A 112,737-nucleotide genomic window follows, 5' to 3' on the forward strand; every position below is an offset into this window, starting at 1 on the left:
CAGGACTTGTGGTTCCCTGTCAAGTGAGGAGACTTGGTCCCTCTGTTCACTGATCACTCCCCCAGGACAGGAGGATTTGGGGATTGGTAGAGGGGGAAGGGAGGGAGGCTTAATTAGCAGGCAGAGCTAGGCAGCTGGCAGTGGGGCACACAGATCAAGCTGACTTTTCCCACTATAGATTTGCTCTCAGGGAGAGGCTGGGAGAGGCACTAGCCGGCTGGCTTAGGCTCTCACTTGGCTATTTTAGGAATATTCTTAACCCTTCTCATGCCACTGCCTTCATTAGACTTCTGTTCCAGAGCACAGAGTGCCAGACTGTCCCCTTTCCCTCTTGCCCCTCCTCAGTCCCTATTCCTCCCTGGCAGCTGAGAAGGTCAGAGTTTTCTCAGTGGTGGGGCGAGTTGATTTTTGCCAAGGAAATTTCCCAGGCCCCTGAGCCCCCTTCTTTGTCCTGCTCTGTGCCTTCTCCCTGCACCTCATCACAGCTCTGGACTAAGAGAAATAGCAGATAGAACACCACCTCAGCCCTTCTTATCTTATAAAATTGGAAGGGTTAGACTTCCCCATCTCAGTGAAAACATCTGACCTGGACCCAGGAGAGTCAGAGGGGGGAAGCTGCAGGCCTGATGCCCTGGGCCTAGTTTCCAGTGGGGTGTCCCACACAGAGCCCCTTAATGTCACGGGGTTCCCTCTGCCTTTGTTCTTTCCTACTCTAGATCCTTCCCAGTGTCCAGCTTCTTGGAAGAAACCAGGCCAGGATAGAGATACTACCTGGGCAAGGCCAAGGGGAGTTCCACTGAGCATAGGAGGGCTTGGCATTAGTAAGTCTGAAATTCTGGCCAAAACAAGGGAATAGATCTTGTCTCACTCAGTGTCAGGGGTTCTTGTGTCTGTGCTAGACTTGACTGAGCTGAAAGCTCCGTGTTATCCAGGCCTTGTGGTGTCATCCTCAGGCACAAGCCTTTTGAGACTAGGAGTTGGAGTGTGCTACCAGATGCTTCTGGGAGAGCTTGACTTAGAGATCTAGGCACATGGCTGATGATGCCACACAAAGTCCAGCAGCCTGTAGTGTGTCTGACCCTGTGCTGGGCACTGGGTATAGAGGCTCCACAATAAAAAATCAGTCTCTGAAAAGGGAAGCTCTCTTGGGCTGGTTCACCAGGTGACAAACCATAGTGTTGAGGGACTGGGAAAAGTGAGTCCTCCCCACAGGACCTAACACCCTCCTCCAGGTTCTCACAACCAGCACAGCTTCAGCAGTGACAGCAATGGCTGGGGTGGGGTAAGGTCAGGTGAAAATGCTTTAGCTCCCCTCAGGGGCTGCAGAGAGGGCTCTTGTGATGGGGGTCACTGAGCTGCGTGTCCTCCAGCTTCCAATCCAGAAAGAGCCTGATGGATTGATCGAGGTGTCCTGGGAAAGATTTTGAGTTCAAAGAGATATACCCTCCAGGGACCCTGGAAGAATTTTCTGTGTTACTTAAAAAGTAAGAAGTCCTCTCCCTTTACCCCTAATTGAAACTATGAATAGGGCAGCGCCTGTGGCTCAGTTGGTGGGGCGCCGGCCCCATATACCGAGGGTGGCGGGTTCAAACCCGGCCCCGGCCAAACTGCAACCAAAAAATAGCCGGGCGTTGTGGCGGGCGCCTATAGTCCCAGCTACTCGGGAGGCTGAGCAAGAGAATCGCTTAAGCCCAGGAGTTAGAGGTTGCTGTGAGCTGTGTGATGCCATGGCACTCTACCAAGGGCCATGAGGTGAAACTCTGTCTCTACAAAAAAAAAAAAAAAAGAAAAGAAACTATGAATAGAAGGCAGGAGGTGGCAGGAAAGTGGGGAGCCCCTGTCTTTATCAGGTAGGGGTAGGGCCGGTTGGCTCTGCAGTTCCAGAGGAGGACATCCTGGGTCAGGCTAGCTTTGGCAGGGCTAGGAGCTGAACTCAGGAGTCCTGGATGCCTCCCCTCCCCCATGTTCCTCGTTTGCTAGCTCCCTCGTCCCTGCTGGCTCCCAGGCTGGGAGCCCCAGCTGGTAGAGGATGTCTTGCTCCTCAGCAGCTGGGATTTGTAAATATTTATAGGAACATGGAACAGATCAGTGGCTGACAGGCCCAGGGAGCGGGCAGAGGCCCTGCCCAGAGCTCAGCACTTCACTCCTCCTTCCTCACACTCTGGCCTGGTTTGAGAGCCCAGAATGGCAAAAAGGGGCGATGAAGCAGGGTGTGGGCTGGCAGCCTCCACATCTAGGACATGAGCATGAAGGATGCGCTTGTCCATCTGCTCCTGGGCTCAGCTTCCACCCTTAGAGCCACTTACATCCCTCCATGCTGGCTTGGGCTCACATGGGCAAGGCCATACTGCCCCCACCCGCACCTACTGTTTCAACACTTGTCCCACACCTCCTTGTCCCACTTGTGTACACACATGCTTTCTAACTCCAATATCCATATTGATGTTCACTATCATGCTCATGGGCTCACACCTTTGCACACACACTGGCTTACACTCACAGACCCACTGGGGGCACAGACTTCAGCTCTTCCCCACAGACTTCAGCTCTTCCCCAGCTCTTCCTGTTTCCTATCTGAGGAGGGCTGTGAGTGTAAGTGTAGGAGCAGGAGGGAATAGGTCCTGAAGTCAAGGGGTGGAGATCAGGGAGGGGGAGATGGAGAGAGGCCTGGACCAAGGGCCATTCAGAGCTGACATCAGTAAGGCAGAGACAAAGGCAAGCCAGAGAAACAGGCTGACAAGGGTCAAGGCTGAGGGGGCAGAAACTGGGGACAGAGGGCCCCCCGGATGAGAAGCTGTCACATTGCTGCTTCAGTGGGCTTGTGAGACAAGCACCACCCCTAGCTGGAGCCTCTCCCCTCTGGATCTTGTCATTGTGGCTTTGCTTTACTGCTTGGGCAGGCAGGAGTGGTGATAAGCAGGGAAGACAGTGCCCAAGGCAGCTGGCCGTGCCACTCCAGCCCAGCTGCCAACTCACCCGTCAGTGCCCGTCTCATCCCCCACAGGGACCCAGAGAGACCAGTGATCAGCTGGCTGCCCTTACTGCCCACTGTCACAGTTGTGGGGAGGGGAGCAACTGGTTTCCCTCCCCATAAGGTGGGCAGTGCCAACCAGACCTTGCCCAGGCCCCAGGACTCTGAAGCATGAGCCAAGCTCTGATTTCAGACACCCAGGACCTACCAGACATAAACGGGAACCAGTGCACGAGACAGGGGCTTGAGGAGGGGGCTGGGGAAGAAAGCCCTTGTGAGGAACTTGATGTGTTGTTGACATAAACTTTTTATTTCATTTGCTTTACCATGCATAAGAACGATGTTCCCACACCATGTGCCCCTGGGTGCTGTGTTAAATAATCGTCCTTCTCGCCTTGGGTTTGTCTCAGGGCATTAGTTCTGGGGCATCAATCAGTCAGTTTGTGCTCTGCAATCTGAGAACGACCATTTCTATAAAATCAGAAAGGCAAAAAGGAATAATAATAAAAAGCAGGGAAAGTTGCATTGACTGCTGTTTTCCTGTTTTTCTAATCACTGGTGCTGCTTTCCACCCAGGTTTTGACGTCCTGATTGATTCATGCTTTCACAGGTCCATTCAAGTGTTTATTCAACAACCATTACTCATCTAAGTGCCAGGCCCTGTGTCCTGAGAGCCAGTGAAAAAGTCACACATGGTTCTTGCTTGCACAGTGTTTAGAGTTGATCAAACCCAAACAAAGATGCAATAAAGTGTGTTTCCTCTAGGGGGCCAAGGGACCAGTGTCCAAGTGCCCAGCCTGGGGCCTCAGACATTATGCTTTTCCAGTTGAATGCTTGGAAATGACCCAGAATCCTTCCCACGTTCCAGGATCAACATCTCCTTCCTACCCATCTCCTGCCTCTGCAGGTCTACTTTCCCACAAAATCAGGCCATCTGGTAATGGGGGAAAGGGTATGAATGCAAAACCAAATCTCAACTTGGACACTTGCTGGCCAGGTGACTTTAGGCAAATCACTCCATCTTTCCAAGTCAGTTTCTTTCTCTGTGAAACACAGTGACAAATACCCATCATTAGAGTACCGCTGGCATCAAAGGAGAGTAAGTATATAAAGCACCAAAGATGGTGCCTAGTACATGGTAGAGCCTCAACTAATGCTAGCCCTTTCCCCTGCCCCTTAGCCAGTGGTATACGCTTATTGCCTCAAGGGCAGAAAGGGGACACTTAAGAGGTATTGGGAGTTGCAGGAAGACCCAATATTCCATGCACTATGGATCTATGCTTCATGCTGTCCTCACAGGCGGACTGATTCTTTTTTTTTACTTTTCAGATTTATATAAGGGTACAGGCAATTAGGTTATATTGTTTTCATTTGTTAGGTAGAGTCCATATTTTAGTTGTGCCCTTCACCCAGGAGGTATCGGGTGGTCAGCTTTTGTTTTAAGGAGAACCTCTTCTTTGAGGGTGGAGAAGCCTGGTTTTGCCTCCTGAACCACCAGAACACTCCAGAGAAAAAGCCCTTTTCTTCAATTAGTTTCTTCCTTCTCTGGCTCTGAAGTTTACAAAAGCATATCATGGGCATGGTGGGTGTGGAGTGGTGGTGGTGGTTGGTGATGATAGTTGTGATGGCAGCAAATGGTGGTAATGATGCAGGTGATGGGGATGTTGGTGGTAGTGGTGATGGTGATGGTGGTGATAACAGTGGTATTGGAGGTCATGATGGTGGTGGAGATGGTCATAGAGGTGGTGGTGATGATGGAGATGGTGGTGATATTATTAGAAGTGGTGATGGTGATGGTGGTGGTAGTGATGGTGGTAATGTTGGTAGTGGTGGAAGCTCAGCCTTGTCAATATAGCAAGACTCCATCTCTAAAAAAAAAAAAAAGAATCCTGGGTGGCGCCCGTAGCTCAGTGGGTAGGACGCTGGCCACATACACTGAGGCTGGCGGTTCAAACCTAGCCTGGGCCAGCTAAAACAACAATGACACTGCAACAAAAAAATAACCGGGCGTTGTGGTGGGCTCCTGTAGTCCCAGCTACTTGGGAGGCGGAGGCAAGAGAATTGCTTAAGCCCAAGAGTTTGAGGTTGCTGTGAGCTGTGATGCCACGACACTCCTACCTAGGGCAACAAAATGAGACTCTGTCTCAAAAAAAAAAAAAAAGAAAGAAAACGAATCCTATGCTCAGATTTTGAAAGTTAGAAGAGAGTTCAGTTTCAGTTAATCTCCGAGGGCCTACAATGTGCTGGGCCCTGTGGTCCTCACTTCATTTTCACAGCTATGCCCTGAGATTATGGCCTCCTTTTGAAGATAAAGACACTGAGACCAGAGATAGCAAGAGACCTGGCTAGAGGCATGAAGATATATTTAAACACTGGCCCCTTTGACTTCTAGTCCAAGTTCCTTCTCTATGCCATTGTCATTTCACGGTAGGGGAAATGAAGATCCAGGGAGGTCAAGTGGTTTGCCCAAGGTCATGCAGCAGTTAGAGGCAGCCTGGCCATTTACTCTGCACTCCTAGGTCACAGCAGCCTTTGCTGCTCACCAGGAGTAGGGTCAGAGAAGGACAGAAGGCCTCCAGCCTATTACCCCTCACAGTCCTGACAGAGGCCTAAAGCCCAGACCTCCTTGGTCCCCTGTGGCAGGCTCTATGCTGTCCTCCTGACCCTGTATACTGTCAACTCCAATCTCCCCTCCAGCCTCCGAGTGAGTGTGACAGACATCCCAGTGCTGCCTGACCCATTCAACCTGTCACCTCCTCTCCGAGATCTGACTGTGGGCCTCCCTTGGCCTGAGCCCTGTGCTGCAGCATCTCTGACTGGCATTGAGGTAGAGGGACAGGGGCTGCCACCGCTCTGTACTCTCATCCTTGCCTGAGCTCTGAGGTGGTAAGCTTGAAATCCAATCATCTTGTTCTCCTTGCCTTAAAGCAGGACTTTAGTTTCCTGTTTTAAAAATGGGTAGCTCTAGGGCGGCACCTGTGGCTCAAAGGAATAGGGCGCTGGCCCCATATACCAGAGGTGGCGGGTTCAAACCCAGTCCTAGCCAAAAAAAATGGGTAGCTCTACCTTGACCCACTTGCAGTTAGTGAAAAAAGGTTTAGAGAGAGAAAGAATTGTGCCCCAGCTGTACATTGTCCACAGGCTTCCTCCTCCAGGGAGCCTTCTGCAACTCATCCCTAGCCCCGACTCTCTCTGACCTCTCTGCACTATTCCTCTAAACTTAAAGCTGCGTGCCTGGCTCCAGGTCTGAATCATGATGGTGATGTTGATGATGATGGTGGCGGTGGTGGTGGTGAGGGTGATGGTGGCAGTGCTGATGTTTGTGATGGCAGAGGAGGTAGTGGGATGGTCAGAGTAAGGTAGGGACTCCTGGAGGGAGGGAGGTTGACTGGTCGCCACTTTCTTCTGCTTCTCCCCTACCAACTCTTTAATAATAGCTGCTATTATTGAGTGTCACCTATAAAATAGGTAAATGCTAATAATACGTAATAATTCATTTACTTCTCCCAACAACCCTATGTGGTAGGTGCTAATATTTTAGAGATGAGATGGCTGAGGTGCAGAGAAGTTAATTAATTTGCCCAAGGTCACAGTTTGCAAAATAGCAGAGCCTAGACTCAACTACAGTCCCACACCAAAGTCTCACTCCTGCTTCCTGGATAGAGCTCTATCCATGGGAGAAGAGCTGGGGGAGATTTCCAGGGGTTCCACTATTTTGGGGTTCTAGGGCCCAGCAATGCCATTCTATCTTCCTGCTTCCACACAGGCCTGCACCCTTAGGAGCTCTGACACGGGAAGTGTGGTTGGGGAGGAGGCTAGGTTCTTCCTGGTGGCATTAGCAGCAGGAGGTGAGGCTCTGCCAGGGCAGCTCACTCCAGCTCCTAGCTGGGGCTCCCGCCCTTGGGAGCTCCATCATGCTGGCTCCCTCCCTCCCAGGATCTCATTATATCCCTAAGAGAAACTGACAGCCTCAATATCTTACTTTGCAAATATAGTTTATTCCTTCAATAAAGCCGCCTGCGCAGGGGAATGTTTAAGCCTTGCTCTCCCCCGAGAGCCTCATTTGAATTTCTAAAGTCTTTAGTTGCCTCCTCCAATGGGGCAGCGAGTAATGAAAACGCAGCAGCCAGCTTTGAAGGGATTCATTTCCTGTCCAGTCTCCGCGGATGGCCAGCCGGACCTACTAAAGAGAGGACTGCTGGTTAGCTGGGTGCTGGGGGCAGAAGGCAGAGAGGCCTTGGCCTGCATCTGGGCGCCCAGGAGCACATCAGGATCCAGCTCATGCCCACATGGGTCTCCAGCCTCCAACCCTTGTTGCTGAGGTCCTTGCTTGTGGGCTCAGCGCAGGGGCCCCTCTATGGGGCCTTTCAGCCGAAGAGTCCCTCTACAAGGCCTCCCTGCCTGAGGACCCATTCACAGAGACTGTGCCCGGGGACACCTCCACTGTGCTCAGGGGCCCCTGGACCTCGTCTCTGCCCCTCACTCCAGGGCAGCCCCTATCACAAGCCCCCATGGGAGTCTCTAATTAAAGGGCCGGCATACCCCTTGGGGACTCATTAGGCCCGCTGTGCAGAGAACATTTAATCATTGCTCAGAGCATCGATTGGAAAATCAATTTCTTTGTCTCTCTGCACGCGGCGCTGGAGAAGTGGGGGGAGCGCTGACCTCCTTCTGCTGCCATGTAAAGTGCTGCACATTTAATCAGGGAACAGAAATCAATTAGCCACTTACGAGGTTGGCTTTAGTTACCGAGTTGCAGGGCTGCGCTGCAGCTCAGCGCTGACAGAAGTGAATCTCCTCAACCTGCCTGGCTGGCCAGCACCATGCCCCCAGATCTCCGGGGCCCATGCCCTCTCTTCCCCACACACTGGGTACCTGCCACCTACACAGACTCCCACAGAAGCCCTCCCCAGACCCCAAGCCTCCCTCATCAATCTCCCTTCCTGTGTTCTGCTCTCCCAACCCTGAGAAGTCACCTGGAGATGCAAACTCCAACCTCAGCTTCCGACTCAGGGAAGTTTGCAACTTGAGTCTCAGGTACCTCATGTACCTCATGCTCACTTTCCTCATAAAATGGGAATAATGATAGTACCTACCTCACCAGAGTATTCTGGAAATTCAGTGAGATCATCCTTGTGAAGCTCTTACCAAATAGAGCTCAATTGAAGAGAAGTTTGAACTTACATCAGTAGGGTAGTCCTTCTCGCCCCGTAATCAGCCAGGGCAGTCAAGGGGACAGTGTTGGGGGGGGCTGGGAGTGGGGTCAAGGCCAGGTGGGCCCAGTGCCCCCTTCACCCGCTCCTGAGGACACTCTGGATCCCTTCTGAGCCCCCTCTGAATCTTCCACAGCCACACACTCTGCTGCTCTCTCACCTGTGATCATGTCCCCAGCTCCAGGGAGACAAACTTTCCAGCAATGTTTGACGCACCCCCAGTTACACACACCCAATTACACAGAGTTGTCCACAGTCTGCATGCCCCATTACACACAGTTCCGCGGTTTCTCCCACAGTTGCAGTCTCAGCCTCCCGGTGCTCACACACAGTGACACACACAAGTACCTTCACCCAGTGTCCCCCACACAGGCTCCTCTGGGGGTCCCCCAGCCCACAGAGCTGCACACCAGCAGCACACTCTCTAATACACACACATATACACATGCTCGCACACTGAGTCTGTAATAATATTAGACATGCCATTTCTTTTGCATGACAGTTCCAGTGGAGATACTCAGAGCTGTCACTTGGATGAAAAATAATGCATAATCCTCGTCTTCCTTCCTTCCCTTCCTTTTCTTTCTTCCCTGTTTAATGAGCTCCTAAAAATATTCCTTGCTGTCTCGCCAAGGCTGTGGGCTAAGTGTGAGTCAGGCCTCCCCTCCCCCTCCTCGGCCCCCTGACTGGGATGGGGGATGAGGCACGATGAGTCCCGGTGCCTGAGCCAGGCCTGGTCAGGCCACTCTGTCACCCAGGCCTTCTGAAGATCTCAGACTCCTGCTCTTCCCCTCCCCTGGCTAGCTCACCTGAGCTGAGGATGGGAGAAGCCAACTAGACACTGGCAGGAGTGAGAGGAAAGGCAGAAACCCCCTCTGGTGCCTGACTGCCATTGGCAACGCCCTCCACAGCTCTGGACCAACTTCCCAGGACCACCCTATCCATCACCTATCCCAGCTCAAAAGGGAAGGGCCCCCCACATCGCCAAGGTCCTTTTGCCACCTCCTTGTACACCTCCTTCATCCTCTCTCCCGGAACTCAAGAGGAGAAAGGACGAGGGGGAGAGTCAATGGCTCTCGGAAACCCCAGCTTCTGCCAGTACCTTAGCCTGGCTCTGCTGGGAAAATTGCAATTGTTAGTTTTTTCCAATTCATCCTTTAAGTTCCAGGCCAAAATTACCTCCTCCCTGAAGCCTTCCTGATTCACACAAAGGTGTTTGTTTACTGTAGGTACACTTTATTTTATTTTTTTTGAGACAGAGTCTCACTCTGTCACCCTGGGTAGCATGCTGTGGCATCATAGCTCACAGCAACTTCAAACTCCTGGGTTCAAGTGATCCTCTTGCCTCAGCCTCCTGAGTAGCTGGAACCACAGGTGACCATCCCAGTGCCCAGCTAATTTTACTTCTTTTTTTTTTTTTTTTGAGACAGAGTCTCACTATGTCACCCTAGGTAGAGTGCTGTGGTGTCACAGCTCACAGCAACCTCAAACTCTTGGGCTTAAGTGATTCTCTTGCCTCCCAAGTAGCCTCCCAAGTAGCTAGAACTACAGGCTCCCACCACAAGGCCTGGCTATTTTTGTTGTTGTTGTAGTTGTCAATGTTGTTTGGCGGCCCGGGGCTGGGTTTGAACCCGCCAGCCCCGGTGTATGTGTCTGGTGCCCTCGCCACTGAGCTACAGGCACCAAGCCTAATTTTACTATTTTTAGTAGAGACAGAGTCTCACTCTTGCTCAGGCTGGTCACCAACTCCTGAGTTTAAGCAATCCACCCACCTCCGCCTCCCAGAGTGCTAGGATTACTGCATGAGCCACCTCGCCTAGCCACTGCTGTTAGGTACATTTTAATAATAATAAATTTACTGAGGAGAAGCAATTGTGCGTGGTACTTCATGAGAACTCTGTCTCTCTGTGAGACTCTGTCCACCCTGTACTTTGTTACCCTGTTTCCATGGACCACTGTCACCACCTTCCTTGGCCATCAACTCTGACCGAATGAGAACTTGTATAGCCAGAGTGATTGAAAGGATGGATGGATGGATTTATGGATGAATGATTGGGAGGTTATGTGGAAGGAAGAGCTTAGAGTCAGGAGTCAAGGGCCTGAATGTTCATTCAGTTTCTACCAGTGTTCACTGCAGCTTTGGGAAAGGTAAAAGCCTCCCTCAGTCTCTCCATCTGTAAAATGGGAGGGCTGGGCCAGATAGCGTCTGAGGTATCGTGCAGCTCTGACAATCCTCGTTCTATGCTTCCTCACAGTGTCAGATAGAGTGAGCCTGTGTACAGCCTTTAATGTTCCATCCTACCAGGTGCTAGGGGCTGGTGGTGGTGTAGGGAAAAGGACAAGCTCTTTGGGCCTTTATCTCCCCAAACTTCTCTCAGCCTCCCCCTTCCTTCAAACCTGTTTCTTTGTCCCAGTTTCTTTCATCCTCACTTCTGTGACTTCCTTTCATTCTCTGTCCCTTTTCTTGCTTTTTTTTATGGACCTGCATTACACCCATTAGTGGCTTAGAGCAGGTGGCCCCCTCCACTTCCTTCCTCAGCCTCCCCCCAGCCCCCTCTCCCAGGCCCACCTGCTTCAGAAGCCCCCTCCTCACAGACCTCCTCATCTTGTCCCAGCAGCTCCAGTCCCGAAAGGTTAAGCTAATAGCAACTCCTTCCCCATCAGCTGCTCTTGTTTGCTCTACATAATTGCAGGAGAGGGGGCTGAGAGGGGAGGGACTTTGAGCTGGCTGTGCAGACTGGTCCCTGGGAAGTGGGAGCTGGGGGGAGGTGGCACTTGTAGAAACAGGGAGCTGGGCTATGTGTGGGCTGATCATATGGGATGAGAATGGGGCAGAAGGCCAGCTGTGGCATAGTAGCCTAGAGAAGGGGAGCTGTAGTCTAGAGAAGGAAAACAATAATAGCGATGGATGTAAGCATGTCTATCAAGCCTGTACCATGTGTTGGGCACTATATCAAGCCCTACTGGCTTCATCTCATTAAATTTTTACAACAATCCCACAAGGCAGGTTTGGCTCTTGTGACCATTACTTTTTTTTTCCTTGCGCCCCTTTTATAGGAAACTGAGGCTCTAGGAGATTAAATAGGTTACATATTGCTAAATGGTAGAGTCTCAAGCAGAGACTGCTCTTAATCCCTCCTGCTGAGGGGCATCAGTGTTGGCAGGGGCCTGGGAGGCTATTAGGTCCAACACACTCATTGTCCAGAGGGACAGATGGAAAGGGACTTATCCAAAGTCACACAGCATTGTGACTGTGGATCCAGTCTTGATGCAGAGGGGTTTGCTTGTCTTCCTAAGTGCCCTTGGAGACACCCTATGTGTGGGTGTTCAGGTGAGGGGTGGTGAGGTGGACAAGGCCACACTCCCTGAGAGGAGGGTGTGGAGCCCACCTGGAGAGCAATGCCTCTCTGCCAGGGAGCAGCAGCCCTAGCCTCCTGCTGGGTTGAGTGCTCCAATAATTCATCAAGGAGGTAGGGGGGGGAATGTCATAGCCATAGGAGTGAATTTAGGCCAGCACTAGAATGTTAGAGTCGGAAGTCGGCATGGTTGAAGTTCATTTCCATGGGGTGGGGTGGGTGTGGGGCCCTGTTGGCCTCCTCATTCCTGCCTCCCATCTCAGGTCCTGTTTCCCTGGCTTATCTGCTCCAATCAGAACAACCTGCCTTTTGTTTTCCTCCCAAGCAATGGAATGCTTTCCAGGCAAGTACCATCTCCCCCTTTAAAATTCACACTAGGGGCTCAGCAAGCTGTGGCTCATGTGGCTAGGGCACCAGCCACATACACCTGAGCTGGCGGGTTCGAATCCAGCCTGGGCCCACCAAACAACAATGATGGCTGCAACCAAAAAATAGCTGGGCATTGTGGCGAGCACCTGTAGTCCCAGCTACTTGGGAGGCAGAGGCAGGAGAATCGCTTGAGCCCAGGAGTTGGAGGTTGCTGTGAGCTATGATGCCACAGCACTCTACTCAGGGTGACAGCTTGAGGCTCTGTCTCAAAAAAAAAATAAAAAGATTCACACTGGGGCTCCCAGGGCAGGGATCAAGCCTCCTCCATTAGATTGGACATTTGCCAAAGGCAGAGATCATGTCTCTCCCATCAGACTGCAGACTGTCCTCCTCTAGCCTCTACCCCTGTGATCAGATGGTCACAGCAGCTCTGTCATTGGCTCCAACCTGAACCAGCACCCCCCCAACTCCATCCCCACTTCACAGTAGTAAGTTACTCTGTCCCTTTTGGGGATCCATAAGACTTTCCTTGCAGTGACCAGCTATCAGATGAGTGGACCTCCTTTTGTCTGTCTGGCCCATTGGCGACTGTCATCATAGCAGGTAATCCCCTTGCCCTTCATGGTGAGCATCCATAAGCTCCTGGGTAGGCATTGACATTTCCCACCACTCACACCACCAGTGGGTCCCCTCGTAACAATACAGGTAGGGCTAGTTGGAGGGGGTGCCTCAGAAGCCACCTTCTTGACAGAGGGGTTTTCAAGGCTCCGCTCATATGCTTCCAGCATGGGGCACTCACTGCCACTTGGAATAGGAGACTGACCTGCTTTATGGAAAAACTGTTCTCATAGGAAGCCAAAATCTAGCTCCCTGTGCTATCTGTGCAAACCTGATGTTCCCTGTACATCTGCCTGCCTCTTGCTCAGTGCTGGAGTGTTCCATTCAAGAGCTGCAGATCACTGCCTAACACTGGACCACTGATCCCACATCTGCAGCCCATGGTATGTTGGGGTGCAGGCTCCCCACTCCCACTGGCACTGCAGGGACAGCTGTGAAGGGCCAAGCAAGTGGACAGTCTCATTTGTATTCTGAGTGGTCAAGCTGTGCCATGGCTTTCTCCAAGAGAATCCTGTCCTCTCTCTCAGCTCTGTCTCTCAAAACTTCTCCAAGCAGCATCAATAATGGGAATCGATTCATCAATGAGCATCCTGGCCTCGCAGCCCCCACCCGCTGTGGAGCTTTGCTGCATCCCTAAACACTTCAGCTCTCCAGGTCCATCCTCCATGCCCCATGCATTGCTTCTAGAGCCCTAGCCCTGACTTCCCACCTGCCAGCATCCCAGGAGACTAGGTTCCTACTCCTGGCTCTGGACAGCTATGATTTGGCTGAGCAAGGAGTGTAGCTGAGGTTGGAGGAGGACATAGGCCAGTTGAGCCTTTCAGATATCATTCAGAGTAGGAGAGGGGTGCCATCCCTTAGGGATGTGGGAACTGACCACCTTGTCCCAACCTCCAAATACTCACTGCCCAGAATGTACCTCTTAACACTGACTAGCCCCCAAAGTGATGACCACTCATTGACCCATCCCAACTTCCCGACACTGGTGGCCCATGCCTAAGCAGCTGTCTAGTGTCCGTCCAACCACCTGTTGCTGACCTTCTACCCCAGATGGCCCAACCGTAATATGCTAGTACAACTTCCTAACACTGGCCTCCCAACACCAACTGCTCAACATGATCCCTCATCATTGCCATTTCTACAATCAACATCCAATAATGAGCTCTCCAAACTGCTACAGGGATCCTCAAACTGACCACCCCAAATTAACTACCTCTAATCACTCTCCACTGTCTACTCAGAAAAGATCCTTCATCACCTGTAACTTTGTGCTTCACCTACAACTTTTTGAATGGTGGCTAGTCACAGCTGGACCAGACTGGGACTGATATGAACTTCCTGGCTTCCAGGACTTTCTAATTGGTCCATGGTGGATCCATGGAGTTGTGGCTCCATCCATCTGACCAGGCCCTGCCAGCTCCTGCCAGCCAACGCATACCAACAGCATCAGAGCTGGGTGGGAGGGTTTTTCTATCCCTGGGCTCCTTGGAGAATCCTGGCTGCTGCTCACTAATCACTTTCATAATGTCTCTGTGCCCAAGCCAGGGTATTAGTTGGTGAGTGACAATCCCGGGAGGGTTCCAGATTGGACTGGTCTCATAAGGAAAGCCTCAAGATCTCTGCCTTTGATGTGAGTTGCAGGTAGAAAGATCCCCTCCCTGCCCACTCCCCTTCCAGAACCAGGCTGGAGAGGAGTAGAATAAGTTAGGGGAAGGCTCTGAGAGGGGGATAGGGGATGGCTGGGCTGGAGGAAAATTAGGTGGCAGAGGATTCCTTATAAGGCCCAGAAGGGGCGGTGGCTGGGACAAGGGGAGAAAGGAACAAGGAACTAAGTAATGGCCAGGGCAGAAAAGAGGAAGAAGGGTGGGAAAGGGGTGTCGTTGTTAGCACATTGGGCCTGTGGGCTGCCCCGGCCTCTCCTGGCCACTCCTGGCTTCCCCTGCTTAATGGAAAGCTCCATGGACAATCGGAGGCTGGAGCAGAGCGATGGCTCATGATTTCCTTTCACCAAAGACTGAGAAGTAGGGCCATTAATTAGACAAGGGAATGGCTGATCTGGGCCGAGGGGCCAAGTGACAGAAAATCACTGTGTCCCTGGAAGTTCTGACTGGCTCTGGCCTCAGGGTCGGAGGCTGTCTGTCCACCCTCATCCTCTGTAGGGCCTGTCCAGGTATCTGTATGTGCTAACCACTAGCCCCTGCCTGCTGCCTACCTTGGAGCAAGGCCCAGGAGATCTACATGCCCAGTGGGAAACCTGTTCCTGGATTTGATTCTGACATTCCGTGGTCAAGTCTTGTCCCTTCCCCAGGCCTCAATGTCCCCATCATCCTTAGAGGAACAGTGTTGCCCTTCACTGAGAGTGATCTCTGGGCTCCCCCTTCATCGTATGGGCTCTGGCGATGGATTGGAGGACACTCATACCACAGCATGACCCAGGGTGGGCTCCAGAGCTGGAAGGTTGCCAATGGCCACTGGCTCAGGACAAAGGATGGATGAGGGAAGAGCAAGGAGCTTGGAGAGCTGAAGGAATTGGAGGTAGAGGAGGTGGAAGGCAGAGCAGAAGTCAGGATGCTTGCCATCCCCTTCCACCAGCCACCCCCAGATGATAGGGCAGAAACTCTCAGGGTGATGCAAGGACTTTCTCCATCATAAGAACTTCTGAGTTGGTAGGCAGGAGACAAGATGCCCTTGTGGTTCCTTCTGGCCTCAGGAGTCTCTGAGGCCATAAGCCTAAGGCTGAGCAGGCAGCAGCTGCATGCTGTGCTGTCTACTGTGGGGGTGCAGACAAGGGGGATGTTTAAGATGTGGCCCCCGATGGTCAGCCCCTTACTGTCCATTGGAGGAAAAGGGCCTGGTGCCCTAGAAACCACAGGAGTGCTATGTCCACTGAGCCTCCACATGTAGATATGTAAACATGCACACACACAAAGGAGATGGCAGGAGTGAGATAGCGTGGTGCAGGACACGGATTTTATTTTTTTGAGACAGTCTCACTCACTCTGAGTAGAGTACTGTGGCATCATAGCTCACAGCAACCACAACCTGCTGGGCTCAAGCAGTCCTCTTGTCTTAGCCTCCCGAGTAGCTGGGACTACAGGAATGTGCCACAATGCCTGGGTAGTTTTTCTATTTTTAGTAGAGATGGGGGGGTCTCACTCCTGCTCAGGCTGGTCTTGAACTTCTGAGCTCAAGCAATCTACTCATTCAGCCTCCCAGAATGCTAGGATTATAGACCTGAGCTACTGCGCCTGCCCAGAACACAGGATTTCAATGAAGGAAGAACCCAGGAGATTTCAGAGAGCTAGGAAACTTTCAGCAGGAAGCTGGAGTTACCGTGGGTCTTCAGGATTCCCCAGGACGTGGATTCATGGAGAAGAGAGAGGAGGCACTGCAGGCAGAGGGACCAGCCTGTGCAAGGTGTGCATGTGGGAATGTGGAACCACCTTCAAGGACCCAAGAGTGCAGGCAGGATGTGGAAGAAGCTGAAGAGGGGTGGTGGTTAGGAAATCTCTCAAATGTCCTTTCTTCATTATTTTCTGGTCCCTCTATCTGTGCATGTGGTATGATGGGTTGTGTGTGCTCACGGGCTAGACGAGGTAGGATGTTTGAAACATGGGCCATCTTGGAAAAGCAGGTGTTCTGGGTGGTGGAATCTTTTCCCTTGCATTTTCCCGCCCCTTCTCCGCTTGCAGGTCATACAAGTTAGGTTTTGGGGCCACGTTCTGGGAACCTGCATCCCCAGGAGTAGACAGAGGAGGGGAACCATTTCCACAGGATGCAGCCAAGGCATCCGGTGTGTCCTACCTCCTTACCTTGTCCCCTTGCTCTAAACTGAGCCCTTCCCACTTCTCTAGTTCAAACCCAGTCCTGTTCCTGCTGGTCCCAGGGCTCCCTGGAACAGGATGGAAATCAATGAGAAATTTGCTGCTATTTGTAGATCTCATGTCCCTGCTGGTCCCCAACCCTGGCTGGTCCTGACCAAGTTCAACCCTGCCCACCTTCCTCTCTCGGTCAGATCACTGGCACTGTGCCTAGCCACGTGGAGCCCAATGTGCAGTGGTGGGCCAGCTGAAGTGGGGATGTCACAGCCCAGAGGCCCCTGCAGGAGGCAAGTCTTATCCTTTACCTGGATAAACTCCCGAGAGTCCAGAGGAGATAAAAACAATGCAAAGACTCAGGAATCTGTATTTTAAAAAATCCTCCAAGAGATTCCAACAGAGCTGGTGCAATAATTGCTGGGAAATTAACAGCATTGGCTCAGCCAGCCTGCCTTCTACCTGCTGGCTGCGTGACCTTCCCTGTGCCTCAGCATCCTCATCTGTGGAATGAGGGCAACAGCTACAGCCTCACTGAGCCTCTGTTTGGAGGATTAATGGAGGAAACCTAGGCATAGGTCTTAACTCAAAGCCCAGCACTTAATAGTCAATCAATAAATGACTGATAATAACAGTAAGTGAGACGAAGGGCCAGGAGCACCAGCACACTGGCCTTCTGCCTGGCCAGGCAGCCCCTCCTGGTCCCAGATGGGTAAGCCTGACACCTGCCTCAGAGCAGTGTGCATTGTGTCCCCTCCCGCTGCACTGAAGGCTCACAGCTAGTCCCCTGGGTGCTGGGTGAGAGAGATTTTCCAGGGAAGTGCTGGGGTAGGTTTGGCCCTAGAGAGCCCCTGGGGGATTCCTGACCTGCCAATCAGGATGCTGCTTGAGGAAGCTGTAAAATGCTTCCTCTTAGAGAGGTCTGGGAGGAGGCCCACCAGAAGGCTAGACACCCCTAGTGGTCAGTACCTCAGATTACAGAAAAAGCCATAGCGAGCCTGAGGGCATGAACAGTAAGATAGGAGAAAACTAGAGGCTTCCTTCCCACGTGGGCAGGTAATCAATTCTAAAGAAAGAAAGCCCTAGGCTCATGCGTGTAATCCTAGCACTCTGGGAGGCACAGAAGGAGGATCACTTGAGGCCGGGAGTTTGAGACCGTCCTGAGTAAGAGTGAGACCTCATCTCTACAAAGAATATTAAAATTACTGGGCATCATGGTGGTTCATACCTGTAGTCTCAGCTATGCTAGAGGGTGAGGCAGGAGGATCCCTTGAGCCCAGGAGTCTGAGGTAGGATGATGCCACTGCACTCTAGCCTAGGTGACAGAGCAGACCGTGCCAGCAAAAACAAAACAAAAATTGCCCTTCTTCAAAGGAGCCCCAGGTACCCACAGGTCACCTTCTGCTACCTTGAGAGACACAAGGCATGATAGTTATAGGTGTGGGGTTCAGCTCAGCTTGCTTGGTTTCTTTTTTCAACTTTATTGAAGTATAATTTACATACAATAAAATGCACACATTTTAAGTGTTCAGTTTGATGAGTTTTGACAAATTTATATACACGCATAACTACCACTACAATCAAGATATGGGACAGTTTCATCATTTTGAAAGGCTCCCATGTGCCCCTCCCCACCCTTCCCCCAGCCCTAGGCAACCACTCATCTGCTTTCCTGTCACTATACATTAGATTTGCTTTTCCAGAGTTTCATATAAATGGAATTATGTAATGTGTACTCTTGGTGCCTAGCTGCTTTTACTGAGCATAATGTTTATGAGATGCATCCTTGTTTTCATGTCAGTAGTTTACACTTTTTTATTGCTCAGTAGTATCCCAATGCATGATGGTGTGATAATTCGGCCACCTATTGATGGACCTTTGTGTTGTTTCTAGGTTTTGGTGCTTGTGAAAAAACTACAATGAACATGTGTACACATACAAGTCTGAGTGAACACATATTTTCATTTTTCTTGGGTAAACCCAAATAGTGGGATTAACTAGGCCCTAGAGGTAATGCAGACTTAACTTTATAAGAAACTGACAAACTGTAGTAGTTGCACCATTGTTATTATCAGCAAAGGAGCATGGTGGTTGCTCTACAACCTCACCAACACATAGCATGGTCAGTCTTCCAATGGCGGTGGTGTAGTCTCATTGGTTTTAATTTACACTTCCTTGATAACAAATGATATTAAATATTTTTTTCATGCACACATTAACCATTCTGTATCTTCTTTTGCTGCTTTTAAAATGGGATTATTTGTCTTATTATTGAGTTTAAGAGTTCACTGGATACAAGTTCTTTGTCCAATTTATGTATTATAAATATTTTCTCCCATGCTTGTCTTATTATTTTCTTAGCTGTTTAAATCTTGATTCTACTCGTTCCATGTTGTACAATCTTGAGCAAGTTACTTAGTCTTTCTGACTTTTGCTTTCCTCATCAGTAAAATGGGCATAATAGTCCCTGCCATATAGAGGTGTTGTGACATTTAACTCAATGTATGTAAAGAGCTTGGACTCAGAAGAGGCCTTCAACTCATGGTGGCCATTACTACTATTATTTTCAGGCATTTAATGGCCTTTCTTTCACCTCTCCTGGATCTGCCTCTGATAGGGTGATGTCTCTTTTCTATCCGTTTGACTTCTGAGAATCCCATTGGCAGCTAAGGCAGGGGTAGGATGGGGGCACAATGATTTGTGTCACTACCCCTGGTGAAGCTGCAGCCCCAGGGTCCACCATCCTGGAGCCCCATCGCACTCTGCTTGCCACCTGCACAAACTCAGATCCTTACACTAAAAGTGAAATGTGGCCATCACTCTTCTCCCCGCACCCATTGCCACTGGTCATGGCAGGCTCACTGCATAATTCAGAGGTTTGGCCCAAAATAGTTCTATTCAGGCCCAGCCTCTTCGGTAGAGGTGGGGGAAGAGCAAAAGCAGCAAAGAGAATAGGGACAGAGCTCAAGGAGTAGGGCGCTGGTCCCATATGCCAGAGGTGGCGGGTTCAAACTTAGCCCCGGCCAAAAACCAAAAAAAAAAAAAAAAAGAGAGAGAATAGGGACAGATACCTCAACCCAAGAGAAGACTCTGGAATCAACCTCCCACCCCAAGTGCCAGGGGGCCAGGGAAGCTTCTAGAACAACCTAAAGTGCTCCCTTCTCTAATTCTGTCTTGCCCATTTGCATCCCCAAATCCTCCCACCCTGGGGAGACAGAGTTACCTGAGGGGAGCTGGGAGTGTGGCACTGCCCACATCATTCACACCTGCTGGCCCTGGAGTCCCCACCTGCGTAGGTCCAGCTTCCTGACACTTCTCCAGGCCCAGTTCTCAGGCAACTTTGTCCCAGGACTGCTGTCTTCACCTCGCCAATCAATCAGTTGGTAAGTCCACAAATATTTGCTGAGCACACGTCTTGGGCAAAGCTGGGTCGTAGGACATTGGAGGGCACTTGGTTGTGCATAGAGAGGCTTGCAACTTACAGGATGGAAGAAACAGGACATTCACAGAAAGGACAAGGACCATGCCAGGGCGGATGAGCACTAGGGGTCAGGGATGGGGTAGGGGAAGGCTCCCAGCTTCAAAGGCCTGACTTGAACTAGGCCTGCCTGGATGAGGGGTCAGATTCAGGGAGAAGAAAAGGCAGGAAGAAGGGATAGTGTGAGCTGCATGAGGGGGCGGAAGGGCCGAGGCCATCTGAACATTCATGAGAACACTGGCTAGCACAACTGACATGTGAAGAAGTCAGCGGGTGGGTCTGCGTGTCTTTCAACCTTTAGTATTTCTATAAAGACAGGGGCTGTACCATTTACAACTACCTGGGGTTTCCCCCCAATATTCTCTGACATGGTGGTAAGCCCTCTGCTTGAGTTCAAAACCTAACATCACTATGTCATTACTCCATGACCTTGGCAAGTGACTTAATTCTATAGCTGTTTCCTCACCTGTTCAATAGAGGAGTAACAGTCTCTACCTTGTGGTCTCATTGAAGAGATTGAATAAGAAAAGCTCATAGTGCTCAGCCTAGCACTGTCCCTGTAGCCTTGGCTCCCATGTTCCCTGCCACGTGGACAGAGAGGAAGCTACAAGAGAGAGGGGAAGCTATCGTTTTCAGGACCCAGACGATTAACAAGGAGAGTATTACAACATGAGGGTACGGAGATGGTGCTGCTGGATAGAAAGCAAGAGGGCTTCCTGGCAGAGGAGGCCTTTAAGCTATAATTTGAGACAAGGTACCTGACTGCAGAATGTCTACAGGCACAGTGGGTGCGGGGGGCATGCTGTCCATGGAACGCCACATTCTCTGAGATGCCATGTGAGTCACAAGGGGTTTTGGCTTTGTTTCTCTGTGTTTTCTCCCTGCACAAGGTCAGCATGTGGGTCACTCTGACTGTAGGTTCTAGAAGGCTCCTTCCCTTTACTCCATCTCTTTGGACCTCCGACTCAGTCTCTGTCACTCTTTGCCTCCACCTCTCTTGGTCTCACTAATTCTTTCCCTTGGCCACTCTTGTTCCCAGCCTCTCTCAGGCCCTGGTGCCACCTTCCCCACCTCCCCGTTGCTCATTCTCTGTCTCCTGCTATTCAGTTCTCCAGGGACTTCCATAAAACTCTGTGGTCCCTCCCTGTGATTGGGGGCAGCTAGGGAGTGAGAAGGGGGCCCTGCCTCTGAGGGGCCCATGCCCCATTGATTAGACCTTCTTTCAGAGAGCAGGAGACATCGATGACTCTGCTACAAGCCTCACCAGCGCTGCTAATATTAGCCCAGGAAGGCAGCTCACTGATGGATTAGGAGAAATTAAGAATTCAAAATCTGTAATTTGAATTGGAGGGCTGCTGCTTGCTGACAGCTAATACGTCCTCAGAAATTAATGAGTGAAGGAGGCATGGCAGCACTGGTTTTCTTCTTTGACAATGTAATTTTCCCCTGTGATCCACGCTTTTGAAGCCCCCATCTCCAGGCAGGCATTCCCCTGGAGGGCTGGGGTCCTGTTTGTCTCAGATCTTATTTGTGGATCCCAGAAATTCTTGGGAACTGGTGTCCTTATTCTCAGCAGAAGCCCTGGGCTCTGTCTGCTGGTGCCCTTAGCATGAAGCCAGCTGGTTCGGAGAGAGGCAAGGCAAAACCGGAGAAAGGACAGAGTCAGGGCACAGGCAGACTTTGTTTTCAGTGCCTGCTGGCCCTGTGTGACACTGACAAGTGTCTGAACCTATCTTTGCCTAAGAACTCTAGTCTATAAAATGGAAATTATAATCCCCCCTTTAAGGGAATGTTGTGAGACCCAAAAATGCAAACATATGGCTTCCTCTCTCTCCCTCCATCCCTCATCTCTCTGTGCATCTCTGTGCTGTTTGGTCCTTCAGAATGTCCCCTTGACTAAACCAGGCTCATTCCTCCTTGAAGCCAACTCTTCTGAGATGTCTCCTGGGCCGTGTTCTATAGTTCCTGAGCGACTGGAGTTTCATTTCTGAACCATCTCTTCTGCTAGGTCTCAGAGTCCTAGGTTATTCCTGGGAAGAGGATGTCCTGTCTCTCAGGCCAGATTGTTCTCTTTGAGGCAGCACTGGCCCTGTGCCTGGCACCCAGCAGGTGCTCAGTAAACTGGCAAATGAATTTAACCAACACCTTCTCTTCCCTTTGCACTGGCCTAACTGTTCCTCCACTCACACCTACTGTGTGCCTGAGAAATGCTTGAAGATACTGGGATCTGCTGAGGCCTGGCCAGTCCTCCCTGGGGACCCAGAGCCCACATCTTGGAGGAGGCAGGGTTGAGGGAGACACGTTCATTCCTGCTGTGAGTAGCTCCCCAGAGCACATTCTCCAAAATAGCACCTTCTAAGCAACTTTTAAAAAAGTGTTGTTGTGGTATTTGTTAAGGCCATGAGAAAGGAGTTAGAGAGAGCCCAGGGAAGCCAGACCTTGAGATGATGGAGATGGAGTCATAGGTTGGGCTTTTCTCCTGGCCTCTCAGCCTTTGGGGCACAGCCTGCTCCTTTCCTCCTCCCCAGACCCAGTCCCACACTCTCTACCTGGCATGTGGCTGAGCTCTGACAGAGGCAGGGAGGGATATCCTTAGCTGTGGGCAGATGGGCTCAGAGCCTACAGGTCCCACAGAATTGGCCACCAAGGAGTAGGTACTGACTTCTCCCACCTTGTGGAGAGCCAGGGCACAGGGAGAATCAGCTCAGTGGCTTCCTTCATTGCCAAGAGGGTCCTGAGGGTCACCTAGGACCAACCCTCTCTTTGACAGATGGGGAAACAGAGGTTCGGAAAGGTGGGCATGTGGTCAAACTAAAGTTATCTGTTTAGTAAGTGAGAAAGCTGGCAGGGTGATCCCTGGAGCAGATAATCCCAAATCCCTCTCCAAGGTTCTGTAGGATTCAGGGAAATCAATGTTCTTCCCAACTCTGCTTCCTCAGGCTAGTGTTTGAGAGCAAAAGTTTACTCTGGATGGTTGGGGTTGAGGGCAGAGAAGGGAAATTGAGAGACAAGTAGTTTTCTGAGTGGCCGAGGGCTGCTTGGGTAGGAGAAAGGCTGCTAGACTCCTTCTTAACCCCCTCCATCCCACTCCTCAAACCACTTGCCTGCGAAGTCCCCCCACACATACACACCAGTTTTCTCCTTTCTGCTGAGGCTCACCCTGGATCCAGGATGAACACGGTGGGGTGCTGAAGGAGGGGGTCTCAGAAGCAGCCCCGTCTGTGGGCCCTGCCTGATAACCCCATGCTACTCTCAAGTCCCCTTCCGATGCCCAAATCGCCTTTTCCCAGATCCAATTAAAACAGTGTTTGGAGCAAGGTTGAAATAATCACATAATCATTTTCTCCAGTAAAGTTACTGGCTAGAGCTTGATTTGAAAGCTGAGCCAGTAATTGAATCTGAGGGGGAGCAATAGCCCAGGAGCTGGGGGGAATGTCGCAGGCTCTCCAAGGGGCTCAGAGCTCCTGGCTGTAACCACCTCTCCTACTGCTGCCAGCAGAGGGTGTTGCAACCCTTCCCCTACTGTCCATCACCACCTCATGCCCTTCCTCTGGTTACAGAAGTCTCTTGGGGCTGCAGGACTCCCAGACCATGAGAGGATGACAGGCTTATGCCATCAGACTTACTCAATTCTCAAGCCAGACGGAGGAGGCCACACGCCCACAGGGTCAAGAGAGCTAGGACTCCAACCCAGGTTTCTGACTGTCCATCCCAGGTTTCCTGTGTCCCATGAAGGAAGTCCTAAAGCCCCAGAACTCTACCCACCCCTTCCTTCCTTGCCCAGCTTTCCCACCCCCATCTCCCATGATTCCCTGGCTGGTCCCACCACAGCCTCTCTGTAGAGGGGAGGGGAAAGGATTTCCTGGACCAAAGGGCCACATGTGTAGTGGTTTTCAGCACATCAATAGCTGACATGCCCAGACTCGGTGGCCCTGCCCAGTCCGCCACCATGTCCTTCCTCCTAGCACCCTCCTTTCCTTCCTTCACTCAGTAAATATTCATTGTGTCCTAACGGCATGTGAGGCCCCAAGCAGGAGACTGACATAGTAGGGTAACAAGCATAACACTACTTGTTATGTTTGTTAACATAACAGCAGGGTTGACAGAGGTTTTCCTGGCTGAAATGACCTCTAAGCTGAGGCCCCAAAGCTAAAGAAGGGTGTATTTTCCCAAGATGAATGCAAAGGCTGGGAGCAGGAAAGAACCATATGTGATCTTGGGCAAGTTGGGGCACAATTTCCTCGTCTCTAGATTGGACTCCCTGCTCTGCTCTCATGCCCCTCAAGACTCTATGGAAGTACAGACATGGAGCTACTTTGTGAGATGGAGAATTTCACTCACCTGAGGATTGTTAATGGAGGGCATTTATCCCCCCTACCAGACAAGGGACAGGGTTGCTAAGGGAGGCTGGAGCAAGAAAGACCTGGAATTTAGGACTTGCTGTGCAGAGCCCTTTTGGGTATTTGGAATTGGAAACTAACAGCCTGGTGGGGGAATTGCCTGACCACACGGCTTGGAGTTGTGGGGGTTGAAGAAATCATGGAGCTGGCAGTGGCTGGCTGGGCTTAGTCCCTTTGATCAGTGTCCAGCTTCCATACCTCCACTACCATCTGGGACTTGGGCACTGCAGGCCCTGAGATTAAGGTGAGACTGTGAGGAAATCTAGTCCTCTCCCTGCACTTTGCAGCCGATCAATATTAGCTCTACCCTCACTGCCTTCAGCAGGGTCAGTGCCAGATGTGCTATTCTGGTATTTTTCTGAGACTGAGTCTTGTCCTGGGTAGATGCCATGGTGTCATTGTAGCTCACAGCAACCTCAAACTCCTGGGTTCAAGCAATCCTCTTGCCTCAGTTCCTAAGTAGCTGGGACTAAGGCGTGCAACATCACACCTGGCTGGGTTTTCTATTTTTAGTAGATACAGAATCTCACTCTTGCTCAGGCTGGTCTCGATCTCCTGAACTTGAGCAATCAACCCACCTCAGCCTCCCAGAGTGCTAGGATTACAAAGGTGAGCCACTGTGCCCAGCCCAAATGTGCCATTCTGGAAGTGACAATGTGGCTGAGGAGCAACCCCCTCCAAACCCGACAGAGACACCCCTATGGAGACTTCACCAAGGGCAAGCTTTGTGTCACCCTTACAAACCACAGGCTTCCTGCCCTTGGGCACTCCAAAGACCATGCCTGTGACCTCTGGTGCCCTTTCAGGCATAGCTGGCCTCCTGGTCAGCAGCTGCAGGGGTTAGCCATGGCAGTCATTAGAGCTTAATTAATCAATTGAGTTAATCAGACAGCTGGGATGTGCTGTGGCTGCAGATGGGGCTGGGAGAAGGAGAGGGCCAGAGCACAAGGGGCTGGCGGAGAGCTGGGGCTGACGGGGCCAGGGCTGGCAGCGCAGCGTGGCAGGTTGGCAAGGGAGCAGGGCACTGGCCGAGTCTGCACCTGAGGTCACTGGAAAGGAGGATGAATGGGCCTGGCAAAGGCCCGTGACGGGCTGCTCAGAAAGGTGCCCTTTGCAGGGTGCCAGAGACAGAGTCTGGGGAGGAGGAAGCAGGACCTCTCCCATCTCCAGCTTCCTTTCTCATTTTTTATCATGTCACGTGTGTCTCTGAAAGCTGTTTGAAATCTTTAATTGACTGGAGTGGGAAAAGGGAAAAAAGACAAAAAAGGTCAGTCCTCATATTCCCAGAGATCCCAGTCTGTTAGGGGGAGACTCTGCTGGCAACACAGAGATCCAGATTCAGAGATGGAGAGACACAGTGTCTCTCCAGGAGAGCTGCTCAGCTCCGGGTGGATGGGAATGGACCAGAGGGATCAGAACCAAGGGCAGGGGGGAGTCCAGTAAGGACATTGGCAGGAGGGGAGCATCTGAGTGGAGTTTCCATTGTGATTTGGAAAATGTTGTTTTGTCTATTTTTTTTCCTCACATTTGACCTTGGTGTTACCTTGGGATGGGGGGTGAGCAGGACAGGAAGTGTGATGGTGGAAGATGGATTCAGGAAATGGACACCTCCAACAGCTCTGCCCTCCAGGAGTTTACAGTTTCTATAGGCGACCCCAAGTCTGAGACTGGAAGCTGTAAGGATGGAGGGCCTGGGACATGCAAGGGGCTATGGAGGTGGATCAGAGGAGGGCAAGCATTTCTGATTAGGTGGGCAGAAAAGGGTTCATAGAAGAAGTGGCACTGGAGCCAGGCCTTGCAGAATGGATGAGGTTTCAATAGGTAAAAGAGGATGTAGAAGGGGGGAATATTAAGGGTTTTATGGTGGGTCTGGAGCTCTTGGAATGCCAAACCAGGGAGTTAGACAATGAATTTGGCAGGCATTAGGCATCACTGAAAGTCTCTAACCAGGAAGAATAGGCTTTAGCATTTGTGCAGAGAGGATGTGTGTGGAGCCAGCTCTGTAGAGGATGGAACCAAAACAGAAGAGACCTGAAACAAAAAAAGAGTGTTTGTGTATGTGTGTGTACAAGGGTATGTGCAGTGTATTCATGTGTACAGAGAGTGTGTGTGTGTCTGTCTAGAGCAGTGGTTCTCACCCTTACGGGGGGTCACAGACCCCTCAAAGCCTTGACAAGAACTTAGACACCTAGCTTAAAAAAAAAAAAAAAAAAAAAAAGCATATCCTTACAAAGTTTTGCCTTTGGGCTCAGCGCCTGTGGCTCAAGCGGCTAAGGCGCCAGCCACATACACCTAAGCTGGCAGGTTCGAATCCAGCCTGGGCCTGCCAAACAACAGTGATGGCTGCAACCAAAAAAAAAATAATACTAATAGCCAGGCGTTGTGGCGGGCGCCTGTAGTCCCAGTTACTTGGGAGGTAGAGGCAGGAGAGTCACTTGAGCCCAGGAGTTGGAGGTTGCTGTGAGCTATAATGCCACGGCCCTCTACCCAGAGTGACAGCTTGAGGCTCTGACTCAAAAAAAATTTTTTTTTGCCTTTGATGATGGGAGACAGGTGGCGTGTTCCCAGACTTCCTGTAGCCTACTTGCTGAAGCCCTGAGGGTTTGGATTGCCTGAAATCCCAGATCTACCTCTTAACTGCAGAGTCTGCAAAAGATAGAGCTAAGGGCTCATAGTGGATGTTGTGACCCAGCGGGTAGGCTGGGGGTACTTGGCCCTGGGTAGCCTGGTGCCTCTCTTCACTCTTGTCTCCTATGAGGGCAAATCTGTAGCCAGGATAGGGAAGACCCCTGGAGAATTAGGAGCTGGGGACACTAGACCCAAGATCAACCGGTCCAGGTGTGAGAGCTCCAGGCTTCTAGGCCCCTTCCTCTGGTACCCAGAATCAGCAGATGTCAGGCTGGGCACTCTTTGTATTGTCCTGAAATAGCCCTGGCTCCAAACCAGGGTGCTCCAATTTGCCCACTTCTGGGTTTGCTATATGGCTCTTGGAGAATCACACCCTTCCAGACCTCCCCTCCTTCTCTCTTTCTCCAGCTGGAGCCTACTTCCCTCAGAAGTTGGATGCTCCCTGCACACCCTGGGAATAATCCACCAATAGCCACTCAAGGAAGGGGCAACCTTAGAAGAGTCCCCCATCCTCTTTCCTCACTGTCTCTTCTCCTCACATATGTTCATGGCTTACAAACATGCACTTTGTGTAAGAAACCTTTCTACCCCATTGAAGCAGGGTTCATCATAAACATCTACCATTCAGAGATGGTGTAGGCTCAGAGACCACCTAGCCTTAGATGAGGCACCAGGAATGAAATGTTTCCAAGTCCAGCTGCCAGGCTCTTCTCTACATCTCAGCTGCTCTAGGTGCTAGCGGATACCCAAAAGGGGAGCTCAGCCTCTACCCCAGCCCCAGGTCCTACCTGGGCCAACTGGGGACTTTAGGGGGGCCTACTGAAAGGAGACCATTGTGATGAAAATGTGTCAAACGATCTATAAAACCAGTGTATGGTGCCCCATGATCGCATTAATATACACAGCTATGATTTAATAAAACAAAAAAAAAAAATCAAAAAAAAAAAAGAAAGAAGACCATTGCTATTAGTCTCCCCCCACCAGAGAGCCCCTGCCAGGCCATAATATTGCCTCCCCCCAAAAGGGTGCTCTGCCTCGAATTTCTCAGAAACTCACTTTGCCCTCTGCCTCCAGAGGCCCCTCCCATTGTCACAGGAGCAGAAGGCCCTACCCTGGGGGCTTCTCAGTCCTGATTTATTTTTTTGATTTTGGGGGGTGTCTGTTGCTCAGGCTAGAGTGCAGTAGCATGATCATAGCTCACTGCAATCTCCCACTCCTGGGCTCAAATCATCGTCCTGCCTCAGCCTCCCAAGTAGCTGGCACTACAGGAGTGTGCCACACACCCAGCTAATTTTCCTATTTTTTTGTAGAAACTCACTCACTCTTGCTCACGTTGGTCTAGAACTCCTGACCTCAAACCATCCTCCTACTTTGGCCTCACAGAATGCTAGTATTACAGCTCTGAGCCATTTCACCCAGCCCAGTCCAAATTTGTGTTTGCCTAAAATGAAAGCCACTTGTCCCATGTTGCTACTGAGCACTTAGAATGTGGTCATACTACATACTGAAATGATAACCAACTGAAAATGTTGGGCTAAGTTAAACCATATTATTTGAATCAATTTTATGGTTTCCTTTTACTTTTTAAATGTGGCTACTAGAACATTTAAAAGTGAATATGTGGCTTGCATTCTATGTCCCCCGGGCAGTACTTCTCCACATAGTAATAGCCCCCTGTCCTGCCTTTTGTGTGACTTCATTATAAAACCTCTGTGAGACTTGTGGGCTGGGGTTGCTTGCCCCAATTTTTTTTTTTTTGAGAACTTTTTTATTGTTTTTGCTGTTTTTGGCTGGGGCAGGGTTTGAACCCACCACCTCTGGCATATGGGCCAACACCCTACTCCTTTGAGCCACAGGCACTGCCCAGGAATTTTTTTTTTTTTTTTAGAGACAGAGTCTCACTTTATGGCTTTGGTGGAGTGCTGTAGCATCATAGCACACAGCAACCTCCAGCTCTTGGGCTTAGTCGATTTTCTTGCCTCAGCCTCCCGACTAGCTGGGACTACAGGCGCCTGCTGCAACACCCAGCTATTTTTTTTTTTTTTTTTTTTGCAGTTTTGGCCGGGGCCGGGCTTGAACCCACCACCCCAGGTATATGGGGCCAGTGCCCTACTCCTTGAGCCACAGGCACCACCCCCCAGCTATTTTTTGTTGCAGTTTGGGCGGGGCCAGGTTTGAACCCTCCACCCTCAGTATATGGAGCCAGCACCCTACCCACTGAGCCACAGGCACTGTCCACTTACTCCCATTTTATAGATAAGGAAGATGAGACTCTGTAAGGTCAAATGACTTGGTCAAAGTCACATAGCCAAGCAGAGGAAGAAGCCCAGGCTTTTCTGACTAGCTCTGAGATGACCCAGATGGATGCCTCTGCCTCCACACTGGTGTTGACCTAGCCTGGACCACTCACTTCCCCCAGCTCCTGCTGAAGCCACTCTTCCCTCCTTACACTCCAGGAACCTTCTACTAGCAACAGCCCCCTGACAGCCCCATTAAGACTAATGTCTCTTGGGCCTCCATTGAAGCCAAAGTCTGGGCTTGCGTGATCCCCCATCAAAGCTGGTGCCTTTGCCCTGCCTTTATTTTTTGTTGTTGTTGTTTTGTTTTTTTGAGACAGAGTCTCACTTTGTCACCCTCTGTAGAGTGCTCTAGCTTCGCAACTCACAGCAACCTCAAACTCTTGGGCTCAAGTGATTCTCTTGCCTCAGCCTCCCTAGTAGCTGGGACTACAGGCACCCACCACAAAGCCCAGCTATTTTTTTGTTGTTTGTTTGCTTAGCAGGCCCAGGCCGGGTTCAAACTCACCAGCCCTGGTGTACGTGGCCAGCGACCTAACCACTGAGCAGGGGACACTGAGCTGGCATGGCTCCTTTGTACCTGCTCCCATTCACACTAGTGGGTAAAATAAACAATGACCACTCCTCCCCAGGACATGCCCCTTTCCTCTCCCACCCTTGTTCCTCTTCCCCCCCCCCACCTGGGTTCCACCTCATCTGCCTCCACCTTGGAAATGAGCATAGTCAATGACGCTAGGGAACTGTTTCTTTAATTTCCCCCCCTGTCCGTCCCTGGAACGTGATAAAAATACCCAGCATTGATCTTTTTTTCTTCCCTTTCTGCCAGGATAATGTTTACCCAGGTGTCAATCAGGAGAAGAATTTGGCTTCCTAATTTCTCTTCTCCTCCCTGGGGGCCGCACATCTCCCCGCCTCACATGGACACTGAGCTGGAATCAAGGTTACTAATAATCCCCCAGCACACACAGACACCGAGAGCACATATATTAAAGTCACATATTGATTTATATTTTCGGGTCCCTCTGCCTTTCTGGCCAGCCTCAGCCTTTCTTTCTGCCAAGGAGAAAAAAGAATTACACAGCTATATTTATCGCCAAGATGGTTAGTGTAAAGAGCATTGTGTCTGAAGGTAATTCCCACCCCCTGCACTCTTTGTGGGTATTTTTAAAAAATAGTCTGGTATGGCCTATCCTTAAGCATTTATCTTTTTGCTATTTGTTCTTTCAATTTTCCCTGAAGGAAGTAGTGAGAAATTTAAGGTAGACTGTCAGAAGGACTTCCTGACATGACAAATGGTGGTTTCCCATCCCCCAAAGAGGCTGGCAGAGTTGTTTTCTCAGCAGAGATAACCTTTTGGCGTGTGGGGATAGGGGTGGATAGGAGCAAGTATGGAAGTCACGGCAATGGATTCAGCCTCTAGAAGTCACTCACCAGTCCAAAGAGAACCTCATAATCAGTGGTCATGACCTATGGTCCCATTTCACAGTGGGGAAAGTTGAGGCTAAGGAGTAAATTCCCATTGGCTGGGATTTGAGGCTCTGGATTTTGTCAGGCTTGTCTTTCCACACCTGGACTCAGGGTTTGATGAGAAAAGAACTTTCATCCAGATGTGGCTGACTCTTGCCCGAGAGGTGGGGATGGCTGGAGTGTAATGGTGGTTCTGGGAGTAGTTGGAAGAAAGAGGACAGACTAGAGAGCCTCATTCTTTTTTTTTTGGAGTGGAGGGCTCAACCTAAAATCAGTCTTTTTTTTGAGAGCCTCATTCTTTAAGGAAGGGTTCTCAGAGCATTAAGCCTGGGGCTTACAGTGTTCCTCCCACCTCCAGTACCGTCAGGGGAAGCAACACTGAGCATGAGAAGGAAGAGAACTCACACACCAACTTGGCACCATCTGCCTCATTCCTGTTGTGTGTTTCTTCCCTTCTCCCACATATAATCTCCTTTGTTTCTCACAAATGCTGTGGGAGCAAGAGTGTCAGCCCCATTTTACACATGAGAAAACTGAGGTTAAATAACTTGCCTAATGTCATGCAGCTGGGAAAAGGCTAAGCCTCAACTACAGCCCACCTGTCCTGATTGCTCTTTGGCCCCTACTTGGCTTCCTGATATTCAATTTGGTGTTGGTCAGGAGCCTTTAGTAAATTTCTGCGTGTTCTTCTGGCTCCTTCCCTGCCTTCAGCCTTGGGTTTATTGCTCTCTCCCAGATCACCTCCAGGCCAAGTCTCCATCCACGGTACTATAGAAGCAGGGCCTCTTGAGGTTGTGCCGAAATGCACCTGGGATGGGGCCATGTTCGAACCTGCCATCCTTGGTATGTGGGGCCAGCGCCCTACTCACTGAGCCACAGGCGCCACCACAGACAGTGGCTTTCTGTAGGTGCTAGTTCTCAGACCTGCTAGAGGTCTGGGAGAACTTTCCGTGATAGAACTTGGCCAGGGTCCTGCTGCCTGTTAGGCCTCTGCTGGGCTGGCTGCCTCCTACTTCTTGTTTGTATTTTTCAGTGGTTTGATTGAGTTGCCGCTCACTCACTGTCCCTCACTTCATTTCTCTCTCTCTCTCTTTTTTGAGCTGGACATTTTCTCTCTCTCTCTCTCTTTTTTTTTTTTTTTTTTTGAGATGGAGTCTTGCTATGTTGCCTAGGCTAGAATGCCCTGGTGTCAGCCTAGCTCACAGCAACCTCAAACTCCTGGGTTCAAGAGATCCTCTTGCCTCAGGATTACAGGTGCCTGCCACCATAGCCTGCTAATTTTTCTAGTTTTAGTATAGACGGGGTGGGGGTGTCTCACCTGGCTCAAGCTAGTCTCAAACTCCTAAACTCAAGGGATCCTCCCACCTTCGCCTCCCAGAGTGCTATGATTACAGGGATGAGCCATTGCCCTGGCCCCCTCACTTCATTCTAGAACCTATTCTACCCTCTAGCAGGTCTGAGAACTAGCACCTATAGAAAGCCACTATCTGTGGCGGCGCCTGTGGCTCAGTTAGTACGGCGCCGGCCCCACATACCGAGGGTGGCAGGTTCGAACGTGGCCCCAGCCAAATTGCAACAAAAAATAGCCAGGCATTGTGGCAGGCGGCTGTAGTTCCAGCTACCCGGGGCGCTGAGACAGGAGAATCCCCTAAGCCCAGGAGTTGGAGGTGGCTGTGAGCTGTGACGTCACAGCACTCTGCTGAGGGCGATAAAGTGAGACTATGTCTAAAAAAAAAAAAAAAAAAGCCGCTGTCCGCCAGCCCGCTGCAAGGACCTCTTACAGGACGTTGTCCCTCCATGTTGTTAACTCCACAAGGCGAAGGTTAAGCCCCCACACTACAGAGCAGAAAACGGAGCGGCAGGTAGCATAAGTATATTCCTCAAGGTCAGAGGAGTTCCTGGGATTGGGGCGAGGTCTGTGTGAACCAAAGTCCTTGCTTTGGAGCTCATTTCTACTCCCAGGCTGTCCCCATCAGACAGGCCTAGTGGGGGCGGGGGCCAGACAGTGCAGGGCACGGTGGGAATCAGCAACAAGGACCCTCCCGGGGAACTTTTCCCACTGAAAGTCTGTTCCCTCGCGGCCACGAGTGATGTATGACTGGAGCTGATGAGAAACGTGCCGCAGAATGGAGGCGGGCGGCCGGAGCGTGGGTAGCTCCGCATTGAGATTCCGCCGGGCGCGGGGGGAGGCGCAGGCCTTGACACCGGCTGGGTAATTGATCTGGAGGTGCCAATTTGCTGCAACTAAATATTTGGTTTCTGCCTCTGCCCGCTCCGCGCTCTGCTCAAACAAACTTCAATTAAAAGCGAAAAGCGAGGGGTGGGGAGCCGGCGCGCCCTGGTCCCCGCGGCCCAATCGATGGCTCGCAGCCTACAGGCTGCCGAGTGCGGCGCGCTGGGCGGGAGCATCACCGACGTGGGCCGGCCGGGCGCCTTCTTCCGGATCGCCGAGCACCGGGAGCCGGGGGCGCGTGAGGCAGCGCCCGGGGGGAGGACCGGGAGGCGGTGCTAGGAGCCCAAGAACCGAGGCTTAATCTCAGCTCCGCCAAGCCGACCCGAACCCACCATGCTCCAAGGGAGTGAGGCGGTGGTGGTGAACCCAAGCAGGGCCAGCCCCGTAAGTCTCAGCCTGTATATTTGAGCAGAGACCCCGGGGAAGGAGTCGTCCCATGGCGCTGCCTTTGCCTTCTCGATGCACCTCACCAAAGCATCTTTGAAAGTGGCCTTACTGGGGGCGGTGCCTGTGGCTCAGTCGGTAGGGCACCGGCCCCATATACCCAGGGTGGCGGGTTCAAACCCAGCCCCGGCTGAACTGCAACCAAAAAATAGCTGGGCGTTGTGGTGGGCACCTGTAGTCCCAGCTACTCGGGAGGCTGAGGCAGGAGAATCGCTTGAGCCCAGGAGTTGGAGGTTTCTGTGAGCTGTGTGATGCCATGGCACTCTACCGAAGGCTATAAAGTGAGACTCTGTCTCTACAAAAAAAAGAAAAGAAAAGAAAGAAAGTGGCCTTACTATTCAACCACATTAACTCAGCAAATTTCCCGAGCGCCGCTGGGTGACAAGAGCACTGGGTGACAAGGTCTATATCTTCTCCCATGTCTGCCCACCTGTCAACCCTTGGGTTGGCCAAAGAGCTGACGGTCAATCTAACCCAGGCCAAACCCCTGGAATCTCAAAGAGAGGGTTTGGAATTGGGGAAGGGAGCAGTGAGACCCTGAGTAATTGGGGAGGAGCCCTGGGGAGGTGGCTACAGCCTGGAGCAGAGAGATCATTGGGTCCCAGTTGCCTCCTTTTGGGGTTCAAGACAAACATGACAACAAGCACTCACGAGGTGGAGTTAGTCCATAGCAAAAGTTTCTGGGCCTCAAGGATCTTCTAGTACTTTGAGGGAAGATTCTACTAGAGGGGTTGGGAAGGTGAACTCATCACTGGTGCTGGGAGCGGGATGTTTCAGGGTCTGTGGGTAGGACAGTCTGGGGCAGAGATGCCAGGAGGCAGTTCTGGGATAGAAATGGTGAGGGATGGGGTGCAGGTGGCAAAGAGGTTTCCAGGTAAGCATGAAGGTCAGGGTGGATCCAGACCCCTGGAAAGTGGAGGGGAGCTGGGATGTTTTCGAGTGGAAGTTTCTTGAGGGCCAGAGGTAGGAAGTAGGCCAGTGCTGGGAAGGTAAATGAGGGACCGTTGGCCTCTCCCATTTTCTGTGCTCCACCAGCTGAGTGGAAAGATGGCTAGGATGGAAGACTTACTGTCATGAAGTGAGGTGCTACTAGTCCCATTGGCTGCAACCTGTAGCCCCCTTTCTCCCTTCTTCCTTGCCACACTCCTAGGACCCCCTGGGTCCATGGTTGGCTATAGAGCACAGGACTTGCCTGTGTGGACTCTAACTTCCAGACACACAGATACTCACTCCTCAGTGCACTAAGCTCTGGAGGAGGTTGGTCTCAACATCCCCACTGTCCTCCGCATTCCATTCCTGGGTCCTCCGCATTCACCCTCAGCCTCCAGAATTCGTTTTCTCTCTCTCTCTCTTTCTCTCTGGCTTGGAGCACCAATCTCCCCATTACAAGGAAGCTGGATCCAGAGCTCTGTACTAGGCTGAGGAAGAGCCCTGGGCTGGACTGCCCCCAGTAGCCTCCCCAGCCACCACCCTCCTCCTCCTCTGGGGGCTGCAGCACTCCTTCTTCCTGAAGCCCCTTCCCAGCCTGCAAGCTAGGCTTCTGCTCTCTCTAATTCCCTCTTTCCCTCCCTCTCCCTGAGCGCTGAGCTGTGGAGCAGAATGATTTCCTGTAATTGGCCAGCAATCCGGCCGCCCGACTTGTTCTATCGACATGCTGGTTAGCTGGAAATTGTATTGGAATCTGAGTGACGGGGAGGGAAGGCGAAGGTGGGGAGAAAAGAGAGGCGGCTTTGGGTCCCAGCTGGGTGCAGCCTCAGCTCTGTGGGTGGGATGGAAGCGCCACCAGCCACTTCTCTCCTTTCCTGGAAGGAGCCGGAAAGCAACCTTTGGCACCCCACACCTTCATCTTGTTCCTTCTCTCCCACCATCTCCAGGGGGGGTCTCCTTTGCCCACACCATATGCCTCCCCCATATGCCCCCCATGGCCTGAATCATCTCAGCCACCCCATTCCCTCTCCTGCCCCCTGGGACTGTTCCTTCTGACATAAAATGCCTTTATGAGAAGTAGGAGCTCTCAGCAGATGGGCTATCCTTCTCCCATTCAATTTCTAGCCATAGAGGCTCCATCGTGGGGTGTCCCAAATGTTACCTGCCCCTCCCCACCAAAGAGACTGAACATCTTAAGAGGAGTTGTCAATTACCAGCTAAAGCACCCAGATGTGGTTAATGGGGGCAGTGCTGGCAGCTGGGGGAGCACTGTGTTGGGAGTCCAGAAGCTCCTGCCTGTGGCTCAACCTCCGAGCCTCTGTAGAATTCTGGCCCCATCTCCCTCACAGAGCTGAGAGATTTCCAGGAGGTAAACGCGTGAATGTGATTTGTAAACTAAAACTGAGTATTACCCTTCGGGCCAGCCTGGGGAGGAGGTAGTTTTAGGGGCCTTTCTGTGCTCTTTATCCCGCCCAAAGGCAGGCGCGCGTGCAGCCTTCGCCCGGGGCTCCAGCGCTCCTCGCCGGTAGGAAGACCCAAGTGGGGATCAGAGCCGCAGCGCCGAGCGCGCGGCTGGAGGCCTGTAGCCCCTACAGGGGTGGGGATGGGGTCACGTCCCTCCGCCCTTTCAGAGCCCGGGCGAGAGGAAGTGGAAGAGCAACGCAGCCTTCTAATTAGCACCCGGGGCCAGGCGGAGCGCTCGCGGCAGCCGCTCAGCCGGGATCTAAGGTAGTGGCGGGCCCCGAGGGAGAAAGCGCCCGGCAAGAGCCCTCTGCCAAGGCCGGCCCCAAGCCGGGCGGGTGCTGCCACCTGCCGGCCGGAGAGGAGGCCGCCGCTGGGGCGCAGGGCTGGGCTCCAGGGGGAAGGAGGGCTGCAATTTCCCCCAAGTTTCCCTATGTCCCCCAGGGAAAGCAGGCCTTCTTTCAAGGCGGCCTTGGACCACCACACCTGGGAAGGGAGCTGGGGAGGAGGGAGGCCTGAGGAGCGGGAGTGGGAGCTTGGCCACATCAGGCATGGGCAGGACTGGATTCCTGGTTTTTCCATGCCTCCCAGCCCAGCCATCCTCTGACATTCTCACATTAACTCAGCAGACTGGGTCAGGGAAGCTAATTCTTGGGAACTTTAGAGTTGACAAGAGATTTTCACTGTACTCCATTGATCATGCCCGTTTATTGGCACCAAGAAGCCTACTTGAGAGCAGACACTGAAGGCAGGAGGGTCAGATTGTAGCAGCAGGAGACTGGTGACAGAGCCAGGCCCCCATAACAGGCCTCCTTCTCCCCATAAGAAGCAGCTCTAGGTACAGTGGGCAGAGTTCAGAAGTCTGGCTTGACCAGATCAAATTTCTCCCTCTCTAGGATCAGGAAGGGAATTAACTCTCCAGGGCATTCCACATCAGCACAGTGTCTAGCATACCACAGATGCTCAGGAGGGGCCATTTCTTCAATTACTGGGATGACAGAGCACTGCAGGGGCCCATACCTTCCCTCTCCTCTCTCCACTCCTGCCAGGTCCCATCTGATGGGGAAGCAACTGGCTTCTGCGATTCTCATCTTGCCTGGCTACATACCCACCAGCTCACCTCCACCTTACCCAACCCTTCTTTTGCCTCTTGGGGTTTTGCGATAAGTTAATAAGCTGATCTCTCAGGTATGAACAGCTCTGGGAAAGGGGGCACTAAATATGGCCACCACAGCATTCCCATCTGTCACACTCATTTCTGGCCTTAATAGGCTGTAAGCCACAGGATCAACACATCAGCAGGTCTGCAGGCTCTGGCAGGGGAAGGCTGATGTCTGCACTGGTCTAATTGGGTAAGGGAAGGCAGATGTAACAGTGGGGTAGGAGGGAGTGATGCTGCCTGGCACCTCCATCAACCTACTACAAAGGTATCTAGGACCTGGGTGGAGTCCTCCTGGGGTGCAGGGAGAAGCCAGACAGCTACTGTTCCTTCTGGGGCCCAGGAAATGAGGGATCCAGGCCCCAGTGTGGGAAGAAGCCAAGTGTAGCCCCAAATGGCATCAGCCAAGTCTGGGAACTTTGGTTGTTCCAGACTAACACACTTTATTAAGCACCAACAGTGAACCAGGCTCTGCATGAAGAACATAGAGATGAATAAGACACCGTTCCTGTCCTCAAAGGGCTTACAGTCTAATAGAAGAAACCAACCAGCTTTTAGCAGATTAGTGTACTGTGGATTAAGGTAAAATATGTGTAGGGGGGTGGTATCCCAGAGCACCTAACTCAGCCTGGGACTTCAAACGGTGCCTGAGCTGGGAGTTAGCCAGTTGTAGGAAAAAAGAAAAGGAAAGGTATTTCAGGCAGGGGAGCAGCTGGACAAAGGCACAGAGTTGAGGAACAGTGTGGTGCGTGAGGAAGACCAAGAGTTCAGGATTAGGAATGCAGAGTGATGAGAGGCAGTAGGCAGGGTGTAGGGAGCACTGGAGAAATCCCATGGTGGGATGGTGGGCCTCTGCCTGGCTACAGCATTACCCACACTGCATCCTGGCCAAGGGCTTCAACCTAGGGCAGAACCCTGTTGAACTACATTCGAAAGTAAAAACTCTTTGTCCAGAATGATTTCCTATGGTCCAGGAAGGAGGTCTGGGCCATCACTGGGCATGTCTTCAGAGGGGGTTCAAGCCCAGAGAACACTTGGCCTCCCAGCTCTAAACACTAGTGAGGGCCACAGAGACAGTGTTCTCCAGCCTGCCAGTCTCTGACTATTGCTGCCATGTACCATCATGGACGCTGTTCTGTAGGTCGTGCCAGAGGAGGAAGGCACCCTGGGGAAGTGCCCCAGTGACAGTGGGCTGTTTCTCTGCCTCTGCAGGGCCCCAGCCTGATTCAGAGTGTCCATATGTGTGTTATGTATGTTTTCAGGAGGTTGTGAGGAAACAGGATGTGTTACCTGGCTTCAGCCTCCAAGGAAATGGAGGCCTGGGGCTTCCTGCCATGGAGTGCCCAGCTAGGGGTAAGGCAGAAGGTAGCGGGTGAGCAGGTAGAGGAGGCTGACAATGCTAGCCAGACCTGTGAGGACTCCAAGCCTCAGTGGCAGGTACTCCAGGGAGCGTTCCAGCTTGGCATGCAAGAGGATGACCTGGCGTTTGGTGATGCTCCACTCGCCCGAGTTGTCCAGAACATGGCGGGCCATGCGGGCCTTCTCTGTCAGGGGCAGCTGTGCATTGATGCGGGCCTCTGCATCCTCGCAATTCAGGTTGTTCCGCCGCATCAGCCGCACCAGCTGTGTGTCCCGGTCACTAAAGACATGGCAAAAGAGCATTATAGATCTTCCTACCTCTCACCAGCAAGTTACAGAGGGTGGACAGCCCTGTTAGGGGACTAAACTTCTTTTGAATCCTATCCTACTCTGGTATAGAGCCCTCCAGCCAGGGGGAAAGGCCTGAAAGCTCACTGGTCCTCTCCCATGTCACCCCACACTTTAGGAGGACCCTAATGCTCTGTGGGCTAAGCCCTTTATTATATACAAAGAGGAAAAATTTCTGTAGCAGCTGTTTGGAATGGCCAGGCCTGGATGGCTTCAGTCAGTCCTCTGCATTGGGGTCACCTCTAATACCTGTCTACTTCTATGAGCTACCTCAGCCCCTCTGTGGGAACAAGAGCAGGAGGGGCTCCAGCTTCTCTTTTCTATCATCTGAGGTCTCTCTGCTTTGTCACTAGGCTTGAGTTTTTTCAGTTATAAAATGGGGAGATTTGATCACTAGCATTTGGTCCCTTCTTAGGAATCCTGGAGAGCAAACCAAGCAAGGCCAAACACAAGGGAGGCCATCTTCTATGAAAATGAACTACAGAAGCCACAGATCTCCTTTGGTATAGGGGACAGTGTACTGCTAAGGTCATAGTGCCAATTCCTACCTGGCTGAGAACAAGGACTACATCCCATCCTTGCCAGGAGTACCACAAATCTGTGGCTAAGAAAGCCTGGTGAGAGAATGGAAATGGCTCAGGGCTCCCTGTGAGTGCACAAACTCTCAAGGTGAACTCCAGACCACAGGGCCTCTTGGGATGTGAAGACAGCACCTTCCAACAGCCCTTCCTGGGGCTGAGAAATGGTTCCATTACAGTTAGTTTAAAGCATGGCGCTATCGTAGTAATGGGATTTTTTTAAATCCAAATGCTTACCTACAATTGGCAAATTCCTCAAAAACAAGAATAATCATGTTCTAGTATAATCACACTTTGGGAAATGCCCTATGTCATTTCAAATGCACCAGGGGTAGTTTATTTTTGTAAAGTGCAGATCCCTTTGGTGATAAGCAAACAATGACTCTTCTTTCTAGCATCTCTTGGGATTTGTACCTACATGTGCTGAAAGCAAGACATGAGCAGCACCAAGGATTCTGGCAAAGGCTCCTTTGGCTAGTGAGTGGGGCTAAAGATCTCCTAGGAAGCAGGCAGGATCACTCATCCACCAGAAGCCCAGCTATCTCTGCTCAGCAAACAGACCAACCTCAAAGTAAAGTGCAGGAAGAGGAGGGTGGCAGGGGTAGCACAGTAATCTGGGGATTGCGGATGCGCTTAGCCCCTGTTCTACCTTCTTACCTACAGTCTAAGACTTAAGATGCTTTTGTAAAAAAATTTTATCTCTAGGTACAAAATTCCAATTGTGTTACTAAGGCAAAGAGAATTTCTGGTCTTTAGAGGGTCTAGTTGGCCTTAGCTGATGGTTTTACAAACAGGGAACAAAGAACCCAGAGAGGTTGCAGTTTTACATGAGGAGACATGACCCAGTAGGGGGTGCTAAGAGGACCCCTGGAGTCCCAATACAAGGCTCAAGGGATTCAGACTGGGTTTGAAATGACAGCCCACAGGGGACTCCAGGGGGAGGGCCTCCAACAAAGTAGTCTTTTGAGAGCTACCCTGTGCCCAAAATACCTGCAGAGTCAAGTGCCCACCTTATGTGTCTGCTGTACTTGTGGCATCCGGAAGTTTCTGGGTGGCAAAGGTACTCTGTAGCTTTATCTATTCTTTTACCCTGCTGGGGCTGTGACGCATTTTCTCCCACGGTTTGATCCTCCTGTTTGCTAAACCTGGATTCTGGTTTGCTGCATGTCCTGGGGGACTCTGAGAATAAAGTTCCTTCCTTAGCTGGGCTCTGACAGTCCCCTCCATGCAACTTCCTGTTCATAGGTGTTGCCAATGGGTGACTCTGGACAAATTTGTACCTCCCCCTTTCAATTTTATCTTCAGTAACTCAGAAATATCAACCCTTGCCCTGAACACTTCAAGCTGAAAGGTAAACTGTGTGAAGTAACAAATTGTGGGAGTTGTTTGGAAGGTTGTGAAGTGCCAGAGGAAGGCGAAGGGAGCTGCTGAACCACAGCAGGGAAGTGGGCAAGGCCTGGCAGCTGGGATGAAGTGCTTCCAGTGGCCAGCAGGGGGAGCCCTCCCCAAACACTAGAGAAGCCTGGGGGCCCACTTCTTCCCATACCTGCCCCCAGGAGCAACTGGCCCCCCCCCCCCCCAGGAGCAACTGGGTCCCGCCCAGAAGTTGGTTCTATAGACTCTGGGCACTGCTCCACAAACCTCTCCTAGCCGCCTTGCGGGGAAGGGCAAAGAAGAAGTAGTGTGGGCGGTTTCCCAGGGGTCCTCCTTTTCAGTCTCAGCATGCCATACACTCACCAGTATACCACCACTGTATGCTTCATGTACTTGAGCAACTTCTTGGTCTCAAATAGCAGGGGGATATCCAGAATTACATAGCGGTATCCTGGGGGGAGGTTGGAAAACCCACAAATTCAAGTCTGCAAGAATACACTGGAAATTAACTACATGCTAGGTGAGGGAAGTGAGATGAAACTGTTGGCCCCACCATTTAGAGTGCTCAGCAGAGGGGCAGACCTTCCAAGAACAGACATACTCTGAACACTAGCCAGTTCCAATGCCATTCGGCACAGGATGCTGCAGAAAATCATTTCTGGCTGGTTGATCAGGGAAGACTTTGTAGGGCTGGCACTTGTGCCGGCCTTGAAAAGTAGGCAGGACTTTTGGTACTTGAAAACAAGAAAGTGGAAGTGAGGATTCAAGGAAGGAGGACCTGCAAAGCCCAAGGAGTAGGGAGGCTCTACTGTGTAGGCTTAAGCAGAGGCCTCAGGCAATGTGAGGCAGGGATGAAGAGACAGTCAGGGTAGGCACAAAGCATCTAGTTCACCTTGATCTTGAACCCAAAGAGTTGTTATTTCTCAGGGAAATGACACAGCCAGAGCTGCAGGGGATTGGAGAGAGCTTCCAGGGATATCTGGGCCCTCTCAGCCCTACTTCATCCCAACTTTGCTCAAAACCCCCCCCAAAGGATAGGTTCCCTCTCTAGGGCCATGTCCAGGCCTGGCTCCTGCTAAGAGTCATCTTTGACACTCCATGAGAGGCTCATATGGGTGGTGGCAGCAGCCCTAAAAGGAAAGAGGCTGCTTCTCCCATCAGAGGCAGACCTATAGCCAGGAGTTGCAGGCCTGGGTTGGCGGCAGTGGGAGTGCTTATGACTGCTACCACGACTACTACACAACTCACCATAGGGGGCAGGGAGACCGCTGGCCTCTAGAAGCCAGTGCTGGTCAAAGGCGGCACCCCACCCACAGTGAGTGAACTCAACCACAGGCTGCTGCCCAGAAAAACCGCAGGCCACCGCTCCTGGTTCTCTTTACACCAGTGACCCCTATGTATGTATGTGCAAAGCTGAGAGAGGTCCAGGTGAGCAGTGAGGGTAAGAGACAGGAATATGCATTTGGCTGGAGACCCCTGGCCTGGATGGGGCAGTAGACTGCACCTCTGGAGTGTCCCACTCCAAACATTTCCAACCACATAACCAAACACACATCACACCAATTCCAGCTCTCAAGGTAATATTGGGGATGGGGTGACAACCTCAGCTACTTGGTTTCCTGTTCCCCAGGGCCTGCTCCTCAGAAAGCCCAAGAGAAGCTTGTAGTTCAACAAGGAGGTTAGAGCATGGGCTCTGATGGCTATTTTGGTTGGTAATCCCCTGCCTCCCCACCATGTGACTTTGGGCCACCTTAACAAACCTCTGTGTAAATAAGTGAAAAGAATACCTATTTCACAGCATGAAGGCAAATATCATGAGTTTTGAATGCATGTAAACTACACAGCAGCAACCCCTCCCAGCCCCTCCAAAGTGTACCATAAATGATGGTTACTATTGCAGGAGGGAGGCCAGCTCTCCAGTACCCCCATCTTGGAGCAGGAGCCAAGACCAGTTCCTTTCTGGGCCTTTTATCTCCCTTTCTTGCTCTGCTCACACTGCCTCCTCTCCCCTCACTGTCCTTTCCCCGGGCCCCCTGGGGAGCTCCTGGCCAGCTCTCAGGTTCACTGGCAAAGGGCTATTCAGCTGTCACATCCCTCCTGCTTGATAAGCTCTGCAAACCATCCTGACTCTATTAAGACATCCGCCTGCCTACACAGAGAAGTCCCCAACAGCTGGTGATCTTATCTGACGTTTGATTATACCAATTTTGACAGTTGTATTTGTTATACTCATCAGGGAAAAACTGCGACTGTGGAAGCCACAGCTGTCGTCCCCATTTTTCACCTTATCGAGCTGAAAAGCGCTTTCTGGCTTTTATTTAAGTGGTGGTGGCTGGGGAGGCGGGAGGCTTGGTGGATGACACAGAGGGAGAGCTTTGGAGCGGGTGACATTATCCAATGCTTATTTCAGAAAAGGAGAACTGCTGCCGTCTTGAAGCCCTGCAGATGCACTTGCAATTGGCCTGGGAGCGAATGCAAAAGGGCAGGAATGAAAGGCAGAAGATTATGCTCTTGGGTGGGGGATGGGAGGGGGCTGGCACAGACACATGAAGCAGGACAAAGGCAGAAAAAGACCAGAGAATTCTTGAGGGTGGAGGAAGGGAAGAAGGCCTTATGGCAAGGTGCTGAGATGAAGAAGAGCAAAGTGGGTCTAGCAGGGAGGATGCAGAGCCAGAGAAGATGGGGAAGGGTCACCATCAAGGATGTTTGTCAAGTCATCCCTCTTCTGGAGGGAGGTATTGGCCAAAGGGGAATGGGAGCAAGGAGAGGTTCCCACTTGAGGCGTGACAGAATAAGGGAGGGGTTTGGCCATCACCACAGTGTAAAAGACCAAAGAAAATCTAAAAGTCCCCCCCCATGCCCTCCAAGAAAGAACACCTCAGCATTAGGCCTGAAAATAGGGAGATAGGCATCCAGGCCTGGAATTTGGAGGCCCAGGCTGGGGGGACACATAAGCCAACAGCTGGCAGGCAGATCTCCAGGGCCCTAGGCCAGCCTCTCACCTGATCCCAAGACACTGCTCTCTGCCATCCCACTCTTCCTGGTCACTGACCCCATCTAGGACAGACAGGTCACCCTACCCAGCACTGTCTTGAAGAACAGGGCTTGAACCATAGTGTATTGCTTGGGAGAAGGTTCTTGCTAACTGACCCCAGACTCCTGCCAACACGCTCCCTCCTTTCAGTCTTGGCACTTCACCTGGCTGTCCCTGAGCTTGCTGGAATAACCCCTCCATGGGGCTCTAGCCCCAGAGAATTATCCTCCACTTGGAACCCCTCCCCTGGCTATTCTGGCCATCTTGCCTCCCCACCCCCCCGCTCTGACTTTCAGACTATAACCTTGCTTTCCCAGGTAGCTCAACCAGCACCAAAACTGACAGACTGCAGTTTATATTTGTGAGATAACTATCACTGACATAGACTCTGAATCCTCCCAATAGATTTTCATGTTGGCATTATTATCCCCATGGCACAGAATTGGGGTTGGATCACTCGACAAAGTCACAAGGCTAGAAAATGTCAGGGTTAAGATTTGAACTTAACCAGCTATTACTACTCCCATCCCTACTAGAAAAACCAACTTACTTCCTGGGATCATGGTTCAAAAACCTCTGTGTCTCTTCTCATTAAACTGTCAACCTCCTTAAGAGTTGAGGGACATGTGCTTCTTTCCTCTGGGGCTGGTGGGGGTCTGCATGGCAGGGGTGTCCATAAGCAGTGTAAACTGATCAGCCTCAATGACCTGCTCCCTACCCATGGCCAAACTTTCTGCAGAGGAGAAGGGTCCTGGCCCTGGAAGGAAAGGACTTTGCCCTCATCCCTGGCCCTGGCCCTGGCCCTGGCCCTGGGTCTTACCCCGAAGGAAGTACTTGAAGGTCTCCTTCATCATTTCCTTTTGGATCTCAGGATGAGTGATGGCGTTGAGCAGCTGCCGTCGGTCAGGCTGGTTAAAAATCAGGTCCCCCAGAACCTTGCGATTGATGTCACCATTCTCCAGCAAGACCTCAGTGCCAAAGGTCTCCACAATGCGCCGGTGCGCGGGGTATCCTGGCTGGACAACTGTGGCATGAAGAGGAGGCTGGGTTACTCTCTGGAGCCACCAGGCCAGCCAGAGGACCCCAGCTGACTAGAGACAAGACGATAGGGAACCCAGGGTGCTTCTTTCAGGTGGAGCAAAAACAAATGAGGGGAAGGAAAGCAGTTAAGGAAAAGAGCAGAGTGCACAGAACCTCTTCTGTTCATAATGAGGCAAGCTGGGATTGGGAGGAGACATCTAAAGAGAGGGAAGAGCAAAGAGCAGGCGGTAGAAGAAGAAGGCAAGCCTTCTTTCCTCTGAGATTTACAAAAAGGGAGGCACAACAAAGAAAGGAAGCACAGGGGAGTGGCCACGTACAAGCCCTAGTGGCCCCCTCCAACTCACCATGCCGGGCAATGACATCCACATCAATCACCGCACAGCCCAGCTGCTGGAACACCTGGATCACTGAGCTCTTGCCAGAGGCAATGCCTCCTGTCAGGCCCACCAGGAACATCTTCCCAGGAAAGAGAGAGGTCCGAGAGATTACGAAGCCAGGTACCTGGAAATAACGAGAGAGCGAGGCAAACTCAGCCGATCAGGATGGTCCACCAGAGGGAGAGGCAAGCAGGACCTGCCTGTCGGAGATGAGCAGGCCTAATCAGTTTGGGCCAAAACACCTGGGAGACCGGAAGCAAAGGGAAGAAAGGGAGGCACAGCCTGGCCAGGGAGGCTCCGCCCTGAGTGTGGGGAGCCCTGGGGCCATCTGAAGAGAAGAAACCCTCAGGAAAGGCAGCCAGTATTCTTTTAAAAATATTCATAAAAAAGGCAAACACAGTGCAAATGCTGAGCAGGCAGAACCAGGCCAGGTGCTGTTAGGCAAAGTACTTTCTGCAGGAGGCAGTATCCTGCTGCAGGCCAACTTCCTATGGCAAGAAGACAGACACCTGTCCCTCCTTAGGGTATCCAAGACATTTTTCAGATTCCCACAAGCCCTCCTCTTGGCCTCCCTTTTCTAGCCTGGGACACCGAGGCTCACAGGGAAGAAATGGCCTGCCTACAGCCACCCAAGTGAGTTGCAGGAAAGTCGAGAGTCTGGGCATTTGGCCCCTCTTTTGCCTAACAGCCCTCCTCCCCATAGAAGGTCACATGATCCACCCACTGCGAGCACCAGCACTAGGACTGGCTGGGCAGCTAGTCTGGACCGATGCTCATTTCTTCTCCACAGCCCAGAAGTGACCCAGATGGGAGCTCAGCAGCAAGCAGTATCTCAGTGGCCACAAAGCCTGAGATTTAGAGAAGTACAGACCTAATCAAGTAGGAACATGAAGGAAAGGGTGACAGGTGGGTGGTGTGGCAGTGTTGCCTTTTTTATGAATATTTTTAAAAGAATACTGGCTGCCTTTCCTGAGGGTTTCTTCTCTTCAGATGGCCCCAGGGCTCCCCACACTCAGGGCGGAGCCTCCCTGGCCAGGCTGTGCCTCCCTTTCTTCCCTTTGCTTCCGGTCTCCCAGTTGTTTTGGCCCAAACTGATTAGGCCTGCTCATCTCCGAGCTCAGTGTTATGGTTTGTGGCTCTTTCCGACTAAGCAGCAATAGCACTGCACAAAGGTTAAAAGTGTGACTTCAGGAGCGGCGCCTGTGGCTCAGTGAGTAGGGCGCCGGCCCCATATACCGAGGGTGGTGGGTTCAAACCCAGCACCGGCCAAACTGCAACCAAAAAATAGCCAGGCGTTGTGACGGGCACCTGTAGTCCCAGCTGCTCGGGAGGCTGAGGCAAGAGAATCACGTAAGCCCAAGAGCTAAAGGTTGCTGTGAGTCCTGTGACGTCATGGCACTCTACCAAGGGCGGTAAAGTGAGACTCTGTCTCTACAAAAAAAAAAAAAAGTGTGACTTCAAATCAGCTCCCGGATCACATGCTGTGCAACCCTGTCACTTTCCTCTCTGCACCTCAGTTTTTTTTCTCCCTAAAATAAAGTTTAATGGATCATAATGCTGCCTCACAAGGCTGTTGTGCAGACTGAATGAAAACATGCACATCCACAGCCGGGCACAGTGGCACATGCCTGTCATCCCAGCAACTCAGGAGGCTGAGGCAGGTGTTCAAGGCTGCAGTGAGGTGAGGCTGGGAGTGGTGGCTCACACCTGTAATCCTAACACTCTGGGAGGCGGAGGCCAGTAGATAGCTTGAGTTTGAGACCAGTCTAAGCAAGAGTGAGAACCCATCTCTACTAAAAAATAGAAAAACTAGCTGGGAGTTGTGGCAGGTACTTGTAGTCCCAGCTGAGGCAAGAAGATCATCTGAGCCCAAGAGCTGGAGATAGCTACAAGCTACACTGATGCCATGGCACACTACTCCGGGTGACAGAGTGGGACTCTGTCTCAAAAAAAAAAAAAAAGGCTGCAGTGAGCCATGATGGTACCTGGGTGACAGAGTAAGACCCCATCTTCAAAAAAGAAATTAAAAACAAAAGAAGGAGACAATGCACACACAGCCCATAATACACTGCCTGATGAGTGGTAAATGACTAAGAGATAGTTGTGAGAGTGTGACAGAGGAGAAAAGTTGGGGTTACAGGTACTTTCAAGGCACAGGAAGAAAAAAAAGACTTTTATAAAGTCATATCCCTATTCCTGCAACCTCAGATTATCACATAACAGACTTTTTAAAAAGTCATGTTGCATATTCTGGAGCAAATGGGGTTACTGTGTTTTGGATTTTATTCCCAGGCTAGAAGCAATGAAATCCAAGGCCAGACCTCTCACCCTTCCTTAGCCTCACATCACTTCTCTTGGACCTTTAAATCTGTCAGAGGACCTTTTCTGCTAAAGAGCAGATTTACTGTCCTAACTGCACTTTGCTTGAGTTTATACTGAAATGAGTTTGCCTCCTCTGAGAACATACCAAGTGACAGGAGAGCCAGCTGCTGGGATGTGACTGAGCATGACTTGGGGAAGTAGGGGCCCAAGCTAGAAATTTAAATCTGCCTCAGCTCATGCCACCCTGGGTGCCAGGGTGGAGAGGGAAAATACCCATCACAGAACCACCATCCAAACTGAGAGACTATTTTATCCTACCATTTAAAAATCATTTCTCCTCAATCTCTCTGAGGCTGGAATCACCCCAGGTGATCTCCCTTCAGGTTACAAAAAGAGGAGTTAAGGGCAGGATTCAGTTGTAAAAGAAATAAAAAGTTGGTCCTTCCAGCTGAAGCTTTAAAATAGAAAATCTAGGGACAGCATTTTTAACCCCACTCTGTGTTGTTCCTAAAGCAAGGAGAGTCGCTCCTCTTCTTCTGCAGACCAAGCTGGAGGAATAGGAGTGGGACTTGAGGATAAGTCGGGCCTAATGACCAGGCAAGGGCCAGTTTCAAATGGGACACAATCCCTCATCATTGAAAGCAAGCCACTGTTACCCGGTCACTCAACCTTGCCAGGCTCAACTGAAAGGGCTGGAAGACCATCTGGCTGAACAGACCTCAATACCCCCGTATGCAGATGCCCGGGGCTCTCCTGAGACCTACAGAACCAATCTCTTGGGATGGAGCTGTCCAGGCAGTTCTGGTGTATAGCAGGACTCAGAATAGATCTTAACTTTCATTTACAGTGGTGGAGACTCAGCCCCAGAGAGGAAAAGAAACTTGCCCAGGCCACAGCTATTGGCAAAGGCTAGATGAAATTCAGGGTTTATAACCCCTAGTCAAGACCCCTGCCTTTAATGTACTCAAAAAGAAATATATATATATATATATATAATATATATAAAATAATGTTTTGAGATAGTGTCTTGCTCTGTCACTCAAACTCCAGTGCAGTGGGGTCATCACAGTTCACTCCACCTCAAACTCTTGAGCTCAAAACAACCTCCTGTCTCAGCCTCCCAAGTAGCTGGAACTACAGGCTCCAGCACATACACATCAGGCTAACTTTATTTATTTAGAGACAGAGTCTCACTATGTCACCCTTGGTAGAGTGGCGTTAGCTCACGGCAACCTCAAACTCTTGGGCGTAAGCGATTCTCTTGCCTCAGTCTCCCAAGTAGCTGGAACTATAGGAGCCCACCACAAGGCCTGGCTATTTTTTTCTCGTAGTTGTCCCTGGTATTTTAGCTGGCCTGGGATGGGTTTGAACCCGCCAGCCTTGTTGTATGTGGCCAGCACCCTACCTACTGAGCTACAGGTGCTGCCTTTTTCTTTCTTTTTTTGAGACAGTCTCACTTTGTCACCCTGGGTAGAGTGCTATGGTGTCTCAGCTCACAGCAATCTCAAACTCTTGGGCTCCAGTGATCCTCTTGCTTCACCTTCCCAAGTAGCTGGGATTATAGGTGTCTGCCACAATGCCTGCCTATTTTTAGAAATGAGGTTTTGGTCTGGCTCAGGCTGGTCTTGAACTCCTGAGCTCAGGCAATCCACTCACCTAGGCCTCCCAGAGTGCTAAGATTATAGGCATGAGCCACCAAGCCCAGACCAATTTTTCTATTTTTTATAGAGATAGGTTTTCACTCTTGCTCAGACTGGTCTTGAACTCCTGGTCTCAAGTGGCCTCCTGCATTGGCCTCCCAAAGGCTGGGGTTATAGGCATGAGCTACCACGCTCAGCCTGAAAAGTTTACCTTCACATGATAAGAAAAAATAAGGAAAAAAACAAAAAGAAAGAAAAAGAAAAAATAAGGAAGATAAATCTACCTGTAGGCAAATCAATTCAGAACCAAAGAGAAATGATATCTTGATTATTATACTGTTTTCTTCCTGCAGAATGGAAGGACAAAGGGGCTTGTGGACAGCGAAGGGCACAAATGTCATCTCTAGGCTCCTAGGGTAACCTAATAAATATCTGCCTCTCTTGGTGCCTTGGATGACCATCTGTGGAAACATCCACAGCTGCTTGGCCTATGCCAGGAAGGCCAAGGGGATGGAGGAACACATGCCCAGGGAGGCTCTGGGCCCCTGGCTTCAAAAGGCTGGACAAATAACAGCTGCTCCTGTCCAACAAGCCCCTCTGTCACTCATTCCACTGTGCTTAGAGGCAACAGTTCCTGGGAACTCTTGGGTAACCAAAAAAAAAAAAAAAACAGGTCTTGACCCTTGGGAAAACTGGAGACAGACAATAAGTAACAAATGAAAACAGCTGAGAACAGAGTGCTGCCAGGTGAGCAGGAGTGGCCAGGCAGGCCTTGCCCTTGGTGGCTGTATGCATGCCCCTCACAGATCTGCCGAATCTGTTGGGGCAGGAAGCTGTGGCGAGAGAGATTTCACTGACCTCTCAAGGCTCAGCAAGGACACAGATGCCTTTGTGTCCCTCCTAGACCACCCAGGCACACATGGACAAGTGACCACCATTGTTCATGACCCTCTTCCTGCTCTGGCTCATGTCATCATTCTCCAGAATCCACTGGCAGAATCCACCTCCTCCTGACCCCTCACAAAGGTCTCCAGGCCCTGTGTGACCCCTACCTCCGTGCATGCCCTCTGTTTGTCACATTGACCTTTCTTCTGTCCCTGAGCATGCTGGCTCATTCCTACCTCAGATCCCCTGCGGCGTACTGCTCCGGCTGTACTCACCTCGTGGTTGGCTTCTCCTCATGTATCTGCACTCACCCTGTCATCCATTTAGACACCAGGTACTGTTCAGCTTGGTATTTGCCCCAAGAAGCTTACACTCTGTGCAGAGTTGGAGTGGGGAGAGAGGCATAAAGAATAAGCTCATGGTACTCTTGGCAGGGGTGGGAGTGCCAAAGGGTAGCAAGAATGATGGGGGGTATCGCTGCAAAATGAGGGACTAGAGAAATCTCTGAGTCAGGGCCTGAGAGCAACCAGGGAGCAAGTCACAGTCCTCCCTGAGCAGCCTTGTCCAACATCCAACCCCAGTCAGGCCCCTGGCATCGCTCACCTCTCTACTTTCCTTCCCTCCAGTACTCATCACACTTTGTACTTCTATTTCTGTTTGTGTGACTTTTTTTTTCTTTTGAGAGTCTTGTTCTGCTTCCAACTCAGGAATGCAATGACATCCTCATAACTCACTGCAGCCTCAACCCTCCTGGGCTCAAGTGATCCTCTTGCTTCAGCCTCTTAAGTAGCTGGGACTATAGACCCAAGCCACCATGCCCAGCTTGTTTTTTTATCTTTTGTAGAGACAAGGTTATCTATTTTGCACAGACTGGTCTCAGACTCAAGCAATCCTCCCACCTTAGCTTCCGAAAGTGCCAGAATTACAGGCATGAGGCACCACACCTGGCCTGTTTGTATATGTTTACTTAGCAGTCAGCCCTCCAAACCAGAAAAGGTTCAAAGTGACTCCCATGTAAAACTATTTTTATTCTTTTTTTGAGACAGTCTCACTTTGTTGCCCTCAGTAGAGTGCTGTGGTGTCACAGGTCACAGCAACCTCAAACTCTTTGGCTCAAGCGATTCTCTTGCCTCAGTCTCCCAAGTAGCTAGGACTGACTACAGGTGCCCACCACAATGCCTGGCTATTTTTAGAGACAAGATCTTGCTCTGGCTTAGGCTCAGGGTGGTCTTGAACTTGAACTTGCTCTGGCTTATGTCAGTGGGTAGGGCTCCGGCCCCACATACTGGCCTCACTAGAGTGCTAGGATTATAGGTGTGAGCTACTACACCCAGTAAAACATACAACTAAGACTATTTTTCAATGTTAGATAAAACAAGTTCCATGAAGCCATAAGCCATGTCTAGCTTGTCTTGTGCCTCTTGTCTCTAGCACCATGTATACTGTCCATCACTTACCAGGTGAGTTATGTTGGTCAAGTTACTTAACCTTTCTTTGACTCAGTTTCTTCATCTGTAAAATGGAGCTAATGGCAATTACCTCTCTGAGTTGCTATGAAAAGTAAATGAGATAATATACAAAGTGCTTAGAATAGTGTCTGGCACACATAAGCACTCAATCCATATTCCCTATTATAACAGTTATGTTAGAGGGAGTGTTTGATAACTCTTTATAGAATTAATGGGCAAATGACTCCATAACCAAGTCTATGTATCAGTGTAAGGAAGAGAGAAAATACTTGGGGTCAACATTCTCTTGTTCATAGCAAAAGGAGGCTGGAATGAACCTGTCCCTTTTTCCATTAAAACAGGCTACTTGCTTTGGCCCTGAATCAAGGCCAGCAGTTTGCTGAAGCTGTTGGTTTCAAGCAGGAGCCTAAAGAATTATCTTTCTATGGTCTGTTGGCCATTTCAGAACTTTGGAAATGTAATGGTCAATTCATGAGAAAGAAACAGTATGAGTCATTGGTGATAGATGTAGGCTATTGTGTATTTGTAGTCTTAATACTGGGGTTCCAAAATACCCATAAAATATTATTATACTTATCTCACAAGGATATTTATTTGTTAGAATTATAATGCTGTTAAATCTTAATTACAGCTCCCCAAAATGACTGTGGGTTTTTACCCAAAATAAAAAGAGAATTCTACAGTAAAAAAAAAAAAAAACAACAAACATGCTACTTGCTGCTAGCCAATCTCTCCTGGAAAAAAAATGAAAACAAATAAAACACCCAATGGGTTAAACAAATAAGGAACTGATATTTGAATGGACACACTCTTATCCCTTGGGAGAGTTTAGGTCATTGCAGCCTCTAGCCACAAAGCAGCTAGTGTGACCCCTTTAACGAAGCATCAGACATGTCACCCCTCTACTCAACACCCCCAAACAGGTCCCATCTTAGTGAGCACAACCAAGTCCTTTTTTTTTTTTCTTTTTTTGAGACAGAGTCTCACTATCTTGCCCTTAGTAAGAGTGCCGTGGTGTCACAGCTCACAGCAACCTCTAACTCTTGGGCTCAAACGATTCTCTTGCCTCAGCCTCCCGAGTAGCTGGGACTACAGGTGCCCACCTTAAGTCCTATTGCTTCACATCTCCCAAACAACAACCCCAAACCTGCATGAACCTATGGGGCCAGAACCCCGGCTTCCTCATTAGCTGTGGCTCTTTCCGCCTTCTCTCACAGCCTCTTGGGATTTCACACTGGGCATGCCTGACTGGCCTAACGTATCCCCTCTGAATTGCTTTTGGAAGGAGAAATTTTTGCTCCAATGATCAGTATAATCATTCTGAGCACACATCATTCCCTGACTTGGGGCACAATTATTTTTTTGTGAAACCAGTGGTTGCAAAACTATATTGTTTTCTAGTTAACTATTAAATGCTATTTTTATAAACGCTTTCCCCCCTTGTTATCTTTCATTATCGTTGAGAAGTTGCTGTTTAAACCTGAGTCCAAGTTATCTTCATTTGCCCGGCCTATTAACCACCACCTCCTCCAGCCTCCAGTCACCTGGAGGAAGCCACAAGAGGGGGTGCTGGCATCAGTCTCTCTCTCATGCCACCCCTTGCCAGCACCAAGGAGAGGGAATAAGCCTCTCTTTTCTGAGCACTTTCCAAACACAAACCATCACTCCAGGGAGCTTTCATTGGTAGCATGGAGGTTGTTTGGACTGGACAATTCTCCTGGAATTATGCAGAAAAAGTATCATGGGAAATGCCCACTCTCGAAGGCTTGGGGTCAGAGGGACCTTGGCTGGGATCTTAGCTCTGTTCCTTAACTAGCTGTGTGGCCTAGGGCAATTTATTTCCACATTTTGAGCTTCTCTTTCCTGGAGTATAAAGTGGGATTAATAATGACTACTCACAGGAGTCTTGTCAGGATTAAATGAGGTGACACAGGTCACAGTCACCTCATTTTCGCCAACTCAATGTGTGACAGGTCACAGCCACTGCAGCCTACTTTATTTCCCTAAACAGCAGACAGACCTTCCACTTGCTTAAGCTAAAAACCTCACATCCTGAGCGGCGCCTGTGGCTCAGTGAGTAGGGCGCCGGCCCCATATGCGGAGGGTGGTGGGTTCAAACCCAGCTCCGGCCAAACTACAACAAAAAAATAGCCGGGCGTTGTGGCAGGCGCCTGTAGTCCCAGCTGCTCTGGAGGCTGAGGCAAGAGAATCGTGTAAGCCCAAGAGTTAGAGGTTGCTGTGAGCCATGTCACACCACGGCACTCTACCCAAGGGCGGTACAGTGAGACTCTGTCTCTACAAAAAAAAAAAAAAAAAAACCCTCACATCCTCCTGGCTGCTCCCTCATATCCTTTATCCAACCCACAATGGCCACTGGTACCACCCTGCACCTTCACTGCCTGGCCAGACGCCCCCTGGTGCATGTGCTACCACCTATTAGCTCCTGGTCACTGCAAGCCTCTGAGTGATTCCCTTGCTATACCTGTTTCCTAACAAAACAGCTAGTGTGACCCTTTTAACGAAGCATCAGACATGTCAGCCCTCTGCTCAACACCCCCAAACAGCTCCCACCTCAGTGAGCACAACCAAGTCCTTTTCTTTTCCCTTTTTTGAGACAGAGTCTTACTATGTCACCCTCAGTTAAGAGTACTATGACATCACAGCTCACAGCAACCTCAAGTCTTGGGCTAAAGTGATTCTCTTGCCTCAGCCTCCTAAGCAGCTGGGACTACAGGTGCTCACCACAACACCCAACTATTTTTCTTATTTTTTAGAGACAAGAGTTTCACTTTGTCACCCTCAGTATAGTGCCGTAGTGTCACATTTCACAGCAACCACCAGCTCTTGGGCTTAGGTGATTCTCTTGCCTCAGCTTCCCAAGTAGGTGGGACTACAGGTGCCGGCCACAACTCCTGGCTGTTTTTGTTGCAGTTTGGCTAGGGCCATGTTTGAACCCGCCACCCTCGGTATATGGGGCCAGCGCCCTGCTCACTGAGCCACAGGCGCTGCCCCCCCAAATATTTTTTTGTTGTTGTAATTGTCATTGTTGTTTAGCAGGCCTTGGCTGGGTTCAAACCCACCAGCCCCAGTGTATGTGGCCAGTGCCCTAACCACTGAGTTACGGGCACTGAGCCCCCCCTTTTTTTTTTTGAGACACAGTATTACCCTGTTGCCCTCAGTAGAATGTCAGGGTGTCATAGCTCACAGCAACCTCAAACTCTTGGGCTCAAGCAATAATCCTCTTGCCTCAGCCTCCAGGGTAGCTGGTACTATAGGCACCCGCCACAACGCTTGGGTATTTTTAGAGACAGGGTCTCAATCTTGCTCAGGCTGATCCTGAACTCCCAGAGTGCTATGATTATAGGCAAGAGCCACCCTACCTGTCCACAAACCAAGTCCTTAGGGGGTCCTACAAGGGCTCCAGCCATTTCCTGCTGCTCTCCCCCTAGATCACATCAGCCTCCTCAGCGCTCCTCCAACATGCCTGGCACACACCCACCTTGAGCCCGGGTCCCACTGTTCTCCCAATGGGATACAAGGATCTTCACCAGAGGGCTGTACAGCTCATTCTCTTCTCTGCCCAACTCTTCCCCTATTAGAGATGGTTGCATCCTGTTGGACCTGGGTCAGGGATCACCCAAAAGCAGCAGCAGGGGAGTTCTCACAAGGGAGTGCCCTAAACCCTCCCAAGACAGGGCAGTTTGGATTCTAAAGAAAGAAGCAGTAGCTTGGGCAAGGTGGCTCATGCCTATAATCCTACCACTCTGGGATACCAAGGCAGGAGGATTGCCTGAGATCAGCAATTAGAGACCAGCCTGAGCAAAACGAGACCCCCATCTCTACTAAAAATAGAAAAATGAGCCAGTGTGGTAGCATGTGGCTGTAGTCCCTGATCTTGGGAGGTTGAGGCAGGAGGACTGCTTGAACCCAGGAGTTTGTTGTTGTTTCTTATTCTGTTGCCTCGGGCTAGAGTGTGAACCCAGGAGTTTGAGGTTGCTATGAGCCAGGCTGACATTGTCCCACTCTAGGCTGTCTTAAACAACAACAACAACAACAAACCAAAACAAGCATTAAAGCCAGGGTAATCAGTCTCAAACATTTATTAGGGGAACTTACCCCATACTGCAGCAAACTCAGACCCAAAGTGAGAGAAAAGGGGAGGTTCTACATAGTTATATCCATAGTGGAGGGCAGAGTATGGAGTATACATGATGGTTTACAGAATTTAGTTAAGGGTTGGGGCCAGGTTCTTTCACTGTTTTATTCTTTTTTTTTTTTTTTTTTTGAGACACAGCCTCAAGCTGTCGCCCTGGGTAGAGTGCCATAGCATCACAGCTCACAGCAACCTCCAAACCCTGGGCTCAAGCGATTCTCCTGCCTCTGCCTCCCAAGTAGGTGGGACTACAGGCACCCGCCCAACGCCCGGCTATTTTTTTTGGTTGCAGCCGTCATTGTTGTTTGGTGGGCTCAGGCTGGATTCTAACCCACCAGCTCAGGTGTATGTGGCTGGCACTTTATCCACTTGAGCCACAGGTGCCGAGCCCACTGTTTTATTCTTAATTTTTTTTTTTTTTTTTTGAGACAGAGTCTCACTATATCGCCCTTGGTAGAGTACCGTGGCGTCACAGCTCACAGCAACTTCCAACTGTTGGGTTTAAGCAATTCTCTTGCCTCAGCCTCCCAAGCAGCTGGGACTACAGGTGCCCACCACAACACCTGGCTATTTTTTGTTGCAGCTGTCACTGTTCTTCAGCAAGCCCGAGCTGGTAGAACCTGCCAGCCTCTGTGCATGTGGCCAGCGCCATAACCACTGTGCTACAGGGGCCGAGCCTCTGTCACTGTTTTGGGCAACAAAATAGGTACTTTTATCAGTGCCTGGGAATGTTCAAGCCAGCTGGGGAAAACCTGCAGATGTGGTCAAGACCCAGAAAGTAAGCTTGGAGGAAATAGAAGACCCTATAGAGATATATAAAGTAGCACCCCACTTACCCTCTAGTCTCCTTACCTGTCCACTTCACAGCACTTATCAGCATATCAGCACCCAACACATTATATGCTTATGTGTTTCTTTTCTTTTCTTTCTTTCCTTCCTTCCTTTATTTATTTATTTTTTTAAAGACAAGAGTCTCGGCTTGGCGCCTGTGGCTCAAGCAGCTAAGGCGCCAGCCACATACACCTGAGCTGGCGGGTTCGAATCCAGCCCTGGCCCGCCAAACAACAATGACGCTGCAACCAAAAAAAAGCCGGGTGTTGTGGCAGTGCCTGTAGTCCCAGCTACTTGGGAGGCGGAGGCGGAGGCAGGAGAATCGCTTAAGCCCAGGACTTGGAGGTTGCTGTGAGCTGTGATGCCACAGCACTCTCCCCAGGGTGACAGGTTGAGGCTCTGTCTCAAAAAAAAAAAAAAAGACAATAGTCTCACTCGTTGCCCTAAATAGAGAGCTGTGGCATCATAGCTCATAGCAACTTCAAACTCTTGGGTTCAATCTTCTTGCCTCAGCCTCCAGAGTAGCTGGGACTACAGGTGCCCACAACGAGGGCTGGCTAGTTTTTCTATTTTTTTAGTAGAGACGAGGTCTCACTCTGGTCTTGAACTCCTGAGCTCAAGCAGTCCTTCCACCTCAACCTCCCAGAGTACTAGAATTACAGGTGTGAGCCACCGTGCTGGGCCCCATGTATTTATTTACTGCAATCTGCTTCTCTCCATAGAGTCTGGGCACTGCTAAATCCAAGGTGCCTAAAATAGGGACTGACAAATAGAAGGCCCTCAAAAGACATTTGTTGAACAAATACATACAGTGTGCAGCAAAATGTCCACTTCATGGGTAAGTAGGAACTCCACATTGACTATTTTAAAATAAGAACATATTTGGGCTCAGTGCCTGTGCTCAGTGGTTAGGGAGCTGGCCACATGCACCAGGGCTGGTGGGTTCAAACCTGGCCATGGCCTGCTAATGACAACAGTAACAACAAAAATAGCCAGGCATTGTGGTGGGCGCCTGTAGTCCCAGCTACTTGGGAGGCTGAGGCAAGAGAATTGCTTAAGCCTAAGAGTTTGAGGTTGCTATGAGCTGGGACACCACAGCACTCTACCAAGGGCAACATAGTGAGACTCTAGTCCACTACGGACTAGAGTCCACTGGACTCTATGTCCAGTTCATGGGTAAGTAGAAACTCCACATTGACTATTTTAAAATAAGAACATATTTGGGCTTGGCGTCTGTGGCTCAAGAGGCTAGGGCACCAGCCACATGCACCAGAGCTGGCGGGTTCAAATCTAGCCCGTGCCCACCAAACAAATAGCCAGGCGTTGTGGCAGGCGCCTGTAGTCCCAGCTACTTGGGAGGCTGAGGCAAGAGAATTGCTTAAGCCCGGGAGTTGGCGGTTGCTGTGAGCGGTGATGTCACAGCACTCTACCCAGGGCAACAGCTTGAGGCTCTGTCTCAAAAAAAAAAAAAAAAAATTTTTTTTTTCCCCCCTATGAGAATCACAAAATATTTTGACATCACTTTCCACCCCCACATTATTCCTGGGCTGACAGTATAGTGGGCTCAAAGATGAAGAAACTGAAGCAAAGAATGCCTAGAAGATGTGTTTCTCAACAGACAGGATCTAGAGGTGAAAACAGAAACACACCCACTGTTTAAATACATTCATTAAGGTGAGAAAACAGAAGTTAAAAGACTTAGACATTTGCCTAAGGTAGTTTCAAGCAGTTTTCGCAGAGGGGAATATGAACCCCTGGGCAATGCATGAAGATTTTCCAAGTGTCACAAAGGCAGAATTTAAAGGGGAATAAAATTTTTTTTTGTTTTTGAGACAGAGTCTCATTTTGTTGCCCTTGGCAGAGTGCCATAGCATCATAGCTCACAGCAACCTCAAACTCTTGGGCTCAAGAGATTCTCTTGCTTCAGCCTCCTGAGTAGCTGGGACTACAGGCGCCCACCACAATACCCAGCAATTTTTAGAGATCGGGTCTTGCTCTTGCTCAGGCTGGTGTCGGAACTCCTGAGCTCTGGCAATTGCAATCCACCCACCTTGGCCTCTCAAAGTGCTAGGATTATAGGCGTGAGCCACCTTGGCTGGCCTGGGAATACATTTTTAATTCAATTCCCACAGGCTTTCCTACCCAGCTCCCCCTTCACACTCACCCGTCCCCCAAGTTTCAAAGAAAGGCATAACCAGTCACCCATGCCAATCTTACTAAGGTGCTTTATCCCACAGTGCAACAATCCCCTAGGCTCCAGGAAGGAGTGATTCAAAGCTGAGAATGTGACTAAGTAACAAATCCTTGCCTGAGTCAGGTGGTTTCCAAACCTTTGCCTTCCAAAAGGAAAATCTAAAAGACCTATGACTGGAGTGGCACCTGTGGCTCAAAGGGGTAGGGCGCTGGTCCCATATGCCGGAGGTGGCGGGTTCAAACCCAGCCCCAGCCAAAAACTGCAAAAAAAAAAAAAAAAAAAAGACCTATGACTGGCTCAGTGGCTAGGGCACCAGCCACACACACTGGAGCTGGTGGGTCCGAATCCAGCCCTGGTCTGCCAAACAACAATGACAATTAGAACCAAAAAATAGTTGGGGGTTGTGGCAGGCACCTGTAGTCCCAGCTACGTGGGGGGCTCAGGCAAGAGAATCGCTTAAGCCTAACAGTTGGAGGTTTCTGTGAGCTGTGATGCCACAGCACTCTACCAAGTGCAACATAGTGAGACTCTATCTCAAAAAACAAACAAAACAACAATAACAAAAACCTATGACTGACAGATTATTAATAAATGATTTAATGGACCTGGCAAGGTGGCTCTCGTCTGTAATCCTAGCACTCTGGGAGGCCTAGGTGGAAGGACTGCTTGAGCTCAAGAGTTTGAGACCATCCTGAGCAAAGTGAGACCCCATCTTTACTAAAAATAGAAAACGTATCAAGGCATGGTGGTGCCTCTCTAATCTCAGCTACTTTGGAGGCTGAGACAGAAGGATAGCTTGAGCCCAGGAGTTTGGGGTTGCTATAAGCTAGGCTTGAGGCCATCGCAGCTACAGAGCAAAGACTCCGTTTCAACAAATAAATAAATAAACATTTAAGAAAAAAAAGATTTAATGCAAGATGACAATATGATTTTTTTCCTTTTTTTTTTTTTTTGAGACAGAGTCTCAAGCTGTCACCCTGGGTAGAGTGCCGTAACATCGTCATAGCTCACAGCAACCTCAAACTCTTGGGCTCAAGAGATCCTCTTGCCTCAGTTTTTCTATTTTGAGTAGAGACGGGGTTGCCTCCATTTTTCTATTTTTAATAGAGATGGGGTTTTACTCTTGTTCAGGCTGGTCTTGAACTGGTGAGCAATCCACCAGCCTCAGCATCCCAGAGTGCTAGGATTACAGGTGTCAGGCACCTTGCCCGGCCTTTTTTTTTTTTTTTTTTAAAGAGACAGGGTCAGCTGGGCATGGTTGCTTACACCTGCAATCCCAGCAGTTGGCAGGCCAAGGTGGGTGGACTGCCTGAGCTCACAGGTTTGAGACCAGCCTGAGTCAGAGCAAGACACCGTCTCTAAAAACTAGCTGGGCATTATGATGGGTGCCTATAGTTCTAGCTACTTGGGAGGCTGAGGCAAGAGAATCACTTAAGCCCAGGAGTTTTAAGTTGCTGTGAGCTGTGACATCACAGCACTCTACTGAGGGTGACAAAATGAGACTCTGTCTTAAAAAAGGGTCTTGCTCTGTAACCCAGGTGGAGTGTAGTGGCATAATCACAGCTCACTGTAGCCTTGAACTCTTGGGCTCAAATGACCCCCTTGTCTAAGCCTCCCAAGTAGCTCAGACTATAGGTGACCACTACAATGCGTGGCTATTTTTAGAGATGGGATCTCCCTCTGGCTCAGGCTGGTCTTGAACTCATGACCTCAAGGGATCCACTCATCTCAGCCTCCCAGAGTTCTGGGATTACAGGCTTGAGCTACTGCGCCTGGCCCATCTATTGCACAGATTTAAATGAGAAATTTAACAATTTTATTTTAAAATATCATTATTTACAACTACCCAGAAAATATCTCTGGCAACTACTGAAACCTTCAAAGAAAAATTTTAGTTGTCAATCTAAAACGTGCCAGCAGTAGTTTCCAAAACAAAGTTAAACTCATTGCTTCCCTGACTTTAGCTATCAGTCCTAAATCTTTTCTCCCTAAGGCACAGGAACCAAGAGAAGATTTAAATTCCTTTAAACACACTGTACAGCATATCACCCAAAAGGAGAGATTCAGATCTTGTTCAAGACAAGAGGATTTGGTGAGAATCTAGGGCCCTGCTAAAATGAAACCAGCACCTCAACCAGCCTGTCCACTTTCTATTATCAGCCAGATCTCTCTACCATTTTACCCCTTTCTCCAGGCAAGTCAATCTGATTTATTCAGGTAAAAAGAGCATTCCCTCTCCCGCTTTAAAGCCTAAAACAGTTTCAAAGGCTTCCATTCTGTCACTTTTAGCATTGGGATTTAGGGCTCCGAGCCTGTGGCTCAAGTGGCTAAGGCACCAGCCACGTACACCTAACCTGGCCAGTTCAAATCCAGCCTGGGTCGACCCAAACAATGACAGCTGCAACCAAAAAATAGCCGGAGTAGTGGCAGGTGCCTGTAGTCCCAGCTACTTGGGAGGCTGAGGCAAGATAATGGCTTGAGCCCAGGAGTTGAAGGTTGCCGTGAGCTGTGATGCTACAGCACTCTATCCTAGCACTTGGGAGGCTGAGGCGAGTGGATTGCCTGAGCTCACAGGCTCGAGACCAGCCTGAGCCAGAGCGAGACCTTGTCTCTAAAAATAGCTGGACGTTGTGGCGGGTGCCTGTAGTCCCAGCTATTTGAGAGGCTGAAGCAAGAGAATCGCCTGAGCCCAAGAGTTTGAGGTTGCGGCCATGGCCCTGTACCAAGGGTGACAAAGTGAGACTCTGTCTCAAAAAAAAAAAAAAAGAATTGGGATTTAATGTCAAAGATCATTCTTCAGGTGATAATTTTTCCATAACTAAAGGAGAGCGAACAAGCTGTGAAAACTCCACAAGCAAGCACCAGAGATGCCAATGGCTCCTTTTGGAAAGTGGGAGGAAGACGGGCAGGTAGGTGGTCTGACAATTCCCTTTACTAGCGGTGAGACCAACGCAGCCAAGTCCTGGGGGCCTTCACTGCCTCTGGGGGAGGATGTGGTAAGAGAGGTCTAAGCACTTTACATTCACCCTAAGAGACAGACACTTTTTCACTATTCCCATTTTCCTGGATGAACAAACTCAGGGTAGGAAAGGTATCCAAAGTCACACAACTGGAAGTGGCAGAGACTGGACTGAAAAAGGAAACGGAATCTGCCCACGCAGCGGCTTTGGCCTGAACCTTGGTTTGAATCCACAATTCTCAGCACTAATTTTTCTCCACAGCTGTAAAACTGTAAATAATAGCACCTTGCTTCGCTTGTCTTTGTCAAGACAAAGAGCCATGTATACAAAAGCGCTTGCCCCAGCCTCGGCTACAGTGTGCTCAAGACACTGTGACACTGGCCGGCGTTGTGGTGCGCGCCTGTAGTCCCAGCTACTCGGGAGGCTGAGGCAAGAGAATCGCCTAAGCCCAAGAGCTGGAGGTTACTGTGAGTTGTGATACCAAGGCACTCTACCGAGGGTGATAAACTGAAACTCTGTCTCTACAAAAAAAAAAAAAAAAAAGACATTGTAACACAGGCCTTAAAAAGGCGCAGACTCCACCACCCGCCAAGCCCAACGGGTAGGATGCCTCGGGTACTCGTTCTCCGAGCCCCTAGCCCACCCGGGCGCTGGGAAGCCAGACAGCCCCGCACCTCCACCACCCGGTCCGCCCCCATCCCCGGGCCAGCCGCTCCCACCCGCACGCACAACGTACCGGCGCCTCTGACCCGGCCTAGGAAGGCACGGCTCGCCCAATCTCCGTGGCGCTTACTGGTCGGCGAGGCGGGGTCTCGGGGGCCGCGCACGAAGACCGGACGTCCGGTGAGCGGATGGGGCGGGGCCAAGAGGTAGGCGGGGAAGAGCGTGGGACAGGGTTAGGGTGTCAGGGCCAGGGCTTCCCCAGAGCCATTGCGTTTCTGTTGCTCGTAGGACCGGGCTGGGAGGATCTGCAGAGTGCTAACTTCAAGTTCGGACTCGGCCACTTACTACTTGTGCAGCCTTGGCAATGGTGACTACAGTAGTTATCTGAGCCGTTTCAACCTGCCAGTCCTCACAGCCCTTCAGGTGGATACTGCCATCATCCCCATTTTACACAAAAGAAAGCTATGTTCAGAGGTAGATCCATTTGCCCTCTCATGAAAAGTCATTTGACTGTAGAACCAAATCTGCCCATACAAGCCTACCAAGTAAGTTTCTCATTCTGTCTCCTCTCTTCAAGGGGGAATAATCGCTACTCTGTGGGGATGTTGAAAGAATCAGAAATACATTAAAGCATCTAATTATGCCTCATATAGTGATCCTTGATTGACTCTCCCTTCTCTCTCCCTAAAATGTATCTCACTTCTTCCTTTAAAGTGGGAATCTTGTCTATACCACTCAAATACCCAGTGCCTAGCAGGGTAGGGACTCAATATAGTGAGGAATGAAGTAGTTTAAAATCTTTCTCTGATCTGCCAATCCCTGAAAGCTGTCTCCTACAGTGAAGGAGACCTACTGCCATCACCCCAAGAATAGGATTACATTTTACAATCACAGGGCCATTGGGTCCAAACACCCTGCCAGTGTTCGGATCTCCTCCGTATCATCTCTGCCATCTCTACTTGGATGTGTCCAGTGGCAGGGAACTCACTGCCTCTCAAAACAGCTTGTTATCTTTGAAGTCCAGTCCTTCAGTTAGAACGTTCTTCCTTAGATAATCTCTCTCCTAGTTTTAAACCATTTGGCCGTGCAAGGTTAATCTAATTCCTATTCTATAAAGCCAGCTCTGTCCCTTGCTTTGACCAAACAATTGTGTTACTCCATTTTGCATTGCTATAAAGGAATAACTGAGACTGGGTAATTTATAAAGAAAAGTTTATTTGGCTTAACAGTTCTGAAAGCTGTAAAAGAAGCATGATGCTTCTGGTGAGGGCTTCAAAGAAACAAGGTGAAAGGGGAGCAGGTATGTCAGAGTGAGAGAAGGAGCAAGAGAGACGGAGGAGGTGCCACACTCTTTTAAACAACCAGCTCTAAGGTGAACTAATAGAACTTACTCATTACTACAGGAAGGGCCCTGAGCCATTCATGAGGGATCTGCCTCCATGTCCCAAATACCTCCCTCCTCCTATATTGGGGATCAAATTTCAAAATGGGATTTGGAAGAGGCAAGGATCTAAACTATATTAACAACTCACAGATAACCTGGCCCTGCAGGTCTCAACCTTTTCTCTACTCCTGACTCACATCAGTAACCAGGGCTGGCCAAGACAGTGATGGGATAGGATAGGAACAGGTCTTCTCCTGTTTCCCCTCCTCTCCAATTATGTGGATGTTCCTGGGGCATATTGTTAGGAAATCTGTCCAAATGATCATACTTTTCCCAGGGTCTGTCTTATAGTGTATATATATATATATATATATTTTTTTTTTATATATATATATTATATATATATTTTTTGAGACAGAGCCTCAAGCTGTTACCCTGGGTAGAGTGCTGTGACATTACAGCTCACAGCAACCTCCAACTCCTGGGCTCAAGCAATTCTCCTGCCTCTGCCTCCCAAGTAGCTGGGACTACAGGCACCCACCACAACGCTAGGCTATTTTTTGGTTGCAGCTGTCATTGTTGTTGTTTGGCGGCCCAGGCTGGATTCAAACCCACCAGCTCAGGTGTATGTGGCTGGTGCCTTAGCCACTTGAGCCACAGGTGCCAAGCCAATATATTTTTTTTTTTTTTTAGAGACAGAATCTCACTTTGGGACTACAGGCACCGGCCACAATGCCCAGCTATTTTTTTGTTTGTTTGCAGTTTTGGCTGGGCCAGGTTCGGTCACCCTTAGTATATGGGGCCGACACCCTACTCACTGAGCCACAGGTGCGACCCTGTCTTATAGTTAGTATTGTAACTATTGGTGTATTAAGTGAGGGCCTTATGTAGGTGTCCTTGTGAGCCAACAGCAGCTGCACCCATGCTCTGGATGATCTCAGAGGACAGGCTGAAGGGCTATTGCAGTTGCTTCAGCCCACAGACTTCCTCAGTACTAAGCCTTAGCCTTTGCAGTTTTAATGTGATGTCATCAAAGACTTTTCAACTCAAATACATATCTTTCATTATTCAGGACAGCAATAATGAATGTTGAGCTAGCTTTAGCTGCTTACACAATCTCATTTCATTTTGACGCCACCTGCATCTCAGTCACCTGTGTCCTTAGCCTCTACATGATGCCTGGGATCTAGTGGTACTTCAAGTTTTGTTTGATGAACAATCCTCTAACTCCATTAGAAATGAGTCCTTGGACTCCTGGTTCTTAAATTTATTTTCCATATATTAAAATAAATATTAATGAACAATTAAATTTACACCATACTCCACAAATACCATTAATATTTATCCTTTATTTAAAAGCTTCCAGAAAGGAAAAACAAATACCAAACACCCTCTGATACTCTGATAGCCCTCACCAGCTGGAAGTGCAAATTCCTGAGCCTGAAACTTAAGTCCTTTTGTGACCTGGCCCAGAGCCCCACTCTAGACACACATCTCACCATATGTTCCCCCTTGGGAAAGAGAAAGGAGGAATATAACCTAGTTATTACACCAGGCTTTGTGTTAAAATATGCAGGTTCAAGTTTGAACTCCACACTAAGTAGCAGTGAAACTGGGGGAAAAAAAAAATCGCTGAACTTCTTTGTTTTCTCACCCTAAAACAGAAATAACACCTGTCCTGCTCATCACTCATCACACAGAGTCAAACAAGGTGATAGAGTGAGACTATCTCAAACGAATAAACAAACAATAAAAACCCCTAAGTCTGTTTTCTCCAGGAAGCCTTTTCTTTTCTTTTTTTAGAGAGAGTCTCACTTTGTTGCCCTTGGTACAGTGCCGTGGCGTCACAGCTCACAGCAACCACCAACTCCTGGGCCTTAGCCTCCCAAGTAACTGGGACTACAGGTGCCCGCCACAACATCTGGCTATTTTTTGTTTGCAGTTTGGCCGGGGCCAGGTTTGAACCCGCCACCCTCAGCTTATGGGGCCGGTGCTCTACCCACTGAGTAACAGGTGCCACCCTCTAGGAAGCCTTTTCTAACAATGCTGCCCCAGAGATTCCACCCCTGCACCCACCCCCAAATTAACTGACGTACCTATCTAGCTCATTTGTCATTTAATCATACAGGGTCAGGACTTAAAATTTTTTTTGTTTTAATTTAAACTTGAGTTTCCTGGGCTTCAAATTGCCTAGTTATTTTTAAGTATGGCTGGTCTTTCTGATTTCATTTATAAGTGCCTCCTGGGCAGGGAATGCCTGGCACACTCTTTCTTAAAAAACCCATAGTGCCAAGCAGGTGGCTGGGCCCACTGTGCTCCAGGCCCATGTGTGGAGTCTGTGTCTCAGGAAGGAAGGTCACCCTCCATGAAGGTAAGCTCTAGGGAGACAGGAAGCTGCCAAAGACCATCTCCCCATGGCTTAGTTCTTCACCAGCCTTGTTCTTCAGAGAGAAAAAAACCCTTCCCTAGCTCAGCCACACTACTGCTATGCTCTTTTTCTAACAAAACTTGATTTTATCTCCCTCCAGCTAAAACATCTTCAATGACTCCCAAGTCTTTAGGATGAAGCCCAACTCCTCAAAAAGGCTTGGCATCCCCATCACTTCACGGTCTAACTCCTGCCGGCCTCTCCAGTCCTTTCAAAATGCTCCTCACATTCTAAGCTCCAGTCATATCATTCTTCTTTTTTTTTTTAAAGAGACAGAGTCTCACTTTATTGCTCTTTGTTAGAGTGCTGTGGCGTCACAGCTCACAGCAACCTCCAACTCCTGGGCTTAGGGGATTCTCTTGGCTTAGCCTCCAGAGTAGCTGGGACAACAGGCACCCACCACAATGCCCAGCTATTTTTTGTTGTTGCAATTTGGCTGAGGCTGGGTTTGAACCCACCACCCTCGGTATATGGGGCTGGCGCCCTACCCACTGAGTCATAGGCGCCGCCCCAGTCATATCATTCTTATTGCTGTGATTCATCCTACTACAAAAACATTCTACTCTCAGGCACCTGGAATTTTGCACCTTCTGCTTAGAATGTCCCCCCCCAATTTGTCTGCTTCCCTATGAACACTCAGGTCAGCCACCTTCCTCCAAGACCCTTTTCCCCAGGTTAAGGTTCTCTCCTCTGGGCACCCTGTGGTCCCCATTTCCTTATGCTCTACTATAACTGTAAGTCTGTGAACTTCTGAACTTGTGGTGTGAACCCTGGACAGGGATTGCCTTGTTCTATGCCTGATTCTCCATTTCCTGCCAAAGAGCTTAATGTGTCATCATCAGTGCTCCAAGGTGTTGAATAATCACAACCTGGTTTATGCCTTCATAGGCCCACTAGAACAAAGAGTTATCCCTGATATGCTGGGCCTACAGCAAGGGAAATCTGTGATGGACATCATGATAAAGTTTTTTTTTTTTTTTTTTGGTTTTTGGCCAGGGCTGGGTTTGAACCCGCCACCTCTGGCATATGGGACCGGCGCCCTACTCCTTGAGCCACAGGCACCGCCCCAATGATAAAGTTTTTCTGTGGTTACCATAGTACTAATGCTGACTTCCTGGGAAGAGAAATAGTAGTTAATTGGGTATTAACTCTGTCTCAGACACTTTATTAAGTGCTATGTATGCATGTCTCTCTTTTTTTTTTTTTTTTAGACAGAGTCTCACTTTGTCACCTTCCGTCGACTGCCGTGGCATCATAGCTCCAACTCTTGGGCTCAAGCAATCCCTTTGCCTCAGCCTCCCAAGTAATGGGGACTACAAGTGTCTGTCACAACACCCAGCTAGTTTTAGAGAAGGGGTCTCCCTCTTGCTCAGGCTGATCTTGAACCTGTGAGCTCAGGGCAATCCACCCAACTCAGCCTCCCAGAATGCCAGGATTACAGGTGTGAGCCACTTAACCCAGACTGTACCTCATTTTGCAAATGAGGACACTAAATAAATAAAAATAAAAAAATGAGCCGGGCATTGTGGTGGGTGCCTGTGGTCCCAGCTACTTGGGAGCCCAGGAGTTTGAAGTTCCTGTGAGCTATGATGACACCATGGCACTCCATCCAAGGTGACAGAGTAAGACTCTGTCTCAAAAAAAAAAAAAAAAAAAAGAATTTTAGGGAACTAGGTACTAATTATAGAAAATGTAGTAACTAACTATAAGGATACAGGATTATGTATTTCTGCATAACTCCATATGGCAGAACTTTCCCTCAATTACAGCTATCTGAAAATGGAAAGCTCTTTTTTTTTAATGGAAAGCTCTCTTATGGAAGAATGGGATGGAACACATACGAGAACTCTTGGAACCCCAAGAAAGTATCTGTATACCCAATATAGGAAATTCCATAATCGTTTTGTTCTGGGCAATCATTCCATAGCAACGTGACTATAAACCCAAAAGTAAACTAGACTTCAAGATGAAATGTGGCAATGTTTAGTTATCAAGTGGTCATTTAACAAAGGTAATCATATTTACATATATCTCTAAAAACAGAAAATTTCAATCTTATAAAGAAATCACAGATCCTACAAAATCTAAGTAAGGATTCTAACTTGAAGAATCCTGAGAAAGCGTTAAGTGCCTCTCAGGTCCTTTGTAACTCTGAAATTCTCAGAGGTGCTAGATTCCAGAACTTGGGACTTGTACTTGCATTCTGAGCTTGGTCATGACAGCCATGTTACTTGCCTACCTCCCCAAAAAGTTTTCCACTGAACAAAAACTATATTAAAATATAAGGCAATGTGTCTTACTTAAGCTTTGAACCACAGAATGAGAGGGCCAAAGAAACCAGCACCTTCATTCCTTCATACTTTTCCCTGGTCATGATTCATTAGTGTTCATTCAACCTCTACACATCTGTAGGGAAAGAAAACACAGAGGACTGGGATGGAGAATACCAGATGTGCATTCTGGTCCAAGCTCTGCAACTGGGTACCACTATGATTCTTTTTGTAAGCACAATTTCCTTCAAGTTCTATTCTCTATATCACAAGATCATATGAGCTAAAGCAGGTGAAACATTTAGAAGAGATAAATCCTTCTAGCACGTGTAAGAAGGATTTCTTATCTCTGACCTCCCCTTCCCCTTCAGCTACAAATAAGGCATTGTGTAGTGACAGCAATCATGGCTCTAGAGAGATGAGTGTGGTGACAGCTCTCAGACTGAACAGGAATCTTCGACTGTCTTCCAAAGTCAAATATAAATAATTGGGGATTTTCTGATGCTTGGGATATTTACTTCTGCTCTTATTGGTGATATAAAAACAGAGTTGACTGTATTTAGCTCTATGTTTTATTTGTGTTTTCTTTCTCTTTCTTCTTCCCATCCTGCTCTGACCTTATTCCCATGTTAAAAGTTTCTCAAAGGCAAAGACTATTTTCCTAATTAGCCATGGAACTCTCCGATGGTAAGAACTAGTCCTTCCCTCACCAAATACCACACCCAACCTGAATAGGAAAATATCTTAAGAATGGGAGAGCTATTATGTCTGTAGATGCTCTTCTGAGGACTCAGGTGAGATTACTCAATCACAGGAGTGAGACCCAAGGGACTGAAACATTCAGTTAAGGCTAAAAACAGATTTTAAAATGTTGCAGTTACCTTTTTTTCTTTTAACATTCAGGATGCACACTGGAGTCGCAGTTATCTTCTAGTAACTGATTTCTTTGGGTGGATAAATGGGACTTTGGAGGGCTTAAAGGAAGACAGATCTGGATTTGTATACTGACTTGCCACTTTCTAGTTAAGTGACTGTGCAGTTTACCAACCTCTCTGGACCACATTCTTTGTCCGTGAAAAAGGTACTTACATTCTAGGCTTGTTGAGAGGATTAAGTGGGATAATGTACGAAAAGCCTTACCACAGAATCTGGCATGTAAATGCTTATCAAAGAGTCACCGTGGAGGGATCTTGTAGGGAATGAAATAGACATGAGTGCGGAAGAGCTTTGGCGGAGACCAGCACCTGAAGGCCAAGACGCTGTAAACAGTCCGATCTCCTAGATCAATGCTCTCCACACCACAGTCCGCCGCCTAGAATTACCAGTGGTTGGGGGCGGAGGAGCTGCCTAGACTCCCGAGTGAGGAAGGCGGCCAGGAGCCAAACTGGCTTCTCGCAAAAAAGCCCTCTCCAAGAAGACCCGGGGCATTTGGGCTCCCGATGGGTCGCCCCTCCGGGCGTCAGGCCCTCTCACTTACCCGGGAAAGGTAACGGTCCTTAACGGCAGGCAATAACGGCTCACCAGCAGCCCAGGCACTAGCAAGGGCAGACTGAAGTCAAACCTTGGATTTTGGAGCCTCCACGCCTGAAACCCTAAACCACCATCGAACTACAACTCCCAGCATGCCATGCGGCCGCCCGCAGCGGTCGGTGGATCGGCCCCACCAACCTTCGGCCCTTCTTTCCTCAAAGCGTGGCCGGACCGCTAGGCTTCCGGGTATTGCTGCTTCCCCGCACCGCCGCAAGGCCAGCCTCTCATCGTGATTTCTGGGTATTGTAGTCCATGCTGTTTCAGTTTGGTAGGAAAGGGCTGTTCCTATTGGCCGCTCTTCTCGCCATAAAAACTACAAAGCCCAGAATACAGCGGAACGTCCCCTCGTCCAATAGGAGCCCCCCATATAGCTGGGCCGGGGCCGGCTCTAGTGACTCAAGATGGCGGACGAGAGTGAGACAGCAGTGAAGCCGCCGGCACCTTCGCTGCCGCAGATGATGGAAGGGAACGGAAACGGCCATGAGCACTGCAGCGATTGCGAGAACGAGGAAGATAACACCTACAACCGGGGGTAACGAGATCCTCGGAGTCCAATTTGCGTCCAGTCTCCTACAACCTGGGTCTCCGGGGTGCGGGGAAGTCACCCGGAGCTTAGTCTAGCCCCACCCCCATATTCTTATTGGCTGAGACATAGGGATCCTGCCTGGTGATTGGTTGTTGTCTTTGTCATTTACTAGGGAACGCTATATTAAGGACTGGAGACGTTCAATAGTTTTATTATATAAAAGTTTTTCTGTGTAATGTCCACTCGCGTACTTCAGGCGCGTCCGGGGAAAAGAGCATGTTGGACGATGGTTTGCGATGGCACAACACAGGGCAATCTAGTTACAGTACATTTCAGAGGGAACGTTATTTACAGAGGTGTTGTGTGAACAACGTGACTAGCAATAAACGAATAATAAAACGTTTCGTTGCAGTTCGCCGTCAGTGAGGAAATTCATCAAGCTGTGCAAACTCTCTATATAATTATGTTGTAAAATGTCACTACCAGAGGATACCCAAATATAAACTCACCTTATAAACCCTATATAATTAACTATATGATAATGTTTTGATTTACACAGTGTCCCTTGCTCTAAATCCTTAAATTTCCTGAACGATATGTAATTAGGTCTTCCAGCATCTTTGCCCTTTTAACTTTGCAAGGTAGCCTCAAGCATCAAGAAATCGAGTAATGTTGCTTTTTGGATAGTATTTGGAACCTGTGGGTTCCATACTGCATGTCCTGTACTTTATAGTCTTGCTTTTACTATTTATTCTAGGGATGACGAAATGCACCAGGCATTTCAGTGTTGCATTCTTTTTTTCAGATCAGTTTTTGGATGGAAAAAAAGGCTGTTACTCATTCTTTTCTATCTTTCTAGCTGTATTTATGTTTATATTTTTAAACTGAGTCAGAGTCTTTTGGTATATAACCCTTGCTGAGTCTGTGGTAGTTTGATTTTCATTGCCAGCTAGCTTGTTGTTTACAGTATTGGTGGTAGTTTCGAGGTGAAAGTAGAAGGTTGCAGTCGTTAGATAAAACTTTTTTAAAATCTTGCTACATTGTAGAGATAGGAGAGCAAAGGATTACAGTCTTGCACATCATAAGGACATTGGGGTCAACAACAGACTGCATATATGATTGTGGTCCTTTAAGATTATAACATATTTTTCTGTATCTTCTGTGCTATGGTGAGTAACACAAATACTTACCATTGTGTTACAGTTGCCTACAGTATTCAGTAGAGTAATGTGCTGTACAGGTTTGTAGCTTAGGAGCAAGAGGTTATGCCATGTAGCCTAGGCATGTAGTTGGCTATGCCATCTAATTCAGCTGTTCTCAACCTGTAGGTTGTGACCCACAGGAACTGTATTAAAGGGTTGAGGTATTAGGAAGGTTGAGAACCACTGCTCTAATTCGTATAAATGTACTATAATGTTCAAACTATGCTGAAGTTGCCTAGTGAACATTTCTCAAGATGTATCCCTGTGGTTAAGCTAAGCATGACTATATTTTAAGGGGTTTATAAACTGTGCTGAATCCTCGATTAAAAGATACAGCTGTTAAATTCTTCAACTAACATTAGAAATCACAAGAAGGACCAGTGCAGTGGCTCATACCTATAATCCTAGCACTCTGGGAGGCCGGGCCAGGATTACTTGAGCTCAAGAGTTGAAGATCAGAGACCAGTGCCTGTAGCTCTCAGTAGGTAGGGTGCCGACACATACACTAAGGCTGGCGGGTTTGAACCTGCCTGGGCCAGTTAAAACAATGATGACAACTGCAACAACGACAACAAAAAATAGCCAGGCATTGTGGCGGACACCTGTAGTTCCAGCTATTTGGGAGGCTGAGGCAAAAGAATCACTTAAGCCCAAGAGTTTGAGGTTGCTGTGAGCTGTGATGTTATAGCACTCTATCCAGGGTGACAGCTTGAGACTCTGTCTAAGAAAAAAAAGAAAGAGTTGAAGACCAGCCTGAGTAAGAGCAAGACCCTAGATAGAAAAAAATTGAAAACTTAGCTAAGCATTATGGTGTGCACCTGTAGTCCCATCTACTTGGGAGACTGAGGTGGTTGAGGCAGGAGGATTGCTTGAGCCCAGGAGTCTGAGGTTGCAGTGAACTATCTTGACAACACTGTGCTTTATCCAGGGTGACAGGGCAAGACTCTCAAAAAAAAAAAAAAAAAATCACAAGACTATTGTAGAGGGAAAGGAAGCTTGCCAGATTTGGTTTTTATAAGACTGTTCTGTTGCTATAACTTACAACACATCTAATGTAATAAAAATCTTGCTTTGAAGTTTGATATTCCTAAAAAATGGAAGAGATGAAAAAAAGGAAGTGGAAACAGGAAAGGAAAGTGCAGCCCTCCAGAGTAGAGACCTGAATCACTGATGAGAGCTGTTGAATGTGAAAGTCATTTCAGAAGTGAAAGTATGGCTGTTTCTTTTTCTTTTCTTTTTCTTTTTCTTTTTTGTAGAGACAGAGTCTCACTTTATGGCCCTTGGTAGAGAGCCGTGACCTCACACAGCTCACAGCAACCTACAGCTCCTGGGCTTAAGCGATTATCTTGCCTCAGCCTCCCGAGTAGCTGTGTCCGCCACAGCACCCGGCTATTTTTTTGTTGTTGCAGTTTGGCCGGGGCTGGGTTTGAATCCGCCACTCTCGGCATATGGGGCCGGCGCCCTACTCACTGAGCCACAGGCGCCGCTCCTTTTTTTTTTTTTGAGACAGTCTCAAGCTGTCACTCTGGGTAGAGTGCTGTGGTGTCACAGCTCGCAGCAACCTCAAACTCCTGGGCCCAAGCGATTCTCATGTCTCAGCCTCCCAAGTAGCTGGGACTCCAGGCGCCTGCCCACAACGTGCAGCTATTTTTTGGCCTGGGCTGGATTCGAACCTGCCAGCTCCAGTGTATGTGGCTGGCGCGGTAGCCACCTGAGCTACAGGCGCCGAGCCGAAAGTATGGCTTTTTCTTTGCTCTTTACGTAGTTGCTTTTATTTTTCTCTGCTTAACTCTTGCTCTGACCAGTGTCCATAGATCTTTAATTGGTTTTGTTCCCCTGATTTATGAATCACCGTGCAAAATGATTGCCAGAGAGTTCTGTGTTTTATTTGTAATATAACTAAATGATAAAGCGAAAAACATTAGTGGTTTTGTTGTTGTTGTTTTTGTACGTGATTATGGTCTGGGAGAAAAAATTATATTTATTTTGCTTCTCAAATCTAGAGAAACGTGAAAATGAGTTTAGAGGTGGCAGGTGAAAAACAGAGGGCCTAGTCTGGAGGAAAGAGCCTAATTCTGGTACTTAGAATCTGGAGTAGAGTCTAGTTTGTTTTTTTTTTTTACTAACTTCAATTTTGTGAAGAAGCAGTGGTTTTGGGAAAAAGCCTCATGGCATGGTGGGAGAAAGCGTGGCTTTTGGAGTCATTTAAATCTGGTTTCAAAGCTTGGTTTTGACGCTTAATAGTCGACCTTGGGAAAAGTACTTAACCTTAGCTGTTAGTGTTGTCTTAGGGATTAAATGAGATAACATCTGGAATGCAGCCCTCCCGCCTCTTTTTTTTTCATATCTTCCCTAACCTCCCAGCTTGTCCTTCTGCTCTTTTCACATCTTTATATCTTTTTTTTTTTTTTTTTCCAGTTTTTGGCCGGGGCTGGGTTTGAACCCGCCACCTCCAGCTTATGGGGCCAGCGCCCTACCCCTTTGAGCCACAGGTGCCGCCCTATTTTTTATATCTTTTCTCAGCCCTTAATGTGTCCAATCCCTGCCTCACCTGAAGGTAAGGTACATGAGAACAGGGTCGTGTCTTAGTCTGGTGCTTAGTGGGCATTAATGAATGGTTGCTGTATGAATGAGTAGCAAATGCTAAAGTACTTGGCTGGGTGTAGTGGAGTTTTATTTCTCCTTTGTGAATTCAAGGATGTGAGATTTTTCTTACATACACATTTTCTTTTCCCAAATAAATCTCATTAAAACCATTATTACAATTTTTGTGAACTACTTACAGAAACCAAAGAACCTCCAATTTGTTGTGGAAACTTTCTACTGTGTTTTGTTTCTTGAAATGTTTCTTGTCTTTACTGAATTTTTTTTTTTTTTTTTGAGACAGAGTCTCAAGATGTTGGCCTGGATAGAGTGCCGTGACATCCTAGCTCGCAGCAATCTCCAACTTGAGCTCAAGCGATCCTCTTCCCTCAGTTTTTCTATTTTTAGTAGAAATGGGGGTCTCTCACTTTTCTCAGCCTGGTCTCGAATTCATGCTCTCAAGCAATCCACCTGCCTTGGCCTCCCAGAGTGCTAGGATTATAGGCATGAGCCACTGCACGCGGCCTTTACTGAATATTACTTAAAATGTTTCCCATCCGGGTGGCGCCTGTGGCTCAAGGAGTAGGGCGCCGGTCCCATATGCCGGAGGTGGCGGGTTCAAACTCAGCCCCGGCGAAAAACCACAAAAAAAAAAAAAATATTTTCCATCCTTCCTAAAGTGGCAGGTGAAAAAATGTTTTCAAAAGTCACATAGGAGGCTCGGCACCCATAGCTCAGCAGTTAGGGTGCTGACCACATACACTGAGGCTGGTGGGTTCGAACCCAGCCTGGGCCTGCTATAAACAGCAATGACAACTACAACAAAAAAATAGCCGGGTGTCGTAGCGGGCACCTGTAATCCCAGCTACTTGGGAGGCTGAGGCAAGAGAATCACTTAAGCCCAAAAGTTTGAGGTTGCTGTGAGCTGTGATGCCATAGCACTCTACCAAGGGTAACATAGTGAGACTCTGTCTCAAAAAAAAAAAAACACAAAAAAAACCAAAAGTCATTTAAGAATTTACGAGACTATTTCTCCTTTCTACATTAAAGATTCTAAAGTAATACAAGGCCAGTTATGGTGACTCACTCCTGTGATCCCAGTACTTTGGGAGGCCAAGGCAAGAAAGTCACCTGAGCACAGGAGTTTGAGACCAACCTGAGCAAGAGTGAGACCCCATCTCTATTAAAAATAGAAAAACTAGCCGGGCATAGTGATGGGCACCTGTAGTCCCAGCTACTCAGGAGGCTGATGTAAGAGGATTGCTTGAGCCCAAAAGTTTGAGGTTACTATGAGCTATGATGATGCCATGGCATTCTACCCAGGGCAACCGAGTGAGATTCTGTATCAAAAAAAAAAAAAGAGAGAGAGAAAGAAAGAAAAATACACAATAAAGGTTAATGGTGGTTAGAACTAACCTTTATGCTCTCAGGTCTTTCAGGAACTGAAGTTCATAGTTCTTTACACTAATGAAATGATCTACATTCATTGATCTACAGACTAATAAGGAATGCAGTCGTGCTAGTTTCTTATGTCTCTTTGTGTATGAGTTTACGTCTTGACTTTTCTAGTCATGTGTTTCCTCAGTAAGTAAGCATAAACATTTGGTGAGTATAAACCTTCATGTATGTATGTAAATGTATACATATGTAGGCTGAGCTCAGTGGCTCATTCCTGTAATCTTAGCACTCTGGGAGGCTGAGGCAGGTGGATTGCCTGAGCTTATGAGTTGGAGACCAGCCTGAGCCAGAGTGAGACCTTGTCTCAAAAAAAAAAAAAAAAAAAAAATACATAGATAGATAGATAGCCAGGTGTTGTGAATACCGATAGTCCCAGCTACTTGGGAGGGTGAGGAAGCAATCAATCACTTGGGTTCAATCACTTGAGCCCAAGAGTTTGAGATTGCTGTGAGCTATGATGCCACAGCACTCTACCAAGGATGATAAAGTGAGACTCTGTCTCAAAAAAAAAACAAAGTAGGGCGGCGCCTGTGGCTCAAGGAGTAGGGCACCGGTCCCATATGCCGGAGGTGGCAGGTTCAAACCCAGCCCCGGCCAAAAAAAAAAAAACAAAGTACACATATGTGCACATGCATACATAGACAGTGTATATGTATGTGTATCTTTCTGCAGTTTTTCTATATCTGTTTTTTAAAAATCTATCAGCCATTTAATGAGGTTCTTTTTAAGAAATTTAAAACACCAATTTATGAGGGCATTTGTTGGGGCAAACACAGATCGCAGGTAGCCCCGGAGCTGAGGAATAGCCTTGATTTTCAGTAAAATTTGCAGTCCACAGCTTTTTGATCAACCTTGCGCTGTTATCTTGTATTTCTCTTTTTCTGTGGCGAAGATCTCACTTTCGTGGTGTCTGGGCTTCTGCAACTGCTGCTTCTTAAAATAAGCATCAGTAATACGCTTCAGGATTTTAACATTACTGTTGTCAATTTTTGTGGTGGTGGTAGGGACAAATTTCAGATGTGTCCTTTGTAGAGGAACTTGATTGAGGGACAGAGGTCTAGTCACAAGTAGCAAGCCACTGTCCAGTTGCTTTAGGAAAACCACCCTCTTGCCTCTGTGGCTCCCAGTGAGGATAATTAGCATGGTCCTGGGTGTGTTGCTAGATCAAAGTTTTCTCATATGCTGATTAAACTTTTTTTGCCATGGCTCAACAGCTTTCTTCAGTGGGATAATATTTAGGCATTTTGCAAAGTTTAACCACCTGAGTACCACCATTCTTGTCTCCACCAACTGGTTTTGTAACAGTGGCAAGGACCTTCACCTTCTTTTTCTTTTCAATCTTGGATTTAGCCACAGTGTATTTCCTCTCAGTCATTGCCTTTTTGAAACACATGGCAAATCAGAGTATCAGCTTATTTCTCTGATGAGGTCAGGATTTTGGCTGCAGTGGGGCTTCTCCTTCTTGGCCTTAGGTTTTTTCTCTTTAGTAACTGGCTTCTCAGCTTTTTCACTTGCCATCTTGCAAGATGGGAAAGAGTCTGTTAGCTATTTTTTAGAAAATGTGCTTAATTTCCTCCAGTTATTTCTCTAGCAAATTACCCTGAGTAGACGGGGCAAGGTGACTCACGCCTGTAATCCTAGGTCTCTGGGAGGCCTATGTGGGTGGACTGTTCGAGCTCAGGAGTTTGAGACCAGCCTGAGTAAGAGTGAGACCCTGCCTGAGCAAGAGTGAGAATAGAAAAACTATCAGAGGGCAGTGCCTGTGGCTCAGTGAGTAGGGCTGATGGTGGTGGGTTTGAACCCAGTCCCAGCCAAAATGCAACAAAAGGTAGCTGGGCATTGAGGCTGAGGCAAGAGAATCACCTAAGCCCAAGAGCTGGAGTGTGCTGTGAGCTGTGATGTCACATCACTCTATTGAAGGCAACAAAGTAAGACTTTGAGAAAGAAAAACTGTCAAGGCATTGTGGCAAGCACCTGTAGTCCCAGCCACTGCTGAGGCTGAGGCAAGAGAATCTCCTGAGCCCAAGAATTTGAGGTTGTTGGGAGCTATGACACTGTGGTACTATACCGAGGGCAACATAATGAGACCCTGTCTCAAAAAACAAGAAAAGAAAAAGAAACCACCCTGAGCAACTGAGAGGCAAACAGATTAAGAAAATTATGCTGCATTCCCCCTGCAGTTCATAATTCACCTATATGGGTTTCTTTTTTTTTTTTTTTTTTTTTTTGAGACAGAGTCTGACTCTGCTGCCCTCAGTAGAGTGCTGTGGTGTCACATTCATAACAATCTCAAACTCTTGGGCTCAAGAGATTCTCTTGCTTCAGCCTCCCAAGTAACTGGGACTACAGGTGCCCATCACAACCCCTGGCTATTTTTAGAGACAGGTTTTGCTCTTGCTCAGGCTGGTGTCCAACTCCCGAGCTCAGGCAGTCCACACACCCTGGCCTCCCAGAGTGCTAGAATTACAGGCATGAACCACCTTGCCTGGCCCACTTATGTGGTTTAATTTGTTTGATTTTAGTTTTTTGAAAGACTTTCTAAATATTGCTAAAGAGTAAATCTCATCAGCTGATAATGGATTATTTAATTTGAAGATAACAAATAAGTGAAGCATATCTGAGTGTTTTAGAACAAGAAAACATTTTAGATCGTTATGTTCCTAGGATTATTTTGGAATTTATTTTATAGTTCTCATCAGTATCATTGAGATGCTTGTAAGTTCTGGGTCAAGAGCCCTTTGGTAAGGGATGTCTCTTTTCCACCCTGCTCTCTTACTCCATGGGACAGGGTAACGTAGATCCTTATAAGTGTTTCTCACTTCCTGATCATGAGATATTATCCCTTATGAAGAAACCTAAAGAAAAAAAAGTGTTTTTGAAAGTAAATCCCAGCTCGGTGCCTGTAGCTCAAGCAGCTAAGACGCCAGCCACATACACCAGAGTTGGTGGGTTCAAATCCAGCCCAGGCCTGCCAAAACAACAATGACAACTATAACCAAAAAAATAGCCCAGCGTTGTGGTGGGTGCCTGTAGTCCTAGCTACTTGGGAGGCTGAGGCAAGAGAATCACTTGAGCCCAGGAGTTGGAGGTTGCTGTGAGCTGTGATGCTACGGCACTCTACCCAGGGTGACAGCTTGAGGCTCTGTCTCTAAAAAAAAAAAAGGGAAAAAGAAAGTAAATCTCATAAAACTATCCTTACTTGCTTTTATTTTCTTCAGTTTCTCCAAGAGTCATTCTTTCCCAAATAATGATGGCTTTTAGCTACATGTAGCTCTAGGAAAAAAGAAATCTTTTTAGTCCCTTTTTCTTAATTTCTCCCTTCAGTTTTTGGTTTTTCAAAACTAGATCAAAGCAGAAATGCAAAGAAAAACCTCATCACTAATATGAAGTAAGTGGTCTAATTTTGTTTCCCAATTAAGTGGCAATTAAAAAGAAACTAATCAAGAGCTGCTTCAAAGAGAAGAGACTGGAAAGCAGAAGAAATGAAAAGTAAATGAGAGCCTATTTCAGGGAGATTGCTGTTCATGGCAAAGCAGTTTTGCTGATTTTTCACATTGTTCAGCTAATGCGCTCACTCTAAAATTCCCTGGCTTTACTAAGTTGGCAGTTAACCCTTTCTTTTTTTTTTTTTTTGTAGAGACAGAGTCTCGCTTTATGGCCCTCGGTAGAGTGCCGTGGCCTCACACAGCACACAGCAACCTCCAACTCCTGGGCTTAAGCGATTCTCTTGCCTCAGCCTCCCGAGCAGCTGGGACTACAGGCGCCCGCCACAACGCCCAGCTATTTTTTGGTTGCAGTTTGGCCGGGGCAGGGTTTGAACCCGCCACCCTCGGTATATGGCGCCCTACCGACTGAGCCACAGGCGCTGCCCTGGTTAACCCTTTCTTTATGGAGCCCATGGAATTATGAATTTAGTAACTTTAGGAGGATGCTTCTTCAGCTCTTCCTCTCTGACTTTTTTCTTTTTAATTTATTTTTTTTTGAGACAGGCTCTCACTATTGCCCCAGGCTGGAGTGCTGTGGTGATAGCCTAGCTCACAGCAACCTCAGACTCCTGGGTTCAAGCAATTCTGCCTCAGCCTCTCCAGTAGCTGGGACTACAGGCACCCATCACAACACGCACATATGTTTTATATTTTTAGTAGAGACATATCTAGTCCTTGCTCAGGCTGGTCTTGAACTCCCGAGCTCAAGTGATCCTCCTGCCTCTGCTTCCCAGAGTGCTAGGATTATAGGCATGAGCCACTGCACCTGGCCTCTCTTTGACCTTCAGAAACTTATTTTTATTGGAGAACCTTAGATATGATCTCTTTGACTTTTTATCTGAAATCTCTATCCTTTAATCCTCTCTCCTAATTCATCAAAGAAGATGCCCTGTGATTAAACGCACTTAAGGCATAAAAAATAACAGTGTTCTCTATTGAAAGCACCAAAAACACTAACCCAAAATTCTTTGACTTGGGTCAGTACTTGCTTAAAGAACTTTTCTAGTGCTGCTCACAGGGAGGCAACTGAGGATTCACTGTTGTTAAAGTGTTAGATAAATGTTACCTGTTACTGTTATTACGTAGTGGGTATTGTGCCAAACCCTTCACATGTATCATATTATCCATGATTTCACTTGTAAACTCTGGTTTATTTTTTGTAGTGAGGCTTGAGAGTTGCCTCTCCTCTTCCTTTGACATCTCAGAGAATCCTTCTAAACTTTCTGGATTTCTTTTTCTACTGAGTGACTTCTGCATCCTGAATCTGCAGCAGGATCCATTTAGCAGGCTGGTAATGGAGGTAACTGGTCCTGTTAAACTCTTGTTGATAGACTATCTTTTCTCAGAGGTCATTTGAGTGGGCAGAATTGTTGCCAGTGTTGAATCATTGCTCAGAACATTACTGATAATAGTCTCTGAACAGCGTTTGATTTCACCTTGGAGTTGGTAGGTCACAGTCTATCTCATCAGACAAACTCATAGGATGTGGATGGAATTTACATGTTTATTTCATTTCCATTTTAAACAGTTTAGTATATCAGAGCTTCTGTGCCCTCTAAAAAAACCCCAGTTATTCTCCATGACAGAAATTGGCTTGTTCACCCTCAAAACTCTGGGTAACTATCCCAAGGAGGGCAGAAGGTGGCAGTAAAAGCAATCTTTTGTAATCCCTTCCCATAACCTGCTGTTCTTTTCAAAGGCCTCTTAGGGTACCTTGGTGACAGTACTAAAGTGTTTTTATATTTCTCATCACTTAGGATTCACAAGCAGTTTTTTATGTAAATAACTAATTGGTAGGAATGTGCAGAGTTTGGGGTATTGCATTAAGTGATTCTGCAGCCACCAAAGTACAGAGAATAGCCAGCTGATTCAGCCATGTGTTTTGTTCCTGGGCATTCTTGTCACTTCAGTCATCTTCCTTTGGGCTTTCTGAGTACTAATAGGATTCAAAGTGAACATATGATGCTTTAAGAATAAATTGATTTGCAAAGGATTTCCTGATGTCTAAAAGTAGAATCAAGAAGATATTAAGAGATTAGGGTTTAGGGCGGCGCCTGTGGCTCAGTCGGTAAGGCGCCGGCCCCATATACCGAGGGTGGCGGGTTCAAACCCGGCCCCAGCTGAACTGCAACCAAAAAATAGCCGGGCGTTGTGGCGGGCGCCTGTAGTCCCAGCTACTCGGGAGGCTGAGGCAAGAGAATCGCTTAAGCCCAGGAGTTGGAGGTTGCTGTGAGCTGTGTGATGCCATGGCACTCTACCGAGGGCCATAAAGTGAGACTCTGTCTCTACAAAAAAAAAAAAAAAAAAAAAAAAAAGAGATTAGGGTTTATTTTAATAAGTTTCTCTGGAAAATTTGAATTTTAGCTCCAAGAATTCACCTTTATTTTTTAGAGGTAGATAAACAAGTGGCCAAAAGTTGTGAATTTTATTCTCTGAGCTTTTTTCTTCAGGTATCATAAAACTGTTGTCTGTGTTGAAGACATTGAAATCATTTGAAATAGTTACAGTGGAGCTGTTTTGGTTTGGTTTGTTTATTAATTAGAGACAGGGTCTCTCTATGTTGCCCAGGCTAAAGTGCAGTGGCTATTCCCAGGTGTGATCTCCCACTACAGCCTTGAATTCCTGGGCTCAGGCATTTCTCTGGCCTCAGCCTGAGCCTTCCCAGTAGCTGGGACCACAGGTTTGTGTCACCATGCCCAGCTGGAGCTTTTTTGTTTTAATTCTTCTAGGAAGGGGACAGATCCTAAGGAAGGAGAAGACAATAAGAAAGTTAGTAAATTTAAAATCTTCATCAGTGGCTTGGCATCTGTAGCACAGTGGTTATGGCGCCAGGCACATACACCGAGGCTGGCAGGTTCTAACCTAGCCCGGGCCAGCTAAACAGCAATAACAACTGCAACAAAAAAATAGCTGGGTGCTGTGGCGGGTGTCTGTAGTCCCAGCTACTCGGGAGGCTGAGGCAAGAGAATCACCTAAGCCCAGGAGTAGAAGGTTGCTGTGAGCTGTGTGATGCCACGGCACTCTAACGAGGACAATAAAGTGAGACTCTGTCTACAAAAAAAAAAAACAAAACCAAAAAAGAGTCTTACACGGAATAAGACTTTAGCATTTGGGGAGAAAGGGCCCCAAGTCTTTGGAGATTGAAAGCTTGTCACTGGGTAGTCGTCTGTTAGCGGTTGACCAGTTTGCTTCACATCTCTGGACCTTGGTTTTCCTCATCTGTAGATAATGGATTAAGCCAGATGGTTCTGAGATTCCTTCCAACACTGGAGGCTTACCCCACTCCTGCATGATGAAAGGTTTCTGTGGGTTTTGTCATCCAGTAAGATTGAGAGTTGGCCACATTATGGACTCTGCCTGCTCATGTTATCTGGAAGTTCTCTGCTCCTGCTGTTCCTCTGTCATCCTGCCCTTACCTCCCACCCGCTCACACATCGAGTGCTGCATTCTATTTCTAGAAGTGCGTGCTGAGGTTCATTTTCCATTTCCTCCTCCAGCCCTGATTTTATACAAGAACATCCACAGGATTTCTTATATGTTTAAACTTGGGATATTTTGGCCTTCCTTAAAAGATGACATTTCTCAATTACTTTTCTTCCCTGTTCCTGGATCTGTCATTGTGCTAATTCAGTCTGTATTTGCTAGGTTGCTCATTAGTGAGTTAATTAACTTACTTGAGCATGTGAGTTTTGACATTTTTGTGTGAACTGCAATCTCCCTTTGATAGCAGGCACCCCCTACCTCCCTCTTGACCCCCCACCCCCCGCTGCAGGCATATTTTACCTAAATTCTCTGCTCTTTATTTTGGAACCAAATGAAACAAGTTTGACTTTGATTTGCTGTGTTCTAAGGCTCTGGTTCTGGCCAATCTCGGTTCCAGGTTTATTATGGTGACTAGCAGCTTAGATCTCTGAGGGAGTTCTGTTTCAATGTGCTGAATCCCAGCATGCCCTGGGATACTTTCCCATGCGTGTGGACTTTAAATCTCTTTTAAAATGATGCCAAGGCTGGATGTAGTGGCTCATCACGCCTGTTTTCCTAGCATTCTGGGAGGCCAAGATGGGTGGATTGCTTCAGCTCTGGAGTTCAAGACCAGCCTGAGCAAGACGAGACTCCTTCTCTACTGAAAAAGAAGAAACACTAAACAGGAGATGTGGTAGGCGCTTGTAGTCCCAGCTATTTGAAAGGCTGAGACAAAAGGATTGCTTGAGCCTGAGGCTTTGAGGTTGCTTTGAGCTATGATGATGCCATGGCACTCTAGCCAGGGCAACAGAGACTGTCTAAAAAAAAAGGCCAATTCTTAGTCTGGCTTCTGTGGGGTTCTCTAGTTCGGTTCTCCTGAAATCCAAATTGAAGCTATTCTTCTGTGAAATGCCATTGACTTTGAGGGATGCTTCTTGAAGTCCTACTCTCAAGGCATCTGAGCTTGGTTTCTTATAAATAGCTAAAATTGTTACAATTACCTTGAAAGCTAACCCAAGCGACCTTCTCAGAAGTCTTTTCCCTGAGTTAGTCATCTTCCTGTTTGGGAGTGTTGACCATGGTGAACTCATAATGTTTTTTCATGGATGGAAGCTCAATGAAAATGACTCATTACCAAGAAAAAAAAAAGAAAGAAAGAAAACCAAACTTCTCTTTGTTCTTCAGCTGTCCATATGCTTGATGTACAAGTTGAAACAAGATTGTTGCTTGGTAGCTGCCTGTACAAATTCAAGCCAATATTAGGAAAATGACAATTAGCTTCTCTGGTTTTAGTGTGCGTCTTAGAGTTTGCCGGGCACTTGTATTGCTAATACATACAACAAAAGAATTCAGCTCAAGATCGATAAAAATGGGGTCCATGAGGTTATGAGTGCATAGAAGTATCTCCACTGAATAGTGAGAACAAAGACAGAAGTTTTTACAGTAGTTTTTATAGTGATTTTACACCCTCGTAATTTTTTTTTTTTTTTAGACCAAGTCTCAGTCTGTCACTCTGTGTAGAGTGCTGTGGCATCATCGTAGCTCACGGCAACCTCAAACCCCTGGGTTCAGGCAATCCTGTTGCCCCAGCCTCCCGAGTTGCTGGGACTACAGGCATGCAGCACCACGCCTGGCTAGTTTTTCTGTTTTTAGTAGAGATGGGGGTCTCACTCTTACTTGGGCTGATCTCGAACTCCCAAGCTCAAGCGTTCTACCAAGCCCCTACCTTCCAGAGTGGTAGGATTACAGGCGTGAGCTACAGTACCTGGCCCACTTACAAAGATTTCTAAAGTTGAAAGAAGTGATTTCTTCTGTTTTCCTCCTATGAAATTGTGTTTTTTAAATACTCAGTTGGTTAAGATGCAATAGTTCTTCACCTTGACCTTTCTGATTATTTCTTCCATAAGATTATAAAAAATGATTCTTATGGTAATTCATATATAGGGACCAGATAATTTATTTCATAAACTGAGGTGAATAAGGACTTTATAAATTATATCCTACAGTAGGACACTGCTTTGTTTCCTAATATCAACCAGTTTTCAAATCCCGGGATGCTGTATATAATCCTGAGACTAAAGTGAGAGTATTTGGAATAAGAAAACCACAGAGCTGTCAGGTTGTAATTGGACCTATATGTTGTGACAAAATTGAGTTATTAAGAGGAAAAAGTTAACTTTAGGCCATACCTAATGACTTTATGGTTCCTGTTCGTTGTTATGGCCTTGGGAGTTTTGCTGGGTATCTGGTTTTAAAGAGTTCACCATATTTCCTCTTTTTTTTTTTTTTGAGGATTTTTATTATTTTTTATTTTTATTTATTTATTTATTTATTTTTTGTAGAGACAGAGTCTCACTGTACCGCCCTTGGGTAGAGTGCCTTGGCGTCACACGGCTCACAGCAACCTCTAACCCTTGGGCTTACGCGATTCTCTTGCCTCAGCCTCCTGAGCAGCTGGGTATTTTTTATTTTTTTTGAGACAGAGCCTCAAGCTGTTACCCTGGGTAGAGTGCCGTGGCATCACAACTCACAGCAACCTCCAACTCCTGGGCTTAAGCGATTCTCCTGCCTCCGCCTCCCAAGTAGCTGGGACTACAGGCGCCCGCCACAATGCCCGGCTATTTTTTGGTTGCAGCTGTCATTGTTGTCTGGCGGGCCCAGGCTGGATTCGAACCCGCCAGCTCAGGTGTATGTGGCTGGTGCCTTAGCTGCTTGAGCCACAGGCGCTGAGCCCATATTTCCTCTTTAAAAGTTCTCAATCTTTCCCCCATGTTATGCCTTCCGTGTCTCACTGATACCATATCTAGAAGGTGTACTTGCGTCCAGACTTCATGACCTTATGCTTGGACTAAAGGAACCTCCAGCCTTTCCTGGATCTCCCTGACTTCACAGTCTTTCTGCATCAGGGGCCATTAACAGGCCTGGCCAGATGGGGGCTGTGGGAGGTAAGAGTGGATGCCTAGGGAAAAGGTGGGCTTGATACCTTCCAAATAAGAAGCTGCTGTCACTGTAAGCTTTCGAGCAAGGGAGGGACACATGGAAAGCTGTTTTCACAGAGGTAAGTCTCACAACCATATGGAGTTAGGATGATGCAAAAAGATAGTAAAGCCAGGGAAATAAAGTCTAGAGGTAACTTTAGTCCAAGGGTAAGGTCATGAAGTCTGATATAAGCATTACTATCAGGAATAGGAGGGATAAATCTGAAGATGTTCTCTAAAAGGAAATGGCAGCACATAGTACCACTTACTATGAGATCATATGTTCGTGATAACCCCAGAGCATTTGAGACACTGAAGTCTTTATGAATTATAAATGATATTTCCCCTAATGTTGCTAGAAAGTATATTTTATATTGTTTAATTTTGGGGTAATTGGTATCTAAACTATACAGTTAAAATCATGCCCTGTGCTTAGCTAATCCTATAGATTGAGCTTCATTGTACTCTCAGGTGGGATGCCTAATTTTCTTTTTTTTTTTTATAGTAGCCCTATCATGGCCTGGACTCCTAATTTTGACTTATTAACATGTTTTAATGTGGCTAAGAAACTTTTTTTTTTTTTTTTAAGAGACAGAGTTTCACTTTATCGCCCTCGGTACAGTGTCGTGGCATCACAGCTCACAGCAACCTCCAACTCCTGGACTTAGGCGATTCTGTTGCCTCAGCCTCCCCAGTAGCTGGGACTATAGGCGCCTGCCACAATGCCCGGCTATTTTTTTTGTTGTTGCAGATTGACTGGGGCCAGGTTCGAACCTGCCACCCTCACTATATGGGGCCTGTGCCCTACCCACTGAGCCACAGGTGCTGCCCTAAGAAACTGTTTTTGTTGCATCCATTGACTACCTCATATAGAGGGAAAGCAGTATAAGGAAATCCCCTTTACCATGTTCACATGCGTGTAATCCCTCCCTAGCAGGAGCAGCTGGGTGTTATTGTTGTTTTTTTGTTTGTGCCCTCCCAGAGGTTGTCCTCAATCCTGCAGGCCTGATACAGGCATTTCTCAGTGTTGACAATTCAGCAATGCTTTTTTTTGTTTGTTTGTTTTGTTTTTTGCTAGGGTTGGGTTTGAACCCGCCACCTCCGGTATATGGGGCCGGCGCCCTACTCCTTTGAGCCACAGGTGCCGCCCTGGTGGTTTAGATTTTTTTTTTTTTTTTTTTTTTTTTTTTTTTTAATGAAGTCTCACTTTATCACCCAGGCTGGTCTTGAATTCCTGGGCTTATGTAATCCTTCTGCTCCAACCTCTCAAGTAGCTGGGACTAGGCTACTACACCTGGTTCCACAGCAATGTTACATTCCATTTTTCCTCATTCCTTCCCCCCTTCTCCCCTTTCCCTTACAGTCTTGTGCTTTATTTTATTTTATTATTTGTTTTTTAGTCTTGTGCTTTAGATCAGCTGGGGAAACTCATATAACCTAATGGATTTGGGGGATTGGGGAGGGAAGAGCAAAACACTGTAAAAAGACCGCCACTGCCTTTTGGCTGTCATCCTTTTAAATTCTGAGCACCAAGGTGGTCTGAATGCCTTGTTAACAGTTATCATTTGCCTTTGGTGCCATCACCCTGACAATCTGAAGAAAATAAGCACACAAAATAAAAGCAACAATGGAAAAGCCTCTTTTCAAACAAATAGGACATTCCTTGCCCAGGGCTCCCTCCTTGAAAGGAGATGGGAATAGGGAGGAGAGCTGGTGCCTTCCAAATGCCCCCTCCAGGACCTGGGTTCTCCAGGCTGCTTCTGAAGCCAGCAGGCTTGATTCAGGAAGGTCTGGCTCCACAGAAAGCTCTTTGTCAGTGTAGCTCAAATCAGATGATTTAAAAAACAAAAAACAAAAAAACCCTGCATTAGTATTTACTTTGTCTTACAGTGGTTTGAATCTAGCCAATGACACTGGAGCCAAAAAGAAGAAAAAGAAACAAAAAAAGAAGAAAGAAAAAGGCAGCGAGACAGATTCTGCCCAAGATCAGCCTGTGAAGGTAACAGGGAGCCTCTGTTTTCTTGTGAGCGAGAGTCACTTTTTCAGATGAGAGAGTTTGGAGGTAAATGTATAGAACAACTTAGATTGACATTCTCCACTGGTATTCAAGATGAAAGAGTTGGATCCCAAAGCCATCCTCTGCTGCCCTATACCTAGGTGATGAAACTGCTCTTAGTACCTTAAAAGACACAGCAGCTTAGACACTGACTTCCAGTCATGCTGCCTGCCAGAATGGACAGGTGCATATTATAGGCGCTGCTGTGCCAGGTGCCCTGGAAGAGTTGTGTGTGACAGCCCCTGGTACCTAGAGCAGTGGTTCTCGGCCTTTTCTGTCTTAAGGCTTCTGCTTCTTAATGCAGGCCTTTATATATTTGCAAGCATTCTCTTAATTCGGTAGTCGCTGTAATGAAAACTGTGAGTCCCACAGAGCGTGTTTCTGAGTTTCACTTGTTGGCCTAGAGCTTCCAACCCAAGACTGACCCACTGGCATAAAATCCACAGGTATGAGTAAAGATTGTATTGTTTTGTTTGTTTCTTTTTTTTTTTTTTTGAGACAAAGTCTTACTTTGTCACCCTCGGTAGAGTGCCATGGCGTCATAGCTTATAGCAACTTCAAACTCTTGGGTTTAAGCGATTCTCTTGCCTCAGCCTCCTAAGTAGCTGGGACTATAGGCGCCTGCCACAACGCCTGGTTATTTTTAGAGAAGAGGTCTCACTTTGGCTCAGGCTGGCCTTGAACCCGTGAGCTCAGGCAATCCACCAGTCTTGCCCTCCCAAGTGCTAGGATTATAGGCATGAGCCACCTTTCCCAGCCTAATTTTTTTTATTTCTAAGATAAAACAACATTGTAAAAGAAAACCTTTATTTCAGGTAAGTATTGTGATCTTCAAAGTAGGCCTGGGCTGGGGTCCAGCTCAAAACATATTCATAATTCTCCCTTAGAAATACCTCGAAAATAAGTCTATAAACCTCTCAGGAAATCAGTTTACTGATACTTTTTTTTTTTTTGAGATAGAGTCGTATTATGTTGCCCTCGGTAGAGTGCTGTGGCGTCACAGCTCACAACAACCTCAAACTCTTGGGCTTAAGTGATTCTCTCGCCCCAGCCTCCCAAGTAGCTGGAACTACAGGTGCCTGCCACAACACCTGGCTATTTTTTGTTGCAGTTGTCATTGTTTAGCTGGCCCCAACTGGGTTTGAACCTGCCAGCCTTGGTGTATGTGGCCGGCATCCTACCCACTGAGCTATAGGTACCGCCTACTCAACACTTTTCTTTATGCTTCAAATGTTACGCTTCTATTTGAATCTCCTACATTGGTGACACATGGCTTCAAGTGACTTTTGACTATTTCTAATATCAAACTCACCATGAAAAAAAAAATACCACTATTGTTGAACTCTGTGTTGTTGGCTTGCCAGGCACTTCTTTTCATTTAAAGTAGCCCCAAACTTTTACCATCCGTACAAGGTAGATGGGGGTTCTTGGTCTTCCCATTGTAAAGATGAGAGAGGTGACTCACCCAAGTCTTTTAGTTAAAAAATTCTGCCCCAAGTCCATGCTTGGACTTTGGGGATTTTTGCTTATTTATTTCTTTGGGTATGGATGTTTGGATGACTCTATGGAGATTTGAGCTCTAGTCTATATCAAAATAGTTTATTTTGAAATGAGAAACTTAACAAAATACCTTTATATAGCCCTTTGTTTTCTTCTTTACAAGAATGATGTAGTTCATTGTAGAGAATTTATTTTGAAAAACGTAGCAAGAGGAAGAAAATTAAAATCAGTTACAGTCCCACCTCCCAGGAATAAGCAGTATAAACATATTGGTTCATATTCTTCCTTTCCTTCACAATTTAAGTGGGAAAAAAAAATTATAAAGTAAAAGTGTTAGAAGAAAATACATGTATTTTTGTCATGCTAGGCTATAGGACCCAGAAGTCATAAAATAAAAATTGTCAAATTTAAAACGTAAATTTAAAAATTTAAAACTTTATAACAGGCAAAAATAAACAAATGGGGAAGATATTTATAGAACGTGTATCAGTAAATTTTAGAGAGAAGTTGATGATGATGTGGGGGATGGACATAAAGTTCATGTACAGTTTACTATGTTAAACTATTTTAAATTGCACATGAACTTTATGTCCAGTCTGTATATTACAATTTCAAATGTGCATACCCTTTGACTCAGTATGCCTCTTTCTTAAACCTTACCCTGCAGAAATACATACACCAGTGAGTAAAAATAGATGGACAAGAAAGTTCATTGCAGTATTACTTGTAAAACTGAAGAACAAAATCACCAAAATGCTCATCAACAGTGGGCTGCCTGAATATGCTGTGAGCCATATGTATAGTGGATTTGGTTGTTAGAATGGGCAGGTCTACATGTTCTTACCAGGAAAGGTGTGTAAGATTCAGTGTTGAAAGAGCAGTTTGTAGACCGGGCACAGTGTAGCTCATACCTATTATCCAGTCCTCTGGGAGGTCCAGGCAGGTGGATTGCTGGAGCTCAGGAGTTGGAGACCAGTTTGAGCAAGAGTGAGACCCTGTCTCTCACTAAAAATGAAAAACTGAGGCAAGAGACTCATTTGAGCCCAAGAGTTGGAGGTTGCTGTGAGCTATGACGCCACGGCACTCTACCCAGGGTGACAGCTTGAGCCTCTGTCTCAGAAAATAATAATAATAATAATGATAAGCAGTTTTTTATTTTTTTTATTATTTTATTATGTAGAATAGTATTATACAATTCTTTTTTTTTTTTTCAGTTTTTGGCCTGGGCTGAGTTTGAACCCACCACCTCCGGCACATGGGGCTGGCGCCCTACCCTTTTGAGCCACAGGCGCCACCCCCTATTTTATTTTTGAAAGGTGGATGTGTGCATTTGGAACTTGGAGGCAAAATAGCCTGACATTATGTTTGCCTCCTCTCATCCTCCCAAGTGAAGACTGTTGATGACAGGATTATAGCATTTGAGAGATGGGCTTGTTGGGTTTTTACTTTGTATATGTGTTACATATCTGTGCATTGTTTGAAATTTTATATCAAATATAATATAAGACGAATAAGGGGAGAAACCCTGTAGGCAGCACCCATTCATCATATATGTATTCTGAGTCTGTGGTCACTCTTTCTCCAGTTGTCATATAATATATGACCTCTAGGATTAGGACAAGATAACAAATCCCCTTCTTTGATTTGTACCTTAACTCTTGAACTTTTAATTAATCAAAAGTCTTACTAAAATAATGGGCCTTTTCTCTCCCAAATTTGTCTTGCCCAGATGAACTCCTTGCCAGCAGAGAGGATCCAGGAAATACAGAAGGCCATTGAGCTGTTCTCAGTGGGTCAGGGACCTGCCAAAACCATGGAGGAGGCTAGCAAGCGAAGCTACCAGTTCTGGGATACGCAGCCTGTCCCCAAACTAGGTATGTATGTACTTTCTTCCCCAGGTGAGGGCAAGGGACATGCCTCAACTATGGCTCCATGGGAGTTCCACCCTGAATTTATGGAGGAGGGCAGTAGAGTCCTGGAGTTCCTTAATGTTTATTTTTAGAGGAGAGTCTTTTAAACGCAGCAAAGAAAAGACTGTTGTTCAGATGTCTTATCATTTCACAGCAGCACACTCTAAGAACAAATAATGATCCTTTTAGTCCATCATGTATTGGCACATGATGATTTGGGATGTCTTCCCATGTAGATTTATAGAGGGACTGTCTTGTTTGTCTAGACAAATGTTTAATGCAGCCTCTTCCCTTTATCTCTCAGCCAGTATATGCTTACTAAATTTTACATTCTGCTTAACAGCAATGGTTTAACACCTGAAATACTATATGTAGGATTTGTCAGCACCCTTTAAAAAAAGCTATAATAAACTCTTAAGGGGGTAGGACAGGCAGAATGTCTGAATAGCTGAGTTAGAGGTACTTGCCAAGACTGAGTGACAGCCAACCTTGATGAGTACCTTCAGAGCCTGTGGTTGACCAAAAGTTTCTGGAGTATTTGCATCATGATTCTGGACACTTTTATGGCCAAAGTCCTGTTTCCTGTGTGGCTAAGAAAGTTAAGTTATGTTGAAAAAAACCATGTTCCCAGGCTGGGTGCGATTGCTCACGCCTGTAATCCTAGCACTCTGGGAGGCCGAGGAGAATGTATTGCCTGAGCTTACAGGTTCGAGACCAGCCTGAGCCAGATCGAGACCTCATCTCTAAAAATAGCCAGGCGTTGTGGTGGATACCTGTAGTCCCCGCTACTTGGGAGGCTGAGGCAAAAGAATTGCTTAAGCCCAAGAATTTGAGATTGCTGTGAGCTGTGATGCCATAGCATCACAGGTGACAGGGTGACAAAGTAAAACTCTGTCTCCAAAAAAAAAGAAAGAAACAAACATGTCCCAACACCAAATGTAAATGATTTTCAAGTTTACCTTGATTACTGCTTTCCTTCAAATCACTGTGAGACTTGACAGTATTTGCAATGGGAATGAGGAGGGTGAGGCAGGTTAGAGCCAAAGACTGGTAAGGGGAGAAAGGCAGCTGTGCCCAACGGTCTTCACCTTCTGCAGAGGTGGGGAGCATCAGTGGTCCATGGATGGGCAGGATGGGCGTTGGCTTAAGAGCTTATAGAAGTGCAGTATCTCAGTTCCAGCCCAGACCTACAGAGTCAGAGCTTACAGGAGATTCATGTCTACTTTCAAAGTTTGAGAAGCTCTCCTCGAGAGCAGATGCAGTTCTTAGACAGGTTGGTCACAACTCAGAAGCAAGCTAAGGGTGTGTGTCCCCATGGGCAATGGAAAGCAGGTGAATGTGAGGGGTGCTGATTCTAGGTCCCAGGCCCCATTGGCTAAACCCTCCAGAGGTTGAGTCATAGCATTGCTGTTAATAGGGTGGGGACCCAGTGACCGCCCCAGTAAGGAGCAGGGAGGATGTAGAGAGCCATATATTCCATTTCAGAATGAAATCTCTGAACAGGAATTTTGTGGCAGCTACCACACTTCTTGGCCCCATTATCAAATGGTGTTTAGTGTTTGGAGTTTTGGGTTGATTTTATTTTTTCATTGGGAATTTGCAAACGGGCCAGGTGCGGTAACTCACGCCTGTAATCCTAGTACTCTGGGAGGCCGAGGTGGGTGGATTGCTTGAGCTCAAGAGTTCAAGACTAGCTTGAGCAAGAATGAGATCTCGTCTTTACTAAAAATAGGAAAATTAGGCAGGCATTGTGGCGAGTGCCTAAAGTTCCAGCTGCTTGGGAGGTTGAGGCAAGAGGATCACCTGAGCCCAAGAGATTGAGGTTGCTGTGAGCTATGATGCCACAGCACTGTACTGGGGGTGACAGAGTAAGACTCTGTCCCAAAAAAAAAAAAAAAAAGGAATTTGCGAATAGGTAACCTTGCTCCATTTCTTCATAGGTAGTAGGACCTGGCAAAGATGTGACTTGGGATTAATGGGTTTTTCTTCCTTTTCAGTCTGGCAGCACTTTGTTGTTTGCCTCTGTGTCTCACCTGTAAATGTAGGAAGTTTGGAGCACTTGAGAAAGCCAGGCAGTAATTCCTAGCAGCCCTGACACTCTCAGGAAGGTGGAACCGTGTTCTGTTTTATTTCTTCTGGATGTGCCTTCTGTACATACAACATGTTTTGTGGGATCTGGAAGAGTGGTTGCCCGAACCTTCTGACCAGTCTGCCTTTTAGGTTCATGGTCAATCAAGCCCAAATTAAGGATCTCTTTGTCTTAGTGAGTCAGCCTGCAGAAAGCACCACCTTGTCTGGCATAAGTCAGCCTGGATGGCTGAGGTGTCACCTTTGTTCTACTAAGTATCCTTAGAGTAGTGTCATTTACAGCTTCTTGCCTTAATTTTTTTCCACCTAAATGGGGTATTAATGATTATAAAACTCCTGCACATTGAGTGTACTATGTACTATGTACTCTTCACGTTGGGAAAGTTCTAATTAGATTTATTTCGCTGAAGAGACCTACAATTCTTTCGAAGTTTAACATTGTCCAAGATTCACCACTGAAAGGCATTCTAACCAGAAGTGTTTTAAGATACAAATGTGAGCTACTGTGCCTAGCCTTCAGTTAGTTTTTTTTGTTTTTTGTTTTTTTTTTTTTGTAGAGACAGAGTCTCATTTTATGGCCCTCGGTAGAGTGCCGTGGCCTCACACAGCTCACAGCAACCTCCAACTCCTGGGCTTAAGCGATTCTCTTGCCTCAGCCTCCCAAGTAGCTGGGACTACAGGCGCCCGCCACAATGCCTGGCTATTTTTTGGTTGCAGTTTGGCCGGGGCCGGGTTTGAACCCGCCACCCTCGGTATACGGGGCCGGCGCCTTACCGACTGAGCCACAGGCACCGCCCTCTTCAGTTAGTTTTTTTTTTTTTTTGTAGAGACAGAGTCTCACTTTATGGCCCTCGGTAGAGTGCCGTGGCCTCACACAGCTCACAGCAACCTCCAACTCCAGGGCTTAAGCGATTCTCTTGCCTCAGCCTCCCGAGTAGCTGGGACTACAGGCGCCCGCCACAACGCCCGGCTATTTTTTGGTTGCAGTTTGGCTGGGGCCGGGTTTGAACCCGTCACCCTCAGTATATGGGGCCGGCGCCTTACCGACTGAGCCACAGGCGCCGCCCCTCTTCAGTTAGTTTTTAAAAGTAATTCTCAAAGGGAAAATGTGTACTCACTTGGTTTCTGTGGGTCCTAGAGAGAAACTTCTCTCTTCTCCCTCTCCCTTATCCTTGTTTGGTTTATTGTTTTTCAGCTCTCATTGTCTTTTCTCCTACATCCTTTATAGTTATACCAAAGGGTTTAGATTTGAGCCTGTGATGTTGGAGGGTAGAAAAAGAATTTTTGGAGGAAGAGTGTATTGGAGGTGGTTAAGAGCCATTATAAAAGGTAGAGGCGACTGGGGGTAGTGGCTCACACCTGTAATCCGAACACACTGGGAGGCTGAGGAGGGTGGATTGCTTGAGCTCAGGAGTTTGAGACCAGCCTGATCTAGAGACCCCCATCTCTGCTTGAAATAGGAAAATTACCACTCTGGGAGACCTTGTGGCAGGCACCTAAAGTCTCAGGTACTCAGGAGTTTGAGGCACGAGGATTGCTTGAGCCCAAATAGTTTGAGGTTGCTGTGAGCTATGATAATACCGTGGTGCTCTACCCAGGGCAACAGAGTGAGACTCTGTCTCTAAATAAATAAGATAGAGCAGGCCACTCCATACAGTAGGACAGGCAGAAGCTGGCACTGGGACGAGGACAGTGCAGGGACCTGGGGCTGCTTCTCAGTTTCATTGGAACTCCAGAGTGAGCAGGAGTCTATTGAAAGTGGCCACTACATTCTTAGTGTTTCCTATAGCTCTTCTTTTTTAGTTATATCTTAGAGATAACAGAACGAGCTTAGGAGGACCGAAGTAAGTCATCCTAAGGATCGTTTATCAAAAGATAGATTAAGACATACTGTTTGAATATTGTATGAAAGTTCACTCAGAATCAGTTGAGAAGCACTTACTGAGTGCTCTTTGTAAAATGCAGATCTGAAGATAACACACACCTCACTGGCCCCTAAAAACCCATTAAGGATATCCCACAGCCCTCAAGATAAAATCTAGCCTCAGTAATAGGGTGCCTGCAAGGCCCTCTATGACTGGCCTCAGCTTTCCTCTCCAGTCTCATCTAGTTTCAGCTCCTCCCCTTCATCTGCAGCCTTTCTTTTACAGGTACTGTGCCCTTGTTCACATGTTCTCCCTACCCCACACACTCCACTGTCTGATTCTTAATTATCCTTGAGATCTTATCTTTGTATATTTCCTTGGAAAGTCTTTGCTTATACACACAGGTCCTGTAGCACTCTTGTGAGGGCAGGAACTCCATACTTCATTCTCATGGCCATTTGTTATGCTGGGTAGCAGGTGCCTGCTTGCTTATCTCTTTGATGTCTGTGATGGTGAGGACCCCTGTCCATTTCATTCACCCGTGCCTGTCACAGAACTGGCACAACTAGGATTCAGTGAACACTTGGTGAAGGAGAAAGTGAATGGAAATGCCTCTTGCATGTAGGACCTAGTAATCAGCCTAAATTAGAAGATTTAAAGATTCTGAAGTATATTTTGGAAAAGGTGTAAATTCAGTATAAGACAGGATATTGAGGCCTGGCCCTTGGATCTTCAGGCTTAAAAACTATTTTTTATATACATAGCAGATTGATTTAAAGTAATTAATGAGGGCTACTTTATAATCATAAATTTATTAAATAATAAATCAATAGAGGCTCGGTGCCTATAGCTCATCAGCTGGGGCGCCAGTCACATACACTGGAGCTGGCAGATTTGAACCCAGCCTGGGCCTGCCAAACAACAATGTCAAGTACAACCAAAAAAAAAAAAAAAAATAGCCAGGCATTGTGGTAGGCACCTGTAGTCCCAGATACTTGGGAGGCTGAGGCAAGAGAATTGCTTAAGCCCAAGAGTTTGAGGTTGCTATGAGATATGATACCACAGCACTCTACTGAGGGTGACATAGTGAAACTCTGTCTCCAAAAAAAAGGGAAAAAATAGAATAAATCAAAATATCAGTTTCTTAACTAGGGAAGAAAAATTTAACCTCTGTCTTAAGCAGACATGTTGGGGAGTCGCATCTTAAGTAGAGGTAGCTGGCTGCTTCCCTGCTGTATGTCTTTTTTTGTTTTGCTTTTTTGTGGGGGGAGACAGAGTCTCACTTTGTTTCTCTGGGTAGAGTGCTGTGGCATCGTAGCTCATAGCAACCTCAAACTCCTGGGCTCAAGTCATTATGGGCACCTGCCTCAATGCCTGGCTAGTTTTTCTTTTTTTAGTAGAGACAAGGTGTTGCTCATGCCCAAGCTGGTCTCAAACTCCTGAGCTCAAGCAATCCACCCACCTCAGCCTCCCAGAGTGCTAGGATTATAAGCATGAGCCACCTTGCCTGGCCTTACATGTCCCTATTGTTACTGGCATGTTCCAGCTTTTGAGCCTTAGCATGTGGATAATGACTTGTTTATTTACTGTTTCCCCAGAAGATGCTACATCTTGTGAGGGCAGGGACCTCATCTTTTTCCCTGGTGTATCTTAGTGCCTGGCACAGTCACTCATGCACAGTTGGTGTTCAGTAAATGTGTCTAGTAGAAGAGAATGAAGTGGTCAGTCCTGGTGGTGATGTCTTCAGTTGTCGCTTGCTTTAGCCATTTCCAGTATACTTGCCCCACGGATCTGTTCCAGGGAAGTTCAGAGCTGCCTGTTACATATTAGAATGAAATGTTTGGGTCAGGAGTCTGAAAGGCAATGAAAGCATGAATTGAGTGCCTAGAGTATGCAGAGTATACAAGTACTATACTGAGTGGGTCCCTTTTGAAGACTAAACCTGAATGTCCTCTGAATTGTGGAAACTAAATAATTACAAGGGCCACAATTAAGTGGTTAATTACACATTTATCAAATAAGTATGATTTGGTTTAACTCTGGGTAGGAATTAGGGGCTGTATCTTCTGAGCACTCCCAAGCATTCCCCACAAATTCCCACAGAGGAGGGGCGTGCTCTGCAGGATTAGGGATATTGTGTCAGAGGGAACTTTCCGGCAGCACTGTGTAGACTCAGTGATTCAGCCTGAAGGCACTTACTTACAGGACTCTCTAAACACTGAAGTCTCAAGTTGGCAGTAGCAGTTAACTGGCCCATACTGCTGAAAGCCAAGGCTGGCAGGGCCACAGTTGAGCCTGGCGCCTAGAAGCCATCATCTGGTTTAGGAATGGGCCTAGTACATTGTTGTTGCTGTTGACACAAAAGCAGCCTTGTTGCAACTCCTGTAAATTCATCCAGATCTGTTGGCCTGGGCCAGGGCCATGACGGCACTTTTTACACCAACTAGGAGGCAGGAAGCCAAATTAGTAAAGATAATGTTTGTCATTCAGTAGCCCAAGGGAAATTTAAAAGGATTTCCAAAAAATGAACCACTTTGGATCCTAGTGATTGTTCCTAGTGATTGTTGTGAATTGGCCCTCAATAGGGGCTAAGGGTAGCTGGAAAGATGGTTTGCAGCTGCCAAGCACAAAATGTTCTTCAGATAGAGGGCTCCTAGGGACAGGAGGAGTTTGCTCTGGTCTGTTTTTGAGCTGAACCCCTTCTCTCCCCCAGGAGGCAGAGGGTGAGGCTCATGGCTGTGCTCTTCTTCCAGGCGAAGTGGTGAACACCCATGGTCCTGTGGAACCTGACAAAGATAACATCCGGCAGGAGCCCTATACTCTACCCCAGGGCTTCACCTGGGATGCCTTGGACCTGGGAGACCGTGGTGTGGTGAGTGGGCCCTTGGCAGTTACAAGTGCAGTTAATCACCATTTTCATAGCAACCCCAAAAGTCATCCCGAGATAGTATCTTCTTAAGTTCTGCTCACTCTTGAGAGCTGAGCCACAGAGGTCTGAATGGTCATTCCCTCCATTGGTTGCTTCCTGGGTCCTGCTCAAGACTCCCCCCATAAATGGCACTTGGCTGTCCTGGCAGGTTGAGAGTTAATCTCTGTAGCTTCTCCTTTTTTCTTTTTCTTTTTTTGTAGAGACAGAGTCTTACCCCATGGCCCTCAGTAGAGTGCCGTGGCCTCACACAGCTCACAGCAACCTCCAACTCCTGGTCTTAAGTGATTCTCTCGCCTCAGCCTCCCGAGTAGCTGGGACTACAGGCACCCGCCACAATGCCTGGCTATTTTTTGGTTGCAGTTTGGCCGGGGCCGGGTTTGAACCCGCCACCCTCGGTATATGGGTCCGGTGCCTTACCGACTGAGCCACAGGCGCCGCCCAGCTGCTCCTTTTTTCACTCATTCATTTTTTTTTGCTCATTCATCACTTGTCTGATTTCTAGTCTTTCACCTAACTGATGAGCTGAGACTGCTAAATGAGAGTCTCTTCTTCCCTGTCCATCCCAGCACTCAGGGCCTCTTCCTTTGACCTGAGGGATTTCTTTCCCCTATAAAAAATGATGAAAAGGCTTGGCGCCCATAGCACAGTAGTTACGGCATCGGCCATGTACACTAAGGCTGGTGTGTTTGAGCATGGTCCGGGCCAGCTAAACAATAATGACAACTGCAACAAAAAAACAGGCGGGCATTGTGGCAGGCACCTGTAGTCCCAACTACTTGGGAGGATGTGGCAAGAGAATCACTTAAGCCCGAGAGTTTGTGGTTGCTGTGAGCTGTGATGCTACAGCACTCTACCAAGGGTGACATAGTGAGACTCTGTCTCGAAAATGATGAAAATGTGAACAGAATTTTTTTTTTTTTTTTTTTTTTTTTTTTAGTGACAGAGCCTCAAGCTATCGCCCTGGGTAGAGTGCTGTGGTATCATAGCTCACAGCAACCTCCAATTCCTGGGTGCAAGGGATTCTTTTGCCACAGCCTCCCAAATAGCTGGGATTGCTGGTGCCCACCACAACATCTGGCTATGTTTGGTTGTAGTTGTCATTCTACAACTACAGGCAGGATTTGAACCCACCAGCTCTGGTGTATGTGGCTGGCGCCTTAGCCGCTTGAGCTACAGGCACCGAGCCAATGAATAGAATTTTTTAATACCAGACTTGGGCCAGCAGATGGGAGATAGCTGGGAAGGCAAAAGAAGGCCAAAAGGCCTTTGTTTGGGCCAGAGGATAAAAACCAAATGTGATAGGAAATGGCAGTGACTCTTTGGTAATTCCTTCACCAGTCCCAAGAATCATCTCTCTGGAGCTTATCACAGAAATAGAGACTAGTGGCTCTCTACTAGTGATGGAGCAGTTGATAGGAATGGTTGGTTAGCTAGATGGCACTCTTGGTCTACCATTTACCCCTTGGTGTCTTACTTTCCTATTACAGCTATAGTGCTTGTTGTAAAAGAGTCTGTGTCATGCCTGGGGTGAAAAAGATCTGTGAGATTAGGTGTAGTTTTTGGTAGTTTTTCTGGTCCTTCTGAAAAGCTTGGGGCCCCACAGTATTGGAGTTGGTCTTCCACCTGGCAGAATACCTCTAAATGAGCTGATTTCTCTACAGCTGAAAGAACTGTACACCCTCCTGAATGAGAACTACGTGGAAGATGATGACAACATGTTCCGATTTGATTATTCCCCAGAATTTCTTTTGTGGTAAGGTGTAAGAGCTTTCTTAAGGTTCTTGAAGGCCAGGCATAAAACAGAACAGCAATAGGACAGCAGAGTTTTTGTCCCTGCAGATCTTTGAATGGCAAATTAGTGTGTAATTTTTGAATTCTCGCATCTAAAGGAGACTTGCTTTTAGTGGTGCTTGGAATTGAAACCTTATGTAAGACTAGGTGGAGGGGAGACCTTTGTGAATTGGTACCCAGAAGAAAAGATCATCTTATTATATGGTGACTTTACACAAGAAGGGAAGTGTATTGGATGGGGTGGGGAGACCTACAAAGATTTAAAAGAAAAGAAGCAGCTCGACGCCCATAGCTCAGTGGTTGGGGCACCAGCCACATACACTGAAGCAGGTGGGTTTGAACCTGGCCTGGGCCAGCTAAACAACAATGACAACTGCAACAAAAAAAACAGCTGGGTGTTGTGGCGGGCACCTGTAGTGTGCCTGAGTCAAGAGAATCACTTAAGCCCAAGAGTTGGAGGTTGCTGTGAGCTGTGATGTCACGGCACTTTATGTAGGGTGACATAGTAAGACTGTCTCAAAAAAAAAGAAAAGAAGTGTCATTTCTGTCTATTTCCTGAGCATGCTCAGTTGTATGGAAATGGCCTTGTCTGGCCAAGCCTTTTGTCTACCTGGGCCACATTTAATATACAGGAAGGTAGAAGCATGAGGCTGAAATGGAGAGATACTACTTGGGAGGGATGGGAAAGGAATGATTTGTAAGCAGAAAAAGGGAAGTGATACCCAGAGGGCAGACAGGAGATCAGATCTCCAGGAGTGCCATAGTCAGCTCCGTGGAAAGCACTGGTCTCTGAACCAGAGGTCAAAGTGAATGCACACAAATCAGATCAGGCAGGAAATTCTTTCTCTCTCTTTCTTTTTTTTTTAAGACAGAGTCTCATTTTGTCCCCCTCGGTAAAGTGCTGTGGCATCACAGCTCACAGCAACCTTCACCTCTTGAGCTTAGACGACTCTCTTGCCTTAGCCCCCCAAGTAGCTGGGACTACAGGCACCCACCACAACTCCCAGCTATCTTTTGTTGCAGTTTGGCAGGCGCCGGGCTCAAACCCGCCACCCTTGGTATATGGGGCTGATGCCCCACTCACTGAGCCATAGGCACCCCCCATATACCGGCCATGCCCTCATGCCCATTGAGGCATGAAATTTTCAATGTGACAGCCTTGCATTGGGTGAATAAGTAGGCCATGTGGGCTGAGTAGTCAGGAATGGCAGTGGCCAGGAGGGCTTGGTCCTAAGGATAATTAGGTTATTAACCCCCAGGGAGGTGGTAGCATCAAGTTAGAATCAAACTTGGCTGTGGAGCCCAAACAGCTTGTCCAGGTTGCTGGCAAGCAGTGGCATAGCCCCAGCCCCTGTCTGTTTTTCCAGGGCTCTCCGGCCACCCGGCTGGCTGCCACAGTGGCACTGTGGGGTTCGAGTGGTCTCAAGTCGGAAACTGGTTGGGTTTATTAGCGCCATCCCTGCGAAAATCCATGTCTATGACACGTAAGCACCCTCATCCCCCACATCACCACTATTCTGCTTGGTCTAGGAGGGAGGAGAAAAAGGCTACAGGTACCCTCATGAAAAGAGAAGGTCTCAGGAAGGGAGAACACTGAGATGCTGGGAATAGAAATTCATCACAGGGGAAACCACGTGTTGTGACCTGAGTTACAACTGGCTCCCTTGTCTGTGTGTGGGCTGGAAGGGGCCAGTGTGTCTGCTTAGCAGGGGCTCTTTTCTGAACTCCTGTACCAATCACACAGATAGACTTGAGCAGCACCAGAAATGGGTCAGAGTAGCCCGGCATTGTAGCCAGTGTCCGTGGTCCTGGGTACTCTGAAGGATGAGGCAAGAGAATCACTTAAGCCCAAGAGTTTGAGGTCGCTGTGAGCTGTGATGCCATGGCACTCTATTGAGGGCGACATAGTGAAACTCTGTCTCAAAAAATAAATGAAATTAAAAAAACAAATCACTCAAGTGGGCCAGAGCCAGTGTGACCCAGATTCAGATAGTCCTTGGGGCCTATAGTCAGAACCATCTACCACACTCTTCAGCACTTACAGTCTGTGTTCTTGTGGGAAGAAAGGATTCTCTTGATTCCCCCTTAAGGGAATCAGAACCCTTGAAACTCTAGAGTGGTGAGTGGTCTTGGCCTACACTGTGAGGTTCCCCTATGTGGCTTCCCTGGACGCTAATGGGGTGGGGTGGGTGGAGGGGAGTTCCCCAACCTGCCACTAAGAATTCATCAAGCAGATGCTGGTGTTGCCTTCAAATAAGGACATTTGCTCAGCACCCATTCTCCACTAGGGGTGGAGTCTCTAGTGTCCTGTGGTGAGCTCCTTGCCTGGTAGAGAAGTGGGAGGGGAGTCTGGTGCTGAGTGCAGGTGACAGCAAAGTGCATACTTATGCTGGAGGTCCTGTCCTTCCAGGTCTGGCTTCACATGCTTGATGGCCTCACTATTACCTTTGTTAAAAGCCTTGTCACCTAGATTTTTCCTCTCTCTTTAGAGAGAAGAAGATGGTAGAAATTAACTTCTTATGTGTACACAAGAAGCTACGGTCCAAGAGGGTGGCTCCAGTCCTGATCCGAGAGATAACCAGGCGGGTTCACCTGGAGGGCATTTTCCAAGCTGTTTACACTGCTGGTGTGGTACTACCAAAGCCTGTTGGCACCTGCAGGTAAAAATCTCTTCCTGGAAAATACTGGATATGCTGGTGCCCCACTCTAGTGTTGCAACTATGGCCCTCAGCTGGGTGCATGCCCCTGACCATCTTGATCCTCTATTGTCTGCTAAGCTGAGTGGTGGGTACCTGTGGGAGCTAGGTGAACAGTGGGGAGGGTAAAGGGAAAGGGTTGTAGGGAGCTCAGGAGTTAAAGACCAGCCTGAGCAAGAGTGAGACCCCCATCTCTACTAAAAATAGAAAAAACTAGACAGGCATTGTAGTGGGCACCTATAGTCCAGTTACTCAGGAGGCTGAGGCAAGAGGATGGCTTGAGGCCTAGAGTTTGAGGTTGCTGGAGCCATGATGCCAGGGCAACAAAGTGATACTCTGTCTCAAAAAAAAAAAAAAAATCTAGGAGGAGCCATGGAAGCTCTGTATTCACTAGGTGGAGGGGCATGCTGGGGATGGGGGTGACACGTGTCTCTCATGCCACCTACTGGACATCTGGAGGTCTTCGTGCCATTGTCCTCTTAATGGGACTAGCCTGAGTCCTCAGGATAGGACATTTGTGTCCCCACAGGTATTGGCATCGGTCCCTAAACCCACGGAAGCTGATTGAAGTGAAGTTTTCCCATCTGAGCAGAAATATGACCATGCAGCGTACCATGAAGCTCTACCGACTGCCAGAGGCCAGTGGTGGCTGGGGGCAAGGGGCGTGGCCAGGAAGGAGGTCAGGGAAGCCTTTTCCATCAGCAGAAGAGCAGGGTTTCGGGAGGCTTTGCTCTTAACCAAGAAGGCAAACCTACGCATAGTTCCCAGATTCCTGTGCTTTCTATTTCTGTTGTTCCTGTTATCTACAGCAAGGGTTTTATTTTAGTTTGACTTTCTCAGTTCCCTTGAGTCTGCACCTGCGCTAGTTTCCCTGCCATCTGTTGATAAGCTCCAAAAACACCTATTCTCTGTAATTTTAGCCCAAGTAAAACATAAATAGAAAGATGAATCCATTCACTGAACCTTCATATTCACAGCAGCACTTTCCAAATCCCAGTGCAAATGACACTAGAGTGTTGCACTCCCTGTCCAAGTCCAGTGAAGAGGGGAAGCTTGTGAGGGAAGCCCAGGCTTCTAATACCAATTCCTTTTCCCAGATTTGGCATCAAAGGACTAGGCAACCTAAGTGAGCCAGTTTTCTGTCATGGGTATCAGTTTTCTTTTCTTTTCTTTTTTTTTTTTTTTCCAGTTTTGGACCAGGGCTGGGTTTGAACCCACCACCTCTTGCATATGGGGCCGGTACCCTACTCCTTTGAGCCACAGGCGCCACTCCTGGGTCTCAGTTTTCTTACCTTTCCCCAAAAAGCAAATGCTCCTTGTTTTCTAATTGTACCTGGCTTCAGCACCCCAGAGTAGGGGATTCTTAAAGTCCCTCCTCTTCCCTTGGAGCAGTTCCAGTTGGCTGTCAGTCCAGTCAGTTAGGGAAGCCAGCTCATCAGAGGGCCACCTATCAGGCTCCATCAGCCAGCAAACAGGATTAATCACCCTGGAATTGGGTTGATCCATTGGTTTGGGGTCATTAGCGTCCCATCTTGAAAGACTGCTGCAGTGTAGTTGGACCTTGTCAACAAACAGGTTTGGGAGGCCATGGTGGGTGCCTTCTCACTTCTGTTATCCTGGCAGGTTTGCTCTGCATGCGGAGAGGGTGGATAGGCAGAGAGCAAACTTAAAGTGCTGTTGCAGCTGGAAGAGCATCTGGGTCTACTGAGACCCCAGCATGGCTGTGTTTTCAGTCAGGGCTTGGGGTGTGATTGAGGGAGCTGGCACATGGAAAGAGGTCCGTATTGTTCCTTAGAGAGACAAGGATTAGTAAGGAATCTGGGAGGTGAGAAGACCTATAACTCAACAGTTTGAAGGTACTTCCTGTACGGGGAAGCCTTATATCCAGCCTTATATACTGGTGGTGAAGCCAGTAAACTGTGACACCACACTGTTTGTAGACTTGGCCTGACCCCACCTCTTTGTCTCTGAGTCCCTGGGGGATGTTCTGTCAGTCCCAGTATTTGCTCCATAGAGTCATATGATTTCGTTCCACTGGAGCATTTTTCTAGAAGTAGCTATGGGGTAAGACACTGGTTGGAGATGAAGTACTGGGAGTTGGATGCTTTTCTTCTGAATGTAACTTGCCACAGTGTCCTGTCAGGAGCACCACTAGTGTGATGGTCCGAGTGGGCAGACAAAGCACACATCTAGTGTGTGCTGGACCCCAGGCTCCGTCTATGAGGTGCTCTAAGAAGAGAGATCACTGAGTGCAGGAAGACATTAGCTACACTCAGTGTGGTGCAGTTCTGAGGGCTCAGAGGAAGTTCACCCCAGGGGCAAATTGACCCCAGTTAGAGGACAGAAGGTTCAACTTGAACAGCCAACTGGCCCGAGGGTGGAAGGTCTTGTGCTCTAGGTCTGGGAGGGTGAAACAAGGGTGGGGTGTCATGGGTTGTGCTTTTCTTAGGAAGACAGCCTGGGGCTCTATGGGTAATGGATTGATGCTATGGCCTGAGCTTGGATGACAGCCTGGACTGGGAACGGAAGGACCACAAGATAGCCCAGATGCAGAACCTACACCTGAGTGGACAGGCACGGGGTGACAGGGAGGTGCTGAGGATGTCCAAGGTGTGGATACCTTTTGCTTGAGGACCTGGGTGAGTAGATCCAGGGTGATCTCTGATGCCATCTCTTCTGTCTTCTTTCCAGACTCCCAAGACAGCTGGACTACGACCAATGGAAAAAAAGGACATTCCAGTAGTGCACCAGCTCCTCACCAGGTACTTGAAGCAGTTTCACCTCACGCCAGTCATGAACCAGGAGGAGGTGGAGCACTGGTTCTACCCCCAGGAGAATATCATTGACACTTTCGTGGTGGAGGTGAGTGGGGGGGGGGGGGCAGCGTGCAGGGCCTCTGGCTCATTCCCAGAGAGGCATCCTCCTGAAGTAGTTCCCACCCTAGACTTCCTTCAGCAGGTGTATTTGGGGTAAAGAGAGGACATTGTAGCTTGCATATGCTGTAGCGATAGATATCTTCTGGACCTGGCTTGACCTCTTTTCTCCCTGTCCCCACATTTGATAACAGAATGGAGAGAACCGAGCCCCTCTTAGTCAGGTGAGCCTTCAATTCCTTGCCTGTCCCAGCTTAATACAGGGCAGGCCACACATCAGAGACACAGCCTGAGGAGAAGTTCCTGGTGGTGCCAGGCTGGCAAAGAGGGCTGGCAGGTTTGGCCCACGGTCAGCCTGGCGCTGTTCTCAGTGTCCATCCTCTTCCCTGCATATCCTGTCGCAGTTTCCACCCATTTTCTTCAGGGGCAGAGCTGCCTGAAGGTGGCGTGAGAGTAAGAGAAAACATGTCCCTGGCTGCAGTGCCCCAGTGCATGTTTGACGTGGTCTCTTTATTATCTTCTCTTTAGAATGCAAATGGAGAGGTGACGGATTTCCTGAGCTTTTATACACTTCCCTCCACCATCATGAACCATCCAACCCACAAGAGTCTAAAAGCTGCTTATTCTTTCTACAACGTGCACACCCAGACCCCTCTTCTAGACCTCATGAGTGACGCTCTTGTTCTCGCCAAAATGGTGAGGAGCAGACTGGGTCTCCAGAGACCTGTAGGGCAAGGGCAGGGAAGCAATGGTGAACATAGCTTCCAGGAGATAACTGCTCGTGGGCTGCGAGGCTTTGAGCCCCTCTCACCCTCACACTCTGCTTAGGCAGCATCCCCACGGTTTTCAGCCCAAAACTTAAAAGTAGGAGGGAACAAGGATAGCATCCAGACACAGCAAAGGCACTGAATGCCTCCTGATTTATTTCAGTGAGTTTCGTTCTCAGTGAGGTGCCACCACGGAGCCTAAATAGCCAGACCAGCTCTGGGAGTACAGGGGTTTTTCTCACAGCTTTCCCAGCCTGGGAAAGGGGAGATTGGCCTCTGTCTTGGTGAGTCACTGGAGGATCTGACTGTTGAGCATGGGGTGGAGAGGTCATCAGTCAGTCCTTCGTCATGGGGTTCTGGTGACCTGCGACCAGCCTAGCCCACAGTGGGCAAGCCAGTCCCTGACCTGTGAGAACTTCCAGTCCAGTTGGTGAGATTGAGGAGTGTCTTCATCTCAGTCTCAGAGTACCACAGCAGCTGCTGCATGGTCACACAGTGCCCACTGAGGGCCTGAGAGTTGGGGTGTCCATGGAGTAAGGAAGCAACACAAATACCAAGTAGCAGACAGGAGCCAGCTTCTCAGAGGAAGGGCTCAGAGCTTGGTCTCCAGAGAGGACTATGGAAATTACTAGTTTCAGGGAGGCATAAAAAGGCCAGTAAGAGCAGTCATCTGGACACTGAGTGCACACTTGGACACTTGGGGCGGCACGCCATGTCCTGAGAACTGCATCTGGACAGCCAGGCGCCTGCTGCAGTTTGGATTTAACAGGGAAGCAGCAAAATTTCTGAAGGAATCTTCTATAGGATGGTTTTGATATCATAGCAAAGGAAGCAGAAAGATGAGGCAGCCCTCACCTGTCCTCTCCTGGTCTTATTTTTCTCTGTTGCCGTGCAGAAAGGGTTTGACGTGTTTAATGCACTGGATCTCATGGAGAACAAAACTTTCCTGGAGAAGCTCAAGTTCGGCATAGGGGATGGCAACCTGCAGTATTACCTTTACAATTGGAAGTGCCCCAGCATGGGGGCAGAGAAGGTATGTGCTGTGCTGCATGCGGCTGGAGTCTGGCCTCACCTGGCTCTGGGAGTTGGTGTCTCAGCAGAAACAGGGTCACCGGTCAAGGATATAGCAGCAGTCTAGGTCCTTGTTACCTGGTGTTGGGTCCTTGACAGTGCCTCCCTCTGTGGCCAGGCCAGCGGTTCAGGGTTCCCCTTTCATCACCTGGTATGAGGACGGCAGAGGGGGCACATCCCAGAGCCACACGGAAGCTGGAAGGTAGTCTTCAGCTTCTTTCCCCACCACCTGAGCTGCCCCATCCAGCTGGGCAGAGCATTTGCGTTGTGTGAGGAAGCTGGGAGTTGAGTTAGGGTTGGAGAATCTGAGGAGTGTTTCCTCTCCTGGGCTGCCACCCTGATCCTCCTTAGTGCCACAGGGCAGACTTGGGGCATAGGTGGAGGCAGCATTTACAGGTGATCTGGAGCCACTTGTCCTAGGGAAGCCTATTGCTTTCCTGGGAGGGTCTGGCAGATGTGTAAACCTGGTGTGGAAGTTGAGTGGAGGCCTGGTGCGGTGGGGGTCTGCACACAGCCTGTTCTACAGGCTCAGTCAGTTGGAACTTCAGGACTAGGGGCAGTGGGAGATCTTAGGGTGACTGTCAATTCAACCCTTCCTCTCTCCTTTGGCTCTCCTAGGTTGGGCTGGTGCTACAATAACCAGTCACTAGTGAGATTCTGGATAAAGCCACTGAGAATTCCAACCAGGAAATGGAACCCCACAAATTGGTCCGATTTTCACAAATGTGAGAATCCCTGGCAAAGGGAACAGAGCTGAATCGGCTTTACGAAACCGCCAGCGAACTTGACAATTGTATTGCAATGGCGTGGGCTGCGTGATGTCACCTTTGGCCGTGTCTCTGGTCTCCCTGTTTTCCAGTTAATCACATCTTCATGCAGCCGTGATCAAGGGAATGTAACTGCTGAAAACTAGCTCGTGATTGGCATATTATGGAGTTAACGGGTGAATAATAAAAGTATATATATATTATATATATATAAATATTTTAACTATCTTTCATGTTCCAAATGTACAAGGATGTTTGCTCTCTAATGTAAAGCTGAATCCAGATCATTCCTCAAAATTAGGACCCAAGGACAGTGGCAGACTGATACATTGGTACAATTAATTGTTTCCTCCAAAAGGAGGCATTGACTTTTCTTGGAGTAGCAGGAGAAAGTTTGGGGTGGGGGGGCTTGTCCAGGTTCCCTTCTGAATTGGCTAGAGTGATTATCTTTCAGAGGGAGGGGAAGGTGGAACAGGCTCAGATCTTACAGAATGGCAGGTGAAGCTCTTGGGTGAGGCTGATCCCTACAGGGCCAGGCCTTTCTGCCTTTTGGAACAGCAAAGGGGACAAATCTGTTGAAGCAGATTTCATTGATTGAGTCCCTTCCATCTCTTTGGCCTGTAGGATGTCATCCTGCCAACTGACTTAAAAGGGCTCTTTAGCCAGCTGTTGCCAACCCTATAGGGATGAGTCCCCTGTGTGATTTTTGCTTTTCTACTGCTTGGGGTGGCTACAGTGTGAAGGGGCCCTTGCTTCTCCTTGTAGTGTCCGGGACCTGTGAAGACCAAACCAGTGTATGCCCTGCTTAGCTCATCTTAGAGCAAAGAGCCAGCACCTGGGCATCCCCAGGGTGGCTGGGCAGAGATGGCGTGAGGCCAATTTCCAGGCCCCCTCAGCCACCTGGCCTGTGCCTTCCAAACCGTCAGCTGTTTCTTGTGCTCCTTTCCAAGACACAGCTTGCAAGTGGCCGCAAGAAATGGTGATTAGAGGCAGATCTGGACTTGGCAACAGAAATGGCTTCACGCTGCCATTGTCTGAGTCTGATTCTCACTGATACTATTTTCTGGATCTTTGTGGTGATAGTGATGGTATCAGTGCTTCCAGCTTCCCAAAAAATAATCAAGCCTCTGGTCACATGGCTGTCCAGGTATTCTTAAATTCAGCCAAGTGGCCTTAGAGGACTGGCCACGGAATTGTCAGCAACCCGTATGAAGGGTTGTATGTAGCTTTTGCTCTGGGAGGAAGCAAATGGGTGGGTAGTGTGATGTGTGGTGTGGGGGGATTCCTTGCTCTCAACTTGTACAGGAATGAAGGCTTAGCCAGGAGGCCAGGCTCAAGCTTGTCGCACTAAATGAAGCCACGGTCTACAGGCCGACAGGGGCTTGTTTCAGGCTGTGGGTTTTGGTGTGGTTTGCTATAGAATAGAGGTTAATTCTTCAAAGTCCCCAAAGCTGGAGGAAATTGTATGCTTTGGGATGGGGGCTGTGTTTCCCACCAGTGGGAAAGTGCCTGCTAGAGCCAGCAACTCTGCTGAGGTGGATTGTTATCAGAGACATCTAGGGGCCTCCCTTCTCCCAGTTGTTCCTGTGATGCAAACTGCAGGCTCTAGCCCTGATGGCTGTCCTTTGACTCCAAGATATCCAGACCAAAGAAGCTGCTGTTCTTAGCAAGATGTACACTGCATTCCGCAGACCAGAAGAGTCAGAGGGGCAGGGGCTTGGATTTACAGCCTCACTAACAGGCACATAGGCACATGGCGCCCCAAGTCTTTCCTACCTTGGGGTGACCTGGAACTTGGAAAGGCTGCGTATCCTAGTCTTGATCATTTCTGGGCCAGATTCCTGCTTGAACTGCGTCTTGAGATTTGGGCTGCACAAATCTCTGGAGCAAGATTTGCTTTGGTTGACCCAGGTCATGGAATGGAAACAGTGAGGCCCTGGTGGCTGCTGTGGAAGAAACAGATTTCCTGGCAAAGACCTTGGCATCTCCCTTGCCAAAACCAAGTGGCCTGCTCCTTGGACTCTGCTGCTATCTCACGGTGGGGACCCTGCCTGGATCTGCAGGAATTGGCTTGAGGGTATACTGTTAATCTTGTTTTTGTCCAAACAGCCCCTGGGTTCATCACTCAACCCCTTCTCGAACTTCAGGTCAGAAAGTACTGTTTTGGGCTTCAGGGCCTCCCCACAGAAGCCGTGCAGTATGGTGGCACCATCACTGGCTTGAACCAAACAAGGGAAGGACCCCAGAGCCTCCGAGCTGAACTGCCTCATGCAGCTGCTATTGGAAGACCTCCCTGGGCCTGGCCCCCACCCTCCACCACCCCTCCTGGCTGCTGTGTTTTGAAGATAACCTTAACCTCCTACCTTTGGATTGACTCTGCATTTTCCCCTCAGACTCTATGCTTTGCGTAGGGAGAGAGCTGTGTGGAAAGGAGGCCTCAGCTCCCTCTAGGGCCTACACATGGCTCAGTCTCCCCACACATGCCTGTTTCCGAAGAGGCTGATGTCTTTGTTTGAAGGCTGGCCTACACCAAGCTACTTTAACAACAAGTTTCATGGAAAGCTTCAGGCCCTTCTAACTGCCACTGACCCCCATACTTGCTGGCTCTCTAAAGTCTAGAGGTGGGTGTCCCTGTGGTCTTGAATTCTTTCCCCAAATATGACCGGCATTTAACCAACCTAAGGACCTAAAGGCCCTGGACAGCTGCATGGAGCTTCAGTCTAGTAGAGAGAGGGGCTGTAAGGTCGGGAAAGGGCAAGAAAGTCTCTGGTCAGTGCCTACCCACCTGTGGGCAGCCTTGCTATGGCCTGGCCTACCTGCCACAGAACCAGAGGAGGCCCAAGAGATCAGTTTTCCCCTGCTGCAAAGTGAAGGCAGGCCCACAAGCAGACTACTTCTAGGGAGGCTGTTCAGGACAATTTCATTCAATTAAATTGCAAAATACTGACTGACAGGCAGGTGCCGCGCCTGGGAACAGGGAAGGGAAGCTTCACCTTTTTGTCTTGCCTTTTCTTTGGGCTGTGTGTATGTGGGGCATTCATTTCCAGTGTGGGGGAGGAAATACCAAATGCATTGTTGTTCTGCTCAATACATTTCACTTATTTCTAATAAAGGAAGCAGCTGAACAAACCCATCTGCCCTCCTAGTATTTCTGATCAGGTGGCAGTGGACAGATGGAGTCCTAGAGCCTGAGTTAGAGTGAGGGTGACAGGGCCCCACAAGAAAAGTACTCAGGCTCCCTCGTAGCACCAGGCCAGCTTTGAAAGCCCTGTCTTGGGCAAGGCTGCCCTTCTTTCAGGGCAAATTTGGCTGTTTCCCCCATCCTTTCCTACCTGGCAGAGAGGAGCTGGTACTGACCTAGGTTGACTCCATGTAAACGAAGTAGCTGGGCTCCGAGCCAGCACCCGAGCACCTTGGCAGCCTGGACTTCCCCAGCTGGGAGCAGAGCAGCCCCTTCAGCCCAGGTCAGCAGTGGCTCCTCCAGTGCTGGGAGCAGGCACTGCACCTTCTCAGTGTGTTCAGGTGGAACATGTCCCTTGCTGGGCCACTGGCCAGGTGTTTTCTATTGAGGCTTCCAGGAGGTATCATTTTAACATGCCAGATTGCTGGGGTCGCATAGCCGTATTTGGACTTCCCACTGCTCCATTCTAGTCCTTTGGAACTTCTCCATTCCCTGATCTCATCAGACTTTCAGGCCCCTGGGGCTGATGACTCTGAGCCTCTTTCCAGGGAACCTTATTGGAGGACACAGGACCTGCCTAAGCCCACACCTTTGCCCTCTACCCTCCTGTCTCAGACCAGGTCACTGTGGCTCCTGTTCATGCCTTCATTCCTGTTTCGGGCTGGAGAACATGGACCTCCAGGGTTAAAAGCTGTGATTTCTCACTTATTCCAACCTCCCATATTCAGTTCCTGACCGCTTCCTAGCCTTCAAGCCCTGGCCCTTTGAAGGCAATCTCCCCAGCACTGGGCCTTCGTCCTAGTCATCTACCCTTCCTCTTTCAACACCATACCAGAGAAACAAAGCAGGATGGGGGGTGTTCAGCCCTGGCTTGTGCTCACCTGACATAGAACCCCAGCCAGCCACTGACCAGAGATGGCCCACCGAGGACCAGACAACACCGAGTGCTCTTCATACACTGCAACTGGACTTGACCTTGATGTGCCTCTCCCCTGGTGCTGTGGTTTGGCTGCCTGGTCCTCCTGACAGCCCTAACTGACAGGTGCCTGTGCTGCCCAGCCCTAAATTTAGGTCCTGATCATTCTCTTTCAGACATGAATTCATCAAAACCACACACCCTACTCCCCAGCATGAACTGAGAGCAGGGGGAGGCTGGCACTTTGTGTATCAGGTTCTGAGGTTGCAGGAAGGTAGAGGCTGTTTCATCCTCAGATTTTGGTTCTTTTGGGGCTTGGAGCCAATCCAAGGCCTAAGCTGAAGCCATTGTGTGGGGACTGTCATCAGGCTCTGCCCTTGTCAGCACCAGTGCTATTGCCTGACAGAACCTAAAATGCCAGGGCTCCACACTTAAGCCCATAAAGTTAAGGGCCCAGAGTTTTCTCTGGAATGCGTCATCAGGTGCCCATGTGCTCTTCTGGCACTGCTGTAGAGTGGCCTGCTGCTTTCCAACCTGTGAAAAGGCTGGATGGCTGGTGGAAGGGGAGCTCCTAGTCCATGGGATTTGCCCTACTGAGTAGGTAAGAGCCTTGAACCTAGCTGAGCCTAGAGAATGGGGGGCTGTCTGAGGGTCCCTTGGAGTTCCGCCTAACATTCAAGGCCCATGTGTGTTTGTCTGTTCTTATATGCACTCTGGGAGGGGTGACCTTGTGAATTGGTGTCCTTAGACAGTCCTGTGATACTGGCAGCAGCTTTAAGCCAAAAGCAAAGGTCAGGGCTATTTCAAGATGCGGCATCTTCTCTTGCTACCCCCTAGCTGTCTTAAAGCCCTGCTGAGGGAGGGAAGAGGCCCCAGAGACTCTCATCCCAGGCCACTCCCTCCCCATAGGTTGTCTGTGGGTGTAGCATTGTAGAGGGACTCGGGGTGGCAGTGGTA

General features: G+C 48.3%; 2 protein-coding genes and 1 non-coding gene across 8 annotated transcripts; 2 read left to right on the plus strand and 1 right to left on the minus strand.

Moving 5' to 3' along the window:
• Positions 1–37,206: 37,206 nt before the first annotated feature.
• DCAKD (dephospho-CoA kinase domain containing) lies at positions 37,207–69,813 on the minus strand. 6 transcript variants are annotated; one of them, XM_053570172.1, is made up of 6 exons: positions 62,138–62,172; positions 50,070–50,168; positions 44,915–45,071; positions 44,350–44,553; positions 40,859–40,946; positions 37,207–38,475 (listed from the first exon to the last, which is right to left on the minus strand). In XM_053570172.1, the coding sequence occupies exons 3-6, from the start codon at positions 45,024–45,026 to the stop codon at positions 38,184–38,186; spliced, it is 696 nt and encodes a 231-aa protein (XP_053426147.1). In that variant the 5' UTR covers positions 45,027–45,071; positions 50,070–50,168; positions 62,138–62,172; the 3' UTR covers positions 37,207–38,183. The 6 variants fall into 6 exon arrangements, with proteins under 6 accessions (XP_053426147.1, XP_053426145.1, XP_053426144.1 ...); XM_053570170.1 differs by lacking the exons at positions 50,070–50,168; positions 62,138–62,172 and adding an exon at positions 69,624–69,813; XM_053570169.1 differs by lacking the exon at positions 50,070–50,168 and having other exon boundaries at positions 62,138–62,217.
• LOC128571448 (small nucleolar RNA SNORA2/SNORA34 family) lies at positions 51,615–51,751 on the plus strand. The gene has a single exon (XR_008375861.1). It is a non-coding gene; the product is annotated as a small nucleolar RNA SNORA2/SNORA34 family (small nucleolar RNA).
• A 243-nt stretch (positions 69,814–70,056) lies between the features above and the next one.
• On the plus strand, positions 70,057–107,884 carry NMT1 (N-myristoyltransferase 1). The gene is made up of 12 exons (XM_053570149.1): positions 70,057–70,208; positions 87,261–87,369; positions 90,656–90,800; positions 97,543–97,661; positions 99,380–99,471; positions 100,877–100,993; positions 101,999–102,169; positions 102,735–102,843; positions 104,897–105,067; positions 105,607–105,774; positions 106,741–106,878; positions 107,535–107,884. Exons 1-12 carry the CDS (start codon positions 70,078–70,080, stop codon positions 107,553–107,555), a joined length of 1,491 nt encoding a protein of 496 aa, XP_053426124.1. The 5' UTR covers positions 70,057–70,077; the 3' UTR covers positions 107,556–107,884.
• The last annotated feature ends 4,853 nt before the right edge of the window (positions 107,885–112,737 follow it).

The sequence above is a fragment of the Nycticebus coucang genome, chromosome 18 (assembly GCF_027406575.1).
Source record: "Nycticebus coucang isolate mNycCou1 chromosome 18, mNycCou1.pri, whole genome shotgun sequence".
Taxonomy (NCBI): domain Eukaryota; kingdom Metazoa; phylum Chordata; class Mammalia; order Primates; family Lorisidae; genus Nycticebus; species Nycticebus coucang.

Excerpts from the sequence above, each read along its gene's own strand:
- DCAKD (XM_053570170.1), bottom strand. The coding sequence starts at position 45,026 with ATGTTCCTGGTGGGCCTGACAGGAGGCATTGCCTCTGGCAAGAGCTCA. Across the intron at positions 44,554-44,914 it reads GGATGTCATTGCCCGGCATG|TTGTCCAGCCAGGATACCCC; the intron begins GTGAGTTGGAGG and ends TTCATGCCACAG. Across the intron at positions 38,476-40,858 it reads CATACAGTGGTGGTATACTG|TGACCGGGACACACAGCTGG; the intron begins GTGAGTGTATGG and ends CCATGTCTTTAG.
- NMT1 (XM_053570149.1), top strand. The coding sequence starts at position 70,078 with ATGGCGGACGAGAGTGAGACAGCAGTGAAGCCGCCGGCACCTTCGCTG. Across the intron at positions 99,472-100,876 it reads TCCCCAGAATTTCTTTTGTG|GGCTCTCCGGCCACCCGGCT; the intron begins GTAAGGTGTAAG and ends CTGTTTTTCCAG. Across the intron at positions 105,775-106,740 it reads CTCTTGTTCTCGCCAAAATG|AAAGGGTTTGACGTGTTTAA; the intron begins GTGAGGAGCAGA and ends GTTGCCGTGCAG.